Source organism: Pagrus major, chromosome 22 (genome assembly GCF_040436345.1).
Source record: "Pagrus major chromosome 22, Pma_NU_1.0".
In the NCBI taxonomy this organism is placed as follows: Eukaryota; Metazoa; Chordata; class Actinopteri; order Spariformes; family Sparidae; genus Pagrus; species Pagrus major.
Genome location: NC_133236.1, coordinates 23,824,717 through 23,956,447, shown reverse-complemented (window position 1 = coordinate 23,956,447; position 131,731 = coordinate 23,824,717). Strand labels below are relative to the sequence as shown.

The 131,731-nt window shown below is 41.4% G+C and overlaps 2 protein-coding genes across 7 annotated transcripts; both read right to left on the bottom strand.

The window, feature by feature from the left end:
• Positions 1–12,736: 12,736 nt before the first annotated feature.
• On the bottom strand, positions 12,737–63,301 carry LOC141018034 (A-kinase anchor protein 7-like). 3 transcript variants are annotated; one of them, XM_073492892.1, is made up of 12 exons: positions 63,037–63,301; positions 62,730–62,806; positions 62,375–62,630; positions 61,594–61,752; positions 61,219–61,373; positions 60,209–60,345; positions 57,897–58,057; positions 53,944–54,056; positions 53,011–53,057; positions 51,750–51,850; positions 21,056–21,091; positions 12,737–14,959 (listed from the first exon to the last, which is right to left on the bottom strand). In XM_073492892.1, the coding sequence occupies exons 3-12, from the start codon at positions 62,592–62,594 to the stop codon at positions 14,739–14,741; spliced, it is 1,350 nt and encodes a 449-aa protein (XP_073348993.1). In that variant the 5' UTR covers positions 62,595–62,630; positions 62,730–62,806; positions 63,037–63,301; the 3' UTR covers positions 12,737–14,738. The 3 variants fall into 3 exon arrangements, with proteins under 3 accessions (XP_073348993.1, XP_073348991.1, XP_073348992.1); XM_073492890.1 differs by having other exon boundaries at positions 62,730–63,301; XM_073492891.1 differs by lacking the exon at positions 21,056–21,091 and having other exon boundaries at positions 62,730–63,301.
• Positions 63,302–63,903: 602 nt separating this feature from the next.
• LOC141017945 (uncharacterized) lies at positions 63,904–72,261 on the bottom strand. 4 transcript variants are annotated; one of them, XM_073492763.1, is made up of 13 exons: positions 71,774–72,261; positions 71,581–71,649; positions 70,038–70,159; positions 69,885–69,945; positions 69,601–69,753; positions 69,365–69,436; positions 69,148–69,240; positions 68,967–69,023; positions 68,225–68,287; positions 67,375–67,437; positions 66,537–66,599; positions 65,313–65,504; positions 63,904–65,130 (listed from the first exon to the last, which is right to left on the bottom strand). In XM_073492763.1, the coding sequence occupies exons 2-13, from the start codon at positions 71,639–71,641 to the stop codon at positions 64,793–64,795; spliced, it is 1,338 nt and encodes a 445-aa protein (XP_073348864.1). In that variant the 5' UTR covers positions 71,642–71,649; positions 71,774–72,261; the 3' UTR covers positions 63,904–64,792. The 4 variants fall into 4 exon arrangements, with proteins under 4 accessions (XP_073348864.1, XP_073348865.1, XP_073348866.1 ...); XM_073492764.1 differs by having other exon boundaries at positions 64,697–65,130; positions 69,148–69,228; positions 71,774–71,862; XM_073492765.1 differs by lacking the exon at positions 66,537–66,599 and having other exon boundaries at positions 64,697–65,130; positions 71,774–71,862.
• Between the last annotated feature and the right edge of the window lie 59,470 nt (positions 72,262–131,731).

The window sequence follows — 131,731 nt, the reverse complement described above, 5'->3', positions numbered from 1 at the left end:
TTGGCAGAACATCCGGAGGGAAATGACAAAGACGGACGTGCAGATAATAGAAACACCGCAATGTGACAAAAAACCCTATTTCCCCTGTCCTGAGAGTCTGTTCTTCTTTGTTGCCGAGTTAATTTCTGACCAGAGCAGCCTGAGCAGGGTGTGTTTGTCTGCTCACAAGAGGTTTGGGTCTATTTGGAGCCTCGGCGCAGCTGCTGTGTGTCACTGAAGCATCCTGAACTATGGTAAACACTTCTTTGTGGGTGCACTCTGGCCATTTGTGGCTTTGGAAGTTTCTTCTGCAGCATCAACAGTTAGACAGCAGCTGTTATTCGCTGATACTAGATGTGTGTATGTGTGTGTGTGTCTGCCTGCGCTGCGTGGGTGGGAATGTTTGGATACATTTGCAAGTGTGTGTCTCGCTAATAGGGACAAAATCTTTCGAGCAGCTTTTATAAATCTGGATGTTCTGGTCGCAGTGACTTTTTCTCGATTGAGGCAAAGCAGAGCGATTCAGGATTATTATTTCAGATCCAATTTTTCATGCCGGCATCAAGGACATTTAGCACGGCTCAAAGTGCTTCACGAGATGCATTTACACATAAAAAACAAAACAGCAGCCTTGTGCTCATTCACACACGTCACACACACAGGATGTTCACAGAGCAATTAGCTGGCATCAATAAAATTACAATTATTAACGCAGAGTCAACATAAATCTCAGTTCGAGGCTGTCAGACACACAATCATTGACAAGAGATGAAGCATCAATAAATCCTCTGCTTCCTCTTTGTATGTCACCGTGTTCCTGTTTTTAATGACCGGGCTCATAATGCCACAATCATACCCCAGAATCAGAACATACAAGCAGTTTTTCATTCATTATAAATCACTTTACATTACTGCCCGACCAGTTTTCAAAAGCACAGTGCAGTTTTTATGATTGGATTTCTGCCTTCAAGGCAGCAGCATAAACATTACACTGCAACTGGCTCCTCAGTGAGCGTGCATCCTTTTTTTAATTTGTTTTTCAATGTTAAACCATTGTCACAATATGCTGATGTCGCTGCTGAGATTGTTTTGAAATTACATATCTTTGTTTTTCTTTCCTCCAGTGTTTTATGTGTTCTTTGCATGTCAAAGGTCTTGACAATTAAAAAGGTCAAAATTCACACCAGCAGAAGCTCCTTTCTCCCACAGAAAACACTGCTCCTGAAACGCCTCGTCAGCAGTCCCGCCTTTAATCCTGTGACTTTGTGATGTCACACCGCATCACCACCAGACATTTGCATAATTTATGCCTTGTAGTTAGTTTGGCACTTAAGAATTGATTTAGCACAGCTGCTCTGTTGTTGTCAGCAGTGCTAGCTCAGGTGTATGTGAGCTGACCAATCAGAGACAGGAGCTAAAACACTATGAGAAAAATGATGCGTTTTTTTGAGCATTAAACAAGTAAACCTATTCTAGAAGTAACCTAAAATAAAATTATGAACCTGATGATGAGCATAATGTCTACTTTAAGTCATGAATGAATCTTGTTAGCTACCACTTGATTTTAAAATGGTATTAAAGAGTTTCCCATGAGCACCAACAAAGAAGCATTTTCAACACAGCAGGTGTATAAATCTAGACCAAAAATAAATTATCATAAACTTTATTTATATTTTTAAAACAAAGTTACTATTGCTTACATGGTTGGAAGGGGATCAAAACAGTTCTGGACTGAGACAAATAAAATCAGAGACTTAAAATTACAAAAAGGAATAAAATACACAACAATAACAACAACATGTCGAGTGGGGGAGAGAAGTGTTTTGAAAGATGTCACTGATTGTGCGAGCTTCAGATTTTCATGCAGAGCCCAGGGGATCTGACAATAAAAGCGCGGTCAGCTTTTTGTCTTGAGCTGGGACTTAAGAAACAGTGAACAGAGCTCTGCCCGAGGATCTGAGACTGAGCTCTGGCACAAAAAGGAGCAGATATAAGCAGCAATATAACTGGGAGCTAAACCATGAAGTGCTTGACAGATCTTCAGTAGAATATTAAAATCAATACTCAAACTGACAAATAACAACGGAAGAGAGGTTATATCGGAGATGACACCATCTTGTCTGTAAGCGTTTGTTTAAAGCCAAGCAGCTGGGTTTTTGTTCTTGTGAGATATTCTTCGGCTTGACCCTGAATGCAATGACCCAATAACTCTAACCGAGGAGGATATCGGCATGATGAAACACCTTCTTGAGATCAGACAGAGAGACAGAGAGAAGACGGATTTCGGATTGATAAAAACAACTTTTGTAATTTGTTTTTCAAATGAAAGGCCACCAAAACAATTATTCTGAAAGGTCTGACATTTGCAAAAAGAGAGCCAAGATTTTTCTTCAGGATATTGTATAATGTGTTTCAGCTGCATAACAATGCTGAATACTGAATTTTGTATTAGTGCCTGATGTGTCCCAGTGGCACTCTGTGCACAAGGATTAACTAAGGGCCAAGGAAGGAGCCTCGGGGTCAGCCACAGATCAGAGGGGCTACAGAGGAGGAGGAATCGCAGTGAGTAAGATTTGAAACAGTCTGAGGAAACATCCCTAAAGCCAACCCACTTTTCAAGGCAATCCAGTGCAGTTTGGGCTCTTGCATGTCAGACGTGATGGATTGTTTCTGCATCTCACAGAAGCGTCCGCTAGTTGATGTTAATATTGATCCGGCGTGGAATGAAACCAAAGCCTCCCCTGAAGGTAGACGATCAATTGAGTGACGCTAAGTATACTCGATTTGTAGTTAATGAGCCAAAACAAAACCTTCATTAACGTCCATTAGTCTGTTCTTTTGGCTCAAGGAGAAGCCACATGGAGTCTGGTTTTACACGCACACTGATTATCTAAACAAAATTATACCCAGACTGAGAAATAACATAATTTAGTTGGGGGGGGGGGAAAGGCTGTAATTGGTGTAGTTTGTATCACTTCAGTTTATTCTCTCATCCTCAAAGCCTAATTTGATTTATCTTTAAAGGTCATATTAAAACATTTTTATGGAGACGAATCATTTAAAAAAAAATAATACATCTACAGAGCTGTTAGAAAGGTGCAGAATAAAAATGAAAATAATAATAATAATATATATATATATATTTGTCTTTGGCATATGTTAAATTCATGTTTGCATCATTACTTGTGAATCCCTTTTACATTAGTATGCAGTTTGAATCTTGTGGGAGTGGCAACAAAGCAAACTCCTACGTACAGAGGCAATTACAAAATGCAAATACCTTGAATGGCTGTTTTGGAAATGCAGACCATGAATAGCATCAAATAAAGTGGCTTGATGCAGTGATAGATGGAGGGAGCTTGGGAGCTTATCAGTACAAACAGATCTGCCTAATATCCTGCCGAGTAAGGAAATAAAAACAGAGACAGAAGCTCCACTGTATGCAGCTGCTTTTAAGTGTCACGCACATCCACACAGAACCCAAACACACAAATCAATATTAATTAAAACACAGAAAACAAATAAGCATCACACATTTCTCGGCCGTGCACAAAAACATTTCTCTCAGACGGACTGTTAACACCCGTCACGTCTTGTCAAAGGCTTTCTTCAGATGAATTTAAAAAACCAAACAGCGTCTGACCTCTCTCACTCTGCGCCCTCCTTTTATTCACTCAGCCTGCTTCAAAATCTGCCACATGGAAATTCAATTCATTAAAATGAGTGCTGGTTGTCAGTACCCGCATCTATGCACTTTGACCCACCGCTGTGCTTTTGTTATGCTTGATTTATTGTTTATGTGTATAATGGACCGCTGATGTGTATGACGTGTTGCTGTTGGTGCACTGAGAGAAAACAGCACCAGCTCTGTTTGTCATCTCTACACCTAAACTCATATTGTGATGCAGATCAGGTGTTTTTTTATGTTTACATGCATCCTGTATACATATATAGTATAACAACGTATACTCCAGAGGCTGATGGACCAATCTGCCTCTGCTGTGAGAGATTGAATCAAGCCAGTCTGTGGTTGGAGGTGACAGGTACAGTTTAATGTTTTCTTTCTAACTCACGACAACTCCTTTTTTGGTGTCCCCAGCCATCAGAGCTCTTGCTACTTACCCTAAACATCACTTAAAGCAAGACTTACAAACCATCGATCAGCGCTTGTGTTTTGGACCCACCTGTCAGCAAATTAACAGAAAGTGGCTTTTGGGGCTATTTAGGAAAGTGCTATTTACAGTTTGTCAGTCCGTTGTTTACACTGTTGTGATGTGACAGAGTCATTTATCACAGCTGTAAGCGGTGAGGCTAATTGTTCCACTAAACACTCTGTCTGTAGTCACATTTATCAGAAGCAAATAGGACAACACAATATAAAAACACTCTGTTACAATTAAATGTCCTGGATTTAAAATGCTGGTGTAAGTAAAAGTGCAGAAGTAGGCAGGATTGATGTGGGGCTTATTTTTACTCCCTTATATAGGCTTCTGCTGGGTGTTTTACCATATGCAACACATCATACTGTATTTTTTTTTAACTGAGTAGTTAGAGATAGATGAAAGAATGGATACCACTCTTATGTTAGGTAAAGCCAGCAGTGGGTTAGCTTTAGCATAAACACTGGAAACGTGGAAACAGCTAGCATTACTATCTGAAGGTGAATGAAATCTGCCTACCAGCCCCTGCAGCACCAGGTTTTACCTCCACCAATGAGGTTATGTTTTCACCAATATCTGTTTGTTTGTTGGCTGGTTGGTTGATTGGCTAGTTAAAGTCAGTGAGCGTTGCATTAACTGGAAGTACTCAAGTAAAGTATAGCTATGTTGTAGAAAGGTAGGCTATTTAAACCCTTTCACGGTTGGTTATGCAGCCTACAGCACAGAGGAAAGTCAGGTCGTGTAGATTATGGGTTATACCTGTCAGGTTGGCTTTATTCAATAAAGCTGTCAACCAAAGTCCATAAAAAAAGCAGAACAGGACATGTTGTCCTTGTATGAAAGTCCTTGTCTTCCCCCTACTGAGAGGGGAAGACAAGGACTTAAATACACAAGGCAAAACACGACACATGAGGACAGAACTTCAAAATAAAACAGGAAATAACAAACCAAGAACTCAAACTATGACATTATCTAAGGATACTGAACAGTTAAAAAATAATAGTCAGTGTCAAATATCAGTTTTGTTCGTCATTAATTGATTTACAATATTAGTGTTTACTTCAGTACACAAATAGGCTGATAAAAACTGTAGCCTTCGCAGTGCTACCGTGGGTAATCTCAGCAGGAATGACGCACACAGTACTTAACATAAATCATATAACCAAAAGGGTCCGATCACGTCTCTAATCGCCCGCCCGCAGCTTCTCCCCGCTGCTCTCCTGCCCATCTCCCATCTGAGGTGCCAGCTTTGCCACTCACTCACCTGGCACTGCTCTCCTGAGCCCTCTCCACCTCTCTCTCTCCTGCAGCCGCACCTCGACCACGCCCACCTCCACAAAAACATTTATCACTCAGATAAATGACTTTAAATATTGTACATAACTCCCCAAAATTCCAGCATCTCAGTTTTTCTTATGATTGCATTTTATCACCCGAGATGCTCAACACACATTTCTTCAGTTAAAACTAATGTGGATCCACACTGGCATTTAAAGAGGGAGCTGTAATTGTACCGGTGACAGGGAGCATCATTCCTCCTAATAGATTCTGTGTATCTGTATGTGGGTGAGCGGAGGGGGGGGGGTTAGCTTGTTCATATTCCAGTCGTGTTTGAGTCACCTTGCAGCCGCAGCGCTTCATCACAAAGAGGAGTTGTCCCTCCCCCTCCCTCTGCCTGCCCTTTAATTTCTTCAAATTATTATCGTGATAATTGCTGGCCTTCAGCCCACAGCCTTGGAGAGATGGTTTCTATTTTCATTTCATTATTATTACAGTATACAGCATGTTTGCTGTGTAGATTTGGCACCTGCAGGAGAAAAAAAAAAGGTGGGATCCATGAGGTGATAAGCTGACCAGACACACAGGAAATAGAGCTTGCTTACCCACTCGCTCTCTCTCTCTTCATCTCGACCACACACACACACACACATTCTCATATATTCTCACAAATACATGTATCCAGTGAGGCAGATGGTTTCTGTGAGCTGAGACTAAAATAGAAAAGAGAAAAGAGGGTGAAATGCAAAAAGAAAAAAAAAAGCGTAGGGTATTTTGTCTTTTGGAGCAAAAGCAGAGAACAACCCTGTGGGCTTCAGACACACACACGCACACGCCGACATTCATACACACTGCATAACACATCAGAGGCACGTGGTTGTATGTGGACGGTGGACAATTTTTGTTATTTTCTCGTGTTTTGTTTTTCGTTGTTTTATAACAAAAATGCCAAAAAAAGAGTTTAAAATAATCTCATTAGTTGGCCTGAATTTTGACAACCAGCCACTTTGTATTTATCTGTCTGTGCGTCTGCTTCACTGTGATTTTGTCTACTTGCATAAAAATTATAACTGGTATAAAGTAAGCTATAAAATAGATATAAGTTCCTGTGCATCCACAAAACCCTGGTTCCTACACGTCCACCAGTGCCACTCTTCCTGCTTGGTTATCTGATGACACCATCAAGGTAATATTTCCAGCTCTTTAAAAGCTCCCTGCAGAGCTACAATGATGTTAAACAGCTTTTTTTATAGTAATAAAGTGACCTTTTTGTGTAAAATCCTTGGAGCGCACCTTAAAATTGTGCTCTGCCAGTGAGTTTGACATCTGAGGTGCTCTGCCAGAGAACCACAGGAGACTCTTTGGGTAAATTATTCAAGGTTAAATGGACAGTAAACACTTTAATAAGTACCTTCGTATTCTAATTCAGCTTTCTCTCCGAAGAAGAAACATTAATATTCAGCACGAGTCACATTAACGACTTCAATTTATGATGAGACACAGCAGGTATGAAGGGCGAACAAGTCACATTAAGATGCTCTCACTAAATGTTTTATGCAGCCATGAATTTAGCAAAGGAGTGGCAGCGTCAATCATCAAACCGACAACCAAGAAAGTAATTTCAAAAGCCAGAAAATAACATTATGTGATGAAATTGTAAACCACCAAACTGATTTATCAACCCTGACAACATATTGATAGAGTTGTAATAATGTCTCCCATCCACACCTCATCCATGTTGATTAGATGAAATCCATCTGCTGGTGTAAATCGGCAGATTAGGATCATCAATATCTAATCAAGGAGCGCCTAAAGTTGTTCCCTCGGAGGGCCAAAACTGACTCTTACAGCGGGCCACAAGCCAAAAGCAAACACCTATCATATTGTTAAAGGTCCCATATGGTCGTGAGATTTCCATGTCTTATTTCTAGGTATATATATACTGTGAAAGTATCACCCTAACCTTCAATCCGAAGAGAAATGCACACAAGCTGTATTCAGAAACTGCGTCTTTAAAGGAGCTGTTACGTAAGGTTGTGATGTCACCGCCCTCAGCCACGCCTGCAACACAGCCACTGTCAGGGTTGGGAGGGTTACTTTAAAAATGTATTCCGATACACTTAACTAATTACCCGTTAAATTTTTTTACGCACTCCAAGTATCACAAAAAACATAAAATAATGAAACTTGATCACTTTGTTACTTTTGGATTACCTCAATACCAAATATATGCAAATAAAGACTTCTGTAAAAATAGTGTAATCCTGTTAGTAATCTCCTTTGTCACTGAATGTATCAGTAATCTTTTTTTTCTGTAACTTTACATGACTATAGTTAACTTTTTTAAGTGTCCTGATTATGTAATCCTATGATAATTCTGTCCCTCCCCAAGCCCTGCCATGGTTGCAGAAAACACTTGAAGAGATGAGGCAGATGGTGGGTGGTGCTTGCTCAGGCCTGTGACAGCTGACCAATCAGAGCAGAATGAGCTTTTCAAGAGAAAGACACAGGAACTAAAAAACGGAGCGTTCAGACAGTATGAGAATAATAATGTGTTTTCTGAAGATTTAAGCATGTAAGCATTTTCTGGTAGACAGGCAAAATGTAAGTATGAGCCTGAAAATTTGAAAAATATGGAACCTTAAAGATTTAAACGGTGCTAGAAGTTTCCCATTGACTGACATGCTCACAATAAGACGCTTTCAGCAAAAAACACAGGATGGTAGTCCAACTTTGGCAAGTGTTGGCCTTCTGTTAATCAGCCCCTTTAAAATTCACTCCCATTTAAAGATATTCAAAAGACAACTGAATGAAACAAAACCTTCAAAGCAAATGTGATAAATCTACCTTCTGCACTCTGTTAGAGAGCTGATGCCCAAATTTGTAAGTTGGAGAAACCCAGAGCTCCCAAGCTGAGTGTATTTATTTCTTTTTTAATTAAATCTCTATTTAGAAGAGTCCCATTGAGATTATGAATCTGTATTTCGAGGGAGATCAGGCCAAGACATTCAGCAGCGTGAAAAGAACATAATTACACACTGAAGTTGAACAACTTGAACACAAAAGGAGACAAAATACAACAAACAAGCACAGAGAAAAATCAAGGAATCAGTGTAGTCTTTGACATGTAATCTAACGTAACTCTTACGGCTGACCTCGAATACGAGGTGTGACTCAGAGAGGAGGGCTGTAAATGGGCGACGCCTGGAGAGCAAACTCCAAGAACATCAATCTATCAGTTAATTTCGATCATGATGGACTGGTGATTAAACATTTGCCCTCTGTCCGCCCCTCCGCCTATAGTCAGTAGTTAAATCATAATGCCCTCGACAGTCAGCGTTGGCAGGCTGTTAATTATCTACGAGTTCTGGTGAATCGCACTGAATCAGCACCCATCACTACATCACCTACAGCTCAGACTAAATGACTGAATCACTGTGTCAGCTGTGCGGAAATACTTAAAGTGATTCAACAGATTCGCACATTACGAGGGAAGCTGTGAAATAAAAGAGCTAGCAGGGAATCACGTTGGTAACACCCTCACGACCCGGTTTCACACTGACTTTATTTAGTTTTTTTAAAGGTGATCTTCACAATGAAAAAGGAAAAGCTCAAGGAAAGATACAAAACAGAGTAGCACTTTAAATTAGGGTACAATAATTAACCATTAACCGCATAGTAGTAGCATTTTGGCTCTTTTTTAGTCATAATAAAGCACTTATTAATGCCTCAATCTCCTCGATTGATGTCACTCCGTGGCTACCTTGCATTATGGGTAATGTAGGTGCTGGGTTTTGAAAAAGGAAGACTCATGCGTGGGATAAACAAGGCAGTATCTCTGGTTCTGATGATTTTGATCATTTGTTTTAAAACTGTCTAACAATCCATTAGTGTTATAGGAGTGCAATCCTAGACCAGTGGACTGCTTTTCAACACCTGGCGCCTACATTACCCACAATCCAACATAGCCACTGAGTGTCATGACTGGAGGCACTTCGTAGAACATGGTCATGCAGTATAAAGCATTAATACGCGCTCTTTAATGACTAATAAAGAGCAAATATAGTTAATGGTTAATCTGTCGACCTGATATAACGTGCTCCCACAACACTGTGCCCTTTACTGACATTACTTATCATAATTTGCTAGCGCAACAGGTGTGATGAGGCTGCCTGCGTCACTTACAGCACTTTAGGCCTCCTAAATGTCAGCAGAAGGAAGAGGAAGGTCATTATTATTTGTCAAATATGTCATTATGCTGAATGTCGATGAAATTGGCTCCTGTTATGCCGCTGGCCTGAAAGTCTGCATCATTTTTTCTATCCACTTTTTCATGGTCTGTCCTTTTCATTTTTAGATGTGAACCAGCTCACTGGATTCAAAAGAAAATTCCAGTCACCCTCTAATTTATCACTCTCTGTCCTCCCATCTGCCTCCTGCTGGCTTTGAGGAGTCACGACATTGCCTCCAGATGACACCTCGCACCGAGATCATTAACTCACCTCCTCTCAGCGACGATGCCGTCTGTGTGGTGAGCTTCAAATGACCTTGATTCAGAATTCATGTGAAGTCGATTACCCACGGGGAAAATACAGTTGGCACCTCCTTCACATCTGTTTTTTTTTCTGTTTTTGTCACGAGATGAGGTCACAGGACTCCATGTGTGTGAGTAAGAATTATAAAGGCGTAGTTTGTTCCATGCTCACATGTGCAGGCAAAGTGTGTAAAAATACCTGAGGGAGGTGAAGTTACATCTGATCAACTACAACACAAGAAACACTTGTTTAATTCACCAATTAACACTCATTCATACTTTGCAATGCACCATTTTGCAATAACACAATGATGCTGCAAATCCTACTTTTTAAAAAGGTGCAAGTTGAAGCTTATTAGCTCAGTTATCCGTGCAGCCAGTGGCCTTAAAGTGCATTCAACTGGAAAAACATTTTTCTGACTGGGAAAGTTCACATGAATGCTCCCTCAAGCCGGAGCAACAACTCTGAAAGTCGGAGAAAATTTTGGTACACGAGTTGCCGAGTTGATGTCAGCGGGAGTGGTGTGCAGCTGAAGAGTGTAGAGAGAGAGAGAGAGAGAGAGAGAGAGAGAGAGAGAGAGAGAGTCGGGCATCTGCAGCAGGAGAAAAACAATTTGTAGAGCTGGAATATTTTCACATCGCACTTCAATCAAACCAGAGGTGATTGTGGCCATCAGGCTCGCCTCAGTTCGGTAAAAGAGGGAAGCTTGAATTGTAGAGTTTATGGTCGATTTTTCCCTTTAGACAGGAAAAGTGGTGTAAAGATATATCATTTCTTGACACTTTGTGAGTTTCCAGCTGAAACTAGGGAGGCTATTGGACTTCCACCTCTTGAGATACAGAGTAGTATAATGAAACCCGACAGGCTGGGGCTAGCTGGTTAGCATGCTATCTTCAGTCGAGTCTCTGCAACTCAGTACATCTTCTTCTCTTTCACATAATGTCAAAACTGATAATGTTAGTTCATTTTTTTTGAATGTTCTGACCCTTTTAAAGAGGAGATGTGGGTTTCAATAGAGCGGATGCTCTTTATTTGAGGAGTTTTGTTACAGAACAGGATGATCAGTCTCTCTGACTTTGGCATTAAAGTACTGTGTATTGTAGTTGCTTATAAAACAGTTCATCTTTGACGGCAATAACATGTATTTTTGCAGTTTGGCAGCATTGAATTACTTCTGTCTCGATGTAAACACACTATATATACTACACACACACACACACACACACACACACACACACACACACACACACACACACACACACACACACACACACACACACACACACACACACACACACACACACACACACACACACACCCGCTGAAATCAGGAGAAGATAAGTACATTGGTTTTGAATCTCATATCCTGTTTTATTGTTCAAATATGGCAGGACAATATATACAACACAATACAAACAACACATCCGCGCATTCAGACATACACAAGGACAAACAGAGAAGACAAATTTGTAGAGATGTTCACACACCCACACACACACACACAGCTCCGAGTTGCCATGATTGATAGAGACAAGTAATTTCTCTGGGGAACCACTGATCAAACATCCTACAGTCACACACACACACAGACACACACACACACACTCAGAGACAGATGAACAGAGTAACCACACAGGCCACCAGGACAACTTGTGTATTAAAGGGGGTTTTAAGGAGATTAAGGATCCGGTGACAATAAAAGATCAAAACGAAAACGTTCAAAGTCCACCTTAAGACAGAATTCACCTTTGTTATTGACGTTTCAAAGAGCCCACAGTGACAGGACTTAAGTGGATTTCACAGGGATGAGAGCACATGTTACAGCTCGCACCTGTTCACACTGGAGGGAATTGAAAATCATCTGAGTCTCAGTTTCTGTGTTCACATACACAGATTCACCTTAAAACAGAAATAAGACGAACTTTGTTTAACGCTGGACTCTTTAGCCTGAAGGTTGACTTTTAAGACTTTGGCAGTTGAGCCTTCATCACCCACATTGGCTAAGAAATGTTACTTATTGTCACCTTAAGCACACAAAAACATAAAAATCACATCAATTTGTTTTTAGTGACTTAAGGCCACTTTGAACAGAGGTGGTTTGATTTAACAGCATGTATATATTTACCTGCTTTTTAAAAAGAGAAACCAAAAACTTAAAAAGAAAAAACAAAAACAAATTCAGATTTGTGCTTTTGTCGCCTTTGAATGCAAACTGAAAGCTCCTTTTCTTGCTTCAAAATCAAATATCTTCATTTTTTTCACATGAAACTCATTTCTTTAACAGAGAAGCCGTTCTGCTGCAACAGAAAAGCATCATAAATAATAGTTAAAAGGATAAAATAACACAGTTTGCCTTCATCATAGCTGTATCATCACCAACATCATCATCATCTTGCTGTCAGTGGAAAACCTCATCTCCAGGTAGTCAAGTTTTTCAAATTCAGACAACCTCCCCCAATTTCACATGAGCGCTGGAGTCAAATGCAGAGCATGGAAAAGGCCAAATTTATTTTCAAGTTTAACAGAAGGAGAAAAAAACAAGACAAAATGGATGGAAGACACTGAAATTAAGAGCCGGAGGGTTTTCAGCTGACAGCAGCGATTGTCTGAGTTAACCTCCCCCGTGTCAGCATCTGAGGAACTGCTCTCACGTGGATAGTGATACAGAATAAAAGCTGCTCCAATCAGCATAAATACAACCAATAAACACTGAGCTTCAAACAGCCAGGCTACAGCCTGATTTATAGACTTTAACCCAAACAATTCATGAATGGATCATGTGTGTGTGTGTGTGTGCGCGCTCTGCTGCTGCTTCAGTTAAAAAAAAAAGGAGGTGGTATGAGAATAATAAAAAAAAAGACATTTATATATGATCAGGCAGGAAGTGGAGTGAGTAAATGCCTGTGTCTAAAAATAGCCTCTCACATAAATATGTATTTTTATTGAGCCAAGCACTCTAGTCATTAATCAAGATTTTGGCATTAATGGAGTTAAAATGCATTCTTGGCAACTCGTAGTGTATTTTAGGAGTGCGATTTAATTTCGTCACAAGGACAAACAGCTTTATTCTACGTTTATTGTTCGGTGGCGACCTCTTGTGGCCGTAGTAATAATGAGGGGAGTAAAGGAGGAACTCAGGTGATGAAGTGTAAGAGCCACAGCACAGGACCTTCATTCAGGAGACCGCTGTTCGGGTAACCTAAAGTTATCGATGAGTTATTTTTACCTGCATAACGTACTTAAACTACGTCACGTATGTAACATATGTTTTACGTTACTAACATAGCTTACTTGTTTCAGCTTGTTTTGGACCAGTTTTCAGGTCACAGGCTAGTTGGTAAGCAGTTAATATCTCTTAAACACAGTACAAACAGATGTTTCTTCATATTCTGTTGATGATTTTGGTTATTTTTAATGTTTAAAACTCATTTTGAAACATATTGCACTTTTAACCACATGATGACGAAGGTGCGACCCTGTTCGCCTGTTGCTGGTACTCGCAAAAGTCATGTGTCATAGTTTTCGTGTAGTTGTGGGAACGGTCATGTATGTCATTTTGGGAGTCATTGGCAATCGACCTACCACGTTGAGTTTCAGTTAAGTATCTCAAATTCACCTGATATGTTTTGTAAACTTAGTGCACATAAATTATTGTGACAGAGGGACACCAGTTTGTTTGCTCCTATAGTGTTTGTGAACCCAACAGAGGAGTCCAGATTAGGTTTGGAAAAGCTGGTGTCAATTAGTTTATGTTTGAAAATATGAATTCAGAGCTTATAACTGAATTTAGCTTAAACTGATGATTGTCTCAGTGCTGCCTCAACAGGACACACATTGTATACATGGTGGACAAAAATGATACTTGAAGCATAGCTGGGGCCAGATCACTTTCTATCAACAGCTCAGAACAAGGATAAAAATGCAGTTTGGTATCTTGAGTAAAAAGTTAAATTAAATGCTGAAAGTTTCAAGACGATCATTTTCCTGAAATCACATAGAAAGTGCTTTGAGCCTAGGACTCGCTGCAAAATACTTAAACAAAAAACTTCCAAAGTCCAACTTCAACATTTCACACTTAAGTCCGAAGAATCCAGTCACAGCTCAGAGTGCGTCAGTCAAACCAGCTCTTTTCACACATCCCTTTCAGCCACAAAGATGAGTAGATGAGTGATCTTTTGAGAAATGTGTGATAAAATAAAAAATAAAAATTCTTCATCTGAAACACTGAAGTTAAGGAGAAAAGAGGGAAATTTAGGATATCAAGTCCCATTTTATGTGCAGGTGACAGTGAACCAAACTGTCTACAAAACATGATTTATCTTATTCTAAAAAGGGCAGTTTTTGGGAGACAGCTCAAAGTGAACCCTAAATGTGCACGTGTGTCTCTAGAGGAGTGCTTGACATAACTTTTCTGGGTTAATGTGCAGAGACAGACCCACAGCTGAGTGATGATCCTTGCTGTTAGACGTAGGACACCAAAGTTAGTGAGTTAACTGACAGGCTTAGCTAGCTGGCCTGTTGGGACGGTCACTTAGCACTGAACTCAAGCTACATTATCTATTTAACTAGCACTGTGTCAAGCTAGGTCAGTTGGGCAGGGAGCTAGCATCACAGGCTAGCCATCTTGGTTGGCTAGCTGGGTTAGCTCGTCAGCAAATTAGGCTGACTGGTTGGCTGGTTCAGGCTTTGTGCCCAGGGCTTACTGACTCTTCTCCTGGTTAGCCAGGCCTGGCTGATGTTGTCTGGGCGGCTGGTTTTTCAGTCTCTGTGCCTCAGTCCGATGATGTCACTTCCTGTTGTCTGTAGTGGAGTTAGCTGTAGTGTCCGTCTTTGTTGCGCTTTCCTCAGTGTTTCCAGGGGGCTGCACTGCCGTGGCGTTAGGCCCGCCCCCATTTTGAAGTGTTTCCTGTTTGTATTGTTGCAATGCGCGATTGACAGCATCCTCGACCAATCGCCTGCTGACCCTCAGCAGCTCCGCCTCGTCGGGCTCAGACCGACGACGCCCACCTGGGTAGAACAAGCACAACAAAAGCATATTATTGTATACGCAATCATATTCATTCACAAAAACACATTATCACTAACACACATTGATGCCCAACTTTGATCCTCTTCGTTGTTTTTGGTTCCTGACTTTTAGCCGTTCTTTTCCTTAATTCAAATGAATCTTCTTGAATCCCTTGTCAGTTCATCAAAACAAACCCTGGATTACAGTGAGGTTGATTTTCCTCCATTAGACCATGCTTGCTGTCGAAAACAAAAGAAATTCTTTGTTGATTCGTCACTACAAGTGACACCTCTCACATTACAGCTTGTTATTCTTTCCATTGTTAATAAAAAATATTAATTAGTGCAGCTTTAAAATAAATTATGCAATATGCCTGTACTAATATAAATAGTAAGATACTGTAGGATTATTTATATGTAATATTCTTCTTAAATACTGCGGTACACAAGAAGATTTATTTATTCTTGTTCAAGACACACATTGTTATAACTTTATGGAACAATAAATCTCTGTGGTTTTACAGTATTTGTGTATATAAAACTAATTTATTGCACCTTCAACAGCAATCCATTTCGATCAATATAATATACATTTTAAATTTATAACCCATCATCAAGCTGTGGATTTCCCGCTGTGTTTGTGCCTCAAGCTGGTTGTCTACTCTGTTGTTTTATTACATGAGTGACATATTCAAAATCTTAACAATAGTGACATTCAAAGCCAATAAACTCCACAATGAATATGATTGTAACATGAAGCCTCCTGTGGTGTTTGGGTGTCTTATCATATGGTCCCAGGGATGATTTAATACTTAAAATAACTACTAGTCAGACAACAACAAATGAGTCTTCACTCACTCATCACAGACTGAATCAGCAACAATAGATTGGATGCGACGACAATAGATAAGATGTGACAGTTGATAACAGATGAGTCGAACACCATTCTCAGCTCTTCTATACATGCGTTTTGAATTCAGTCAACCCCCTGAAGCGGCTGAAAAGTGAACTAATGTAACAAGCAGAGCTCTGTACCACACTGGTGGTTCTGCTTTTGCAAGAGACAAAATGGCAGACAGGGAGACCATGAGATAGGAGTCAGACGGCCATAAAGCCAGTTAGAAAAAAAATAAGACGTGGAGACAGTCAATAATTCATGTAGAAAGACAGTTAGGCAGGCAGGCTGTAAGATAGACAGCTTGCACTAAGCTGTAATAGAAACTCACTGAACCATCCAGAGGTTCATTCACCCAAAGATTACTGCAGTGGTTCAAAAAACACACTATAACCACCACAGCATTTGATTATCAAGGCCAAGAGTAAAATCCCCAGGCTGATCTTCTATATCACACACTCCCACTGGGCCCATAGGTTTGTTTAGATTTGAAAGCTCAATGGTGCTCTATTATTCATTATAGAAAAAGACATGCAGTAGGAGCAAGACAGTGAATGAGGATGGTAGAGGGTTGTTGATGTCAGAATCATAAAGAATAATGTCTTTTCATACTATACAATCTCTCAATCAAAGCAGTGAAAACAAGACGTAGTTTGATGACGTTGTGACGACGCCCGGGATGATGGAAGCTGCTGTCTTCATTGATAAACAACCATCATGACTCGGGCGGAAATGTGCATGACGGAGTAATGTTTTAAAGTTTTATTCACGTTATTTTAAGTAACGTTCGCCGACTTCCTTCTTCACTCTCTGATGTATCATCTGATGTTTAACCAGGAAGTTATAGCGACAGGATAAAACGCACATTACCTCAAATTAAAATGGGATTATGGAAGTACACTACTTAAAATATATAATAAATGTTAAGTCGTTTTTACACATTTAATGCGGAAATGTTACGTATTATATCTTTAAAGGTGTCCTGTTAAGATTTAACTGAGAAGAAGTACTGATTTTATGAGTGGGTCTGGGTTTTGATTATTCATGGCATGTGTTACACAGTGCAGCCAATAGTTTAATAGTATTCCACTGATCCGCAGGAGGGATTAACACGCCTGTAAACAAAGCAATGCACATAAACATTAATGGGTGTAACGACACACAATGCATTTTGATGAGTAACACTGAATGGAAACGCTGCAGGGCACCTTTAAGACACAAAATGTCTCTATTGTCAAACTGACTCTCGTGTCAGCTTAAAAGAAACTGACATCAAAGCCAAGAAGGGCAGGTGCTGAAACAAAAAGACAGCTCGCAAACTGCAGGGCTTCAATATCCAAATTATTTAATGCGCCAAAGAAGTGACGCTTCGAGCAAATTTGCTCTTGTTCAGCATTGTGTGAGTTGTCTTTTTGTTCAACTTCTTATATCAGCTTACCCATACATATTAAATATGACGAGGTGCAGCTCAGCTTGCGTGTTTATTTATGTATCAAAAGCACATATCACTCCCAAACCAAAAATACCCATTGTCCTCTTACCTGTAGAGTTAATTATCCATTCAGTGTTTTGGTGTGAGTTTTGGAGGGATCAGCCGTAGCGATGTCTGCCTTCTCTTGAATATCATGGAACTAGATTGCGCTTAACAACAATGTCTCTTTACAGAACTCATGACCCAGTTCCTCAAGATAATCAACAGACCTTGCTGAGAGCAGCTTCATATATGAACTACAATTATTTTCTTCTACCAAACAAATCACTGTGCAGTTGGAAGCGTGCATCTACCCACGGACAAGGTCTTTAGATTATCTTGAGTAATTGGGTCGTGATTTCTGAAAAGAGACTATGACGTTGAATTTTTAAAAATGCATTTCATTTTTTGACACTGAGCTCTACAAGCTGAGTGCCCTCCAGTTCCATGATATTTGAGAGAAGGCAGACATCTCTTCAGCACTCGGTAACTTACACCAGAACAATCTAGATGGATAAATGGCGCTACAGGTAAGAGGAAAAATATGCATTTTGGATTTTGGAGAGAACTACTTTAAGCTACTGCTAGGTATGAATATCCTCTGCAGAGATCCCTGGCGACCTGCTACATCAGCATGAAAACACTGATTATTGATTTTTGGTACATCCATGCTGGGGACATTTTATTGTTTATACCCCCTTTATCCTCCAGTTGTTCTGGTAGGTTGAGGTCTACTATACAGGCCAAGGACTACATTGTACAACATGCATGTTGCTACAGCATTTCACCATGCCTCATGTATTCACGGCGTGTTATTTATGCCAAACATTCAGCCTGCGAACAGCCTGAAAAACAGCAACCAGACTTCGCCAGACCAGATGGCATATGTACACTCTTCACTCATCCAATTATGGCTGCACCATGTGTTCACATCAGCTTCACTTTGTTACTTTTGCTGAATTGATTTGAACCGAGCATGATGTTCTGTTTTTCTACATGTAACTCATGTCTTATTGAGTTGTGCCTTTCAGTGAAGCCGTGCTGCTGCTGCACTGAGATGCTATTCGATTACCTGCGGCCTGTCTGTCAGTTTGAGTGACTCACACCTCTGACTGCTCTTTGATGAGGTATTTTTGCCCTCAGGACTGCAGTAGACTGAATATTATTCTACATTTAGCTTCCTCAGTAAATGGTAGGAAGTAGGAGTATTTGGAGCTCTGAGGATGTTGGCCAATTCTAATGGAGCTGAGCCAAGTGAAACCGGCGCTTCCGGCACTATCAGATAATTTCACAGTCGTTTAAATCTCGGCCCCCATTTATACCTGGTATTAACATTTATCTGGATACATTATCTGGATAATGACATCCATTCCGTTGCATTTACATCTGGTATTAATCCGGCATTTACAATATCTCGATTCTGCCCACATTGTAATCAGATCTTTATACGCAGATTAGTTAAGTGGAGCTTGAGGACTCGTCCCAGGTAGAGGGAAGCCTGAGCGTCATTCATTCTTAAATGACCTGATGCCAGCGCACACTTTCTAGCCACTCCTGCTATTTGCGGGTTGCACCTGGCACCTCAAGCTAGCAGCTTATCAAACCATAAGTTCAGCCGAAAACTGAAATTGCATCAGCGTCTACTGAAGGTGAATTCTCGTAGTCCACAAAACATTTCGAGAGCTTCACAGGAAAACAGCATTGCATCATTCTCCTAAACAACTGAAGTAGATGGGGACTTGTCTTAAAATGTAAAAAAAACAACAGAAAAAAAAAGAGTTGTTTTTGAAGAGATGGTTTTTATATCCCTTTAAAAGCTGAAATCTTCACTTTAGCTACTAATCTAAAAGTGTTCGCATGCACCCCGTCTGAAGTGACTCCACGAGCCACAAGTCGAGGGTGTAAATGTCTGCTTTGCAAATTAATTTGGGATCTCTGGGGTACTGGAGACTTGGATTAAGCTGGACAAGTTCTGTGGAGCCAATTTATGTTTTTTTTGTTTTTTTCAGACAAGTCTCCTTCTGCTTCAGTTGTTTAAGAGAATGTCGTTTTCTTGTGAAGCTTCAGAAATGTTTTACAGACTATGAAACATCACCCAACATTTCATCAGCATTGGGGTGAGTAGACAATGACTGTTCCTTTAAGCCTTTGGTCATACTGTCCAGATTGCTTTTACATCTGGCTGAGATAGGATCACAATACAGAGCCTGACCATCTCCAGATGTGGTCTGGTCGATCCCATTACACTCGGATCATAATGTGTTTCCTAGTGCACATACAGTACAGAACTGCAATAACATGTATTTTTTTTATCATGAGAGGGTATCCAGATACAGGCTGCATGTTCATGCCGGGTGTAAATAGGCCCGACAATGTGACTCGGCCATTTTACAGACTCTTCACGGTCTATGCAGCAGTCTTCACACACATGCAGCCACAAATCTCTACAATTGTTAAATACCAGTTGGGGACGTGGACATAGCATGAGCCTCTCACAATTTGCCCAAAAGACGGCAGACAGCATGCGGCTCATTATTTATGATTGGCTCCTGGTCTCTGTAACCAACCTGTGCAATCAGCTGGTGATCGCACAGAACAATTTCCTTTTATCAAGGGAACAAGATTTCTTTATCTGCTCTCTGGTGGGTGGCAATTTGAAGGTCCACTATGCAAAATATTCAAAGCAAACATCAGGATATATTCTGGTTACACTGTGGTGTGGAATCTCTTGGTCCATCTGTGTGAATGCTGTCAGGATAAATGTAGCTTACTTTTCAAAATAAACACACAGTAGTGAACGCAGGTTCTCCACACTGCAGACTAAAGTGTCTGAACCCTGTTCGCATGATTTACACTTTCTTTACACATAACTCATTGTGTGGTGGAGGAAGTTATTACAGCAAAAACGGAGGAATGTCTGTAATAAAATATTTGTATATCATTACCAAAACATGTCAAAGGCACAAATCAGAAGGTAATGCAGTTGCATTCACAACATTTAGGACTGCAGACAAAAGCTCACAGATATAGTATCTGCACACGTTGTTCTCTTTTGCGCATACTTTTATACTGTTCTTTGTAATCGTCTACCTCAGTATGTATAAGTACGTAAGTGAAAGTATTAATTTCCAGTATATATATCTGTAAATAAGTTAAATGTCTGTCATGTCACGTCACGTCTCTCGCTTGCAACATCAGCAAGCTGTAAAAAATGACACAATGGGAATGGAAACTACAGTGGTGAGGTGTGAGGATGTGCGGTGACAGGAGGCCATTAAACACAGGCTGCACGGATAATGGACAGTCTCCTTAATCACTTCCTGTCCTGCTCAGACAAGATTGGATCATTTAGGCTTAACTGAATTTCACCTGATGAGGGATGTCAAATGAGTATTGATGAGAAATATGATCGTCTGAAAGGAAATGCTGTTGAGTAAAACATCAGTGCAATGAAGAGTAAAAACTGATTATTCATAGTTCTGGAAATATAAGTGATTACGTTAAATGCCCCAGGTGATCTCTGATAAAGACAAATTATGTGCTATTTTGTAATCAATATAATCACAGTAACCCAGAGGTGGCTGAAAGTAATTATTACTGATTACGAATGATTGTTCTGAAGGATTACATCACAATTACAGCACAATTTTAGCCTGTAATCAGATGTAGATCAGGTTTTAAATTAACCTTTCCTGACTCTGATTGTAAACATATGAGGAGGAACACATACTTGAGCGTTTGGCATGGAGTGGGTTCTGAACCAAATCTGCAACACAAGCACAAAGAAATATTAAATGAAGACACACATAAAAAAAAGGAAAAGAAAACAAGAGATATTTTGCCGTCTCGTGGACTTCACACACTCCCGAAGCGGTACAGTACATAAAAGCCTCTTTGTCTGTGAACACAAGGGAGACACTTCTGGTGCCAGCCAGCAGTGATTTTAAAGATTAGGTTTGGACCTCTGGGCTGCATGAGGACTAAAATGGATGCACAAATATTCTGAAGAAATGCTGTTATTCGAAACTGACTGCAGAGTCGTGCTGCTTTTGGCAATATGACAAATATTATAAAAACAGGGCCCAGGTGTGCACTTGGCCGAGATCGCCTGACAACACATTTTATTACACAAATCTGTAAAAATAACTTTGCAGAACAAGAACAAATGTCTGAATGTGTTTCAGATCAGTAAAATGAACTGTTGGATGATTTTAAGATGGGAAGATTAACAACATATGAAGACTAAATCCCTCATTGTGTCTCCTCTGCGTTCCTGCTGCCGTTATGAGAGAATCCAGAGAATATTAGCTTGTGTTTTTGACCCGATGTAAAAACATACCATGGCGTTGTCTGTGTCTTTTAAATAGGTGTGTGAGAAAGAGTTTTTATCTGCCTACTCTTTCAAATTAAAGGCTTTTATGACAGCAGTAAAGCTGCCCTCTGGACCTGGTACACACACACAGTACCAGGGACACAGATAAGCCTCTCGCTCTGTGTATAGACCGACAGACACAAGGATATCTCTCTGTAAACTTATCTCAGCCTCACACACACACAAGTACACATGTTCAGCACCATCTCACACACACTCTCACACACACTAGAAATGGCAATCATTACTCAAAGCTTGAATCACTCCCTCAAACCTCTTTCTGTCTTTACTTTTTCAAACCACTCACTCTCTCACTATCTAAACCCTTTCCCCCCCACTCTTTCTCTCTACTTTTTCTTGCTGGCAGTGTTGTCATGGTGACAGGACAAGGACCAGACAGGCACTTCAACTTTTAACAACACAGGAGGTTGTACTGACTTCCATCGTTCTCTCTGTTTTGGCAGGCTTCACTATCTCTCATCTCCAAGTGTCCTCTTCTCTCACATCTGTTTGACTTTCTTCTCTTCTTGCTAAACCGTTTTGTCTTTCTCTCTGTATCTGTCTTCTTTGCCGCACTGACTCTCTCTTTCAGGATCATCTTTCCCTTTTTTTTTTTTTATTGGCTGCAACATCTCAAGACCTGTTTCCAAAACATCCCTTTTGATGTCTCCCTCCGTGCACTGACATCATTTTGCGTCTAAAAAGCTGTAAAATGTAAGTAAAGGAAAAGCAGAAACCGGCGGGACAAATGTCGTGAGCAGGCTGGAATCCCTCAGCATTAACATTTATAAGCAGTTGGGAGATTTCGATGAAAAGTGACAAAAAACAGATTTAAAGTTGCAGAACTGTCACATGGACTCACTTCTTCAGTATGTTTTTACACTAAACTCAGTGTCTGCCTCTTGCACAGTGATGTTAATTCATATACAGTCAGAATAAACCTCTTAGCCCATATGGCGGAAACCAAGCCAATTAGTTGATTGTGGTTAAACCTATTTTTTTTGTCTTTAAAGTCAGTGGGTTAAACCCGTAGTGGAAATGAGATTAGAACAGCATATGCTGTCCACTGTCCAACAGCAATATATGTACAATGCCAGGTTGTGATTTCATTGCCGTCTTTATTTCCTCGATTTATTACTTAGATGTTTAAGTGTTGTCACAATAATGGAATTTCTAACTTCGATACAATACTTTGAAAAATATCAATGCATGTTCGATACCACTGGGAAAAACTTATGCAGCATTAGGGGCATAAAACTTGCGATTATTATACAAGAAAAATATAACATGTGGGGGTAGACAGATTATTGGCGAGTGAGTATGATTTCAGCAGGTGGTCAATTCTTACATATTGTACCTTTAAAAACTTGTCAGTGAACCCAAACATGGTGATCAATCAGTCCTGTGAGAACTGCTCACCTGGCTAAAAATGTTTCTAGCTTGAGGGTCTACTTCCTGGTTATGTGGCCCACTGAATAAGCACAGTAGATTTTCACCCACTGGCCACAGCCACAATTTCCTGCTCAGCCTATAGACTTTCTGTTTTGATGCCGTCACATGGATGCCTTTGGACTGCAGGAGAATTTTCCATGGCAATACAATGAGTGACCACTGGGCAATACTGGCAACAATCATGATGTGAGCATGTTAGCATGCTGACTTTAGCACTTAGCTTAAAGCAATGCAATGTTAAAGAGATGCTAGCATAGCCGCAAATGCATTAACATTAGTTGCAGTCCTAATTCTATCACAATAATTTAACAAATGAAAAGCTCTTTACCAAAGTACACTGTGTTCAAATGTTAGCATTGTCATTGTGAGAGCTTTAACATTTAGCTCAAGGCACCAGAGCTGTTACCTTGGCGGTAAACCTGTTATTTTCTCCTTCCACTTTGTTCCTTGTCTTTGTCTCTAATGTGTCCAGGATTTGAAGTCACTCACACGAGCAGAAAAAGGTTGAAAGGTTGTTGGTGTACAGACGCTGTGTTTGGGATTATGACTGTACTGTCAGCGAGCTGTGAGTCTGCACAATGTCAAGTGACGACTACTGTGCGTCTGCCTTGTTTTTACTTCACTCCCAGCGTCACCGCTCTGCTCTGCTTTACTTGGCTCTGCTCTGCTCGCTCTCCCGGGCACTGCTCTGCTGTGATTTATTCGGTGCCATGTACGAACCTTTTAACAGTTACTTCAAACCCCCTTACACACTTATTTATCTTGTTCTATAGCAACTCCTTCCCTCCAGATAACTAATAGAGCCCACTTCCTGGTTGGATCCGTGCTGACATTTTGCTGAAGTCTGCCAAAATTTTTAGTCGGCCGCTTTCAATACTTTCCATGATGGAGAGAGCACTTTATTATATTCTGTTTCAACTGCTACACATACGCAAGCACTTCACATCTACATGCAGTACCAAGAGGAACCATAATAATCCCATTAAAGACCTGAATCAAATTCAGTTGATACAGCAGCCTAACTGATTATGTTTACATCCAGGCTAATAATCTGCTGCTATAACTAATTTCTTCTTACTTCAAATGAGCTGATTTCCTGAAAGCTCTAGTAGGGGGTTCAGGCAGAAAATTAACTCAGAAAATGATTGCAGCATAGCTGGTAGGAGGAAAAAGGATAAAGGATTAGAGAGAGCAATGGGCTGATGAAGAGGAGGAGGAGGAGGAGGAGGAGGAGGCAAGACTGGGGGAAAAGGGGGAGAAAGAGGAGGAGGAAGACTCCAGTGGGGCATGTGATGCAAGGAAGAAGAGGGCGTATTTTGTGCAACATGAAGACTTCCTAAATGGTGGTTCGAAGAAATGAGAAGGAACATGAACAATAAGGGCGAGGATGCATTTGAGGGCAGAGGAGGAGGAGGAATGAGGAAGAACAGACCCTTAAAGAAGAGGACAGTAGGGGTATCTAGAAGCTGCACAACAGGGAGGTAAAGAGAAGTGATGGTGGGGCAGTTTCCTGAGGAAATACCAGAGACTCTCTCAGACTTGAGATACTGTACTGACTGCAGCTCTGTTCAACACATTGGTATTCAGGCTGTATAGCCTACATTCAGGCAACAGACATCCTAAGGATAAGCTGTTATGAATTAACATTACATAACTAAAGAAAGCGACCTCATGAGATCAGGAATAAAAGATGTACAACCCTGAACTGAAGAATGGCTAATTGACCTACAGGGCCCACTGCCCTCATCAAATGGCCTTTGAGCAGGGCACTAAAGCCACAACTGCACCAAACCCATATGCATCTTGAATATGACAGAAAAAAAGACTCCTACAGGAGGAGCAACAATTCTGAAGCCTCGTAATGAACCTGTCGTCGTAAAACATTTCCTGAATTGTGACCCATTTTCTTGAATTCTACAACACAGGACAATAATTACATTCCTGGCAATCTCTCCCTGTGGCAGAACAATGGGGATTCAGGGTGCTGGTGCTCACGAGTGTGCGATTCTGTTTTCCTCCACCACAGCACTGATGGACAATTTCATGGCTGATGAATTTCTCCATAGCGGGACGATGAACACCATCAAAGCTCTATTCACACACTCATGCCTTCAAAATGATACAATGAGGGTGACGATGACTTAAGGAGGGACTGACTGGCTGGACGTGAAGTAGCTTAAGAGGGTGATGTGCGACCTGATAGTCTGCCTTAATATAATACTGACAGAGAGACAACAGAGTCACTGATTTAGCAATAATGTCAACTGCTGGTTGAATCAGTTAAGTTTTTACCTGAACATAACACGAAACAGTCAAAAATGGAACAAGACAAAGCAAGACAAAAAAATTAAATAGTCTTAAATATATCTGTCACTTTGGTCTTCACGTGTGGCATGTTTTTGTGCTTTTTTTTTTTTAATCTATTATTCAAACACCTCTTCCCTCTGTTCTTGACTCATGAGATGATGTAACAAGTGAATTTACCCAGTGAGGAATCAAGAAAGTCTCATCTAATTTGTGAATGCAGTTTACTTTAAGGTAATTTCAGAGAAGGAATGAATGCTAGTGCAGTCTGATTATCCCAACGTGCAATGTCATATTGTACAATGACATGCAAAGTGCAAGATATTTTAATATTTATAAAGAAAAGGACTAAAAGTCTACAGCTGTGCGAACTGCTCTGTGAGGCTGTTCAAAGCCACAGCAGGGCTCAATGATAACATGCTGATGTTTAGCAGGTATAATGTTTGGTAGAATATTTACCATTTTCACCATTTTGGGGCTGAGGCTGATGACATCACTTCTGCAATAATTTGGTCATAAACCAAAGTTTTGGACAAAACATAAAAAAATGTTGACCTGATGCTAGATTAGAACTGTCAAAGGTCACCAAAGTTATAACAGTGCATCCTGAGGGGAACATGAATGTCCTCACAATATTTAATGGCAATTCATCCAATTATTAAGGATGTATCACAAAAAAACAAAAATGGCACGCTCATGATAGCTACAGGGGAAGTCAGAGGATCATCAACAACACCAGGATTCATCCTCTGGGGACCATGAATGTCTTCACAATATTTCATGGCAGTTCATCCAATAGTTATCAAGATATTTGACTAAAAAAGAAAAAAAAAAGCGCTCATGATAGCTTGACAATTAAAATCAGAAGATCACCAAAGTCATCATGATTCATCCTCTGGGGACCATGAATGAGTTTAAAATATTCATGGCAATTCATCCGATAGTTATCAAGATGTGTCACTGAAAATGTCACCCTCATGGTGGGACTAGAGGAGCTTTCAGGGGATCACAGAAGTCAATCAGATTCATCCTCGGGACCATGAATGTATATACAAAATTTCAACGCTAGCCATTTAAAAGCTGTTGAGATACTTCAGTCTGGATGAAAGTAGTCGACCGACTGACCAACATTTCCAACCAACCAAGCTGTTAGAACGGCTAAAATTAAGCATTTCTTCTGTTAATAATTCAAGACAAAAACTGTGGCACAGGATCTCATATCTTACGAGGTCTGAATGTGGATGCAGACATTAAAGCTGTGCAGCTGGACAGATGTGTCGCCTGTGAACGCTGCTTGACGGCTGATCAAATAAACAGCCCCGCCTTTCTAGTGCGAAAGGACAATGGGCTAAAAAAAATTTAAAAAAATACACTGTGCTTTGATTTGACATCTTGTGGTCCTCTAGCCTGGTTTCACAGCACTTAAGGATCACAACCTACAAAACCTTACAACCTCACAGAGCCATAACAAGGCATGACTCTGCGCTCTCAGCTCAGCACAGCCCCACTGTGACTAAATGTGATATACTGTGGTTTTGTAATCAGAGAATCAAAGCAACACAAGGAGTCACATGCCTCTTCCTCTTAGCATCGCCCCTGTGTCCGCGCCTGATCCTAGATACCAAACTGGCTTATTATCATTACCTAAACACATAAATTCCACCTACTGCAGCTTTATTATGTACTCTGGCTGTGTCTGGCCTCAGTCTGAAACATGTCTAGCTCGAACTGTGTCCGGCCGTGCAGGGACACTGGCTGTGGTCCAGTCAGACCTTGGCACAATCAATCAGTGGGGAGACAAAGCACAGAAGGAGTGCGCTTATTGATTGCACCCTAAAAAAGCAGACAAAGATCATTTCTCATTCGTCTTCACTTAACAAAATCTTAATCCCTCATTCCCCCTGGCCAAAAAAGTTGGTCAGTATTCAGGTTTGGCTTTTTCTGCTTAGTGACCCGAGCTCATCGAGCTGTGGTCGGCTGTCAGACTAACACTTACACAAACGCAGACCTCTGGAATCTGAGAGCGTGAACAAAGAACAAGAATATTTCGGTGTTTGGACATTTCTTAGGAAAAGAGACTGCGTGGTAATGCAATGAGAAAGAATTAACACAGAGAGGAGGCACCAAAGTGAAAGAAGAGAACTTGGCAGAGAGGAATGAATGGGAGAGAAAAAAGGATGAATTAAGCAGTGCTGCATGCATCTCTTCCCCCCTGCTCCCTCCTCATCGCCTCCTCCTCTTCCTCCTCCCTGTTCCGTTCTCATCTTTCTCCCCCTCTTCCTCACATGTGTGTCTCGGCTGTCTTTGCCAGCACTCCCTTTCTTTGTGCACCGATCTCTCTCTCTCTGCCTTCTCTGTGTATTTGTGAGCCTCTCACGAAATACCAACAGAATCCTTTAACAATTTTCCATTTTGTGACACGACAGTTGTGCAAACCTTGACAGCTAAAAGGAAACCATCCTTCTCGTGTGACCAAGGTCACTGCTGTTGTGTTGCTACGTCGTAATGCAGGTGAGAAGCTCACGCGTTGGCTAACCAGAGGGCGAGCTACCTTTCATTCAGGCTTATTCCCCGCAAGCTGTGTCACTCTGTCAGGGGCAAAGCTGCCTTATCTGATTGTTATTAGGAGGGGGAAAATACACCATGATAAGGGTACAGATAAAGGTTAAGCATGAACCAGTGGTGTAAAAGGAGTGGTGCTGTTTGCTTACATTCGTTTAAGGAGAGGGCACGCTATCCATGCACATTAGCACAGACTGATAACTACTTCAAAATAAAAATTTGCTCAGTGGACTGTGAACCTACTCACTGGAAAAATATGAGGAGTGTTCAACAATAAATGAGGTGGCATACACAATCAAGACCTCTCAAAGAGAAGCAGACAGGGAGCGAGAAGACAGCTGCTCATTACAAAACAGTTTAATGACTCGACTCTTTAAGCAGCTTCACGATGGAACAGAATAATTATGATGTATTAACTATGTTTTTCTGATAGTTGGCAAGAAATCTCAGGAAGAGCTCAGATTTCAATTCAATTTGGTGGAAACTGATTCGATTTTAATGGCGATCACACCCTCACGTGGGCATTTATAAAGCGCTTTATGTTCTTCCAAATAACTCAACTGTTAGGAGAAATGAAATATTGAGCCAAATCACAGTAAATCAGATCAATCAGCAGCGATTTTTAAAACAGATGTTACAGCTGGTAATCACACAAAAGTGGCAAATATTCTTTGGTTTCGGCTTCTCGAATGTGTGGATTTGCTGCTCTGATGCGTTTCATGTCATCTTAATTGGGATATCTTTGGATTTCTGGACTGTTAGTTGGACAAGACAACTTATATGAAGATGTCACAACCTGTGATGGACATTTTTACAACCATTGATCTTAAAAAAAATAATCAGCAGATTAATCCATAATGATGATAATGGTTAGCTGCAGCCTACCATCAGAAACAAACAGCAATCCCACAGCCGCCATCTAATTGTTGACTACATTGTCATGTATGTAGAAAAAAATACAGAAAAAAACATGTTTTTGATATTTGATATTGTTTTCATATAGCAGCCAAGTTCCTTTTGCTTTCCTGTCATCAATTATTTTGCTTTGAAGCAACTTTTGTTGCAGTGACATCTTCAGGTAAATAATTAGCTAGTTGCATAAGTTGTCGGTGATAACGGTACACTGTCTTGGTTGACGCTAGCTTAGCATTTTGACAAGGGTTTGCTGAGATTGAGCCAGTGGCTGCGTCCGAAATGTCTGGACTTATTTTTCACAACTGGAAAAAAAAAAGTGTTATTCCACAGCGAGTAAAGTACTGGAAAAAAAGTAATGTTGTGTAATGGTACAGAATTCCAGGTTCAGAACTTTTACAGTAAAAGTAGCTGTTTATGCCTTTATGTACAAACTGATAGATTTACTAAAAATCACAATTTCATATTGTCAATGCATGAAAGAGTGTCTCTCATAGCTTTTCTTGCTGCCATGATTAACCCATATGTCTTAAAATATCAGTTTCATAATAATAAAATCATTCTGTGGATTTTTGTGTTTGTGTGTTTGCATATCGAGCTCCTGTTTGTGTGCGACAGTATGTTTTTCACCGGCTGTGACTGCAAACACCGCGGTGTGACACCTTGTCATATTGGTCATGGTTGAATTCACACACACAGACATGCTGCGCACACACAAATGCACGAGTCCTGCTGCGCTCACGAGGGCGACTGTCATCACATCACAGGGGTAGCATCTGACCTACACACACTACACCCTCTTTGTCCGCCTCCCTTCTCCACTCCTCGGCTCCCCCCTTTGTCTCAATATCACACTTTCTCTTTAAGCCCATTCCCTCCTTTTCTCCTCATTAGTCTTCATTCCCTGCATCACTCTTTCCCCCCTTTCTCCCTCCATCTCTCTCCGCTCAGAAGTAGGGCACAGTGGCTCGACTGTTTATAGCAATGCAGCTGCAAGCGGAGAGAGAGAGAGAGAGGGAGAGAAAGAAAGGGACACATGGGGGGGAAAACACAGGAGGGAGGAAGAAACACAGAGAGGAGCAGGAAGAGAGCATATACAGTCAGTTTGATATTTTCTTTACTGGTACAGTGCTGCACACCACCTTTGTTTCAGAACTGCCATTTCAGCTCGTGTCAAAGTCTGAATTTATGACAGCAACACGAAGATCTGATATACACAAAAACAACCTGTACAGGCAGCAAATCATTGGCTTATTTTATTACCTTGTATCTCCGTTTAATCATTAATCTAACCCACAGGTTAGCAGCGGTGATGACACGATGATATTGTACTTTTCTACCTTTTATTAACAGAAAAAATACAAGTTGTAGTTTGCTAGTTTCCTGGTAGTTGCAGTAGTTGGAATTTTCTTCAATAAAATAATTTTAAATGTCTTGCACTAGAATGGAAACTGTGACAAACAAGTGACTAATCCAATTTACTCCTTCAAACACTACAGGGAAAACTCTGAAGCCTATCTCTATCGACTGAAGCCTTCCTTCTCCCCACAGCTAATCTATATCACACTCCTTAAAAAACAGCAGCAGCAGCCAACTTGTCAGCCTGATACTGCGATAATAGGATCAGTGGCTCGTAATTAACATCCTTAAATTGTGTGAACTTACACTTACGGATGCGAGTACAATTAATCATCCTCTCTAAAGAGATTGTGTATCTTTTTACTATAATATCAGAGTAGTAACCGAGTAATAACAGAGTAGGAAGAATAGTTCTACTCCATCAACGCGCACTACCACCAAACTGAATTGGACATTCACCCAAAACCCAAATTAACCCTCAGTACGGCTTCTACAGAACAATGAGAGAGAAATCTCTGCTTAAAGCTGTAATCAAACCACAAAGCTGCATCAGTAATTATCCTCTAGAGCTCATTTCATCTGGTATGAGCTGAGGCAGAGCAGCCAGTTTTCTTGTGGTAAATGTGTGCTCTCACTTTGATAATTTATGCATCTATCTTAATCACCCTTTAACTGACCGTTTATGTTGTGTAACAAAACGCGTTAGACAGGCATAAAACAACGGTCATTGGGAAAAAAGGTTGCGGTTGTGGAGAAGTCTGGCTGATCTGTGCCACATGGTCGTGTATAAAAAGGAATGCGGTGAGATAATCCGCGAGGAGCTGTTTGTAAATCATTACAAAATCCCTCTACACTTAAAAATGTGTTTTGCTAATTGCCATTTCCCTTGAATGCCTGAGCTTCACTGTGCTGAATGATTTACACGCACCAGCAGACTGTTTTTACTTTCATCTGTTGAAGGTGGAAAGTTTCTTCGAGCTCACTTTAAATCTGAGGTTTGGAGGGCCAATCATTGTTCAGTGTGAAAGAAGTATGCAAACACAGAGAATGTGACGTAGGAGACATCTTATGTCCAGTAGTTAAACTTGAACTACAAATAAAGAAATTACTACTTTATCATACTAGTAACCAGCTAAGACACTAAACTAAAAAAAATGAAAAAAGTTACTTTGCAACATGCTTTGTTTCATTCTCCATTAATCAGTTTTCTTTAAAGAGCACTGATGGAGTTTCTGACCACTAGTGGTGCTATAGAGTAATGATTTTGTGAGTTTATTATCATTTTATTGCGCACACAAGGAGGTGTGTGTGCGCGTCACAACCTGCCACAGGTTTCACGCCACTGTGCTGATCAACGAGTTGGTGCCAGTAATGTGCAAAAGAAGCCTAGCAATGGCAAAAAAGGCAGTGAAGAAGAAACCTGCAACTTAGCGATCATAAACTGTCTGTAAACAATGCGTGGTTTATAATGTTTTTATAAAAGGCTTGGTAGGCTTGGTCAGATCTGTAAGTGAAAAGTGAATAAGTGTATAATCTTATTATTATGTGTTTTTATATTATTCTATTTTGTGTTGCGTTGCTTGTTCCTTTTTTTTCCCATCTATCGTTCAATCAAAGTTTTTCCCTCTGCTAATGATTTTTGACCTTTTGTAACAAGTGTATTTCCCTGGTGAGGCATCAATAAAGTCTTATCATCATCAACCATCCTTATGTCATCCTACCCACCATCAGGCTAGCTAACCTTGAGGTTAGCTGACGTCTAGCTAGCGCTTCATCTGGTTGGCCCAATGGTGTGAATGCACAGCCCATCTATCCAGGGATCTTTCTGATGGGTCAAAGTTTTGTGTGAATTAATCGAATCTCAGTCAGTCTTTTGAAATGCATTTATCACGCATGTTCATATCACGATGACGCTAAAAATAAGATTTATCCGTCGGCGCTAGAGAGCATCTTTAAGTTTTGAATGTCTGGAGGCATCCATCAGTAAAAGGTTGAAGAACACACTTTAAATTTAGAAGTGACAATTTATATTTTGCAGAAGGAGCACCGTAGGGAGACTTTTCCAGTAACTAATAACAAGACAACTACTTCAACATGTGGCAGAAGCTAATAAATCATAAGCCAGCAAGAGCCTCTGAGCAATAAGAGATTAATTATCTGACTGGAATACGACCGTTAGTCTACAAATACACACACACATACTACAGCATCCTGCACACAAAGAGAACTGCATGGTCACACTCTAACACAAATACTCCTTGCCCGTCTGTAGGTCACAGGCGATCATTGATGCAGACAGCTGACACAAAGCGACACACATACACACAAACACACTATACAACATGCATACAGTCCCTCCCAAATAGACAGCACCACTGACTACATCAATCCAACTGGTTTCTCCTACAACACACACCCACGCATGAAGACAGGAGCAGGAGACACTTACTGATTTTCTCCTCCGCTTGGGAGAACGGGAAGCAGCACAGTTGACCCATGGCGCCTCCTTCCCTCTCTCCTCCTGGTCACCTCTCCCTGATGTTGCCCCTCTCCCCCCTCTAAGACAGACGGATAGAGCGAGAGTCCTGCTACTGCCACCGTCTCTCCCACTCTTTATCTCCCTGTCTCTCCCTCTTCTTTGTCACTCTCTTTCTCCCCCCCCTCCTCGAAGGACAAACAGACCCGGTGAGGATGGAGGCAACAAAAAACACATAAACTCTCCCTTTGCCTCCGTGCAGCCCGGAGAAGACCGAGCAAGTCAGCAGACGATGAAAAAAATGAACGAGTGGCTCCTCGCTCTCGCTCTACTTTGCACTGACACAGGGAGGAGGGGTGTGTGTGTGTGTGTCAGAGAGAGAGAGAGAGAGAGAGAGAGAGAGAGAGAGAGAGAGAGAGAGAGAGAAGGATAATGGGAGAGCTGTGTGTGTAGGAGACAGAAAGAGAAAAAGAGTAATTTGTTTAATGTGAGGTGGGGAAAGCGGAGGAGGGATATGAATAAGATAGAAAGTGTCTCTATGTGTTTATATATGTGTGCATGTGTGTGTGTGTGTGAGAGAGTGTGTAGCTGAAAGGAGACAGAGGAGAACGGGTGTGTTGAGTAAGCACTGTGTGTATTCAAGACAGAGAAGGAGTGAGGCTGCTTGCGAGTGTAGCAAGTGTGTGGAAGAGGAAAAGGGAGCGGTATATATGAGGAGACAGCAGACACTGCTGTGTGTGTGTGCGTGTGTGTGTGTGTGTGTGTGTGTGTGTGTGTGGAGGGGGAGGGGGGGGGGGGGGGGGTTTCTAGGCTCCACCTCCCTCCTCTCGTCATCATAGCTTGAATAATGGTCGTTGAACAGCGGGCAGCTGCTGCCTGCTACTGCATGTATCTGTTATTTATGAGATCTGTCATGGTATTCTTATTTATATTTTTGGGGGAGAGACATCCTCAGAGAATAGACAACAAATCTATCAATATTCATAGTTAAAATGAGGTCAATTTCAAGGTTATGTATGAATTATGACGGGCGATAGACGGATAAGAGTGAAGATGGGTATGCCGGGGTGAAGGGCAAGGGAATATAGAGACGTATGAGGAGATTGTGAGCAGTTTCACATTTATATTCAGTACATTTCATATCATCTTGTATGCTGCAGTCATTCAGAAAATGCTGCAAAAGTGATGAATAATAGATACACCAGCATGGTACAAGGCTTTCCACATGGATATGGATATGGAGTAACCAACCAGTAGCCAGCTAGGTCAGCCAGTGGCAGGCACACACTGTCTGTAAATAGCTATTATGATTCGGGGCAGCTGATGTTAGTCTGCATAATCAATCAACTGTAAAAAATTCAAGAGTTCAAGAACATGCTGAAGTGTAAAATTACAGTATGAGGCAAGGAAAAGCATTAATTTTCCTTATACGACATAGGAGTGTAACTTTGCCTGTTTTAGTGTGTTTGCAATGCATCTTAGAGATGGCTCTGGTGGAAAAACCGCAGTGTAGATAAGGATAATTCATTAATTAATTTGTTTGTTCATTAAGCCGATAAACGTCTACGTGGTATGTGGAAAATGCAGCGTTTCAAGTGGACTTGAAGCCAACTATGCAGCTGTTAAGTAGCTCCCACAAGTGTTTTATGATGTTTTACGAAGTAGTCTAGACGTCCCCTCTCCGTGCAATCAATGCAATTCCCTAATGTGTTTTTTCATCAGTTATTTTGCTAACATTTGTTAAACACTGAGGAAGACTCTCCACTCTCTGCTTGGCAGGACATAAGCTCTCAGCGGAGCGTGCACACACACAAACAAACAAACAAACACACCCATATAGAGCAGCAGTTCCCAAATAGTGTGCCGCGAAACTAGTGTTGGAAAGTGTACTCAGTAACAATTAAACTATTGGTATTAAAATAAGTAAAAGTACAAAGTATTCCTCTCAAACATTACTCATAGTATTAGTTACTTTACTCAATAGCAGGCATTCAATCAAGGGGGTTTCTGTTCCTTCAAATGTTCAGTCGAAATCACTCCCAACTCCTGCGCTGTTCTGCTCGGTGGTCACGGTTACCTCTCCAAACCTGCGCCTGCTGCATGGTTTTGGCCTTTTGTCTGTAGGGTTAGGGTTACCCGAGCTGGACTCAAAAATGTTTAAATAGAATCAAAAATCAATAAAATAAAGTAGCCGGCTGAATTTAAAGTCCACCTGCCTCAAATCAACTCTGTTTCTTTGTTCTTTACTACTGTCATAGCCTGGAAATAAAGACAATTTTACTTAAACTGGCAATAGACACATTTTTTGCTGTAACTTATCATTCTGAAGTTATTAGTTAGTGCACAGTGGAATAGCTGATGAAGAAATGACACCATCTGCCTATAGACTGGTTCCCTATAAGGTTCGCTCTGACTATGCTATGTGGCCTGTCACTGACCTGGATTTTTCCCCGAGAAATTAAGGTCAAATTACGGCACAAAAGAAGCTGGTCCACCATTGCGTAACCAAAACAGGAAGAGGTATTGTTTCCCCTGGTCACTATCCTAACGTAACCGTGAAACAACTGGAGTAATTGTGGAAACTCTAGACTGCAAAAGAAAAAGAACCCCGCTGATGGAGGAGGGCAAGAAGGCGAAGAGGCAGAAAGATGGAAATCAAGGTAAAACAAGAGCGAACGGACAGGAAGTCACTCGATGCACAGCGCACAAGTGTCTTGTCAAAGTTGGCTCCCCTGTTGATATGCTTCCCCTCACCACCAGGACTTGAGATCTCTACTGGATCAGTAAGTCAGTAGGGTTGGTTTATGTTTGGATGGTAGCCAGGTTGCTAGCAGTAACCTTATTGCTAACGCTGTCTTTGTGACAACAACTGTGAGTTGAAGCCTTGATTATTTTAAGTGTATATATAAAAAATTATTTCATAGTTTTTTTCTATTATCTGTTCATAGTCCAGCCTTACCTAAAGAAAGAGATTCTCAAACCTCACAGCACGATCACAGTAATTCAGTCTTTTAGTGCAATCATGCACCCACTACGACTACTCCGGATCTGTTTTTTTCGTTCTCATCATCTCATCATATGTACTAAAATACCTCGAGCGATGCGTAATCCTGCTGAACAATGTTGGCAACGTCACTCGGATATTAGCATAAAAATACAAGCCGAGTAATTTTGATGCAATATATGTCCCGGTGCTTCAGCAGACAGACTTTTCTGCTTTCTCTCAGCTCATCTTCAGCACTGCATTTTGATGTAATGGCCTCAAACGAGCGCTCACAGCTGGAGCTCGGAGCTAGTCTGGCAGCATTTGTTGTTAGCGCCGACTGAAAGCTCTATTCTGACAGGGGAAAGTGGAAAAAAGTTTTTGCATCATCCACTAATCCATTGACACTGAGTTGTGATGATGGCTAACTACGAGTCAAAACAGACTTCAAGCTCTTTGAAGTTTGCATTTATTATAAATAAAAGCACCAGGAGAGCAGCTCAATGTACGGGAAGAAAATTGAGAATATTTGTTCTTTGAAGTGTCTTTGAGTGAGAGTGCATTGAAAAAAAACTACATTTATTGATATATATTATTTAATTGAGCTATTCAAACACATGTAACTAAAAAAAAAACGTATAGTACCCAGCTCCGGGCGATACTGAAGGGTAAGTGTACAGAAAACACAATCAGGAGATCCCTGATCGATATGACACTTACTCTGTGGAAATTCACACTTCATTCAAAACTGTGGGCTGCATGCCAAGTGCGCTCTGCAACAAACAGCAACCTAGATATTCAAACATTCATTATTTATAAGATGCCTATTCTGTTGTGATTTGTAGCTCCACATGCATTGATGAGGAAGCAGGTAGAACGGCGACAAAAGGCACTGCTTTTCAACCAGAAGGCCTTCAACTCAAGCCCTCTCCACAGCCTCCGCTGATGAGCCCTTGAGTAAAACAAATGAATCTCCACCAGTTCCTTTTTTTTTGTCGCTGCATGTGCACCACCCTGAAGAGGAGGCCTGTGTAGTTAAAAAGACATCTCTACTCTTCAGGGTAATGGAGGATTACAAACAAGGGGCAAGGGGATGCGAGTGTGAGATGCAGTGGCTAATAAACACATGCACACTCGCACAAGCACACACCATACATTGTAGTGAGCTCAGCTGTGGGAGTAGACAGTGGAGCCCTGTCTCCAGCGGCAGCATTCAACTCACAGCTGCCACTTTACACGCAAACACTCCTTCACACACACGCAGCTGTGATGACTACTATTTGTAGGACTTAAGTGTTGTCATAGATGTGACTAAATTACTATTGAATGTCAGATATTCTGTCGCCATATGTGTACATGAACACATCGCCTCTGCACACACACAAACATAGTCCTAACTGATGTGTTTTTTATTTATTTATTTATTTTTTTAAATTGTAATAGAAGTCATACATGGATTTATTAACTCTCCTGCAAGTGCAACTATAAAACAGCCTGGGGACTAATAGAGTTGAAATGTATGTTATCTGCTGTAATGTGCATGTTTGTGAGTACCTGATTAAAAGCCACATTCAGCTCACTTTCACCAAGGCTTTGCAATGCGGAGGGAGTGTGAAACGACTAATACTGCAACAGTGTTGACTTTGTTCAGCTGAAGGTCGACTCATGGTGCCTCACGACTTAGTCACAAGACAGGTTATGCACACAAAGAGAAAAAGACAACTGCATGCTGCAGATAACAGGGACTTCAGTCTGTTCTGCATGATACAGTGCACTGCTAAGCATATAATGTTAATAATTAACTGTAGGCATGTAAACAGGCACATACATAAAAGAAAAACAAGGACTGCACACAATATGATAAAAAGCTACAAGCCTGAGTGTTTATGTTCTGAATAATGTTGAGCCTGTGTGTGACATGCCTGCCGTTTTAGCATTCCCACTAGAATTTGTTTTAAACAGGGCAACAACAACAATTAAACAAGTGCAGCCACACAGTGTCCAGCATTCACACTCACTTTTACTACATTATTACGATATTCATATAGTACTGGTAGGAATACCTCAGCGTTTTTTTTTAATATTCCAAGTAAGGATTAACAATTACCTCTATCTCTTCAACTAACTTGATTATCTGTATCCGTACTCGAAATGGACAGGGGCGATGACGATGCCATTGTTAAACTATCCCATCTGGATTTGTAAAGATCAACAGATCATTGGTTTAATGGCTGGACAACTGTCATATACATTTTCAAAATTGTCTTTAAAAGATAGGTATTTTACAACAATATCTTGACTTTATCCTGGTGGCCTTTTTGCACGTTAGGGTTCAGCTACTTCAAATAATATTCATTCACTAGAAATAAAGACTGTAGAGTTCAACAAAGAAACATCACCCTTCTGGGATTCAACAATCAACAACAAAAGACAGATATCAGTTTGTTACAAGGTTTGGTTTCTCAAATCTGTCCTGAGTAAGCCCTCTGCCCAAACAAATCAATGAAGGATCTCTGGTAATGTTATTAGTTCAGTTCAGTTGAGTTCAGTTCTTCCCCCAAGTGTAAGTTCTTTCCTCGAAGAAATCAATAAAGGAAAAAGAAAATAAACCAAACATCTCAGACCCTGTCGGAGTGACCTCTGGTACCAGTCAGTTTATCATCTTTGTGCACACAGAATAAGTCTCTGGAAGAGCAGCTGCAGGCGACCGATGAGCTAACCGTGTCATCTTTTAAGTCTTGATAGCTCACTATGATCACTTTTCCAATCTTGAATTAGAATCGTGATATCCATATTACAAAGAGAATTATTTGAAGTAGTCTTTTATAAACTAGAATAAACAAACATTACACGGATAATGACACATTTTACTCAGATGATACTCGTATTTGTAAGAAGTACATTATCTGCTCCAGATACTTGCTCAACACTAAATCCAATTGTACACAAGTCAATGTGATTGCTGCTATGAACAACTACATGTGAGTGAAAGCTATTGGCAGAAAACACCCAGTGTTATTACAAATGGGCGTTGCTCCCCTGCTGCTCCTTTTTTGATCCTGGTTCAAACACTCAGCTTTAAGCAGTTGACAATGTTTTGTCAAAGAGGTGCAAATCTTCCATACTGGTGACAGCTCCTCTCTGGGTGTCGCCAAGAGCAGAAGCCTGCAATGTGGTGGGATTTTTTCCACTATGAAAATCATGAACACTTAATCCAACAGACAAAGACAAGATTATTTATACGCTTTGCCGAATTCAGCCTAGTTTTGACGCTATACCAACTGGGCTTGGGAAACAAACACTGTAGTATGCAGTGTGGTGGTTATGCTGCTGGTATATACTGTAGATTCAGCTGCAGGTTATTTTATCCAATTGAATTATGATATGGCCCCAATACCTACCATTCAATGACTGGACAACTGGAACTCCATTTATTTTTTAATTACAGCTGTTGCTCTGAGTGGAAAAATATTTTAAAGCGTCTCTTAATTAACACATCCGGCTCCATCTCACTCAGTGAAAACTACAGGCCTCGTTAGGTAAGTTGATCAGTGGTTTCATAGCATCTATTTGGTGAAACTAATACAAGATTAGTGTTCTTTTGCACTGCAGCAGACAAACTCACCATTTATTTAGTTGTTGGGTTGAATGCCACTGCTTTGTGTTATTTTCTATTTGCTCATCCAAACTGTTCCAGTTGTTAAAGCTTTTCAGAATCGATGATACAGTTAACAGCTGCAGGATTCTTCTGCTGCCGAGGGTTTGCTATGATATCTTGAGGTTATCTGCATTATTCACAGAGCATTCTTGATTTGATATTGGCTAAAAGAGACATTTGTGTCATTGTAGCAATCAGATTGTAATCAGAAAAGAGTCAACCATGGTCGTAGATTTCTTCTAAATAGAACTGGTTGCCTTTCAAAGTTTTCAATGTGCGGCAGCCAAATACGTTTGTCTCGTCTTAATGAATCTTCAAAATGAGCAACAGTAAAATAAATGTCAAGGGACAGCCAGACAGAGAACCAGATGGAGAAAAATCTTTTGGTTGGTTTCTCATCAAATCCGACACAAAAAACCTGAGGAACAATTTTCTCTTTCTAAACCCTTATCCAATCTTCCTCCCACTGTCACTGCGCTCAACTATTATTCTTCTCCTATTGTTTCCATCTGACTCTGTCTTTGCTTGAACCGCACCGGCCTCTTTGGTCCTTCCTTTAATATCAAACTTGAGTTCGCTCGTCTGTTTAATGTCAACTTCGCTCTCAATTTTCTCCAAGCGTCTGTCTGGCCGTCCTATCTGCTCTCCTCATCCTCGCTATGTGTTTAATTCCACTGCTCGTGCTACCCTATTCTCCTCTCCTCTGTCTCTCCTTTCTCTTGCCATACTCATTTATCTTTCTTGTTCAATCTCACTCAGTCCTCGCTCTATCCTCTTCAATCTCCAATGTCTTTCTATTGTCCTATCTGCTCAATCACTGTTGTTTGAGTTTCTCCTTCTTCTCTACCCGAGCCGTTTTCCCTTCGGTCCTTTTCTACTCTCATCTGGTTAATCTCACTCCAGCCCTGCTTTATCCTCTTAACATCCACTTGCGTGAACAATAAGTTGCCAGGTGCTTATCGTTAACAAGAGACAACATCAGGGCTGTATGAAATAATCGAAGCTGCATTCTTAAAATTGACATTCGAATTTGAAATTAACATTTTAAATCCGCTCAGGTTTGTTTTTTCTTTAATATGTCTAGCCATTCTGTTTAAACTTGGTATTTCTGCACAGTTGCAGATAAAGGCTAGAATTATTTGTAGAATTAGATTCCAGTGGTGGCTTCATAGAATTGATTTCGATTTGGTTTGATCGAAACATTGCAAATATCTCCAAAGTGTTGGCTTTCAGCCTTTCAAGAACAATGTTTTCCACTGCTCTCCTGCTTTATTTATCTCCACTAATTATATCTATTGTGGCCCTACCACTTACTGTAGTAAATCATTATGTACCTGCAATTACTTGGCACTCTATTTAATCTGATGGATCTTTTTATTCGAAATGAGCTTGGTGTGGAATGAGAAATGTTTTTTTAGGGTGATATCATAAAACATAACGACAGACATTCAAAGCTTCATTTCGAAAACCCTCAATAGAAGCTTATAATTAAAAAACTATATCGGGTGCAGCCCTAGATAGCACACTGTGCAAAGGCTTTACTGTACTTGCTTTACTAACATTTAAAAAGCACCATCACGGTCTTATTGCTACCAAGATGTCTTTATGGCTCAGCAGACGCTGTCGGTAGCTGCCTCAGCAACTTGCAACTTGTAATACCGGGATCATACTACATGACATTTGTGTCTTTCAAGATGGTCAGCATGAGATTCAGCAAATGCTGCCATGATTTTGGCTGAACGCAGACCAATCATATCTTGCCATCGTTCATGGTCTGACAGGGCTCAGCTCAACTGGATTTGGCAGAGAGTAAGCAAGACGTGGACACTGAACTGGAATTGATCACGGCCGCCAAGACTGACTGAGATCCGTTTGGAAACAGGGGATACAGTACGGAAGTGTTATACAGCGGCTCGGACCAGGACTATGACTTCGGGGAGGACAAAACATGGCAGGCAGGGACGGGAGAGGCATGCAGTGGAAGAGAAACAACAAAAGGAGCCGGACATCAGAAGCAGGGAAATCGATGTGTAGGGCAAGAATATTTCAAATCTTCCTCTGTGAATTTAGGATCTATTTTGCCCAAACCAGAGATGATTGTGGAAGGACAAACCTGACAAGACTGTTGGTGAGTTTTGTTGTTTGTTTTGTTTATGTGTTTATTTGAATTAATGAATGAAAGGTTTCATTCAGAGTGTGTAGGGTTGTATATTTCTGTTTAGTAAGGAAAATAAAAGTAGTGTGTTTCCTTTTTTGAAATTTTGTAAGTTTGTTTTGTTTATTTATTATCTTTGACTAAGCATTTTTTGAATGTTAAAACTAAAATTCTGTCCATATCTTATATTACATTATTACATATACATTGCTCCTTTAAAATTAGCTGTATCTTGTGTATTAGTTCAGCAGGTGTACATGTTAGTAATGGATTTCTTTGCAGGCATTTTTTCAAAGGTTTGCTGACACTCTGTAATTCAGAGTCACGGATATTTCCCTCTTCATAAAAAGAAAAAATCTGAAGGCCTGTTTTTTCCCCCAACTCTGCATTATCAGTCCCCTTGTGCCATCGGTATCAGTTCTTATTGTTGAAATGCACATTTAATCAAGGCTTTTTAATTTCTTTCCAACAATAACTCTCTGGCTGTGGATAACAATTTCTTCCCCTAAAAAGAGCGCTTTCTTCATTGTGTTATGCCCTGCAGTGTTGCAGAGGTTATGAAATTACTAAAGGCTCAAGCGTGTTAAAATGCCATGCTTCTGCGGTATGAGATGGATACAAGCAATGCTAAAACAAAGGCTGTACTCAGATGGTCTCTCTAATGAATTAGCTATTCAGATGCCCTCTCACTCTAATGCATTAGGGAAAAGAGGGAGAGAGGATGAGGAAAGGGAAGAGGGATGAGGGAGTCCACTCAAAACAATTAATTATGAGAAACCAGTGAAAGCCAGTGGTGATGTGCCAATCTTTCCACGAGGGATGCCTTAAAACCAATTCAGATTTCAGGCTGATTGTTTTCGCTTTTTTAGCAATTTTTGTCACTCTGCACCCAAAAGTGGAGGGGCAGAGGACACTGATCACTACTGTTTAAAAGAGAAGTTCACATAACAATGACAGCTTTGAAAACGCTATCGGAATACAAAGTAAAGGGAAAAAAGGGGGATGCAAATGAGCTGCAGAGTCCCAAGATAAATGAACACTCACACTACAGTGTTTGGGCTGGAAGTGGTGTTCATAAAATCTATTTTCCACACAGGTTTTTCTAAAACTGAGGTTTTTTTAAATTTTAAATCAAAATTTTCCCCCGCTCTTGCGACCATATTTCGTACAACATTTAAAGCAAAGCAAGTGTTTTTGGTATCATTATTATTTTTATTATAAAGTAGATCCATCTTCAGAAGGAGGAAGAAGACAAAATTCCATCGTAGAAAGCCATCCATGCTAGCTCATTGATGAGATTTTCATATCAATAACACTTGATTACAGTTTGAGCCCATTTACCGCGCTCCAGCTTACATTTAAAGCCTTAATAATCCCTGAATACCGTAAAAACAACTATTAATTCCTCAATATTGCTGCATCAATAGCTGCACTTCCCTGATTCAATATATTTTTCCAGAGAGAAATTAACCCACTTACATGCAAATTAGCGAATTGCGTCATCTGGCACTCGTGACTGGAAAATAATTGCTGCCAAAGACCCATTTTATAGGGAAAAGCAAAGCAGTACAGTCTGTACAGAAATTAATGACCTCAACGAAATACCAAAAGGTCACAGAGCCACAAAGCACCCTCATCTGTCCGTGTGTGCAAACTGTTTGAGTGCTGCGTGTTAGCGTGTGTGGGCTTCTGTATGCATATATTTATTATATTCATGCTGGTGTAAATGTGTTTCTGTATGTAAAGCTGTGGGTGAGCGTATTATACTGTAAATACCAATAGGCCATGACAGGAGATATACCTACCAGTCCACTGACTGAGTACTATCTCCACTTTACAGACCGACTGGAAATGTCAGACTGACCATTTGTTCGTGCCACAACATTATGGAGTTTTTCTCTTCACATACTGCGAACTGGATTGTTTTCAGAGTAACTGAAAGAAGTCATTGTTTTTTCAAACGAGTACCTTCTGAAGTGACTTGACGAGTGGGCCTATAATCTATGTCGCAAACACTCCCTTCTTTGATTACCTCCATTCTTTCCATGACATTAACATCACATTCCAACAGAGTGGCGTGGAAAAAGAATGAGAAGAGACTTAAGTGTGTGTTTCTGTTCTGGGAAATAAACTTTGTTCTGAGTTATAAACTTTCCTCCATCTGTCTAAACAGAAGCTGACACAATATTTTATGTCATTTCTTCTTTAGTATGTATAACAGAGGAGAGAGGGGAAAAAAGACATGATGGGTAAAAGGAGGACAATATGTGAATAATGCTCTAATCCTGATTTCTTACCATTGTCATTGCAAATTAAAGTTACAATCATTAAAGCCGCTGTAATTTAGATTTATGTAATAACAATGTATCGAATGACTGTGATCTGTGAATCTGATACTATGAAACCTACATCTGCAGCTCCCCTCATTTTTCCAGAGTGAGTTTCAGCTCACTGTTCAGCCTTCTGGTTCACGGACTGTTTTAGTTAACTCTCATTGCTCTCACTGAATCCTATTCGGATGGAGCAGGCAGCCGTTTTGAGCAAAAAAAAAGATCTAACCCACTGAACTCACTGTGCAACACCTGCTCAGCTGCAAATGGTGGACTAACATGCACCAGAAACAGCTCAAGATCAAAAATAATGTTGCTCTGTAAATGCTGGATGTGTAAATTGGAACAAGTTTGACATTTTAACTAAAAAGTAGTGATATGTCGATGTTTTGTTCACAACTTGTTTCTGGTACCCCAAGTGTAGTTAGTGGAGGGGTCCGCCATTCCCATGTGGGACTCAAATTACCTTCCTACACACGAGAGAAAGTTACTTAGATGATGACTAGACTGCCTAGAATTTAATCAAGGGTTACCGATATCTCATTGATATCAACTAGAGCATGGATACCCGACCCAAACCCAGGCCAGATTCAGACAGAAATTTAGAAATGATGTCCGGGTTTGGGTTGGGTTCGGTCGCATCGTAGATATAAACCATATCTCTCTATTTTTTTAATTTCATAGCAATATGCGCAGAAAAATGGCTTTTTGCGGTAATCTACACTGTAAATGTCTGTAAGCAGGGTAAACAGGCAAGATGTAACCATGGTAACTGGTTCAGAGTCAGGTTCAGAGGTTAAAAAACAGCATGTCAGGCTCGGTTACTTCTCTCTAGGACTCAGTCGGGCTCGAACAGAAGACTTATATCTAATATCAACCTCACTCCTTCCTTTCACTTTGGTGTTTTGTTAAAACAAACAACCTGTAGTATAAAATTGAAATTGCTGTTACCATGGTAACCATGCATGTCGCCAAACCCACCTGTATTGAAATCCTAAGGATTATAATGTAAATGAGGAGTTCACATATATCCAATGAAAACTCCCGTCTCGTCTTGTCACCCTTATTTCTCTCGCTGTCTATGTATTCTGGCCTCCTCCCCCATCTCCCTCCCGAACACAGCCTATAGGGTTGTGTATCACAGGCTTTGGTGTGGATTATCTTGTCCTGTGGATTATGAGATTAACAAATGCAACCAATCAGACACTGACCCCTGTGTACCACCAGAAAAAGCACACTTAACCTCCGTGACACCCTGTGAGGAACAGGGATAAACCCGACGAGAATCATTTTAACCAGGCGATATCGCTTTCTCTGGTGTCAATTACACAGTTTGACAGAGTGATATCATGTGAAGCGGCAGTAAATCTCAGTGGTATAACCAGGACGATACAAGAAACTATTTCTTTCAGTTCTACCAACCACACAGTCTATATTTCATTACACAATATCTAATGTATGATGTCATTTCTACTCAATCATTTAGTTATAAGTAATATCAGCTCTTACTGAAACCAAAAAGTACGCAATATAGCTGCCTCCTCATTTCAACTGTTTATGTTATTAGCGATCTCTTACTTGAATCTGTTGAATTGGTGGATAAAGAGTCAATTCATTATTTCTTGCTGCATCATTGTCTTCACTGAGCAATGAGACTGCTGAGTGCTGGCTGAGTAACAGCTTTCCTATGGAGAGAGCCATGCCAACAACCCAAATGTTGAGTGCAGTGTGGCTTTATAACACTGAAATCTACAGCTCTACCATTCATTAGACATATATTTTTTAAGATTGATTGATGTGTTTTCTAAACTTCCATGCAGGATTGTTTGCGTTCGTGAATCTAACAGCTACTGTATGCTTTAGAGGTTGTCCATGCTAGTTTGTTGACATATGCAGTCATCATCTACAGTAGGAAACTTGTGCAGTACATCCGGCTAAACTGGTCACACTGGTACTACCGTTTTCTCTTGAAGTTATTAATCATTGTTGTAAAAGGCTGGGTAATTAATGATTTCAAAATACATCTATGAGATTGAGATGCAACTGTCTCACCTTGACACTTTGGCCATGTCCCATATAACATCTCTAAGGCTCAATTTATCTTGCATGGATTTAGTAGCATGCTGTGTGTGTATGTAAATTCTGCAGAACAGCAACTACTGTGGCTTCTACAGGATTATCTCACATTTAATTTAATATAAAAGGTCACTTTCTGTAGGAAATTCAGGCATCTGGTAGTGTGATTGTAGATTGAAACCAACTGAACACTCCTCATCTCATGCCTCCCCTATGGTGGATGCTAAAAATGCAAAAACAGACATACTAGTCTACTTGGATGGTGCAACATGGCAGAATCTGTGGAAGAAGACCTGCTCCTTCTGTAGCCAAAAAAGGTAGGGATGTCCCGATCAGGTTTTTTTGCCCCCGAGTCCGAGTCCGAGTCCTTTGATTTTGAGGACTTGCCGATACCGAGTCCCGATCCGATACTTTTATAAAACAATAAAAAATGAAGAAGAGAAAAGAAAATTGTGCAGGATGTCCCTTTTATTATATTTTAACACGTGTACTGTTGTAAACTGAGCACATAGGAGGTAGGCAGCTTGAACATTCTTAAGTCAGTACAAAAAAATATTCTTCACATTAGAAGTAGAACAACTACTAGTGCAACATTAGAACTTAGTGCAATCACAGACTCAATAGTCTAGTATATCACAGACTCCATATAGTCTAGTACAAATATAGCAGCTTAACTTAAAATGCCAGTCAGGCATTAAAATATAAAATAAAACTAATGAACAAATAAAACAAATTTAAATGAAAGTGGCTAAAGTAAGGCCAGTATTGTGCTTTTTGAAAGCTTCATCCACTGTGGGCTGGATAGCCTTCGGCTTGGTTGCCTGTGTAAACTGTGTGTATTGCGCTGGGTGTTTATTTTTCAGGTGTCGTATCAGGTTAGTGGTGTTAAAAGCAGCTTTGTCCTTGCCACCCCTCGAAATCCCCATTTGACAAATCTTACAGTTTGCGATAGCATCGTTCTCCTCGTTCACTCTGAAGTAATTCCACACAACAGACATGATAGCAGAGGGCTGCTTCAGCTTCAAAACAAACAGGCGTGCTCTGCGCGCATGCGGTGTTTCTGCGAGCTGTCTGTCTCTTGCAGAAAGGGCTCTGGCTGTGTGTCATGTGACACACACAGACAAGGTCTGACTCGGTGCGGTGCGGTGGTAGTAAATACTAATTTTATTCGAATTTATGTTTAATCACCAATAGCCAATATATTAAAAACTGATAAAAATAATGACTTTCAATATATATATATGTATATATATATATCCGATCCCTGATCGGCTCATAACGTCCGAGTCCGGATCGAGTCTGCAATCACGTGATCGGCCCCGATTTCCGATCACGTGATCGGATCGGGACAACTCTAAAAAAAGGCTCATTCCAAGGTAGCAAAAACACAATGATTCTTAGTTTCAGGTGATTATATTATGAATATTACATTACAGTTCTGCACGTAAATCCCCCTAAATTCTACACAGTGATGTTTGTAAATTAAAAAGTTGCAGTAAATAAAGTAAAATATCATCTAGGTTTGTGTTAAACCGCTCAGTGCACTATGTCTCGCTCAACATGCGTCACCAACACCAACATGGCTGCCACCTTGGCACAAAAAAGGTACTAAAAAGATTAAAATCACAATAAACCTGGCCATACTGACATCTGCAGTTATGTTAAAAGGAGAGTTTATCAGTATTGTGAGGAAGATAATATAGTAGACCAGCTCTACAGTGTTTAAGTTACAGGTTTTGGTGACCTTTCAACAAGACAACGTCACTAATGCAACTGTCAAGTGTAGTCTTTCTAATAACGAATTTTCAGTCTTATATTTCATTAGTTTTATTATAAACTGTGACCTTCTCAGGCTCAAGAAATGATTCGTCTTTCTCCATTCACTATCATACATTTTTTTCCAAAATACGGTCCCAGGAGGAAAACCTGAAGGGAAGTGTCTTTGGCACTCTATGTGCTTTAAGTACATCATCATTAAGGGACCTGACAGAGAGCGAGTGGAGTGGGACCACATGCAGGAAACATCAAACACATCTGCTGAGGATAAGATTGATTGAGATGTAAGATGTAGAGTGAGTTCAGTTACTTTAACTTTGTGAATCCATCATCAAAAATCTGGAAGGGAAGAGCCAACGTTATCAAACTGACTCAATAATGTCAATAACACCGCAATAGCTACTGTATGTCAGGCTGCAAACATTAGCTGTCATAAGCTACTCGTAACACCAGACCAGGTGATCTGAAACGAACAAGGTGCGTTCTATTTCTTATGAATGAAGAAGACGCCGACTGTATTTAGTCTTCTCTGAAAATTAACATAGTCGTGGTATAAAAGGTTTATGTAACTTATAAGCTTGAGGGTGACAGACACTTAATTCCCACCACTTCACTCACAGACAGCGAGCATTATAGCCCCGCATTTAAAGTTTCCAAACCGTGACACTGTGTCGCGAGTGCTACTCCATGATATCAGAGTACTGGGTGCAGAGCTCGGCTCTACCTCTCTCGCATTTTAAATGTGTGTGTGCATTGTTGTGAAAAAACACTTGACAAAAACAGAAGCTTTTTGATGATGAGAAGTGTGAGGTAAACATCCCCCCTGCTCTGTCTGTCACTCCCACACATACACACCACACACACTCCCACACACACACACACAGTCGCTCTTTGTCTCTCACAGACAGCCCAGCGATCCACAAAACATTATGACAGCCTAGTTCCACTTCTACTGACAGTGTCGCTCTGTCACACACACACACACACACACACCAATTAGTGCAGCTACTTGACAGCGGGACTTAGGAGTAATGTATACATACACGCTTGAATTGCTCATACGTACCTGGAGGTATACACTAATCCTGTTAACTCTGTGACAACATGATAATTCATCCATGTTCTGTACATATGGTTTTAGTTAGTGACCAAAATGCACATAAACCTGTTTTTCACTTAATAAGATTAGGGCAGAACTGAATGATTTATTTTTTTTAAACTGACTATTAATTTGTAGATTATTTTCTTGATTGATCGATAAGTTGTTTGGTCAATAAAATGTCAGAAAAATGTGAATTTTATCCACAACACAAAGATATTCAGTTAACTGTCATAAAGCATTAAAGCAACTAGAAAATATTCACATTAAAGAAGCTGGAATCAGAGAATTTTGACTTTTTTCTTTAAAAAATATTCAGAATTTCTAATTAGGCAATAATAAGAACATATTTTGGTGTGCATGGTTTGTGTTTATCCTCCTTCAGTGGGATCCTTGCGTTGTCTCTGTAGGTACTCAGATAGATGACTTGAATGACCTCTAATCTCCTAAGACATAGCGGCATCAAAAAGCCAATACATGAAAAAATGTACACGTAACAGATAGTTACACAAATCATTTATTAATGATCAACGTTTACAAATATAAACAAATGTATTACTTTTACTGTTGGGTTATGAGAGTGAGAAACCTGCATGACAGACATGAAGCCATGATTTTATTACTTGACAATTAATATCTCATCAAATGTGGAAATTAAAAAAAAAATGCAACAGATAAGCTCTTCCTCTAAATGGATTATAACTAATATTTATACCAGTTGAACAGATTAATTGATTATCATATATTTGGGGATCATATTAGTAGATGACAACTTATCCTTTAGTTGTTACACCTCTAGATATTATTTTAAAATGGCACATTCAGCATTCAGCTTATTTTTGTCCTTACGTAGCCCATATCTAAATAATATAAAAGTACTTTAATAAAAAGTAATGAGCCAATTTTAAGACATATAGCCACAACGTCAAGCTTTCTTTTAGCTGAGGCTGCCATAAAAATGCTGTTTTGATTCTTCTGTCAGCTTCTGGGGCTGTGATCATGGGAAGGTTGCTTTGAATATAACCACAGACCACACTAGCTGGTAGTTCAAAGCAGGTTGGCCTTTTTTTGGGCCGATGCAATGATGGTTTCTGTCTGCTAACATTTTCACAAAAAGCTCCTGCATAACAGACCCTGAAAAAGAACAACATTTTTTTCTGCCTCCGATATAAGTGCATGATGTTGCACTACTGGTAAGCTATTTCAGAAGGAACAGGCCATTTTACTGGGAGCAGTGATTCATTGGGTATTTATCAAGCCTTTTCACTTGCAAGCTTCTTTGAAGCATAAGAAAGCAGTTTAATTAGAGCCTGGCAGATATGGGCCTATATGAAAACTTTTTCTTTAAAACAGAACATTATGCAGAAAAAGATGTTTGGGGAGATATATAATTATTAAATCCCAAGTGAAGTTTACTGTTTCACTGTCACTTTGGAGAATAAAGTTTATTGTTAACCTCTAACTATTCTGCCTCAGTTACCTTATAGTTACATATATTTGCCACATTTGAGGCATCGCTGCAAAAAAATGGGGAAATATCAGCCGATATTGAACTGAATTTTTTTACTCCCTAATATTGGTATTTGCACAGGCCCCAAAAATCCAGTATTGGTTGGATTCTTAAATGATTCAATGATATTACGAACAATGATTTCCACATCTCTTCCAGACAGCTGCCATGAGGAAACAGTAGACAGTGCATTTGCCAATCGATCTTGGCTCACAACAAAGCTCCGCACTTGTTGCATCTCACATCTGCTTTGGCAAAGCCAGATGAGAGGCTGTGGAACATAGAGTGTCTGCTCATAAACTGATTCTGACTAATTGTTTCATCTGTTTACATACAAAACTGATATATTCATAAAATAATCATCAAATATGAGTTTTCTATTGAGAGAGAAAATGCTCTGATCGCTGCAGGCATGCTGTTACAATGGGAGCACATCAACACACCCTGTCTGGCTTTAGTCCAAGTCCCACAGGGGTCAACAGTGCCATCTGGAGTTCATGTGAGGTTACACAGTCACATAAACAGCTCAATAACAAGCCTTGGCAGCACAGATGAGAGATGACTCAGGATATAAAAAATCTGTTCATCAATTTCTGTACACTGATCTGATTTGTGCCATATTTTTAATCCACAACACACTGAGTCTCATTCAACCAAGCATATCTTCTATTCAGTTACCAGCTGAAGACCAAGACAACAAGAACTTGTTTACTTCAGCCAACACAATCTGAAAACAGTCAGAATAAATCTACTCAAACTGTGACAAAAAGGGGACAATTTTCTCCACGCTTCACTGCCACACCTCAGGAAATGCACATCAGAAGCGGTACATGTTCCATCCACATCAAACTTTTTAACCAACTGCAGCAACTCATTCAGGCCCACCAGCACTGCATCCATCGAGTGCTGCCAACTTTTGAAAAGACCTGGCGGGGTGATAAACTGGGCAGCCATGTCAAAAATGGAAATGAGCTTGAGTTTCCCCACGGTGCTTGATTAGGCCAGTTTGCCTCAGCTGCTTGATGCTGTCTCTTTCAATACACATACGCAAATAAACTGACCTCCAGTCTCCATCATCAACCCATCTTTGTTAACTGGTATAAAGTATTGTTGCATATACTGTTTTCAAAGTTTTTTGCAAATCTATACAACATTTACAAATGGTACTGAATGACCAACGTAACAAACACATAGATAAAGATGAAACATGTAAATAAAAAGATAACAATGACAGCATTGTATTACCTCTAAATATGCTGCTGTGAACAAATGTTGCTCAACTACCACTATGAGAAACTCACTGTCCTGTATGTGAGCAGAAAGCGCCCTCTGCAGGCTCAAAACTGCACAAACAAACAAACACAAAGAAGTGTTGTTTGTGGGTGCTCGTGCGTACTAACCAATTTGTAGTGAAGTCTCAGTGTGGTAATATCCGTCTTGTTGCTTCTTTTTCAACATGGAACAAAGATCCAGCCGCTCAACTGTCTGGTCTCCAAAAAACCTGAGTGCAACAGGGAGAACAGACAGTGACAGTGACACAGTGGAAGACAAAGAAGAGGGTGTTGCTGCCTCCAGCAGACAGAAAAAGGCAGATGTCAGTCATTATAGTCGCCTGGTGGCAACGATCACTCAAATTAAACGCTATGACCAAATTAAGCTCTGTGGTTATATATTGGGCCAATGTGTATTTTTTCCCAAAAACTACAAAACTGAAAATATTGCTGTTCAAATACAACTGATGTATATCTAACAGGGTTCCCATACCTTCGTAAATATTTTCTCTATTTCAAGGTCCCAACACAGAATCAAAATAAAATAAAACACGGATCGAGGTTGATTAGTCACAACACTGAGACTTATTACAATGACAACTAGCAGGCATTGCAGAAGCTCACAGACAACAATCAGCACGCAGCTTCAGGAAATATGCATACAGTGAAAAGTAGCCTGCTCACTAATTTTAATGCAACAAAATGTAACTTCCTGGAGCAAGAAAGTTAAGTGTTGAGTCATATACCAAGATCGTCAAATTCTGTTGCTTTCGGTTGGTGTTCGACCTGAGCTGCCAACCCAAAGCGGCAGTATTTGACAATCCTGGGATGAGTCTCAACAATTATAGTAACTATCTTTCTTCTGAGGTAGTTATTTTAAGTGTCGGACAACATTATCAAACAGATTCCTACAGATAGACCTTTTCGTTAAATAATACGACTTGTTTTGTAACCAGAAAGTCTCAGTAATGGACCATGAAGAGGTCTAACTCTAAAATCTTGCACGGTGAGCAGTTACAGTTGTTGTCTCATCTAGATTTTCAAAGTCATTTACTTATCATATTTGGTAAGTATGAATCGCCAAAAACACGTAAATATAGAGACCAGGGTTAAAATCAGAATTCACCTTTAAAGTGCAAATAAAATTAAAGGGTCCTGAAATATTTTAAAAACACCAGTGAGTCACAAAAATGTTAAGAGTCAGAACTGGAGTTATGCTGAAGTTCTTTCCCGTCTCTAGAAATTGGTTAATATGTCTTGCTTACATGTATAGTACGCAGGCAGTATGGACTCTAATCGTTACACAATGTCCAACTGCACTTATTGTGGAGTACGACCCCGGAAATACTTGACTTCCTGAACAATTTGCTTGTGAAATCCAAACACCTACTTGTTAGTATAGTTGGAGTAGAGAGCTGGGTCCACACGCTTTATACCCTGAGAAACACAAAGTGAAAATACTGTTTATAGTCATGTTTATTACACTTTTCAGGAGATTCACAACCATTGTTCACACACACACACACACATACACACACAGACTGGGGGAAGACAAGACTGCCGCCCGGCAGACGCCAAGCAGGATAAGGTGTCATCAGGTTACAAAAGAAAAAGGGATGGATGCCGTCCTTCCTGTCTCTCCCCTCTGGAATCTTGTTTGTCTCTCTGTCCCCTCACGTCCTCACCATCTGATACCTTTTATTTATATCTTTATCCATTTCATAACCATTCCCTAACCCTAACCCTAACCCACTCCCTCGTTCCCTCAACATCCTTTTAAATTGCCACAGCAGACGTGTTATTTCAATAAGTACTTTTGGCTGGAGCCATAATTTGGCATCTAGCTATTGGATGACACATTTTACAGCCAGTGAGATGGATGTGAATAAAAAAGGATGTCTGGCAACAACAGAGGAGCATCACTGCAGCTGTTTGGTAGTTTTGTCAAAGTCAGTTGTTACAAGAAAAAACACTAATTAAGACTGTGTATTAAAGATTAATTGAAGTGAGTAATACAATGAAAATCTATGTTGACATTACTGAAAAAAAATCCATGCTGTGCCTGTGCAAATTTATGTTTTGATTATTTTTTTCTTTATTATGTAACTGCAGCTATCTTCTAACATAATTTTTCATTTGTATGATGACTTTATCACCACTTGTTAGAAAATCCATCTATTGACTGTTGTCTCATATGTGTAAGAAGACAATGAACTTCAGGTTAGTTATGTTTTTTGATATCCCAGTGTGGAGGGACACACTGAATTTCACATTGAAAGACACATTCAAGCTAATATATTGTGTGTATCATATGTGTGTTTACCTGAGATCGCAGTTTTGATGCTCTGGACAGCTTCATAATGGTGAGGTGGGGTTCAAACCCACGATTGTCTCCTTGCAGAAGACCCTGCTCCACAAAACGGCTCCGCAACAACTCTGCAACATACGTATAACATTTTAAAAAACAAAAAAACGTATGTATGCAACCATGTTATTTATAAGGCCTACAGAGGAATCGTGTGACAGAGGTCATGACCAGACAGATACAAGAACAAGGTCATGAACATGCAAGGACAGACCCAGACGGACAAAAACACATAACAACTGAGGAGGAAACTACAGAGGTATTTTTAGAAGAGGAGCTCTCCATGGACAGAAAGGTTAGTACATAATCAATAACAGTGGTGGAGGGAGCAGACGAGAGGACGGGAGAGGCTGACTTCCTGCCTTATCCTTGTTTTGCCTTTCTAACAGCAATAACACAGATTCTCCATTAGTAATGTTCTGTTGTTGAAGTTTCATTTTTCATGTCAGATATATAAATAAAACTCTGAAAAGGATGAAACCATTTGGCACCACTGGTTTTAATGCTGCTGTGTACATGTTTTACTTTAAAGGAGCTTAACACCACATCTACATGCAGATTTTACCGTCTCAACAACAGAATATTGGTTCTGGTGCAAATATTAGGTCATGAATATTAATACTTTAGATGCTATACTCAACAGCTACTGCTGTCCTTTATTTAAAAACATATAGTATAAATATAAGTTAAGAACAAAACATTTAAAACATTGAAGTAAGGCCTTTGTAACATTTCTAAAAATGTGCCATTGCAAGGAGTAAAAACTAGTGTGCAACATATCAAAGCTAACAAAATGAGTTTGATTAAATTTGTCATTATGTAGGAATGTGTAGTGGAATACTGTAGGGCAGTGGCTGCAGGCAGGGGCTGCCCCAACACACCTGATTCAAATAAATTGGTCGGTATCAGATTTCAGCAGAGCTTGATGATGAGCTGAATCAAATGTGTTGGGGCAGGGAAACAAGTGGCCCCCAGAAAAAGGATTGAAAAACACAGCTGCCGAGTAATGTTTCATAAATAAAAAGTTCCTCTATATTACAACAATTTATTTGCTGGTTGGTTCAGTTAGTTTATCAAAAGAAACTTAGTTGGAAACTATGAGGACAAACCCTCTCAAACTCTGTCAACCTCTATCAATAAAACACCCTCCTTTGGTCATTTGATATGAAAAGCATATCACTAAGTCCCCATCTACTGACAAAGAAAGTTTCATGCAATTCCAGTGGAAAACTTGAGATAAAATTAAACCTGACAGCCGAGGTAATTATGTAGAACCTGGGCCCTTTTGGTGCGCTCTCAAAAGATTCATTTATTGCATTTCGCATTTCCCTGAGATAAAACGCCTTTTGGGATTTGTGACAGCTTGGCCTTCACCAATATGCTAAATGTAGTATTTTCTTGGATCTGAGCAGTTAATACGTGTGTATTAACTGCTCAGATCCAAGCAAAGAGGAGCAGCCCGGAAATCCTCACTTAAGCAGAATGCAAACATGCTGCTCCAATACTGTACATTCAGACAGTCTGATGTATTTATTTACAGTATGAACACCAGAGATAGAGACACAAAGAATCAGAAGTTGGTGGACCATATGTGATATGTATGGTAAGCAAAAAGTCCCTCATTTACTGTGTAAATGTGCATAACTGCATGTGTCAACTTTTCAAAATCCTTGCATATTTCCGATGTATTAGAGTCGAAATGGGCCGTATTAAGCATGTGTGAGCTTATTTACTTTGTGCATGTGTGTGTGTTGGTGTCGCAAGAGCAACGGATCAGGAATCCTCTTAGAAATGTTGGCTTAATGTTGTTGCCAAAGGCACAACACAAAAACATACACGCAAATGCTTCTGCAGATGTACACAGATGCAGAAGGACAAATGTCAGAAGACAAATGAAGACATATCAAATGCACAACCCAAGGTACACACAGACTGCAGTGAACACACAAGAAAGACAGAGAAAGGGAAAGAGAAAAAAGTCACGAATACCAAATCTTTTAACCAAATTGGCTGTTTAAAGGAAAACGACGTGGTTGCACGGAATATCAAATCATTGGTTGACTATTACATCCACCGACTGTTATTGATTGTATTTGTGTATGTGTTGCTGAATTTTTATATGATTTGTGAAAAGAAAAAGGTAAACAAAAAAGGGATGGCGATCTACATCTACAGTATCTTGTTTTACTATCAAGAAAGGGGCAGGTAATGTAAGATTTTCTCCCTTCTGCTCCTGTTTTGTTCATGGAATGTGTGCAAGTATTTTATTTTTATAAATGCATTATTTGTTTTGTACAAATGTTTTGGAAATCCTACACTGAAATTAGCAAAAAAATCAACCAAATATGAATTAATAAATTAATTATTATGTTAGTTGTTGAGTTTTACTATTGGAACTGGAATCCTCACCTTACTTTTGGCACATTTTTATGTTTATTGATACTAGTTGTAATTAACTCCTAGATTTCTTCTCTTTAACCTGCTCCATGGTTCACTCCAAGTCAAAAGTCAGGCTTAGGCCACATATGACAGGCCGACTAGACACACTGGATGCATGCAGCCCTGCTGCGTGGCATTATCTCTCGCTTATCATTTCAGCCTCCATGTTAACAGGTTAGACCGGCAACACTAGATGCATAAGTCGCGCTTCTCACGTCAAGTCAAGCGCACCTGCTTTGTCGCTTCATATAGAGATTCAGAGTCTCGCCTAAGTCTACCGCAACACACGCAGTTCTCAGCAAAAATAGCCCTGAAAACGACCTGTAGACAGTCGTATGGACATCATACCAGCAATTCACTACAGTTTTAATGTCTTTACTTATAGAATATGTCACAGACATGAAGAGAATACACACAACTGGTGAGGGGCAGTTTCTTTCCTGTGCACTTTCACTTTCTCTCCCTCTCTTGCTTTCTCGCTCTTTCAAAGGCATCCACTGTGTCCAGCCTGTGAGAGTGTGAGAGTTATGCTGCATTCACATGGATTCAGGCCGATGTTTTAGTTGTATGTTGTAGTTACTGTGGGGGGCGCCAAATCGCACGAAATGCCAATTTCTACCTAACATTGCTTTAAATTGCAGACCAGATCTCATTTAATTGATGATAACAGGGTGGTAAAATTAGGCGAGGTCAGCAGAGAATACAAGCAATGGCAACATTGCTTGTATTCTCCATTGCCCTCTGAAGTTAAAATATTTTTAACTTTTTGCTGTCCTCTGTGATGGAATTAAAATAAAAGTATGATCAAGAAAATGAGAAGCTAATTTTGTTTTTTTAGTTTTTCTTTCACTATACATGTTGGAAATTATTGACCCTACGTTTGAAGGGAGTTCAGCATTAATTTTAAGTTTGCAACATATAATAATAGGCATGAAATAATATGTATTTATTCCAATTTTTTCTAAACAATACAACATCAACATATCCTCACGCGTGTTTTGTTTTTTCGTCCTGCAATTCTGACTGTTTGTTTGTCCCTCTGCCTGAATCCATGTCAGCACAGCATTAGCCTGGTCAGCTTACCAATAACAATCCCCCAGAACATACGCTACAATCTCCCAAAGCTGTCCGATCTGTGACCTCCCACAGCACAGCCCCACCTACGACAGCAAGCATCCACCCCGTTATTGCATCTTCAAGAAGGACAGCTAATTCTCCAACCAGCTGCAGCACTCCTTAGCTGACCCCCCCTGAGTTCAAACATCACTCACAAAAGAGAAAGTAATGTATCACATTAACATCCTCCCGTGAAATGTATCCCCTACAGCACGAGACACACTTAGAAAACTACATGATGGAAAATGGAATTCAATATTTGTGATGACACACAGACAGAAGTGTTGAAGGAGGACAGAGAAGGAAAGAAGGACAAAATAACAAAGAGAGCGAAGAAATGAATGTTTGTCACTGACCTGCCAGACTGTCCAGTGTGTGTCTGTGCTGTCCGGGGGCCAGCCCAACAAACACCACCTCCTTCCTGAAATGACCGATCCCTGAGAACGGCAGCACCAGATCACGCCCACCCAGCAGCTCAGCCAATGATGGCTCGACCTGCGCTAGCACGGTCGCCGCCCTAAAAAGAAATATACACATGAATATGCACAACACATACACATGCACGCACCAATTCACCATAATCTCCTCTCTCCCTCTCCCTCTCATATTGCATAATCTAGTGATTAGTAATGACACAATCTTTTGCTTGATGTAGATTAAGCGTCAATTTCATCACATAACATGGCTGGCACGTTCCACAGCTCCTTAATGATGAAATATTGGAATGATAACCTCAGAATCTGAACTTTTTATGAGCCACACATTCAAAAGGCGGAAACTGTTTTCATCCATCTAAAAATAACACAAATTGGCAGCATTTTTCCTCATTGATAACACTGGATTGGTCCGCAACGTCTGCCATTATGTCCCATTACAATCTGATGATGAACTTAAGTGGGACAATACGACCAATTTCATGACATATTTTTAGATACTGCAAAAGAACGGGATGAAATTTATGTCAGAATGAGCAACTTTATTCTGATTATTAATTGGAATAAACTGCTCAGGCTGCATTCTAGCCTCAATGACTGTCAGCAGTGTTTTCAAGGCTCATTACTGGAATCTAAACATAAAATATTTATAGACCTATCAACCAGTTTTCCTGGAAGTGCTGAGAGGAAGAGATAAGACAGGAGAACGTGACATGCTGTGTAATTAGTCACTGCAGAACGCTGCATCCCTGTCTTCAAGCGGTAACTTTAGTTCCTACGTTCACTGCTGCAACGAACATAGGCAAGAGTTTGTTGTGGCTATCTTACCCATCTGATGCTGTGATAATCAGCATCACAGAGACTGATGGCAGTGGAGGATATGACTGTAGCAAACTAATTTGAGGGGTACTCTGTCTGATTGTAGTATTTTAGCTGCAGTGAGAGAACAATAAGGAAGAAGGAGAAAGCAGGACTAAAGAGAGACTTTATTCTAGACATAAGAAAAGGTCACAGCAGAATAAGATGTACAGGTCTTTGTGTGCATGCATGTACGTCAAAAGCTGATCTGTACTCATCTGAACAAATGACTGTGTGTATATTAAGGAAAGGATAAATCAATATTGCAACATATATGATCTTCTGCAATCATTGTTATTGATGCACAAGCACCAGTATCTGAATACATTTTGTTTGATTATTTGAACTCTAACCTGTTTTGCTTTGTAGCAGCTCAACCTTTACAAGTTAATGGATTGTTTGGCATTCAAATACTGACACATGATCATGTTGCTGTGTGTGTTACGTCTATCGAATTTGGTCTACACAGTTTCACCTCAGCTGCTTTGAAAAATCATTAATATTGAAATCTCTTCATAATGGATGATTCCTGCTTCATGAAAAAACATTTATACAAAACACATTTTCCTCTTCAGTTGCACAGATATTGTGATGTCATTGTTATCATCATGTGTATTTATATTGTGATGGCCTGATAAAATGATCATTATAATAATAAAAGATAATTTTCAGGCTTATCCCTTATCAAAGGCTGGCGTTTTGATTTGTCAAAGAAGGAAATCACAGGTGTAATTGATAACATTGAGGTGAAAAAGTTCTAGCAATTGGCATTAATTTACTGTATCACAGTTTTTAACACTCAAAATTTCACCACTCCGTCCCACAAATGTTTTTACTGACCGCAGTTATTTTTGTGTCCATTGTCCATTTATGTATATCTAAATGTGAATCATATTCATGTCTCATTGTTTATGTCTGTGATGTTTGTAAGAGGGAAACTCTTTATCCAAGCTGTCTTCAATCGTACATAGGAGACGTTTGACTTCAGGGATTTCAGCCACAAAATCATGTGTTTTAAAGAGCAACAAAGTCAAAGTGTGATGGCCAGTTAAAGTCTCCACATTAGCTCCATTTTGGAACTATTATATGTACAGAGAATAAAAGTGTATTATTTGTCTTCTACTATTGTTGTGGAAATCATACACTGAAATGACTGAAATAAACCAAATTTGAACGACTCAATGAATTAATTCATTTTGAACCAAAACTGGACAACTGAACGGTCACTAAATATTTGCTGGGATGTGTTTCATTAGGTTAAGACAGGTAACTCTGACATTTTCAGGGTGTGTGTATGAATATTACTGAGAGAATCAGGCACTGACATGTGTATCAATATATAGAATGTTGGTATATATGTGTTTGCATCCACTCACAGGTCGACTTGCTCCTGATTGGCGAGATGAGTGACTAAAAGCGTGATGTGGAGAGTTGGGACAGGAATCATGGCTTTAGCCAATCGAGGCTCCTGCTGAAGGATCATCTCTTGGACCTCGATCACAGCTGAACTGATCTGTCATTGGACAAATTGACTTTCAATCGTGAGCAGACGTCAATTACGATAAGGCAGATGTAGTAATATACAGTGGCTGCTTGTACTCTCGCATCCTTCACCATCACTCCTCTCTCTGGAGGACTGGCTGTGTAAGTGGAAAGGAGGTGAGGGGAGGAGAAACTTCTGCAGTCCAGCATCACAGATGAGGCATCAATAGATAATGACTATGGGGTGAATCAATGTCCAATCAGAGGAGCTTTTAGGTCAACAAGCATTAAGTTTTCAGCGTCATCGTCTGTCAGGAAATTGAATCTTGAACATTTTTTCCTGTGATAGATTGAGCTACACTGACTATGACATTATGTCACACAAAATCCATCAATAATCTAAAGAGAACAGATTGAAGTCTTCGACACAAAAGGGTTCAAAGGGTTTCTGAAACAGCTTCTCTTATCTCTCTGCTATTGATAGCGTACAAGGGACAAGGGTCGACAGTCATCATTTTCTAAAACAATGATTTACTCTAATTTAAGCATCAGTGTTTAAGGGTTTAGTAAGTATAAGATTGTGGGAAATAGCTTTAAAAGACTTGAAACATGCTTAAGATAGATAATCCATCGCATGAAAAATGTTGCTGGGCTTTTCTGTAAAAAAATATGTTATGGAGGTGTAAACACAAATTGTTTCTGAAAGTCTTCCGAGCAGTTGGTTCACTGAAAACAAACATACATGTTGTGAAATGTATATTGTGAATTTGGTAGCTTCGTATCAGCTGAAAAAATTTTGATAGAGAAGTATCTGCGATTTTGTTAGAAATGATGTACAATGCCTGCAAACTCTGGCTTAAGGTTTAAGGTACGCAAGCAATTGAATAGTACAGCACTTCCTCACCTGTGTGTTAGTGATGGGGATGGAGACAAAGTAGTTGGGTCGCTGACACTCCTTCTTCTTTTTCTTCTTCTCTGAATCCTCTTCACTATCCACTCGCCCTCCGCTGTCTCCCCTCTTCCTCTTTCTCTTCTTCTCGGTTGACTCGGAGCTGGTGACTAGAGAGAAAGAACAAATCTTACATTAGAAAATCCAGCTAGCTAGTGACCTACACTTTGCGTGTAAGTTTATTAAGTAGACCCAGCTATAACTGAGTCAATCTAATACAACAGTAATGCAACAAATTCTACCACCATGAAGGTATAAATTCACTACACACTCCTCAGGCATCTTATGATTCAAAGAATCATTGAAAAGTAATATTAGGAGTGTACACACATCCCAGCTCTTTCCACGTGGAGGGGCTGGTCAGACAAAACGGAAGCTCTGACATCAAATTGTCCAAGGTATCCGCTGACTTGAGCTTTTTCTTTATCAGTTTCCTCTTCTCCCTCCTCCTCTTCCTCTTTATGTTCATCTCAGTTGAATCTGCTGGAGCTGCCAAGAGAAGCAATAAATCACAAACACAACAAAAAACACACATACCATGTATGTATGAACAAAAATGCAAAAAACACAAAAGAGAGCACTCATACACATGGGGTACATGCACAAGTGATGGGTATGGATCAAAAACACAGTAAACATCCTTACAGTCCTGAGGATATTCCTGTAGTACATGTAGTCCTGTAGTAGTGTTACTACAGCATGCATGTACATGCTGTAGTAACATTACTTTGTGAGGATGAGCTGTACTAAGATATACTTGAAACAGGAAAATATCTGGTGGATTCAATTCAACACTTCTGAGAAAGGCCACTACAGGTTACAGGCTTCCTGGAATATATTTGCACACATGAGACTAGAACTATAAAAAAATCACATGTTGTTATTGTGCCTTAGCGCATGGCTGTAGGGGCTGTTAACCAAGTCACCAGATATCACTGTGCTTGCTTTGCTTCAAGACCCCAAGCTTTAAATCTTTTTTTTATTTTTTTATTTCAAAACAAATTAAAAGAAAGCCCCAAGCCTTCAACAGCCCACCCTTAGGTTGGGTTCATCACTGACCGTGGTGCTGAATCATATTCTGTCAGCATCTCAGGCAGTCCGTTTCACTCACCTGACACTGTGGAGGCTCCAGCAGTCTCATCTGGCTGGACCTCCATGCCGACTGCATGCACATGACCTGGGATCACCATTGTCTTCCTCAGCTCCTTGTTTTCTGTCCGACTATCTTGTTGAACCACAACTTCAACACCACCCTCATCGTCATCATCATCACCATCATCTAAGGCAACCGCAGTGGTCTCTTTGCCATACGAGATACTGGCCGCCTGCATGTCACACACTGTTAGCTGGTACAGACAGGAGTGTGCCTAAAACAAAGAGGAATGACACAACTAGCTCACAAACATTATCAGGTTAGGACAGCACGAGGAGTTTGTTCTTCTTCCCAAGACCTGTATTTTAATTACCTTAAGCGGGAACCGGTGTGAAGATGGCTTTAGTGCTCTGACGTTATATCTGGCAGATATGGGATGCAGCCTACGTACTGATAGTTTACAGACGACAAAAACTCTCTGTGAGCCAACTATTTCTGAACAGGTCCTTATGATCGGGCTCACGCGGCCGAAGAGCATGACACTCAACCAAGTGAGACAAACTTCTACAGTTAGCTAGCTAACTTAACTCACGTCAACAGCCGGCTAGTTGAACAGCGATTACAGCTAACACAGCCTCAAAAAGAAACAACATATGCGTACAACTCTTCGGGACTGTTACCTCTAGAGATGAGAGTTGCCTCCCTGTAGCTAACACCTGTTGAAATGAATCAGACAGCCATGCTGCAGACGCATCTGTTGAGCTAGCTAACTGTTAGCTAGCTGTCTCTAACGGAGTTGTGCGGCAAATTAGCATAAATAAGCGTAATGTCATTTTGATAACTTGGCATTATGATGGTAGTGCAGAAAGCTCGTTGGTAGCAGCCATTTTCGGAAAAAAAGTCCGAAAAAAAATCTAATTTAGCTCCACAACACTCGCTAACTGAGAAGCCGACTGAAAGGAGCTTCTGTTTGTAAACAATGTCAAGCTTCCGGCCTGGTTTTTCAGAGTAAAACAGCTTTTCTCTTTCCAGAATAAAAGCACCAGACACCTGATACATTAAAAGTAGTTATTAACATGAATGATGAATCAGTTAAGTTTTGGTAAATGTAATACATTTAATTTCATTTAATTTGACTTACATTTTATGATTACAAATTCAACATTGGACAGTTCAGCTGTAATTACTACATATGAGTTACTGTCAACACATTCCTACATCTGTTGTAGACAACTTGTAGCCATGTTGAGTATCTTATTAATATATAATATATATGTATACTCAATAAGTTGAGTATTGCATTGTTCTTAAAATTGTATAGTCAAAAGTATAGGCATACAAGTGTTTTGACATAAAATACACATTATGTGTGGTGAATTACTGTTTATTATTATCATTAATGACAGATTCAAAGTGCAATTGCATCCACACTATCCTAACACTGTATAAGCTGAAAAAATACATGACCCAGGTTCATGTTTTTGGTCTTTTTATCTGCTGCCATCAACATATATTTAAAAGCTAATAATAAAAAGGACCACAGGCAGTATGATTACACCCATATTTTCAGTTTATTAGATGTATTAATCATCACACCTTATATGCAATCTGCAACAAGATTTTACAATAAAGTACAACAAACATGCAAATTCCTGCTTTACAGCAATAATTATTTTATCTAGATGTATACACAGAGATCATTCCTTACCACTCTTAAATCACTTATGTAAAGTCAGGTCTTACTATACAGAGAAACTTAAATGTTAGATATTAGCCTCACTGGCAATAAAATAAAATTACAAAGATCAAACAGCAGCACAGCAGTCAAGGCTGTGTGTACACAACAATGGCACTGCTTATTAGTATTCTTTTCCTTCTACTCATTACAAAGCACAAATCCATTTCACACTTTTAACAGTATATACTTCATGTGATTGTAGTAGCTAGGGAGCTGACATTTGATTGTGTGATTAGTATTTTATTGTAACAAGGTTAAATTTAAACTCACTTTTAACGCTTCCCATATAATCGGATAGTCAATGACAGCTTAAATGCTAAATTCTGCTTTTTTTTCTCCTATGATCTACGAAGTCTGACTTATATTTCAAAGAGGTTTTGCACCAAAAACAGCCAAAACACAAGTTTCATGATGTAGCTTTTAAAATTCAACAGCTTTAAATGTGCTGAGAATTCTGTGTTGAGCTATTTACAAACATGATTAACATGAATACTGATGTCATTAGACCACACTCAGCAGCTGATTTAGTTTTATCTAGAAGAAGAAATTTATGTTTTCTGCAATCAGTAAATGGTCTAAATCAGCCCACTGCTGTTGCCGTTTTGTTTTTGCTTTTGATGCTGTCCATTACATAAAGTTTTACTTGTGATGTGAACTGAAATACACCACCATTACTAACACCAACACCACCTCCTCTATTAACGAGACCATGGAGATTTAAACCACGAACTACCACCACTACTACTACTGCTGTTACCACCTCTATTAGTAGTCCTCCCACTTTCAACTCCCATACCCAGGGCATTTCCACTGGTATCTTGAAATCTCGGAATGCTGTACTCCAGTAATTTGCTCCGTATCGCGGAGACAGCATCAGTATTTTGTTGGCATGAGAGTAATCCATTCTTTGTCTCATGATAGTAAACGTGTACATGTAACACTACTTTTTTGTAATCAGACCATGTTCTTATATTTGTTGTGCTCTTGGGCTCACGTGTGTGGTGCATCAGCACCAGAATGACTTGTTTGTCATCACCTGTGGACACAAAAAGAAAGGAAAGGAGTGTCAGCAAGTGAGGATGGATACATGTAGTTTACAGCTAAACATTTAATACATAAAGATTTTGTTTTACCAATACATGAATATGTTGGTTATATAAGTTATAGACCATATTGCAAACTAATCACATGCACTTACCATCGCAACCTTTCCCTTACCTTCAACATCGCTCATGGCTGCATCAACATCTGCCCCAATTCGTGAACTGATTGGGCAGAAGAGGACGGTGATCTTGTGATCCTCGCTTCTTGCAACAAACTGAACGGAGTCTTGACATTGATCCTCCACTTTTTTCATCAGCTGTGCATCAGCGCCAAAGGTTTTACCACTGACAACACTCTTGTACATCACTGTGGGTAAAGAAAGAGAAAATTAGTGTGCAACTAACGCAGAATCATACATTAAAAACTATAAGCAAACTGTGACTCGTGTCATACAGACCCACTATATGAAGTACAATATTGCCAATAGGAAAGTTGATAGTCAGTGCTTCTCTTAAGGATACTGTACTGATTAACCTGCAGAACTAACACATTCAAGAGGCTCCCAAAAGGACAACAAACACAATTTTAACTGTACCTAATTAATCAATTCATTAAAGGAGACATATTATGCTCATTTTCAGGTTCATTTTATGTTATAATAAGAATAGCTTTACAGTTCTCTCTCATGCTGTCCACTGTATATGTTTGAAACACTCTGTTTTAGCTCCTGTCTCTTTAAGGTCCCCCCTCCCAAATACCCAGTCTCATCTGATTGGTCAGCTCACACATGTCTGACCCAGCACCACTAATAACAACAGAGCAGCTGTGCCAAATCAATTCTCATGTGCCAAATTAGCCGCAGGGCATACATTATGCTAATGTGACAAGTGTGATGTCACAAAGTTACAAAATTAAAGGCGGGACTACTGACGACGCGCTTCAGGCACTTCAGGAGCAGCGTTTTCTGTAGGAGAGAGGAGCTCCTGTTGGTATAGACTTTGACATTTTAACTTTCAAGACATTTGACATGCACAAGAACCTGTAGAGCACTTAAAGTAAGGGAATAAATGAAAACGCCAACAGGTCTTCTTTAAAGGAGAGAGTATATAGTACAATGGAGTATTTTAAATTAGTTGATGAAAGGCCTGGCAGACCTGGTAACTTAACTTTTGAAGCTCAAAATATTTTTGGGAACTTACTAGAACAAAAAGAGAGCTTTACTTTAAGTTATAATGGAAACGAAAAGTGAATTACTACAAATTACATATGTGACACCAGATTCAGTCAGACAATTGGAGACAGTCAGCCAAAAGAAGCACAATTGCTGGGCAGCTAAACATCAGCAAACATTAATGAGAAAATACTATACGTCATAAAAGGGTGTAGAACAAGAATGACCTTGTGTTGGCTGTGGTGGGACATCAGATTGGCCATAAGAGAAACCACTCCTGTTTCCTGCACCTGGCATAAAACATACAAAACAGAAATACACTTTGTGACTCTCATAGTATACATTTCCAAATCAGTGCTGTCCACTGTATATGTTTGAAACGCTCTGTTTTAGCTCCTGTCTCTTTAAGGCACGCCCTCTTAAATACCCAGTCTCATCTGATTGGTCAGCTCACACATGCCTGACCCAGCACAACTAATAACAACAGAGCAGCTGTGCCAAATCAATTCTTATGTGCCAAATTAGCTGCCAGGCATAAATTATGCTAATGTGACAAGTGTGATGTCACAAAGTCACAAAATTAAAGGCAGGACTACTGACGCCTCGCTTCAGGCACTTCAGGAGCAGCGTTTTCTGTAGGAGAGAGGAGCTCCTGTTGGTATAGACTGACATTTTCACTTTCAAGACATTTGACATGCACAAGAACCTGTAGAGCACTGAAGGAAAGGGAAAAAATTAAAACGCCAACAGGTCTTCTTTAAAGGAGAGAGTATATAGTACAATGGAGTATTTTAAATTAGTTGATGAAAGGCCTGGCAGACCTGGTAACTTAACTTTTGAAGCTCAAAATATTTTTGGGAACTTGCTAGAACACAAAGAGAGCTTTACTTTAAGTTATAATGGAATGGAAAAGTGAATTACTACAAATTACATATGTGACACCAGATTCAGTCAGACAATTGAAGACAGTCAGCCAAAAGAAGCACAATTGTGGGGCAGCAAAACATCAGCAAACATTAATGAGAAAATACTATACGTCATAAAAGTGTGTGGAACAAGAATGACCTTGTGGTCGCTGTTGTTGGACACTAGTTTGGCCATAAGAGGAACCACTCCTGTTTCCTGCACCTGGCATAAAACATACAAAACAGAAATACACTTTGTGACTCTCATAGTATACATTTCCAAATCAGTGCTGTCCACTGTATATGTTTGAAACGCTCTGTTTTAGCTCCTGTCTCTTTAAGGCACGCCCTCTTAAATACCCAGTCTCATCTGATTGGTCAGCTCACACATGCCTGACCCAGCACCACTAATAACAACAGAGCAGCTGTGCCAAATCAATTCTTATGTGCCAAATTAGCTGCCAGGCATAAATTATGCTTATGTCCGGCATGGTGACAAGTGTGATGTCACAAAGTCACAAAATTAAAGGCGGGACTGCTGACGACGTGCTTCAGGCACTTCAGGAGCAGCGTTTTCTGTAGGAGAGAGGAGCTCCTGTTGGTATAGACTTTGACATTTTAATTTTCAAGACATTTGACATGCACAAGAACCTGTAGAGCACTGAAGGAAAGGGAAAAAATGAAAACGCCAACAGGTCTTCTTTAAAGGAGAGAGTATATAGTACAATGGAGTATTTTAAATTAGTTGATGAAAGGCCTGGCAGACCTGGTAACTTAACTTTTGAAGCTCAAAATATTTTTGGGAACTTACTAGAACAAAAATAGAGCTTTACTTTAAGTTATAATGGAATCGAAAAATGAATTACTACAAATTACATATGTGACACCAGATTCAGTCAGACAATTGGAGACAGTCAGCCAAAAGAAGCACAATTGTGGGGCAGCTAAACATCAGCAAACATTAATGAGAAAATACTATACGTCATAAAAGGGTGTAGAACAAGAATGACCTTGTGTTGGCTGTGGTGGGACATCAGATTGGCCATAAGAGAAACCACTCCTGTTTCCTGCACCTGGCATAAAACATACAAAACAGAAATACACTTTGTGACTCTCATAGTATACATTTCCAAATCAGTGCTGTCCACTGTATATGTTTGAAACGCTCTGTTTTAGCTCCTGTCTCTTTAAGGCACGCCCTCTTAAATACCCAGTCTCATCTGATTGGTCAGCTCACACATGTCTGACCCAACGCAACTAATAACAACAGAGCAGCTGTGCCAAATCAATTCTTATGTGCCAAATTAGCTGCCAGGCATAAATTATGCTAATGTCCGGCATGGTGACAAGTGTGATGTCACAAAGTCGCAAAATTAAAGGCGGGACAACTGACGACGCGCTTCAGGCACTTCAGGAGCAGCGTTTTCTGTAAGAGAGAGGAGCTCCTGTTGGTATAGACTTCGACATTTTAATTTTCAAGACATTTGACATGCACAAGAACCTGTAGAGCACTGAAGGAAAGGGAAAAAATGAAAACGCCAACAGGTCTTCTTTAAAGGAGAGAGTATATAGTACAATGGAGTCTATGAATCGAAAAGTGAATTACTACAAATTACATATGTGACACCAGATTCAGTCAGACAATTGAAGACAGTCAGCCAAAAGAAGCACAATTGTGGGGCAGCTAAACATCAGCAAACAGTAATATGAAAACATACTATATGTCATAAAAGTGTGTAGAACAAGAATGACCTTGTGTTGGCTGTGGTGCGACGCCGGATTGGCCATAAGAGGAACCACTTCCTGCACCTGGCATAAAACATATAAAACAGAAATACACTTTATGACTCTCATAGTATACATTTCCAAATCAACTAAATTTTGAGTTATGATGGAATCTCAAAGTGAATATTACCCATTAAATGCCACAAACCTCTTGCTTCTTGTGAATTGTAACCATTTCGAACACTTGGGGAAAACACAACTGGACCACTGGCACCAAAGTTTCCATTCCCTGGCCAAAGGTCTGTCACATAAAACAGTAGAAATGCACTCAATGACTCTTAAAGAATCCTTACAGAAGAGACCTTCGTTCTAGTACATATAACCCATTAAACGTGTCATGAGAGTGTGAAGAGGAGGAGATTTACCTTGTGCTCCTTGTGATTGGCCACCAGTTTGGCTTTCGTCAAGCATCATTGGACTTGTGTCTGACAAAGGGCCTGTTAGGCACAGTGGCACAATGCAATTACTGACTCCAACTATAATAAAACCGATTAACTTCAAACCTTTATATGTAAGACATTCCTGAATACTTTAGGAATAGTATAAACTGATGCCGGGTGAAAGATGTTTATGAAAATAAAACAAAAAACTGCATTATAACCTTTTTCAGGATCCTCTTGTGGCTTAGCATTTTTTAATTCTTCCAGAAGATCAATGTGAGCATGAAGGAAACCCTGGACATTATCCATCTGGCCCTTCATGTCCTTCAGCATGTGGAGGTAATCCACCAAGACCCCGTTGTTATTTAGAGCAGCTGGAGGAAGAGTATCAGTTTGTGTGTGTTACATACAATATATGGCCTCCGCCAACATGGTCCAAAAACAACAAACTAAAATAGCTGCCAAATGTAAAAGTGAAAGTAGCTTCTAGCAAGGCTGTACATACCCCGGAGAGGTTCATGTGGGATGAATTCTTTCAGCTCTCTAAGGAGCACTTCAACTGGCTTCTGAAACAAAAATATTCCATAACAGAATGGGACATTTGACTCTCCAACCATGTTATTTTTCTTTATCTGTACATTTCAACTTGTTAGCTCACCTGTTTGTGGATTAGTTCATAGATGTCCCGTCTCACTTGGAATTTCTCAGGTCCAGGAATCAGGTCACGCAGGTCTTCTCGAGTCAGTGACTTGATAGCCGAGTCAGTGTGTAAACCTGCCCCTGCAGCAGCAACAACAACAACAACAACAACAACAACAGGTGTGGTGTTGGGAAGATCATGGTTGATAATAACACAGCAAGATTTCAATTCAGCAGGGGTAGAAGAAGTATTCAGATCCTTCACGTAGGGTAAAGGTATGCAAGTATTAGCAGCAAAATGTAGTTCAAGGATCAAACGTTAAAGTAGTCATTCTGCAGTAAAATGGTCCCTGTTTCACTATTATATGTGTTGTTTTGAGATTTACATTACTGTCGCATTTAAGGTGCAAAATGTAAAAAAAAAAAAAAAAAAAAAAAACTGATTGAAAATATTCAAAACTTCAATAAAATTATCAACATAATGTGAAGAACAACACTTTCGACATTCTGACATTTATGTGTTCTGTTGCAAAGCATGTTGAGCATGCTAACCATGGCTTCTGTGGTGAACTCTTCCTCAGTGTTTTGAACTCCCAGTCTGGACTGCTAGCCGCATGGCTAAGTGAGCTAACTAGGTAGCTAACGGCAGCTACAGTTTGCAGTGGTTAGCAGCTACTCTGGTTACCATTTACTTTGTACGAATTCAACAGGTGGCCAATTCTTATACAGTATATTGCACCTTTAATGTGTATGTCATATTTTCCTGCTTTAGATGTTTAAGGTTGTGAAAAGTCAACTTTTCACGAACTCAGAAAACGTTTTTAGCTTTGTGATGATGTATTTTCCAGCTAATCCAAGAGGGTTTTTAGATTGTCTTATCTAGCATAAGAAGTAGGAGAGCCATAAAGGATGATGTTATCAGAAAAAGTCGAAATCAAAACCACTACATATTCTGAAAAGTATCTCGAGCTGTCAGACAAATGTAGTGAAGTAAAAAGTCCAATATTTACCTCTGAGATTAAGTTGAATATATGTATAAAGTTTCATAAAATATAAAAACACAAGTTAAAGGTGCACTATGAGGTTTTGGGGAAGACATTTTAATCAGAAGAGAAAAGATCTTCATAGACTTTTTTATGCCAAAGAAAAACTTAATAAATTGTTTTTACGAAGGAATTAACTGAATAAACAAACTGACCTTAAAGGACAACACAATTTCATACTGTTTTACTTTGTTTACATGTGTGGCGGACCCTGCCACCTTTCTATATTCAAACAGTGTTTCTCCTCTGAGAACAGCTTGTTTATTCAATTATGGAAAAGATAAATATTTCTGAGTTTGTATTATTACCTCACTAAAATTGTAAATATTGAAATTCTGCACCTCGAATCTTATCTTAATACTTGAGTAAATGTACTTGGTTACATCAACCACTGAAACTCAGTTAAGCAGAGAGATCTTTGTTTCCAGCACCAATCTGACATCCAAACAGTCACCTGTGTTTATGAATTGTGTAACTATGTCTCATGATTTATTTGCACTCTCTAAAATGGCCACTTACGCTCGATCACACGGGCTGCTTCCTTGTTGTAGTTTCGTATTGACTTCAGTAAAACTGCCATGACTTCACCTGTGGAAAAAGAGAGACACGCACACACACAAAAAAATATGTATAACCCTGTATTTGATTAATATAATGTGTTGTGTATAGGTGCAGAATAGAGAAGAGGGTGGGAGGACGGAGAAAGACCAACCTTTGAACTGACACGACGATGACAGACTTCAGTAAACTTGTGTGAAGTGTCACACTGCTGCAGCTGCTACAGTCGAGCAGCTACTGTTAGTTAAGTCGGCCGTCAGGTATTTAACCAAAATAAAAGTAGGCAAGTCTAGATCGTGTTTTCGCTCCGGTCTCGCAGATATGATTACTCACCACCTCCCGTTTACAGTCAACAGAAAGTGAAAGTTAAACGCGGGGATTTGCTTGTCCGACGTCACGACGTGCAGGATGCTTCACAATAATTGGTCGACGGAGGACACCAGTGTTGCCAACTTGGCGACTTTGTCTTTGAGTTTTCAGACCCCTCTAGCGACTCTTTTTTAAAAAAAAAAGCGACTAGCGACAAATCTAGCGACTTTTTCTGGTGTATTTGTAGACTTGTGGAGACTCTGACGTGAAAGCACGTATCGTTCCCAAAGCACTCACAGGTGGCACAGTCCTCGTCAGTCCTCGCGCAACAGTCCCTCCCAGCTGCAGTCAGAGCAGGAGAAGTTCACCCCTCGCGTCCAGACTGCGAGTCGCGCATGCGCGAAGCTGCCGCTGGCTGATCCCACCCTGGGTTACAGTCAGGGCTGGATGTAAATGTAAAATGTACTTAGTCCAAAATAAATCACTGCACTAAGATAAGTTCATTTGAACCGAATGAACAAGAAGACCTTAATAGTTAAGAATATGTTGTATAGCGCGTTTTACAAGGTTTATACAGTTTCTCCTACCGCAACAAATCACAAAATTGAGTGTTTTTTAAGGGAGTCTGGTGACTATTTCCACTTTGTTCTCCAAAGGAGTAACCTTTGCTACCGTTTACTGGATTTGTAGAAAATCACATGTTTACCATCAAAAAGTTATACACTGGAATACATTTGGTGCAAATGGCGAAATCAGTTGAAACGGTGTGCTCAAACAGCGGCTCGAACACACTGTAAACTTTTTAACTTTGCTGTAGTCCTTTTGCAAAGGTTGGTAATTTCCCCCTCATGCAACAACTCTTAAAATCACACTATTTGTAAGGGAGACTGGGATACTTCCGTTACAAGTGATTTCACACACAGCCAGGGAAACAAAATAATTTATGTTGAACCACTGGTGCAAGTAGTAGTGTGCAGGCTGCAGCAGTCGTTTATCCTTCTCTGTCTACTTCAGCTGCATGTTTTTGCTTGTACAGTAATAATCAGGCTGATCTACTCTCTAACTGTACAGATGCACTGAGGACATTTGTTGCAGAAGCCTCCAACAGCTGCTGGAGAAGGGCCTTCTAATCTGCCATCTACACCACTCTCTGAAGCATATAAATTAAAAAAAATAATTTGTGTTCTCTGATACACTGTTATTGATTGAACTGGAAGCTATTGGGAAAAAAACAGCCGATGTATTCATGAAAAATGGTGACTTTTCATTCAAATATTCATGAAAAAAAGAAATTCCACTGAAGTCCAATAGAAAGTGGTGTGTGTCATTCAACCAGTATACAAAGACATTTCGGCATTGAATTTGAGTCAATCAGTCAAACAACCTGGGAGCTATTGAAAAAATCACTGATGTTTTCATGAAACCAAAATTATATCTTTTTTCTATAAATTTTATCTGATTTCTACAAATTTTATTATATTTTATTTTTATTTTATTTTATTTAAATTTACCTTACTTCCACAAACTTTATTTGAGTTTATGAACTTAATCTGAATTTTACTAATTTTATTTATTTTATCTATCTTACTTTATTTATTTTATCTGACTTTTACAATTTTGTCATATTTTATCCCCCATATATGCAGCCTACATATCTCCCTGGCACAAACTTGTGGCTCTTCAAGGGGGAGAGTGACTCCTGCTGGTTATAACGGTTACATGCTTTTAGGTTGATGTATTTTAAAGCACTGCCTTTATATCTACGACCCATAATGCATTTGGGGTCGATATATAAAACTATATACTAATGTGTTTGTTTTATTTTGATATTTAATGCAACTCAGCACTTTATCCAGCACTTTTCTTTGCACTGTACTACTAAATTTAATCCCAGCTACGTTCGTGTGTATATGTGTCTAGCTGGGATTGTTCCTAATAAAAATTCTTCTATTATAATATTTATATATATCTAGATTTACTCCAATATTTATTCATCTGCATAATACTTTAATTGTTTTTACCTTTTGGGTATCGACCATACCAGCCGGGGTGGCTCTCTTCCCTTATTTGGAGAGCCACCTAATACGGGGACGGTATAGCCTTCGGAGTATTTCTTGGTTGCGTCACCAGATGTTATTGCATTAAAGTCTGTTTTGGTTCAAATCTATCAAACGTGTACATTTATGTGTGTGTGTACAATGTGTCAAATCTAAATTGAATTATCAACATTACAAAATGAACATTAACCCATTGGTGAATAACAACTATATTTACCATAGCATTACCAGCCTCACGTATTTTAACTGAAAGTTAAAATTTTGAGGTTTTATAGTCCCTTGAAGTTTAACATATCTGGCGTTGGATGTTCAAATGAGTAAAAACCGAGTATAAACCCAATACTTACATTTGAATGTCATGTCTGCACCACTTGATGTCGCCATTTTCTCTTTCTTTTCCTCTTCTGTTTCGGGACTGAGCAGCGCGCAAAGGATCTTGGGATATGGGAGGCCGCGAAGGATAGTAGCGGTGCATCCTCCAAAAAGAGGGAAACGAAGACTGCATTTGTGGGCTGCATTTGAAGAAGCCTTTGAATTGGCAGCCTTCGCGCAGCGTTGTGATGAAATTGGCCTTCAAATGCGCCCCTCGAAGGATGCAGACCCTGAATTGGACCACAGCTACTGTGTCGTCTCCCATGTCTCTGCCCATTGGTCCTTGGCCCTGGGTGGCCATATTGGCACCCCACCCAGCGATGTCATACAGATGTGGTGCCATGGGCAGCTGTCCTAGTTGGTTCCATGGATTAATCTCTACAGCTACTTCATGCCCACACATTTCTTTAATAAAAGCAATTTTTGGTGCCCTCCTCGTTGGGGGAGCTGGGTCTTGAGCACCGCTGTCCCACATGACGGATGGGCGCCATGCCACTGCACCATCCTACTTGACAGCTAATCTCCACACACTCTGCCCTAATCACTCCTTCCTTCAGACCTCACAAAATAAAATTCCACAGGGTGCCCGAGTGTGGGGGACCTGGGTCTTGAACCTGGATCCCCCACATGCATGAGAGACGGGCGCCCTGTCACTGAGCCATTCTTCCCTTACTGTACACCACACACATAGATCAGGACTTCATCCAAAGCAGTAGGCCTGCGCACCCAATCCACGATCAAGGCTTTTTCAAAACCCAACCCTAACCCACCCCTAACCCTAACCTTAACCGAATCACCCAGTCTCATGAAACATTGTCCCTTTTCACTAAAATATTCCACAGAAATTAAAAAAAACTGCTGTGTCCCGTTCAGCCAGTATAGGACCAGATTTCTCATCGATTTCGAGTCAATCAGTCAAACGAGCTAGAAGCTATTGAAAAAATCGGTCTCAGTCTCATGAAACATTGTCCCTTTTCACTAAAATATTCACCAAAAATACAAATTTCACCGGAATCCAATGGGAGCTGCTGTCTCTCGTTCAGCCAGTAGAGGACCACATTTGTGACGAATTTCGTGTCAATCGGTCAAAAGACGACCGTAACCCTAACCCTAGCTCCATAACCCTAACCCTAACCCTAACCCTAACTCCAGCCTTAAGCCAGTCTCATGAAACATTGTCCCTTTTCACTAAAATATTCACCAAAAATACAAATTCTACCGGAATCCGATGGGGACTGCTGTGTCTCGTTCAGCCAGTATAGGAGCACATTTGGGAGCGATTTCGAGTCAATCGGTCCAAAGACCTGGAAGCTATTGAAAAAATGGGCCACTTTTTTCTTTAAAATATTCACCAAAAATACAAATTTCACCGGAATCCGATGGGGACTGCTGTGTCTCATTCAGCGAGTAGAGGACCACATTCGTGACGAATTTCGAGTCAATCGGTCAAAAGACGACCGTAACCCTAACCCTAGCTCCATAACCCTAACCCTAACCCTAACCCTAATGCCAGCTTTAAGGCAGTCTCATGAAACATTGTCTCTTTTCACTAAAATATTCACCAAAAATACAAATTTCACCAGACTCCGATGGGGACTGCTGTGTCTCGTTCAGCCAGTATAGGAGCACATTTGGGAGCGATTTCGAGTCAATCGGTCCAAAGACCTGGAAGCTATTGAAAAAATGGGCCACTTTTTTCTTTAAAATATTCACCAAAAATACAAATTTCACCGGAATCCGATGGGGACTGCTGTGTCTCGTTCAGCCAGTATAGGAGCACATTTGGGAGCGATTTCGAGTCAATCGGTCCAAAGACCTGGAAGCTATTGAAAAAATGGGCCACTTTTTTCTTTAAAATATTCACCAAAAATACAAATTTCACCGGAATCCGATGGGGACTGCTGTGTCTCGTTCAGGCAGTATAGGAGCACATTTGGGAGCGATTTCGAGTCAATCGGTCCAAAGACCTGGAAGCTATTGAAAAAATGGGCCACTTTTTTCTTTAAAATATTCACCAAAAATACAAATTTCACCGGAATCCGATGGGGACTGCTGTGTCTCATTCAGCGAGTAGAGGACCACATTCGTGACGAATTTCGAGTCAATCGGTCAAAAGACGACCGTAACCCTAACCCTAGCTCCATAACCCTAACCCTAACCCTAACCCTAATGCCAGCCTTAAGGCAGTCTCATGAAACATTGTCTCTTTTCACTAAAATATTCACCAAAAATACAATTTTCACCGGAATCCGATGGGGACTGCTGTGTCTCGTTCAGCCAGTATAGGAGCACATTTGGGAGCGATTTCGAGTCAATCGGTCCAAAGACCTGGAAGCTATTGAAAAAATGGGCCACTTTTTTCTTTAAAATATTCACCAAAAATACAAATTTCACCGGAATCCGATGGGGACTGCTGTGTCTCGTTCAGCCAGTATAGGAGCACATTTGGGAGCGATTTCGAGTCAATCGGTCCAAAGACCTGGAAGCTATTGAAAAAATGGGCCACTTTTTTCTTTAAAATATTCACCAAAAATACAAATTTCACCGGAATCCGATGGGGACTGCTGTGTCTCGTTCAGCCAGTATAGGAGCACATTTGGGAGCGATTTCGAGTCAATCGGTCCAAAGACCTGGAAGCTATTGAAAAAATGGGCCACTTTTTTCTTTAAAATATTCACCAAAAATACAAATTTCACCGGAATCCGATGGGGACTGCTGTGTCTCGTTCAGCCAGTATAGGAGCACATTTGGGAGCGATTTCGAGTCAATCGGTCCAAAGACCTGGAAGCTATTGAAAAAATGGGCCACTTTTTTCTTTAAAATATTCACCAAAAATACAAATTTCACCGGAATCCGATGGGGACTGCTGTGTCTCATTCAGCGAGTAGAGGACCACATTCGTGACGAATTTCGAGTCAATCGGTCAAAAGACGACCGTAACCCTAACCCTAGCTCCATAACCCTAACCCTAACCCTAACCCTAATGCCAGCCTTAAGGCAGTCTCATGAAACATTGTCTCTTTTCACTAAAATATTCACCAAAAATACAATTTTCACCGGAATCCGATGGGGACTGCTGTGTCTCGTTCAGCCAGTATAGGAGCACATTTGGGAGCGATTTCGAGTCAATCGGTCCAAAGACCTGGAAGCTATTGAAAAAATGGGCCACTTTTTTCTTTAAAATATTCACCAAAAATACAAATTTCACCGGAATCCGATGGGGACTGCTGTGTCTCGTTCAGCCAGTATAGGAGCACATTTGGGAGCGATTTCGAGTCAATCGGTCCAAAGACCTGGAAGCTATTGAAAAAATGGGCCACTTTTTTCTTTAAAATATTCACCAAAAATACAAATTTCACCGGAATCCGATGGGGACTGCTGTGTCTCATTCAGCGGGTAGAGGACCACATTCGTGACGAATTTCGAGTCAATCGGTCAAAAGACGACCGTAACCCTAACCCTAGCTCCATAACCCTAACCCTAACCCTAACCCTAATGCCAGCCTTAAGGCAGTCTCATGAAACATTGTCTCTTTTCACTAAAATATTCACCAAAAATACAAATTTCACCGGAATCCGATGGGGACTGCTGTGTCTCGTTCAGCCAGTATAGGAGCACATTTGGGAGCGATTTCGAGTCAATCGGTCCAAAGACCTGGAAGCTATTGAAAAAATGGGCCACTTTTTTCTTTAAAATATTCACCAAAAATACAAATTTCACCGGAATCCGATGGGGACTGCTGTGTCTCATTCAGCGAGTAGAGGACCACATTCGTGACGAATTTCGAGTCAATCGGTCAAAAGACGACCGTAACCCTAACCCTAGCTCCATAACCCTAACCCTAACCCTAACCCTAATGCCAGCCTTAAGGCAGTCTCATGAAACATTGTCTCTTTTCACTAAAATATTCACCAAAAATACAATTTTCACCGGAATCCGATGGGGACTGCTGTGTCTCGTTCAGCCAGTATAGGAGCACATTTGGGAGCGATTTCGAGTCAATCGGTCCAAAGACCTGGAAGCTATTGAAAAAATGGGCCACTTTTTTCTTTAAAATATTCACCAAAAATACAAATTTCACCGGAATCCGATGGGGACTGCTGTGTCTCGTTCAGCCAGTATAGGAGCACATTTGGGAGCGATTTCGAGTCAATCGGTCCAAAGACCTGGAAGCTATTGAAAAAATGGGCCACTTTTTTCTTTAAAATATTCACCAAAAATACAAATTTCACCGGAATCCGATGGGGACTGCTGTGTCTCATTCAGCGAGTAGAGGACCACATTCGTGACGAATTTCGAGTCAATCGGTCAAAAGACGACCGTAACCCTAACCCTAGCTCCATAACCCTAACCCTAACCCTAACCCTAATGCCAGCCTTAAGGCAGTCTCATGAAACATTGTCTCTTTTCACTAAAATATTCACCAAAAATACAATTTTCACCGGAATCCGATGGGGACTGCTGTGTCTCGTTCAGCCAGTATAGGAGCACATTTGGGAGCGATTTCGAGTCAATCGGTCCAAAGACCTGGAAGCTATTGAAAAAATGGGCCACTTTTTTCTTTAAAATATTCACCAAAAATACAAATTTCACCGGAATCCGATGGGGACTGCTGTGTCTCGTTCAGCCAGTATAGGAGCACATTTGGGAGCGATTTCGAGTCAATCGGTCCAAAGACCTGGAAGCTATTGAAAAAATGGGCCACTTTTTTCTTTAAAATATTCACCAAAAATACAAATTTCACCGGAATCCGATGGGGACTGCTGTGTCTCATTCAGCGGGTAGAGGACCACATTCGTGACGAATTTCGAGTCAATCGGTCAAAAGACGACGGTAACCCTAACCCTAGCTCCATAACCCTAACCCTAACCCTAACCCTAATGCCAGCCTTAAGGCAGTCTCATGAAACATTGTCTCTTTTCACTAAAATATTCACCAAAAATACAAATTTCACCGGAATCCGATGGGGACTGCTGTGTCTCGTTCAGCCAGTATAGGAGCACATTTGGGAGCGATTTCGAGTCAATCGGTCCAAAGACCTGGAAGCTATTGAAAAAATGGGCCACTTTTTTCTTTAAAATATTCACCAAAAATACAAATTTCACCGGAATCCGATGGGGACTGCTGTGTCTCATTCAGCGAGTAGAGGACCACATTCGTGACGAATTTCGAGTCAATCGGTCAAAAGACGACCGTAACCCTAACCCTAGCTCCATAACCCTAACCCTAACCCTAACCCTAATGCCAGCCTTAAGGCAGTCTCATGAAACATTGTCTCTTTTCACTAAAATATTCACCAAAAATACAAATTTCACCGGAATCCGATGGGGACTGCTGTGTCTCGTTCAGCCAGTATAGGAGCACATTTGGGAGCGATTTCGAGTCAATCGGTCCAAAGACCTGGAAGCTATTGAAAAAATGGGCCACTTTTTTCTTTAAAATATTCACCAAAAATACAAATTTCACCGGAATCCGATGGGGACTGCTGTGTCTCTTTCAGCCAGTATAGGAGCACATTTGGGAGCGATTTCGAGTCAATCGGTCCAAAGACCTGGAAGCTATTGAAAAAATGGGCCACTTTTTTCTTTAAAATATTCACCAAAAATACAAATTTCACCGGAATCCGATGGGGACTGCTGTGTCTCATTCAGCGGGTAGAGGACCACATTCGTGACGAATTTCGAGTCAATCGGTCAAAAGACGACCGTAACCCTAACCCTAGCTCCATAACCCTAACCCTAACCCTAACCCTAATGCCAGCCTTAAGGCAGTCTCATGAAACATTGTCTCTTTTCACTAAAATATTCACCAAAAATACAAATTTCACCGGAATCCGATGGGGACTGCTGTGTCTCGTTCAGCCAGTATAGGAGCACATTTGGGAGCGATTTCGAGTCAATCGGTCCAAAGACCTGGAAGCTATTGAAAAAATGGGCCACTTTTTTCTTTAAAATATTCACCAAAAATACAAATTTCACCGGAATCCGATGGGGACTGCTGTGTCTCGTTCAGCCAGTATAGGAGCACATTTGGGAGCGATTTCGAGTCAATCGGTCCAAAGACCTGGAAGCTATTGAAAAAATGGGCCACTTTTTTCTTTAAAATATTCACCAAAAATACAAATTTCACCGGAATCCGATGGGGACTGCTGTGTCTCATTCAGCGAGTAGAGGACCACATTCGTGACGAATTTCGAGTCAATCGGTCAAAAGACGACCGTAACCCTAACCCTAGCTCCATAACCCTAACCCTAACCCTAACCCTAATGCCAGCCTTAAGGCAGTCTCATGAAACATTGTCTCTTTTCACTAAAATATTCACCAAAAATACAAATTTCACCGGAATCCGATGGGGACTGCTGTGTCTCGTTCAGCCAGTATAGGAGCACATTTGGGAGCGATTTCGAGTCAATCGGTCCAAAGACCTGGAAGCTATTGAAAAAATGGGCCACTTTTTTCTTTAAAATATTCACCAAAAATACAAATTTCACCGGAATCCGATGGGGACTGCTGTGTCTCGTTCAGCCAGTATAGGAGCACATTTGGGAGCGATTTCGAGTCAATCGGTCCAAAGACCTGGAAGCTATTGAAAAAATGGGCCACTTTTTTCTTTAAAATATTCACCAAAAATACAAATTTCACCGGAATCCGATGGGGACTGCTGTGTCTCATTCAGCGGGTAGAGGACCACATTCGTGACGAATTTCGAGTCAATCGGTCAAAAGACGACCGTAACCCTAACCCTAGCTCCATAACCCTAACCCTAACCCTAACCCTAATGCCAGCCTTAAGGCAGTCTCATGAAACATTGTCTCTTTTCACTAAAATATTCACCAAAAATACAAATTTCACCGGAATCCGATGGGGACTGCTGTGTCTCGTTCAGCCAGTATAGGAGCACATTTGGGAGCGATTTCGAGTCAATCGGTCCAAAGACCTGGAAGCTATTGAAAAAATGGGCCACTTTTTTCTTTAAAATATTCACCAAAAATACAAATTTCACCGGAATCCGATGGGGACTGCTGTGTCTCGTTCAGCCAGTATAGGAGCACATTTGGGAGCGATTTCGAGTCAATCGGTCCAAAGACCTGGAAGCTATTGAAAAAATGGGCCACTTTTTTCTTTAAAATATTCACCAAAAATACAAATTTCACCGGAATCCGATGGGGACTGCTGTGTCTCGTTCAGGCAGTATAGGAGCACATTTGGGAGCGATTTCGAGTCAATCGGTCCAAAGACCTGGAAGCTATTGAAAAAATGGGCCACTTTTTTCTTTAAAATATTCACCAAAAATACAAATTTCACCGGAATCCGATGGGGACTGCTGTGTCTCATTCAGCGAGTAGAGGACCACATTCGTGACGAATTTCGAGTCAATCGGTCAAAAGACGACCGTAACCCTAACCCTAGCTCCATAACCCTAACCCTAACCCTAACCCTAATGCCAGCCTTAAGGCAGTCTCATGAAACATTGTCTCTTTTCACTAAAATATTCACCAAAAATACAATTTTCACCGGAATCCGATGGGGACTGCTGTGTCTCGTTCAGCCAGTATAGGAGCACATTTGGGAGCGATTTCGAGTCAATCGGTCCAAAGACCTGGAAGCTATTGAAAAAATGGGCCACTTTTTTCTTTAAAATATTCACCAAAAATACAAATTTCACCGGAATCCGATGGGGACTGCTGTGTCTCGTTCAGCCAGTATAGGAGCACATTTGGGAGCGATTTCGAGTCAATCGGTCCAAAGACCTGGAAGCTATTGAAAAAATGGGCCACTTTTTTCTTTAAAATATTCACCAAAAATACAAATTTCACCGGAATCCGATGGGGACTGCTGTGTCTCGTTCAGCCAGTATAGGAGCACATTTGGGAGCGATTTCGAGTCAATCGGTCCAAAGACCTGGAAGCTATTGAAAAAATGGGCCACTTTTTTCTTTAAAATATTCACCAAAAATACAAATTTCACCGGAATCCGATGGGGACTGCTGTGTCTCATTCAGCGAGTAGAGGACCACATTCGTGACGAATTTCGAGTCAATCGGTCAAAAGACGACCGTAACCCTAACCCTAGCTCCATAACCCTAACCCTAACCCTAACCCTAATGCCAGCCTTAAGGCAGTCTCATGAAACATTGTCTCTTTTCACTAAAATATTCACCAAAAATACAAATTTCACCGGAATCCGATGGGGACTGCTGTGTCTCGTTCAGCCAGTATAGGAGCACATTTGGGAGCGATTTCGAGTCAATCGGTCCAAAGACCTGGAAGCTATTGAAAAAATGGGCCACTTTTTTCTTTAAAATATTCACCAAAAATACAAATTTCACCGGAATCCGATGGGGACTGCTGTGTCTCGTTCAGCCAGTATAGGAGCACATTTGGGAGCGATTTCGAGTCAATCGGTCCAAAGACCTGGAAGCTATTGAAAAAATGGGCCACTTTTTTCTTTAAAATATTCACCAAAAATACAAATTTCACCGGAATCCGATGGGGACTGCTGTGTCTCATTCAGCGGGTAGAGGACCACATTCGTGACGAATTTCGAGTCAATCGGTCAAAAGACGACCGTAACCCTAACCCTAGCTCCATAACCCTAACCCTAACCCTAACCCTAATGCCAGCCTTAAGGCAGTCTCATGAAACATTGTCTCTTTTCACTAAAATATTCACCAAAAATACAAATTTCACCGGAATCCGATGGGGACTGCTGTGTCTCGTTCAGCCAGTATAGGAGCACATTTGGGAGCGATTTCGAGTCAATCGGTCCAAAGACCTGGAAGCTATTGAAAAAATGGGCCACTTTTTTCTTTAAAATATTCACCAAAAATACAAATTTCACCGGAATCCGATGGGGACTGCTGTGTCTCGTTCAGCCAGTATAGGAGCACATTTGGGAGCGATTTCGAGTCAATCGGTCCAAAGACCTGGAAGCTATTGAAAAAATGGGCCACTTTTTTCTTTAAAATATTCACCAAAAATACAAATTTCACCGGAATCCGATGGGGACTGCTGTGTCTCGTTCAGGCAGTATAGGAGCACATTTGGGAGCGATTTCGAGTCAATCGGTCCAAAGACCTGGAAGCTATTGAAAAAATGGGCCACTTTTTTCTTTAAAATATTCACCAAAAATACAAATTTCACCGGAATCCGATGGGGACTGCTGTGTCTCATTCAGCGAGTAGAGGACCACATTCGTGACGAATTTCGAGTCAATCGGTCAAAAGACGACCGTAACCCTAACCCTAGCTCCATAACCCTAACCCTAACCCTAACCCTAATGCCAGCCTTAAGGCAGTCTCATGAAACATTGTCTCTTTTCACTAAAATATTCACCAAAAATACAATTTTCACCGGAATCCGATGGGGACTGCTGTGTCTCGTTCAGCCAGTATAGGAGCACATTTGGGAGCGATTTCGAGTCAATCGGTCCAAAGACCTGGAAGCTATTGAAAAAATGGGCCACTTTTTTCTTTAAAATATTCACCAAAAATACAAATTTCACCGGAATCCGATGGGGACTGCTGTGTCTCGTTCAGCCAGTATAGGAGCACATTTGGGAGCGATTTCGAGTCAATCGGTCCAAAGACCTGGAAGCTATTGAAAAAATGGGCCACTTTTTTCTTTAAAATATTCACCAAAAATACAAATTTCACCGGAATCCGATGGGGACTGCTGTGTCTCGTTCAGCCAGTATAGGAGCACATTTGGGAGCGATTTCGAGTCAATCGGTCCAAAGACCTGGAAGCTATTGAAAAAATGGGCCACTTTTTTCTTTAAAATATTCACCAAAAATACAAATTTCACCGGAATCCGATGGGGACTGCTGTGTCTCGTTCAGCCAGTATAGGAGCACATTTGGGAGCGATTTCGAGTCAATCGGTCCAAAGACCTGGAAGCTATTGAAAAAATGGGCCACTTTTTTCTTTAAAATATTCACCAAAAATACAAATTTCACCGGAATCCGATGGGGACTGCTGTGTCTCATTCAGCGAGTAGAGGACCACATTCGTGACGAATTTCGAGTCAATCGGTCAAAAGACGACCGTAACCCTAACCCTAGCTCCATAACCCTAACCCTAACCCTAACCCTAATGCCAGCCTTAAGGCAGTCTCATGAAACATTGTCTCTTTTCACTAAAATATTCACCAAAAATACAATTTTCACCGGAATCCGATGGGGACTGCTGTGTCTCGTTCAGCCAGTATAGGAGCACATTTGGGAGCGATTTCGAGTCAATCGGTCCAAAGACCTGGAAGCTATTGAAAAAATGGGCCACTTTTTTCTTTAAAATATTCACCAAAAATACAAATTTCACCGGAATCCGATGGGGACTGCTGTGTCTCGTTCAGCCAGTATAGGAGCACATTTGGGAGCGATTTCGAGTCAATCGGTCCAAAGACCTGGAAGCTATTGAAAAAATGGGCCACTTTTTTCTTTAAAATATTCACCAAAAATACAAATTTCACCGGAATCCGATGGGGACTGCTGTGTCTCATTCAGCGGGTAGAGGACCACATTCGTGACGAATTTCGAGTCAATCGGTCAAAAGACGACCGTAACCCTAACCCTAGCTCCATAACCCTAACCCTAACCCTAACCCTAATGCCAGCCTTAAGGCAGTCTCATGAAACATTGTCTCTTTTCACTAAAATATTCACCAAAAATACAAATTTCACCGGAATCCGATGGGGACTGCTGTGTCTCGTTCAGCCAGTATAGGAGCACATTTGGGAGCGATTTCGAGTCAATCGGTCCAAAGACCTGGAAGCTATTGAAAAAATGGGCCACTTTTTTCTTTAAAATATTCACCAAAAATACAAATTTCACCGGAATCCGATGGGGACTGCTGTGTCTCGTTCAGCCAGTATAGGAGCACATTTGGGAGCGATTTCGAGTCAATCGGTCCAAAGACCTGGAAGCTATTGAAAAAATGGGCCACTTTTTTCTTTAAAATATTCACCAAAAATACAAATTTCACCGGAATCCGATGGGGACTGCTGTGTCTCATTCAGCGAGTAGAGGACCACATTCGTGACGAATTTCGAGTCAATCGGTCAAAAGACGACCGTAACCCTAACCCTAGCTCCATAACCCTAACCCTAACCCTAACCCTAATGCCAGCCTTAAGGCAGTCTCATGAAACATTGTCTCTTTTCACTAAAATATTCACCAAAAATACAATTTTCACCGGAATCCGATGGGGACTGCTGTGTCTCGTTCAGCCAGTATAGGAGCACATTTGGGAGCGATTTCGAGTCAATCGGTCCAAAGACCTGGAAGCTATTGAAAAAATGGGCCACTTTTTTCTTTAAAATATTCACCAAAAATACAAATTTCACCGGAATCCGATGGGGACTGCTGTGTCTCGTTCAGCCAGTATAGGAGCACATTTGGGAGCGATTTCGAGTCAATCGGTCCAAAGACCTGGAAGCTATTGAAAAAATGGGCCACTTTTTTCTTTAAAATATTCACCAAAAATACAAATTTCACCGGAATCCGATGGGGACTGCTGTGTCTCATTCAGCGAGTAGAGGACCACATTCGTGACGAATTTCGAGTCAATCGGTCAAAAGACGACCGTAACCCTAACCCTAGCTCCATAACCCTAACCCTAACCCTAACCCTAATGCCAGCCTTAAGGCAGTCTCATGAAACATTGTCTCTTTTCACTAAAATATTCACCAAAAATACAATTTTCACCGGAATCCGATGGGGACTGCTGTGTCTCGTTCAGCCAGTATAGGAGCACATTTGGGAGCGATTTCGAGTCAATCGGTCCAAAGACCTGGAAGCTATTGAAAAAATGGGCCACTTTTTTCTTTAAAATATTCACCAAAAATACAAATTTCACCGGAATCCGATGGGGACTGCTGTGTCTCGTTCAGCCAGTATAGGAGCACATTTGGGAGCGATTTCGAGTCAATCGGTCCAAAGACCTGGAAGCTATTGAAAAAATGGGCCACTTTTTTCTTTAAAATATTCACCAAAAATACAAATTTCACCGGAATCCGATGGGGACTGCTGTGTCTCATTCAGCGGGTAGAGGACCACATTCGTGACGAATTTCGAGTCAATCGGTCAAAAGACGACCGTAACCCTAACCCTAGCTCCATAACCCTAACCCTAACCCTAACCCTAATGCCAGCCTTAAGGCAGTCTCATGAAACATTGTCTCTTTTCACTAAAATATTCACCAAAAATACAAATTTCACCGGAATCCGATGGGGACTGCTGTGTCTCGTTCAGCCAGTATAGGAGCACATTTGGGAGCGATTTCGAGTCAATCGGTCCAAAGACCTGGAAGCTATTGAAAAAATGGGCCACTTTTTTCTTTAAAATATTCACCAAAAATACAAATTTCACCGGAATCCGATGGGGACTGCTGTGTCTCATTCAGCGAGTAGAGGACCACATTCGTGACGAATTTCGAGTCAATCGGTCAAAAGACGACCGTAACCCTAACCCTAGCTCCATAACCCTAACCCTAACCCTAACCCTAATGCCAGCCTTAAGGCAGTCTCATGAAACATTGTCTCTTTTCACTAAAATATTCACCAAAAATACAAATTTCACCGGAATCCGATGGGGACTGCTGTGTCTCGTTCAGCCAGTATAGGAGCACATTTGGGAGCGATTTCGAGTCAATCGGTCCAAAGACCTGGAAGCTATTGAAAAAATGGGCCACTTTTTTCTTTAAAATATTCACCAAAAATACAAATTTCACCGGAATCCGATGGGGACTGCTGTGTCTCTTTCAGCCAGTATAGGAGCACATTTGGGAGCGATTTCGAGTCAATCGGTCCAAAGACCTGGAAGCTATTGAAAAAATGGGCCACTTTTTTCTTTAAAATATTCACCAAAAATACAAATTTCACCGGAATCCGATGGGGACTGCTGTGTCTCATTCAGCGGGTAGAGGACCACATTCGTGACGAATTTCGAGTCAATCGGTCAAAAGACGACCGTAACCCTAACCCTAGCTCCATAACCCTAACCCTAACCCTAACCCTAATGCCAGCCTTAAGGCAGTCTCATGAAACATTGTCTCTTTTCACTAAAATATTCACCAAAAATACAAATTTCACCGGAATCCGATGGGGACTGCTGTGTCTCGTTCAGCCAGTATAGGAGCACATTTGGGAGCGATTTCGAGTCAATCGGTCCAAAGACCTGGAAGCTATTGAAAAAATGGGCCACTTTTTTCTTTAAAATATTCACCAAAAATACAAATTTCACCGGAATCCGATGGGGACTGCTGTGTCTCGTTCAGCCAGTATAGGAGCACATTTGGGAGCGATTTCGAGTCAATCGGTCCAAAGACCTGGAAGCTATTGAAAAAATGGGCCACTTTTTTCTTTAAAATATTCACCAAAAATACAAATTTCACCGGAATCCGATGGGGACTGCTGTGTCTCATTCAGCGAGTAGAGGACCACATTCGTGACGAATTTCGAGTCAATCGGTCAAAAGACGACCGTAACCCTAACCCTAGCTCCATAACCCTAACCCTAACCCTAACCCTAATGCCAGCCTTAAGGCAGTCTCATGAAACATTGTCTCTTTTCACTAAAATATTCACCAAAAATACAAATTTCACCGGAATCCGATGGGGACTGCTGTGTCTCGTTCAGCCAGTATAGGAGCACATTTGGGAGCGATTTCGAGTCAATCGGTCCAAAGACCTGGAAGCTATTGAAAAAATGGGCCACTTTTTTCTTTAAAATATTCACCAAAAATACAAATTTCACCGGAATCCGATGGGGACTGCTGTGTCTCGTTCAGCCAGTATAGGAGCACATTTGGGAGCGATTTCGAGTCAATCGGTCCAAAGACCTGGAAGCTATTGAAAAAATGGGCCACTTTTTTCTTTAAAATATTCACCAAAAATACAAATTTCACCGGAATCCGATGGGGACTGCTGTGTCTCATTCAGCGGGTAGAGGACCACATTCGTGACGAATTTCGAGTCAATCGGTCAAAAGACGACCGTAACCCTAACCCTAGCTCCATAACCCTAACCCTAACCCTAACCCTAATGCCAGCCTTAAGGCAGTCTCATGAAACATTGTCTCTTTTCACTAAAATATTCACCAAAAATACAAATTTCACCGGAATCCGATGGGGACTGCTGTGTCTCGTTCAGCCAGTATAGGAGCACATTTGGGAGCGATTTCGAGTCAATCGGTCCAAAGACCTGGAAGCTATTGAAAAAATGGGCCACTTTTTTCTTTAAAATATTCACCAAAAATACAAATTTCACCGGAATCCGATGGGGACTGCTGTGTCTCGTTCAGCCAGTATAGGAGCACATTTGGGAGCGATTTCGAGTCAATCGGTCCAAAGACCTGGAAGCTATTGAAAAAATGGGCCACTTTTTTCTTTAAAATATTCACCAAAAATACAAATTTCACCGGAATCCGATGGGGACTGCTGTGTCTCATTCAGCGAGTAGAGGACCACATTCGTGACGAATTTCGAGTCAATCGGTCAAAAGACGACCGTAACCCTAACCCTAGCTCCATAACCCTAACCCTAACCCTAACCCTAATGCCAGCCTTAAGGCAGTCTCATGAAACATTGTCTCTTTTCACTAAAATATTCACCAAAAATACAAATTTCACCGGAATCCGATGGGGACTGCTGTGTCTCGTTCAGCCAGTATAGGAGCACATTTGGGAGCGATTTCGAGTCAATCGGTCCAAAGACCTGGAAGCTATTGAAAAAATGGGCCACTTTTTTCTTTAAAATATTCACCAAAAATACAAATTTCACCGGAATCCGATGGGGACTGCTGTGTCTCGTTCAGCCAGTATAGGAGCACATTTGGGAGCGATTTCGAGTCAATCGGTCCAAAGACCTGGAAGCTATTGAAAAAATGGGCCACTTTTTTCTTTAAAATATTCACCAAAAATACAAATTTCACCGGAATCCGATGGGGACTGCTGTGTCTCGTTCAGCCAGTATAGGAGCACATTTGGGAGCGATTTCGAGTCAATCGGTCCAAAGACCTGGAAGCTATTGAAAAAATGGGCCACTTTTTTCTTTAAAATATTCACCAAAAATACAAATTTCACCGGAATCCGATGGGGACTGCTGTGTCTCGTTCAGCCAGTATAGGAGCACATTTGGGAGCGATTTCGAGTCAATCGGTCCAAAGACCTGGAAGCTATTGAAAAAATGGGCCACTTTTTTCTTTAAAATATTCACCAAAAATACAAATTTCACCGGAATCCGATGGGGACTGCTGTGTCTCATTCAGCGGGTAGAGGACCACATTCGTGACGAATTTCGAGTCAATCGGTCAAAAGACGACCGTAACCCTAACCCTAGCTCCATAACCCTAACCCTAACCCTAACCCTAATGCCAGCCTTAAGGCAGTCTCATGAAACATTGTCTCTTTTCACTAAAATATTCACCAAAAATACAAATTTCACCGGAATCCGATGGGGACTGCTGTGTCTCGTTCAGCCAGTATAGGAGCACATTTGGGAGCGATTTCGAGTCAATCGGTCCAAAGACCTGGAAGCTATTGAAAAAATGGGCCACTTTTTTCTTTAAAATATTCACCAAAAATACAAATTTCACCGGAATCCGATGGGGACTGCTGTGTCTCGTTCAGCCAGTATAGGAGCACATTTGGGAGCGATTTCGAGTCAATCGGTCCAAAGACCTGGAAGCTATTGAAAAAATGGGCCACTTTTTTCTTTAAAATATTCACCAAAAATACAAATTTCACCGGAATCCGATGGGGACTGCTGTGTCTCATTCAGGCAGTATAGGAGCACATTTGGGAGCGATTTCGAGTCAATCGGTCCAAAGACCTGGAAGCTATTGAAAAAATGGGCCACTTTTTTCTTTAAAATATTCACCAAAAATACAAATTTCACCGGAATCCGATGGGGACTGCTGTGTCTCATTCAGCGAGTAGAGGACCACATTCGTGACGAATTTCGAGTCAATCGGTCAAAAGACGACCGTAACCCTAACCCTAGCTCCATAACCCTAACCCTAACCCTAACCCTAATGCCAGCCTTAAGGCAGTCTCATGAAACATTGTCTCTTTTCACTAAAATATTCACCAAAAATACAATTTTCACCGGAATCCGATGGGGACTGCTGTGTCTCGTTCAGCCAGTATAGGAGCACATTTGGGAGCGATTTCGAGTCAATCGGTCCAAAGACCTGGAAGCTATTGAAAAAATGGGCCACTTTTTTCTTTAAAATATTCACCAAAAATACAAATTTCACCGGAATCCGATGGGGACTGCTGTGTCTCGTTCAGCCAGTATAGGAGCACATTTGGGAGCGATTTCGAGTCAATCGGTCCAAAGACCTGGAAGCTATTGAAAAAATGGGCCACTTTTTTCTTTAAAATATTCACCAAAAATACAAATTTCACCGGAATCCGATGGGGACTGCTGTGTCTCGTTCAGCCAGTATAGGAGCACATTTGGGAGCGATTTCGAGTCAATCGGTCCAAAGACCTGGAAGCTATTGAAAAAATGGGCCACTTTTTTCTTTAAAATATTCACCAAAAATACAAATTTCACCGGAATCCGATGGGGACTGCTGTGTCTCGTTCAGCCAGTATAGGAGCACATTTGGGAGCGATTTCGAGTCAATCGGTCCAAAGACCTGGAAGCTATTGAAAAAATGGGCCACTTTTTTCTTTAAAATATTCACCAAAAATACAAATTTCACCGGAATCCGATGGGGACTGCTGTGTCTCATTCAGCGAGTAGAGGACCACATTCGTGACGAATTTCGAGTCAATCGGTCAAAAGACGACCGTAACCCTAACCCTAGCTCCATAACCCTAACCCTAACCCTAACCCTAATGCCAGCCTTAAGGCAGTCTCATGAAACATTGTCTCTTTTCACTAAAATATTCACCAAAAATACAATTTTCACCGGAATCCGATGGGGACTGCTGTGTCTCGTTCAGCCAGTATAGGAGCACATTTGGGAGCGATTTCGAGTCAATCGGTCCAAAGACCTGGAAGCTATTGAAAAAATGGGCCACTTTTTTCTTTAAAATATTCACCAAAAATACAAATTTCACCGGAATCCGATGGGGACTGCTGTGTCTCGTTCAGCCAGTATAGGAGCACATTTGGGAGCGATTTCGAGTCAATCGGTCCAAAGACCTGGAAGCTATTGAAAAAATGGGCCACTTTTTTCTTTAAAATATTCACCAAAAATACAAATTTCACCGGAATCCGATGGGGACTGCTGTGTCTCATTCAGCGGGTAGAGGACCACATTCGTGACGAATTTCGAGTCAATCGGTCAAAAGACGACCGTAACCCTAACCCTAGCTCCATAACCCTAACCCTAACCCTAACCCTAATGCCAGCCTTAAGGCAGTCTCATGAAACATTGTCTCTTTTCACTAAAATATTCACCAAAAATACAAATTTCACCGGAATCCGATGGGGACTGCTGTGTCTCGTTCAGCCAGTATAGGAGCACATTTGGGAGCGATTTCGAGTCAATCGGTCCAAAGACCTGGAAGCTATTGAAAAAATGGGCCACTTTTTTCTTTAAAATATTCACCAAAAATACAAATTTCACCGGAATCCGATGGGGACTGCTGTGTCTCATTCAGCGAGTAGAGGACCACATTCGTGACGAATTTCGAGTCAATCGGTCAAAAGACGACCGTAACCCTAACCCTAGCTCCATAACCCTAACCCTAACCCTAACCCTAATGCCAGCCTTAAGGCAGTCTCATGAAACATTGTCTCTTTTCACTAAAATATTCACCAAAAATACAATTTTCACCGGAATCCGATGGGGACTGCTGTGTCTCGTTCAGCCAGTATAGGAGCACATTTGGGAGCGATTTCGAGTCAATCGGTCCAAAGACCTGGAAGCTATTGAAAAAATGGGCCACTTTTTTCTTTAAAATATTCACCAAAAATACAAATTTCACCGGAATCCGATGGGGACTGCTGTGTCTCGTTCAGCCAGTATAGGAGCACATTTGGGAGCGATTTCGAGTCAATCGGTCCAAAGACCTGGAAGCTATTGAAAAAATGGGCCACTTTTTTCTTTAAAATATTCACCAAAAATACAAATTTCACCGGAATCCGATGGGGACTGCTGTGTCTCATTCAGCGAGTAGAGGACCACATTCGTGACGAATTTCGAGTCAATCGGTCAAAAGACGACCGTAACCCTAACCCTAGCTCCATAACCCTAACCCTAACCCTAACCCTAATGCCAGCCTTAAGGCAGTCTCATGAAACATTGTCTCTTTTCACTAAAATATTCACCAAAAATACAATTTTCACCGGAATCCGATGGGGACTGCTGTGTCTCGTTCAGCCAGTATAGGAGCACATTTGGGAGCGATTTCGAGTCAATCGGTCCAAAGACCTGGAAGCTATTGAAAAAATGGGCCACTTTTTTCTTTAAAATATTCACCAAAAATACAAATTTCACCGGAATCCGATGGGGACTGCTGTGTCTCGTTCAGCCAGTATAGGAGCACATTTGGGAGCGATTTCGAGTCAATCGGTCCAAAGACCTGGAAGCTATTGAAAAAATGGGCCACTTTTTTCTTTAAAATATTCACCAAAAATACAAATTTCACCGGAATCCGATGGGGACTGCTGTGTCTCATTCAGCGGGTAGAGGACCACATTCGTGACGAATTTCGAGTCAATCGGTCAAAAGACGACCGTAACCCTAACCCTAGCTCCATAACCCTAACCCTAACCCTAACCCTAATGCCAGCCTTAAGGCAGTCTCATGAAACATTGTCTCTTTTCACTAAAATATTCACCAAAAATACAAATTTCACCGGAATCCGATGGGGACTGCTGTGTCTCGTTCAGCCAGTATAGGAGCACATTTGGGAGCGATTTCGAGTCAATCGGTCCAAAGACCTGGAAGCTATTGAAAAAATGGGCCACTTTTTTCTTTAAAATATTCACCAAAAATACAAATTTCACCGGAATCCGATGGGGACTGCTGTGTCTCATTCAGCGAGTAGAGGACCACATTCGTGACGAATTTCGAGTCAATCGGTCAAAAGACGACCGTAACCCTAACCCTAGCTCCATAACCCTAACCCTAACCCTAACCCTAATGCCAGCCTTAAGGCAGTCTCATGAAACATTGTCTCTTTTCACTAAAATATTCACCAAAAATACAAATTTCACCGGAATCCGATGGGGACTGCTGTGTCTCGTTCAGCCAGTATAGGAGCACATTTGGGAGCGATTTCGAGTCAATCGGTCCAAAGACCTGGAAGCTATTGAAAAAATGGGCCACTTTTTTCTTTAAAATATTCACCAAAAATACAAATTTCACCGGAATCCGATGGGGACTGCTGTGTCTCGTTCAGCCAGTATAGGAGCACATTTGGGAGCGATTTCGAGTCAATCGGTCCAAAGACCTGGAAGCTATTGAAAAAATGGGCCACTTTTTTCTTTAAAATATTCACCAAAAATACAAATTTCACCGGAATCCGATGGGGACTGCTGTGTCTCATTCAGCGAGTAGAGGACCACATTCGTGACGAATTTCGAGTCAATCGGTCAAAAGACGACCGTAACCCTAACCCTAGCTCCATAACCCTAACCCTAACCCTAACCCTAATGCCAGCCTTAAGGCAGTCTCATGAAACATTGTCTCTTTTCACTAAAATATTCACCAAAAATACAAATTTCACCGGAATCCGATGGGGACTGCTGTGTCTCGTTCAGCCAGTATAGGAGCACATTTGGGAGCGATTTCGAGTCAATCGGTCCAAAGACCTGGAAGCTATTGAAAAAATGGGCCACTTTTTTCTTTAAAATATTCACCAAAAATACAAATTTCACCGGAATCCGATGGGGACTGCTGTGTCTCGTTCAGCCAGTATAGGAGCACATTTGGGAGCGATTTCGAGTCAATCGGTCCAAAGACCTGGAAGCTATTGAAAAAATGGGCCACTTTTTTCTTTAAAATATTCACCAAAAATACAAATTTCACCGGAATCCGATGGGGACTGCTGTGTCTCATTCAGCGAGTAGAGGACCACATTCGTGACGAATTTCGAGTCAATCGGTCAAAAGACGACCGTAACCCTAACCCTAGCTCCATAACCCTAACCCTAACCCTAATGCCAGCCTTAAGGCAGTCTCATGAAACATTGTCTCTTTTCACTAAAATATTCACCAAAAATACAAATTTCACCGGAATCCGATGGGGACTGCTGTGTCTCGTTCAGCCAGTATAGGAGCACATTTGGGAGCGATTTCGAGTCAATCGGTGCAAAGACCTGGAAGCTATTGAAAAAATGGGCCACTTTTTTCTTTAAAATATTCACCAAAAATACAAATTTCACCGGAATCCGATGGGGACTGCTGTGTCTCATTCAGCGAGTAGAGGACCACATTCGTGACGAATTTCGAGTCAATCGGTCAAAAGACGACCGTAACCCTAACCCTAGCTCCATAACCCTAACCCTAACCCTAACCCTAATGCCAGCCTTAAGGCAGTCTCATGAAACATTGTCTCTTTTCACTAAAATATTCACCAAAAATACAAATTTCACCGGAATCCGATGGGGACTGCTGTGTCTCGTTCAGCCAGTATAGGAGCACATTTGGGAGCGATTTCGAGTCAATCGGTCCAAAGACCTGGAAGCTATTGAAAAAATGGGCCACTTTTTTCTTTAAAATATTCACCAAAAATACAAATTTCACCGGAATCCGATGGGGACTGCTGTGTCTCGTTCAGCCAGTATAGGAGCACATTTGGGAGCGATTTCGAGTCAATCGGTCCAAAGACCTGGAAGCTATTGAAAAAATGGGCCACTTTTTTCTTTAAAATATTCACCAAAAATACAATTTTCACCGGAATCCGATGGGGACTGCTGTGTCTCATTCAGCGAGTAGAGGACCACATTCGTGACGAATTTCGAGTCAATCGGTCAAAAGACGACCGTAACCCTAACCCTAGCTCCATAACCCTAACCCTAACCCTAACCCTAATGCCAGCCTTAAGGCAGTCTCATGAAACATTGTCTCTTTTCACTAAAATATTCACCAAAAATACAAATTTCACCGGAATCCGATGGGGACTGCTGTGTCTCGTTCAGCCAGTATAGGAGCACATTTGGGAGCGATTTCGAGTCAATCGGTCCAAAGACCTGGAAGCTATTGAAAAAATGGGCCACTTTTTTCTTTAAAATATTCACCAAAAATACAAATTTCACCAGAATCCAATGGGGACTGCTGTGTCTCGTTCAGCCAGTATAGGAGCACATTTGGGAGCGATTTCGAGTCAATCGGTCCAAAGACCTGGAAGCTATTGAAAAAATGGGCCACTTTTTTCTTTAAAATATTCACCAAAAATACAATTTTCACCGGAATCCGATGGGGACTGCTGTGTCTCATTCAGCGAGTAGAGGACCACATTCGTGACGAATTTCGAGTCAATCGGTCAAAAGACGACCGTAACCCTAACCCTAGCTCCATAACCCTAACCCTAACCCTAACCCTAATGCCAGCCTTAAGGCAGTCTCATGAAACATTGTCTCTTTTCACTAAAATATTCACCAAAAATACAAATTTCACCGGAATCCGATGGGGACTGCTGTGTCTCGTTCAGCCAGTATAGGAGCACATTTGGGAGCGATTTCGAGTCAATCGGTCCAAAGACCTGGAAGCTATTGAAAAAATGGGCCACTTTTTTCTTTAAAATATTCACCAAAAATACAAATTTCACCAGAATCCGATGGGGACTGCTGTGTCTCGTTCAGCCAGTATAGGAGCACATTTGGGAGCGATTTCGAGTCAATCGGTCCAAAGACCTGGAAGCTATTGAAAAAATGGGCCACTTTTTTCTTTAAAATATTCACCAAAAATACAAATTTCACCGGAATCCGATGGGGACTGCTGTGTCTCATTCAGCGAGTAGAGGACCACATTCGTGACGAATTTCGAGTCAATCGGTCAAAAGACGACCGTAACCCTAACCCTAGCTCCATAACCCTAACCCTAACCCTAACCCTAATGCCAGCCTTAAGGCAGTCTCATGAAACATTGTCTCTTTTCACTAAAATATTCACCAAAAATACAAATTTCACCGGAATCCGATGGGGACTGCTGTGTCTCGTTCAGCCAGTATAGGAGCACATTTGGGAGCGATTTCGAGTCAATCGGTGCAAAGACCTGGAAGCTATTGAAAAAATGGGCCACTTTTTTCTTTAAAATATTCACCAAAAATACAAATTTCACCGGAATCCGATGGGGACTTCTGTGTCTCGTTCAGCCAGTATAGGAGCACATTTGGGAGCGATTTCGAGTCAATCGGTCTAAAGACCTGGAAGCTATTGAAAAAATGGGCCACTTTTTTCTTTAAAATATTCACCAAAAATACAAATTTCACCGGAATCCGATGGGGACTGCTGTGTCTCATTCAGCGGGTAGAGGACCACATTCGTGACGAATTTCGAGTCAATCGGTCAAAAGACGACCGTAACCCTAACCCTAGCTCCATAACCCTAACCCTAACCCTAACCCTAATGCCAGCCTTAAGGCAGTCTCATGAAACATTGTCTCTTTTCACTAAAATATTCACCAAAAATACAAATTTCACCGGAATCCGATGGGGACTGCTGTGTCTCGTTCAGCCAGTATAGGAGCACATTTGGGAGCGATTTCGAGTCAATCGGTCCAAAGACCTGGAAGCTATTGAAAAAATGGGCCACTTTTTTCTTTAAAATATTCACCAAAAATACAAATTTCACCGGAATCCGATGGGGACTGCTGTGTCTCATTCAGCGAGTAGAGGACCACATTCGTGACGAATTTCGAGTCAATCGGTCAAAAGACGACCGTAACCCTAACCCTAGCTCCATAACCCTAACCCTAACCCTAACCCTAATGCCAGCCTTAAGGCAGTCTCATGAAACATTGTCTCTTTTCACTAAAATATTCACCAAAAATACAAATTTCACCGGAATCCGATGGGGACTGCTGTGTCTCGTTCAGCCAGTATAGGAGCACATTTGGGAGCGATTTCGAGTCAATCGGTCCAAAGACCTGGAAGCTATTGAAAAAATGGGCCACTTTTTTCTTTAAAATATTCACCAAAAATACAAATTTCACCGGAATCCGATGGGGACTGCTGTGTCTCGTTCAGCCAGTATAGGAGCACATTTGGGAGCGATTTCGAGTCAATCGGTCCAAAGACCTGGAAGCTATTGAAAAAATGGGCCACTTTGTTCTTTAAAATATTCACCAAAAATACAAATTTCACCGGAATCCGATGGGGACTGCTGTGTCTCATTCAGCGAGTAGAGGACCACATTCGTGACGAATTTCGAGTCAATCGGTCAAAAGACGACCGTAACCCTAACCCTAGCTCCATAACCCTAACCCTAACCCTAACCCTAATGCCAGCCTTAAGGCAGTCTCATGAAACATTGTCTCTTTTCACTAAAATATTCACCAAAAATACAAATTTCACCGGAATCCGATGGGGACTGCTGTGTCTCGTTCAGCCAGTATAGGAGCACATTTGGGAGCGATTTCGAGTCAATCGGTCCAAAGACCTGGAAGCTATTGAAAAAATGGGCCACTTTTTTCTTTAAAATATTCACCAAAAATACAAATTTCACCGGAATCCGATGGGGACTGCTGTGTCTCATTCAGCGAGTAGAGGACCACATTCGTGACGAATTTCGAGTCAATCGGTCAAAAGACGACCGTAACCCTAACCCTAGCTCCATAACCCTAACCCTAACCCTAATGCCAGCCTTAAGGCAGTCTCATGAAACATTGTCTCTTTTCACTAAAATATTCACCAAAAATACAAATTTCACCGGAATCCGATGGGGACTGCTGTGTCTCGTTCAGCCAGTATAGGAGCACATTTGGGAGCGATTTCGAGTCAATCGGTCCAAAGACCTGGAAGCTATTGAAAAAATGGGCCACTTTTTTCTTTAAAATATTCACCAAAAATACAAATTTCACCGGAATCCGATGGGGACTGCTGTGTCTCATTCAGCGAGTAGAGGACCACATTCGTGACGAATTTCGAGTCAATCGGTCAAAAGACGACCGTAACCCTAACCCTAGCTCCATAACCCTAACCCTAACCCTAATGACAGCCTAAAGGCAGTCTCATGAAACATTGTCTCTTTTCACTAAAATATTCACCAAAAATACAAATTTCATCGGAATCCGATGGGGACTGCTGTGTCTCGTTCAGCCAGTATAGGAGCACATTTGGGAGCGATTTCGAGTCAATCGGTGCAAAGACCTGGAAGCTATTGAAAAAATGGGCCACTTTTTTCTTTAAAATATTCACCAAAAATACAAATTTCACCGGAATCCGATGGGGACTGCTGTGTCTCATTCAGCGAGTAGAGGACCACATTCGTGACGAATTTCGAGTCAATCGGTCAAAAGACGACCGTAACCCTAACCCTAGCTCCATAACCCTAACCCTAACCCTAACCCTAATGCCAGCCTTAAGGCAGTCTCATGAAACATTGTCTCTTTTCACTAAAATATTCACCAAAAATACAAATTTCACCGGAATCCGATGGGGACTGCTGTGTCTCGTTCAGCCAGTATAGGAGCACATTTGGGAGCGATTTCGAGTCAATCGGTCCAAAGACCTGGAAGCTATTGAAAAAATGGGCCACTTTTTTCTTTAAAATATTCACCAAAAATACAAATTTCACCGGAATCCGATGGGGACTGCTGTGTCTCGTTCAGCCAGTATAGGAGCACATTTGGGAGCGATTTCGAGTCAATCGGTCCAAAGACCTGGAAGCTATTGAAAAAATGGGCCACTTTTTTCTTTAAAATATTCACCAAAAATACAAATTTCACCGGAATCCGATGGGGACTGCTGTGTCTCATTCAGCGAGTAGAGGACCACATTCGTGACGAATTTCGAGTCAATCGGTCAAAAGACGACCGTAACCCTAACCCTAGCTCCATAACCCTAACCCTAACCCTAACCCTAATGCCAGCCTTAAGGCAGTCTCATGAAACATTGTCTCTTTTCACTAAAATATTCACCAAAAATACAAATTTCACCGGAATCCGATGGAGACTGCTGTGTCTCGTTCAGCCAGTATAGGAGCACATTTGGGAGCGATTTCGAGTCAATCGGTCCAAAGACCTGGAAGCTATTGAAAAAATGGGCCACTTTTTTCTTTAAAATATTCACCAAAAATACAAATTTCACCGGAATCCGATGGGGACTGCTGTGTCTCATTCAGCGAGTAGAGGACCACATTCGTGACGAATTTCGAGTCAATCGGTCAAAAGACGACCGTAACCCTAACCCTAGCTCCATAACCCTAACCCTAACCCTAACCCTAATGCCAGCCTTAAGGCAGTCTCATGAAACATTGTCTCTTTTCACTAAAATATTCACCAAAAATACAAATTTCACCGGAATCCGATGGGGACTGCTGTGTCTCGTTCAGCCAGTATAGGAGCACATTTGGGAGCGATTTCGAGTCAATCGGTCCAAAGACCTGGAAGCTATTGAAAAAATGGGCCACTTTTTTCTTTAAAATATTCACCAAAAATACAAATTTCACCAGAATCCGATGGGGACTGCTGTGTCTCGTTCAGCCAGTATAGGAGCACATTTGGGAGCGATTTCGAGTCAATCGGTCCAAAGACCTGGAAGCTATTGAAAAAATGGGCCACTTTTTTCTTTAAAATATTCACCAAAAATACAAATTTCACCGGAATCCGATGGGGACTGCTGTGTCTCATTCAGCGAGTAGAGGACCACATTCGTGACGAATTTCGAGTCAATCGGTCAAAAGACGACCGTAACCCTAACCCTAGCTCCATAACCCTAACCCTAACCCTAATGCCAGCCTTAAGGCAGTCTCATGAAACATTGTCTCTTTTCACTAAAATATTCACCAAAAATACAAATTTCATCGGAATCCGATGGGGACTGCTGTGTCTCGTTCAGCCAGTATAGGAGCACATTTGGGAGCGATTTCGAGTCAATCGGTCCAAAGACCTGGAAGCTATTGAAAAAATGGGCCACTTTTTTCTTTAAAATATTCACCAAAAATACAAATTTCACCGGAATCCGATGGGGACTGCTGTGTCTCGTTCAGCCAGTATAGGAGCACATTTGGGAGCGATTTCGAGTCAATCGGTCCAAAGACCTGGAAGCTATTGAAAAAATGGGCCACTTTTTTCTTTAAAATATTCACCAAAAATACAAATTTCACCGGAATCCGATGGGGACTGCTGTGTCTCATTCAGCGAGTAGAGGACCACATTCGTGACGAATTTCGAGTCAATCGGTCAAAAGACGACCGTAACCCTAACCCTAGCTCCATAACCCTAACCCTAACCCTAACCCTAATGCCAGCCTTAAGGCAGTCTCATGAAACATTGTCTCTTTTCACTAAAATATTCACCAAAAATACAAATTTCACCGGAATCCGATGGGGACTGCTGTGTCTCGTTCAGCCAGTATAGGAGCACATTTGGGAGCGATTTCGAGTCAATCGGTGCAAAGACCTGGAAGCTATTGAAAAAATGGGCCACTTTTTTCTTTAAAATATTCACCAAAAATACAAATTTCACCGGAATCCGATGGGGACTTCTGTGTCTCGTTCAGCCAGTATAGGAGCACATTTGGGAGCGATTTCGAGTCAATCGGTCTAAAGACCTGGAAGCTATTGAAAAAATGGGCCACTTTTTTCTTTAAAATATTCACCAAAAATACAAATTTCACCGGAATCCGATGGGGACTGCTGTGTCTCGTTCAGCCAGTATAGGAGCACATTTGGGAGCGATTTCGAGTCAATCGGTCCAAAGACCTGGAAGCTATTGAAAAAATGGGCCACTTTTTTCTTTAAAATATTCACCAAAAATACAAATTTCACCGGAATCCGATGGGGACTGCTGTGTCTCGTTCAGCCAGTATAGGAGCACATTTGGGAGCGATTTCGAGTCAATCGGTCCAAAGACCTGGAAGCTATTGAAAAAATGGGCCACTTTTTTCTTTAAAATATTCACCAAAAATACAAATTTCACCGGAATCCGATGGGGACTGCTGTGTCTCATTCAGCGAGTAGAGGACCACATTCGTGACGAATTTCGAGTCAATCGGTCAAAAGACGACCGTAACCCTAACCCTAGCTCCATAACCCTAACCCTAACCCTAACCCTAATGCCAGCCTTAAGGCAGTCTCATGAAACATTGTCTCTTTTCACTAAAATATTCACCAAAAATACAAATTTCACCGGAATCCGATGGGGACTGCTGTGTCTCGTTCAGCCAGTATAGGAGCACATTTGGGAGCGATTTCGAGTCAATCGGTCCAAAGACCTGGAAGCTATTGAAAAAATGGGCCACTTTTTTCTTTAAAATATTCACCAAAAATACAAATTTCACCGGAATCCGATGGGGACTGCTGTGTCTCGTTCAGCCAGTATAGGAGCACATTTGGGAGCGATTTCGAGTCAATCGGTCCAAAGACCTGGAAGCTATTGAAAAAATGGGCCACTTTTTTCTTTAAAATATTCACCAAAAATACAAATTTCACCGGAATCCGATGGGGACTGCTGTGTCTCATTCAGCGAGTAGAGGACCACATTCGTGACGAATTTCGAGTCAATCGGTCAAAAGACGACCGTAACCCTAACCCTAGCTCCATAACCCTAACCCTAACCCTAACCCTAATGCCAGCCTTAAGGCAGTCTCATGAAACATTGTCTCTTTTCACTAAAATATTCACCAAAAATACAAATTTCACCGGAATCCGATGGGGACTGCTGTGTCTCGTTCAGCCAGTATAGGAGCACATTTGGGAGCGATTTCGAGTCAATCGGTCCAAAGACCTGGAAGCTATTGAAAAAATGGGCCACTTTTTTCTTTAAAATATTCACCAAAAATACAAATTTCACCGGAATCCGATGGGGACTGCTGTGTCTCGTTCAGCCAGTATAGGAGCACATTTGGGAGCGATTTCGAGTCAATCGGTCCAAAGACCTGGAAGCTATTGAAAAAATGGGCCACTTTTTTCTTTAAAATATTCACCAAAAATACAAATTTCACCGGAATCCGATGGGGACTGCTGTGTCTCATTCAGCGAGTAGAGGACCACATTCGTGACGAATTTCGAGTCAATCGGTCAAAAGACGACCGTAACCCTAACCCTAGCTCCATAACCCTAACCCTAACCCTAATGCCAGCCTTAAGGCAGTCTCATGAAACATTGTCTCTTTTCACTAAAATATTCACCAAAAATACAAATTTCACCGGAATCCGATGGGGACTGCTGTGTCTCGTTCAGCCAGTATAGGAGCACATTTGGGAGCGATTTCGAGTCAATCGGTCCAAAGACCTGGAAGCTATTGAAAAAATGGGCCACTTTTTTCTTTAAAATATTCACCAAAAATACAAATTTCACCGGAATCCGATGGGGACTGCTGTGTCTCATTCAGCGAGTAGAGGACCACATTCGTGACGAATTTCGAGTCAATCGGTCAAAAGACGACCGTAACCCTAACCCTAGCTCCATAACCCTAACCCTAACCCTAACCCTAATGCCAGCCTTAAGGCAGTCTCATGAAACATTGTCTCTTTTCACTAAAATATTCACCAAAAATACAAATTTCACCGGAATCCGATGGGGACTGCTGTGTCTCGTTCAGCCAGTATAGGAGCACATTTGGGAGCGATTTCGAGTCAATCGGTCCAAAGACCTGGAAGCTATTGAAAAAATGGGCCACTTTTTTCTTTAAAATATTCACCAAAAATACAAATTTCACCGGAATCCGATGGGGACTGCTGTGTCTCGTTCAGCCAGTATAGGAGCACATTTGGGAGCGATTTCGAGTCAATCGGTCCAAAGACCTGGAAGCTATTGAAAAAATGGGCCACTTTTTTCTTTAAAATATTCACCAAAAATACAAATTTCACCGGAATCCGATGGGGACTGCTGTGTCTCATTCAGCGAGTAGAGGACCACATTCGTGACGAATTTCGAGTCAATCGGTCAAAAGACGACCGTAACCCTAACCCTAGCTCCATAACCCTAACCCTAACCCTAACCCTAATGCCAGCCTTAAGGCAGTCTCATGAAACATTGTCTCTTTTCACTAAAATATTCACCAAAAATACAAATTTCACCGGAATCCGATGGGGACTGCTGTGTCTCGTTCAGCCAGTATAGGAGCACATTTGGGAGCGATTTCGAGTCAATCGGTCCAAAGACCTGGAAGCTATTGAAAAAATGGGCCACTTTTTTCTTTAAAATATTCACCAAAAATACAAATTTCACCGGAATCCGATGGGGACTGCTGTGTCTCGTTCAGCCAGTATAGGAGCACATTTGGGAGCGATTTCGAGTCAATCGGTCCAAAGACCTGGAAGCTATTGAAAAAATGGGCCACTTTTTTCTTTAAAATATTCACCAAAAATACAAATTTCACCGGAATCCGATGGGGACTGCTGTGTCTCATTCAGCGAGTAGAGGACCACATTCGTGACGAATTTCGAGTCAATCGGTCAAAAGACGACCGTAACCCTAACCCTAGCTCCATAACCCTAACCCTAACCCTAATGCCAGCCTTAAGGCAGTCTCATGAAACATTGTCTCTTTTCACTAAAATATTCACCAAAAATACAAATTTCACCGGAATCCGATGGGGACTGCTGTGTCTCGTTCAGCCAGTATAGGAGCACATTTGGGAGCGATTTCGAGTCAATCGGTCCAAAGACCTGGAAGCTATTGAAAAAATGGGCCACTTTTTTCTTTAAAATATTCACCAAAAATACAAATTTCACCGGAATCCGATGGGGACTGCTGTGTCTCATTCAGCGAGTAGAGGACCACATTCGTGACGAATTTCGAGTCAATCGGTCAAAAGACGACCGTAACCCTAACCCTAGCTCCATAACCCTAACCCTAACCCTAACCCTAATGCCAGCCTTAAGGCAGTCTCATGAAACATTGTCTCTTTTCACTAAAATATTCACCAAAAATACAAATTTCACCGGAATCCGATGGGGACTGCTGTGTCTCGTTCAGCCAGTATAGGAGCACATTTGGGAGCGATTTCGAGTCAATCGGTCCAAAGACCTGGAAGCTATTGAAAAAATGGGCCACTTTTTTCTTTAAAATATTCACCAAAAATACAAATTTCACCGGAATCCGATGGGGACTGCTGTGTCTCGTTCAGCCAGTATAGGAGCACATTTGGGAGCGATTTCGAGTCAATCGGTCCAAAGACCTGGAAGCTATTGAAAAAATGGGCCACTTTTTTCTTTAAAATATTCACCAAAAATACAAATTTCACCGGAATCCGATGGGGACTGCTGTGTCTCATTCAGCGAGTAGAGGACCACATTCGTGACGAATTTCGAGTCAATCGGTCAAAAGACGACCGTAACCCTAACCCTAGCTCCATAACCCTAACCCTAACCCTAACCCTAATGCCAGCCTTAAGGCAGTCTCATGAAACATTGTCTCTTTTCACTAAAATATTCACCAAAAATACAAATTTCACCGGAATCCGATGGGGACTGCTGTGTCTCGTTCAGCCAGTATAGGAGCACATTTGGGAGCGATTTCGAGTCAATCGGTCCAAAGACCTGGAAGCTATTGAAAAAATGGGCCACTTTTTTCTTTAAAATATTCACCAAAAATACAAATTTCACCGGAATCCGATGGGGACTGCTGTGTCTCGTTCAGCCAGTATAGGAGCACATTTGGGAGCGATTTCGAGTCAATCGGTCCAAAGACCTGGAAGCTATTGAAAAAATGGGCCACTTTTTTCTTTAAAATATTCACCAAAAATACAAATTTCACCGGAATCCGATGGGGACTGCTGTGTCTCATTCAGCGAGTAGAGGACCACATTCGTGACGAATTTCGAGTCAATCGGTCAAAAGACGACCGTAACCCTAACCCTAGCTCCATAACCCTAACCCTAACCCTAATGCCAGCCTTAAGGCAGTCTCATGAAACATTGTCTCTTTTCACTAAAATATTCACCAAAAATACAAATTTCACCGGAATCCGATGGGGACTGCTGTGTCTCGTTCAGCCAGTATAGGAGCACATTTGGGAGCGATTTCGAGTCAATCGGTCCAAAGACCTGGAAGCTATTGAAAAAATGGGCCACTTTTTTCTTTAAAATATTCACCAAAAATACAAATTTCACCGGAATCCGATGGGGACTGCTGTGTCTCATTCAGCGAGTAGAGGACCACATTCGTGACGAATTTCGAGTCAATCGGTCAAAAGACGACCGTAACCCTAACCCTAGCTCCATAACCCTAACCCTAACCCTAACCCTAATGCCAGCCTTAAGGCAGTCTCATGAAACATTGTCTCTTTTCACTAAAATATTCACCAAAAATACAAATTTCACCGGAATCCGATGGGGACTGCTGTGTCTCGTTCAGCCAGTATAGGAGCACATTTGGGAGCGATTTCGAGTCAATCGGTCCAAAGACCTGGAAGCTATTGAAAAAATGGGCCACTTTTTTCTTTAAAATATTCACCAAAAATACAAATTTCACCGGAATCCGATGGGGACTGCTGTGTCTCGTTCAGCCAGTATAGGAGCACATTTGGGAGCGATTTCGAGTCAATCGGTCCAAAGACCTGGAAGCTATTGAAAAAATGGGCCACTTTTTTCTTTAAAATATTCACCAAAAATACAAATTTCACCGGAATCCGATGGGGACTGCTGTGTCTCATTCAGCGAGTAGAGGACCACATTCGTGACGAATTTCGAGTCAATCGGTCAAAAGACGACCGTAACCCTAACCCTAGCTCCATAACCCTAACCCTAACCCTAACCCTAATGCCAGCCTTAAGGCAGTCTCATGAAACATTGTCTCTTTTCACTAAAATATTCACCAAAAATACAAATTTCACCGGAATCCGATGGGGACTGCTGTGTCTCGTTCAGCCAGTATAGGAGCACATTTGGGAGCGATTTCGAGTCAATCGGTCCAAAGACCTGGAAGCTATTGAAAAAATGGGCCACTTTTTTCTTTAAAATATTCACCAAAAATACAAATTTCACCGGAATCCGATGGGGACTGCTGTGTCTCGTTCAGCCAGTATAGGAGCACATTTGGGAGCGATTTCGAGTCAATCGGTCCAAAGACCTGGAAGCTATTGAAAAAATGGGCCACTTTTTTCTTTAAAATATTCACCAAAAATACAAATTTCACCGGAATCCGATGGGGACTGCTGTGTCTCATTCAGCGAGTAGAGGACCACATTCGTGACGAATTTCGAGTCAATCGGTCAAAAGACGACCGTAACCCTAACCCTAGCTCCATAACCCTAACCCTAACCCTAACCCTAATGCCAGCCTTAAGGCAGTCTCATGAAACATTGTCTCTTTTCACTAAAATATTCACCAAAAATACAAATTTCATCGGAATCCGATGGGGACTGCTGTGTCTCGTTCAGCCAGTATAGGAGCACATTTGGGAGCAATTTCGAGTCAATCGGTGCAAAGACCTGGAAGCTATTGAAAAAATGGGCCACTTTTTTCTTTAAAATATTCACCAAAAATACAAATTTCACCGGAATCCGATGGGGACTTCTGTGTCTCGTTCAGCCAGTATAGGAGCACATTTGGGAGCGATTTCGAGTCAATCGGTCTAAAGACCTGGAAGCTATTGAAAAAATGGGCCACTTTTTTCTTTAAAATATTCACCAAAAATACAAATTTCACCGGAATCCGATGGGGACTGCTGTGTCTCGTTCAGCCAGTATAGGAGCACATTTGGGAGCGATTTCGAGTCAATCGGTCCAAAGACCTGGAAGCTATTGAAAAAATGGGCCACTTTTTTCTTTAAAATATTCACCAAAAATACAAATTTCACCGGAATCCGATGGGGACTGCTGTGTCTCGTTCAGCCAGTATAGGAGCACATTTGGGAGCGATTTCGAGTCAATCGGTCCAAAGACCTGGAAGCTATTGAAAAAATGGGCCACTTTTTTCTTTAAAATATTCACCAAAAATACAAATTTCACCGGAATCCGATGGGGACTGCTGTGTCTCATTCAGCGAGTAGAGGACCACATTCGTGACGAATTTCGAGTCAATCGGTCAAAAGACGACCGTAACCCTAACCCTAGCTCCATAACCCTAACCCTAACCCTAACCCTAATGCCAGCCTTAAGGCAGTCTCATGAAACATTGTCTCTTTTCACTAAAATATTCACCAAAAATACAAATTTCACCGGAATCCGATGGGGACTGCTGTGTCTCGTTCAGCCAGTATAGGAGCACATTTGGGAGCGATTTCGAGTCAATCGGTCCAAAGACCTGGAAGCTATTGAAAAAATGGGCCACTTTTTTCTTTAAAATATTCACCAAAAATACAAATTTCACCGGAATCCGATGGGGACTGCTGTGTCTCGTTCAGCCAGTATAGGAGCACATTTGGGAGCGATTTCGAGTCAATCGGTCCAAAGACCTGGAAGCTATTGAAAAAATGGGCCACTTTTTTCTTTAAAATATTCACCAAAAATACAAATTTCACCGGAATCCGATGGGGACTGCTGTGTCTCATTCAGCGAGTAGAGGACCACATTCGTGACGAATTTCGAGTCAATCGGTCAAAAGACGACCGTAACCCTAACCCTAGCTCCATAACCCTAACCCTAACCCTAACCCTAATGCCAGCCTTAAGGCAGTCTCATGAAACATTGTCTCTTTTCACTAAAATATTCACCAAAAATACAAATTTCACCGGAATCCGATGGGGACTGCTGTGTCTCGTTCAGCCAGTATAGGAGCACATTTGGGAGCGATTTCGAGTCAATCGGTCCAAAGACCTGGAAGCTATTGAAAAAATGGGCCACTTTTTTCTTTAAAATATTCACCAAAAATACAAATTTCACCGGAATCCGATGGGGACTGCTGTGTCTCGTTCAGCCAGTATAGGAGCACATTTGGGAGCGATTTCGAGTCAATCGGTCCAAAGACCTGGAAGCTATTGAAAAAATGGGCCACTTTTTTCTTTAAAATATTCACCAAAAATACAAATTTCACCGGAATCCGATGGGGACTGCTGTGTCTCATTCAGCGAGTAGAGGACCACATTCGTGACGAATTTCGAGTCAATCGGTCAAAAGACGACCGTAACCCTAACCCTAGCTCCATAACCCTAACCCTAACCCTAATGCCAGCCTTAAGGCAGTCTCATGAAACATTGTCTCTTTTCACTAAAATATTCACCAAAAATACAAATTTCACCGGAATCCGATGGGGACTGCTGTGTCTCGTTCAGCCAGTATAGGAGCACATTTGGGAGCGATTTCGAGTCAATCGGTCCAAAGACCTGGAAGCTATTGAAAAAATGGGCCACTTTTTTCTTTAAAATATTCACCAAAAATACAAATTTCACCGGAATCCGATGGGGACTGCTGTGTCTCATTCAGCGAGTAGAGGACCACATTCGTGACGAATTTCGAGTCAATCGGTCAAAAGACGACCGTAACCCTAACCCTAGCTCCATAACCCTAACCCTAACCCTAACCCTAATGCCAGCCTTAAGGCAGTCTCATGAAACATTGTCTCTTTTCACTAAAATATTCACCAAAAATACAAATTTCACCGGAATCCGATGGGGACTGCTGTGTCTCGTTCAGCCAGTATAGGAGCACATTTGGGAGCGATTTCGAGTCAATCGGTCCAAAGACCTGGAAGCTATTGAAAAAATGGGCCACTTTTTTCTTTAAAATATTCACCAAAAATACAAATTTCACCGGAATCCGATGGGGACTGCTGTGTCTCGTTCAGCCAGTATAGGAGCACATTTGGGAGCGATTTCGAGTCAATCGGTCCAAAGACCTGGAAGCTATTGAAAAAATGGGCCACTTTTTTCTTTAAAATATTCACCAAAAATACAAATTTCACCGGAATCCGATGGGGACTGCTGTGTCTCATTCAGCGAGTAGAGGACCACATTCGTGACGAATTTCGAGTCAATCGGTCAAAAGACGACCGTAACCCTAACCCTAGCTCCATAACCCTAACCCTAACCCTAACCCTAATGCCAGCCTTAAGGCAGTCTCATGAAACATTGTCTCTTTTCACTAAAATATTCACCAAAAATACAAATTTCACCGGAATCCGATGGGGACTGCTGTGTCTCGTTCAGCCAGTATAGGAGCACATTTGGGAGCGATTTCGAGTCAATCGGTCCAAAGACCTGGAAGCTATTGAAAAAATGGGCCACTTTTTTCTTTAAAATATTCACCAAAAATACAAATTTCACCGGAATCCGATGGGGACTGCTGTGTCTCGTTCAGCCAGTATAGGAGCACATTTGGGAGCGATTTCGAGTCAATCGGTCCAAAGACCTGGAAGCTATTGAAAAAATGGGCCACTTTTTTCTTTAAAATATTCACCAAAAATACAAATTTCACCGGAATCCGATGGGGACTGCTGTGTCTCATTCAGCGAGTAGAGGACCACATTCGTGACGAATTTCGAGTCAATCGGTCAAAAGACGACCGTAACCCTAACCCTAGCTCCATAACCCTAACCCTAACCCTAATGCCAGCCTTAAGGCAGTCTCATGAAACATTGTCTCTTTTCACTAAAATATTCACCAAAAATACAAATTTCACCGGAATCCGATGGGGACTGCTGTGTCTCGTTCAGCCAGTATAGGAGCACATTTGGGAGCGATTTCGAGTCAATCGGTCCAAAGACCTGGAAGCTATTGAAAAAATGGGCCACTTTTTTCTTTAAAATATTCACCAAAAATACAAATTTCACCGGAATCCGATGGGGACTGCTGTGTCTCATTCAGCGAGTAGAGGACCACATTCGTGACGAATTTCGAGTCAATCGGTCAAAAGACGACCGTAACCCTAACCCTAGCTCCATAACCCTAACCCTAACCCTAACCCTAATGCCAGCCTTAAGGCAGTCTCATGAAACATTGTCTCTTTTCACTAAAATATTCACCAAAAATACAAATTTCACCGGAATCCGATGGGGACTGCTGTGTCTCGTTCAGCCAGTATAGGAGCACATTTGGGAGCGATTTCGAGTCAATCGGTCCAAAGACCTGGAAGCTATTGAAAAAATGGGCCACTTTTTTCTTTAAAATATTCACCAAAAATACAAATTTCACCAGAATCCGATGGGGACTGCTGTGTCTCATTCAGCGAGTAGAGGACCACATTCGTGACGAATTTCGAGTCAATCGGTCAAAAGACGACCGTAACCCTAACCCTAGCTCCATAACCCTAACCCTAACCCTAACCCTAATGCCAGCCTTAAGGCAGTCTCATGAAACATTGTCTCTTTTCACTAAAATATTCACCAAAAATACAAATTTCACCGGAATCCGATGGGGACTGCTGTGTCTCGTTCAGCCAGTATAGGAGCACATTTGGGAGCGATTTCGAGTCAATCGGTCCAAAGACCTGGAAGCTATTGAAAAAATGGGCCACTTTTTTCTTTAAAATATTCACCAAAAATACAAATTTCACCGGAATCCGATGGGGACTGCTGTGTCTCGTTCAGCCAGTATAGGAGCACATTTGGGAGCGATTTCGAGTCAATCGGTCCAAAGACCTGGAAGCTATTGAAAAAATGGGCCACTTTTTTCTTTAAAATATTCACCAAAAATACAAATTTCACCGGAATCCGATGGGGACTGCTGTGTCTCATTCAGCGAGTAGAGGACCACATTCGTGACGAATTTCGAGTCAATCGGTCAAAAGACGACCGTAACCCTAACCCTAGCTCCATAACCCTAACCCTAACCCTAATGCCAGCCTTAAGGCAGTCTCATGAAACATTGTCTCTTTTCACTAAAATATTCACCAAAAATACAAATTTCACCGGAATCCGATGGGGACTGCTGTGTCTCGTTCAGCCAGTATAGGAGCACATTTGGGAGCGATTTCGAGTCAATCGGTCCAAAGACCTGGAAGCTATTGAAAAAATGGGCCACTTTTTTCTTTAAAATATTCACCAAAAATACAAATTTCACCGGAATCCGATGGGGACTGCTGTGTCTCATTCAGCGAGTAGAGGACCACATTCGTGACGAATTTCGAGTCAATCGGTCAAAAGACGACCGTAACCCTAACCCTAGCTCCATAACCCTAACCCTAACCCTAATGCCAGCCTAAAGGCAGTCTCATGAAACATTGTCTCTTTTCACTAAAATATTCACCAAAAATACAAATTTCATCGGAATCCGATGGGGACTGCTGTGTCTCGTTCAGCCAGTATAGGAGCACATTTGGGAGCGATTTCGAGTCAATCGGTGCAAAGACCTGGAAGCTATTGAAAAAATGGGCCACTTTTTTCTTTAAAATATTCACCAAAAATACAAATTTCACCGGAATCCGATGGGGACTGCTGTGTCTCATTCAGCGAGTAGAGGACCACATTCGTGACGAATTTCGAGTCAATCGGTCAAAAGACGACCGTAACCCTAACCCTAGCTCCATAACCCTAACCCTAACCCTAACCCTAATGCCAGCCTTAAGGCAGTCTCATGAAACATTGTCTCTTTTCACTAAAATATTCACCAAAAATACAAATTTCACCGGAATCCGATGGGGACTGCTGTGTCTCGTTCAGCCAGTATAGGAGCACATTTGGGAGCGATTTCGAGTCAATCGGTCCAAAGACCTGGAAGCTATTGAAAAAATGGGCCACTTTTTTCTTTAAAATATTCACCAAAAATACAAATTTCACCGGAATCCGATGGGGACTGCTGTGTCTCGTTCAGCCAGTATAGGAGCACATTTGGGAGCGATTTCGAGTCAATCGGTCCAAAGACCTGGAAGCTATTGAAAAAATGGGCCACTTTTTTCTTTAAAATATTCACCAAAAATACAAATTTCACCGGAATACGATGGGGACTGCTGTGTCTCATTCAGCGAGTAGAGGACCACATTCGTGACGAATTTCGAGTCAATCGGTCAAAAGACGACCGTAACCCTAACCCTAGCTCCATAACGCTAACCCTAACCCTAACCCTAATGCCAGCCTTAAGGCAGTCTCATGAAACATTGTCTCTTTTCACTAAAATATTCACCAAAAATACAAATTTCACCGGAATCCGATGGGGACTGCTGTGTCTCGTTCAGCCAGTATAGGAGCACATTTGGGAGCGATTTCGAGTCAATCGGTCCAAAGACCTGGAAGCTATTGAAAAAATGGGCCACTTTTTTCTTTAAAATATTCACCAAAAATACAAATTTCACCGGAATCCGATGGGGACTGCTGTGTCTCGTTCAGCCAGTATAGGAGCACATTTGGGAGCGATTTCGAGTCAATCGGTCCAAAGACCTGGAAGCTATTGAAAAAATGGGCCACTTTTTTCTTTAAAATATTCAGCAAAAATACAAATTTCACCGGAATCCGATGGGGACTGCTGTGTCTCATTCAGCGAGTAGAGGACCACATTCGTGACGAATTTCGAGTCAATCGGTCAAAAGACGACCGTAACCCTAACCCTAGCTCCATAACCCTAACCCTAACCCTAACCCTAATGCCAGCCTTAAGGCAGTCTCATGAAACATTGTCTCTTTTCACTAAAATATTCACCAAAAATACAAATTTCACCGGAATCCGATGGGGACTGCTGTGTCTCGTTCAGCCAGTATAGGAGCACATTTGGGAGCGATTTCGAGTCAATCGGTGCAAAGACCTGGAAGCTATTGAAAAAATGGGCCACTTTTTTCTTTAAAATATTCACCAAAAATACAAATTTCACCGGAATCCGATGGGGACTTCTGTGTCTCGTTCAGCCAGTATAGGAGCACATTTGGGAGCGATTTCGAGTCAATCGGTCTAAAGACCTGGAAGCTATTGAAAAAATGGGCCACTTTTTTTTTTAAAATATTCACCAAAAATACAAATTTCACCGGAATCCGATGGGGACTGCTGTGTCTCGTTCAGCCAGTATAGGAGCACATTTGGGAGCGATTTCGAGTCAATCGGTCCAAAGACCTGGAAGCTATTGAAAAAATGGGCCACTTTTTTCTTTAAAATATTCACCAAAAATACAAATTTCACCGGAATCCGATGGGGACTGCTGTGTCTCGTTCAGCCAGTATAGGAGCACATTTGGGAGCGATTTCGAGTCAATCGGTCCAAAGACCTGGAAGCTATTGAAAAAATGGGCCACTTTTTTCTTTAAAATATTCACCAAAAATACAAATTTCACCGGAATCCGATGGGGACTGCTGTGTCTCATTCAGCGAGTAGAGGACCAAATTCGTGACGAATTTCGAGTCAATCGGTAAAAAGACGACCGTAACCCTAACCCTAGCTCCATAACCCTAACCCTAACCCTAACCCTAATGCCAGCCTTAAGGCAGTCTCATGAAACATTGTCTCTTTTCACTAAAATATTCACCAAAAATACAAATTTCACCGGAATCCGATGGAGACTGCTGTGTCTCGTTCAGCCAGTATAGGAGCACATTTGGGAGCGATTTCGAGTCAATCTGTGCAAAGACCTGGAAGCTATTGAAAAAATGGGCCACTTTTTTCTTTAAAATATTCACCAAAAATACAAATTTCACCGGAATCCGATGGGGACTTCTGTGTCTCGTTCAGCCAGTATAGGAGCACATTTGGGAGCGATTTCGAGTCAATCGGTCTAAAGACCTGGAAGCTATTGAAAAAATGGGCCACTTTTTTCTTTAAAATATTCACCAAAAATACAAATTTCACCGGAATCCGATGGGGACTGCTGTGTCTCATTCAGCGAGTAGAGGACCACATTCGTGACGAATTTCGAGTCAATCGGTCAAAAGACGACCGTAACCCTAACCCTAGCTCCATAACCCTAACCCTAACCCTAACCCTAATGCCAGCCTTAAGGCAGTCTCATGAAACATTGTCTCTTTTCACTAAAATATTCACCAAAAATACAAATTTCACCGGAATCCGATGGGGACTGCTGTGTCTCGTTCAGCCAGTATAGGAGCACATTTGGGAGCGATTTCGAGTCAATCGGTCCAAAGACCTGGAAGCTATTGAAAAAATGGGCCACTTTTTTCTTTAAAATATTCACCAAAAATACAAATTTCACCGGAATCCGATGGGGACTGCTGTGTCTCATTCAGCGAGTAGAGGACCACATTCGTGACGAATTTCGAGTCAATCGGTCAAAAGACGACCGTAACCCTAACCCTAGCTCCATAACCCTAACCCTAACCCTAATGCCAGCCTAAAGGCAGTCTCATGAAACATTGTCTCTTTTCACTAAAATATTCACCAAAAATACAAATTTCATCGGAATCCGATGGGGACTGCTGTGTCTCGTTCAGCCAGTATAGGAGCACATTTGGGAGCGATTTCGAGTCAATCGGTGCAAAGACCTGGAAGCTATTGAAAAAATGGGCCACTTTTTTCTTTAAAATATTCACCAAAAATACAAATTTCACCGGAATCCGATGGGGACTGCTGTGTCTCATTCAGCGAGTAGAGGACCACATTCGTGACGAATTTCGAGTCAATCGGTCAAAAGACGACCGTAACCCTAACCCTAGCTCCATAACCCTAACCCTAACCCTAACCCTAATGCCAGCCTTAAGGCAGTCTCATGAAACATTGTCTCTTTTCACTAAAATATTCACCAAAAATACAAATTTCACCGGAATCCGATGGGGACTGCTGTGTCTCGTTCAGCCAGTATAGGAGCACATTTGGGAGCGATTTCGAGTCAATCGGTCCAAAGACCTGGAAGCTATTGAAAAAATGGGCCACTTTTTTCTTTAAAATATTCACCAAAAATACAAATTTCACCGGAATCCGATGGGGACTGCTGTGTCTCGTTCAGCCAGTATAGGAGCACATTTGGGAGCGATTTCGAGTCAATCGGTCCAAAGACCTGGAAGCTATTGAAAAAATGGGCCACTTTTTTCTTTAAAATATTCACCAAAAATACAAATTTCACCGGAATCCGATGGGGACTGCTGTGTCTCGTTCAGCCAGTATAGGAGCACATTTGGGAGCGATTTCGAGTCAATCGGTCCAAAGACCTGGAAGCTATTGAAAAAATGGGCCACTTTTTTCTTTAAAATATTCACCAAAAATACAAATTTCACCGGAATCCGATGGGGACTGCTGTGTCTCATTCAGCGAGTAGAGGACCACATTCGTGACGAATTTCGAGTCAATCGGTCAAAAGACGACCGTAACCCTAACCCTAGCTCCATAACCCTAACCCTAACCCTAATGCCAGCCTTAAGGCAGTCTCATGAAACATTGTCTCTTTTCACTAAAATATTCACCAAAAATACAAATTTCACCGGAATCCGATGGGGACTGCTGTGTCTCGTTCAGCCAGTATAGGAGCACATTTGGGAGCGATTTCGAGTCAATCGGTCCAAAGACCTGGAAGCTATTGAAAAAATGGGCCACTTTTTTCTTTAAAATATTCACCAAAAATACAAATTTCACCGGAATCCGATGGGGACTGCTGTGTCTCATTCAGCGAGTAGAGGACCACATTCGTGACGAATTTCGAGTCAATCGGTCAAAAGACGACCGTAACCCTAACCCTAGCTCCATAACCCTAACCCTAACCCTAATGCCAGCCTAAAGGCAGTCTCATGAAACATTGTCTCTTTTCACTAAAATATTCACCAAAAATACAAATTTCATCGGAATCCGATGGGGACTGCTGTGTCTCGTTCAGCCAGTATAGGAGCACATTTGGGAGCGATTTCGAGTCAATCGGTGCAAAGACCTGGAAGCTATTGAAAAAATGGGCCACTTTTTTCTTTAAAATATTCACCAAAAATACAAATTTCACCGGAATCCGATGGGGACTGCTGTGTCTCATTCAGCGAGTAGAGGACCACATTCGTGACGAATTTCGAGTCAATCGGTCAAAAGACGACCGTAACCCTAACCCTAGCTCCATAACCCTAACCCTAACCCTAACCCTAATGCCAGCCTTAAGGCAGTCTCATGAAACATTGTCTCTTTTCACTAAAATATTCACCAAAAATACAAATTTCACCGGAATCCGATGGGGACTGCTGTGTCTCGTTCAGCCAGTATAGGAGCACATTTGGGAGCGATTTCGAGTCAATCGGTCCAAAGACCTGGAAGCTATTGAAAAAATGGGCCACTTTTTTCTTTAAAATATTCACCAAAAATACAAATTTCACCGGAATCCGATGGGGACTGCTGTGTCTCGTTCAGCCAGTATAGGAGCACATTTGGGAGCGATTTCGAGTCAATCGGTCCAAAGACCTGGAAGCTATTGAAAAAATGGGCCACTTTTTTCTTTAAAATATTCACCAAAAATACAAATTTCACCGGAATACGATGGGGACTGCTGTGTCTCATTCAGCGAGTAGAGGACCACATTCGTGACGAATTTCGAGTCAATCGGTCAAAAGACGACCGTAACCCTAACCCTAGCTCCATAACCCTAACCCTAACCCTAACCCTAATGCCAGCCTTAAGGCAGTCTCATGAAACATTGTCTCTTTTCACTAAAATATTCACCAAAAATACAAATTTCACCGGAATCCGATGGGGACTGCTGTGTCTCGTTCAGCCAGTATAGGAGCACATTTGGGAGCGATTTCGAGTCAATCGGTGCAAAGACCTGGAAGCTATTGAAAAAATGGGCCACTTTTTTCTTTAAAATATTCACCAAAAATACAAATTTCACCGGAATCCGATGGGGACTGCTGTGTCTCGTTCAGCCAGTATAGGAGCACATTTGGGAGCGATTTCGAGTCAATCGGTCCAAAGACCTGGAAGCTATTGAAAAAATGGGCCACTTTTTTCTTTAAAATATTCACCAAAAATACAAATTTCACCGGAATCCGATGGGGACTGCTGTGTCTCGTTCAGCCAGTATAGGAGCACATTTGGGAGCGATTTCGAGTCAATCGGTCCAAAGACCTGGAAGCTATTGAAAAAATGGGCCACTTTTTTCTTTAAAATATTCACCAAAAATACAAATTTCACCGGAATCCGATGGGGACTGCTGTGTCTCATTCAGCGAGTAGAGGACCAAATTCGTGACGAATTTCGAGTCAATCGGTAAAAAGACGACCGTAACCCTAACCCTAGCTCCATAACCCTAACCCTAACCCTAACCCTAATGCCAGCCTTAAGGCAGTCTCATGAAACATTGTCTCTTTTCACTAAAATATTCACCAAAAATACAAATTTCACCGGAATCCGATGGAGACTGCTGTGTCTCGTTCAGCCAGTATAGGAGCACATTTGGGAGCGATTTCGAGTCAATCTGTGCAAAGACCTGGAAGCTATTGAAAAAATGGGCCACTTTTTTCTTTAAAATATTCACCAAAAATACAAATTTCACCGGAATCCGATGGGGACTTCTGTGTCTCGTTCAGCCAGTATAGGAGCACATTTGGGAGCGATTTCGAGTCAATCGGTCTAAAGACCTGGAAGCTATTGAAAAAATGGGCCACTTTTTTCTTTAAAATATTCACCAAAAATACAAATTTCACCGGAATCCGATGGGGACTGCTGTGTCTCATTCAGCGAGTAGAGGACCACATTCGTGACGAATTTCGAGTCAATCGGTCAAAAGACGACCGTAACCCTAACCCTAGCTCCATAACCCTAACCCTAACCCTAACCCTAATGCCAGCCTTAAGGCAGTCTCATGAAACATTGTCTCTTTTCACTAAAATATTCACCAAAAATACAAATTTCACCGGAATCCGATGGGGACTGCTGTGTCTCGTTCAGCCAGTATAGGAGCACATTTGGGAGCGATTTCGAGTCAATCGGTCCAAAGACCTGGAAGCTATTGAAAAAATGGGCCACTTTTTTCTTTAAAATATTCACCAAAAATACAAATTTCACCGGAATCCGATGGGGACTGCTGTGTCTCATTCAGCGAGTAGAGGACCACATTCGTGACGAATTTCGAGTCAATCGGTCAAAAGACGACCGTAACCCTAACCCTAGCTCCATAACCCTAACCCTAACCCTAATGCCAGCCTAAAGGCAGTCTCATGAAACATTGTCTCTTTTCACTAAAATATTCACCAAAAATACAAATTTCATCGGAATCCGATGGGGACTGCTGTGTCTCGTTCAGCCAGTATAGGAGCACATTTGGGAGCGATTTCGAGTCAATCGGTGCAAAGACCTGGAAGCTATTGAAAAAATGGGCCACTTTTTTCTTTAAAATATTCACCAAAAATACAAATTTCACCGGAATCCGATGGGGACTGCTGTGTCTCATTCAGCGAGTAGAGGACCACATTCGTGACGAATTTCGAGTCAATCGGTCAAAAGACGACCGTAACCCTAACCCTAGCTCCATAACCCTAACCCTAACCCTAACCCTAATGCCAGCCTTAAGGCAGTCTCATGAAACATTGTCTCTTTTCACTAAAATATTCACCAAAAATACAAATTTCACCGGAATCCGATGGGGACTGCTGTGTCTCGTTCAGCCAGTATAGGAGCACATTTGGGAGCGATTTCGAGTCAATCGGTCCAAAGACCTGGAAGCTATTGAAAAAATGGGCCACTTTTTTCTTTAAAATATTCACCAAAAATACAAATTTCACCGGAATCCGATGGGGACTGCTGTGTCTCGTTCAGCCAGTATAGGAGCACATTTGGGAGCGATTTCGAGTCAATCGGTCCAAAGACCTGGAAGCTATTGAAAAAATGGGCCACTTTTTTCTTTAAAATATTCACCAAAAATACAAATTTCACCGGAATCCGATGGGGACTGCTGTGTCTCATTCAGCGAGTAGAGGACCAAATTCGTGACGAATTTCGAGTCAATCGGTAAAAAGACGACCGTAACCCTAACCCTAGCTCCATAACCCTAACCCTAACCCTAACCCTAATGCCAGCCTTAAGGCAGTCTCATGAAACATTGTCTCTTTTCACTAAAATATTCACCAAAAATACAAATTTCACCGGAATCCGATGGGGACTGCTGTGTCTCGTTCAGCCAGTATAGGAGCACATTTGGGAGCGATTTCGAGTCAATCTGTGCAAAGACCTGGAAGCTATTGAAAAAATGGGCCACTTTTTTCTTTAAAATATTCACCAAAAATACAAATTTCACCGGAATCCGATGGGGACTTCTGTGTCTCGTTCAGCCAGTATAGGAGCACATTTGGGAGCGATTTCGAGTCAATCGGTCTAAAGACCTGGAAGCTATTGAAAAAATGGGCCACTTTTTTCTTTAAAATATTCACCAAAAATACAAATTTCACCGGAATCCGATGGGGACTGCTGTGTCTCATTCAGCGAGTAGAGGACCACATTCGTGACGAATTTCGAGTCAATCGGTCAAAAGACGACCGTAACCCTAACCCTAGCTCCATAACCCTAACCCTAACCCTAACCCTAATGCCAGCCTTAAGGCAGTCTCATGAAACATTGTCTCTTTTCACTAAAATATTCACCAAAAATACAAATTTCACCGGAATCCGATGGGGACTGCTGTGTCTCGTTCAGCCAGTATAGGAGCACATTTGGGAGCGATTTCGAGTCAATCGGTCCAAAGACCTGGAAGCTATTGAAAAAATGGGCCACTTTTTTCTTTAAAATATTCACCAAAAATACAAATTTCACCGGAATCCGATGGGGACTGCTGTGTCTCATTCAGCGAGTAGAGGACCACATTCGTGACGAATTTCGAGTCAATCGGTCAAAAGACGACCGTAACCCTAACCCTAGCTCCATAACCCTAACCCTAACCCTAACCCTAATGCCAGCCTTAAGGCAGTCTCATGAAACATTGTCTCTTTTCACTAAAATATTCACCAAAAATACAAATTTCACCGGAATCCGATGGGGACTGCTGTGTCTCGTTCAGCCAGTATAGGAGCACATTTGGGAGCGATTTCGAGTCAATCGGTCCAAAGACCTGGAAGCTATTGAAAAAATGGGCCACTTTTTTCTTTAAAATATTCACCAAAAATACAAATTTCACCGGAATCCGATGGGGACTGCTGTGTCTCATTCAGCGAGTAGAGGACCACATTCGTGACGAATTTCGAGTCAATCGGTCAAAAGACGACCGTAACCCTAACCCTAGCTCCATAACCCTAAGCCTAACCCTAACCCTAATGCCAGCCTTAAGGCAGTCTCATGAAACATTGTCTCTTTTCACTAAAATATTCACCAAAAATACAAATTTCACCGGAATCCGATGGGGACTGCTGTGTCTCGTTCAGCCAGTATAGGAGCACATTTGGGAGCGATTTCGAGTCAATCGGTCCAAAGACCTGGAAGCTATTGAAAAAATGGGCCACTTTTTTCTTTAAAATATTCACCAAAAATACAATTTTCACCGGAATCCGATGGGGACTGCTGTGTCTCATTCAGCGAGTAGAGGACCACATTCGTGACGAATTTCGAGTCAATCGGTCAAAAGACGACCGTAACCCTAACCCTAGCTCCATAACCCTAACCCTAACCCTAACCCTAATGCCAGCCTTAAGGCAGTCTCATGAAACATTGTCTCTTTTCACTAAAATATTCACCAAAAATACAAATTTCACCGGAATCCGATGGGGACTGCTGTGTCTCGTTCAGCCAGTATAGGAGCACATTTGGGAGCGATTTCGAGTCAATCGGTCCAAAGACCTGGAAGCTATTGAAAAAATGGGCCACTTTTTTCTTTAAAATATTCACCAAAAATACAAATTTCACCAGAATCCGATGGGGACTGCTGTGTCTCGTTCAGCCAGTATAGGAGCACATTTGGGAGCGATTTCGAGTCAATCGGTCCAAAGACCTGGAAGCTATTGAAAAAATGGGCCACTTTTTTCTTTAAAATATTCACCAAAAATACAATTTTCACCGGAATCCGATGGGGACTGCTGTGTCTCATTCAGCGAGTAGAGGACCACATTCGTGACGAATTTCGAGTCAATCGGTCAAAAGACGACCGTAACCCTAACCCTAGCTCCATAACCCTAACCCTAACCCTAACCCTAATGCCAGCCTTGAGGCAGTCTCATGAAACATTGTCTCTTTTCACTAAAATATTCACCAAAAATACAAATTTCACCGGAATCCGATGGGGACTGCTGTGTCTCGTTCAGCCAGTATAGGAGCACATTTGGGAGCGATTTCGAGTCAATCGGTCCAAAGACCTGGAAGCTATTGAAAAAATGGGCCACTTTTTTCTTTAAAATATTCACCAAAAATACAAATTTCACCAGAATCCGATGGGGACTGCTGTGTCTCGTTCAGCCAGTATAGGAGCACATTTGGGAGCGATTTCGAGTCAATCGGTCTAAAGACCTGGAAGCTATTGAAAAAATGGGCCACTTTTTTCTTTAAAATATTCACCAAAAATACAAATTTCACCGGAATCCGATGGGGACTGCTGTGTCTCATTCAGCGAGTAGAGGACCACATTCGTGACGAATTTCGAGTCAATCGGTCAAAAGACGACCGTAACCCTAACCCTAGCTCCATAACCCTAACCCTAACCCTAACCCTAATGCCAGCCTTAAGGCAGTCTCATGAAACATTGTCTCTTTTCACTAAAATATTCACCAAAAATACAAATTTCACCGGAATCCGATGGGGACTGCTGTGTCTCGTTCAGCCAGTATAGGAGCACATTTGGGAGCGATTTCGAGTCAATCGGTGCAAAGACCTGGAAGCTATTGAAAAAATGGGCCACTTTTTTCTTTAAAATATTCACCAAAAATACAAATTTCACCGGAATCCGATGGGGACTTCTGTGTCTCGTTCAGCCAGTATAGGAGCACATTTGGGAGCGATTTCGAGTCAATCGGTCTAAAGACCTGGAAGCTATTGAAAAAATGGGCCACTTTTTTCTTTAAAATATTCACCAAAAATACAAATTTCACCGGAATCCGATGGGGACTGCTGTGTCTCGTTCAGCCAGTATAGGAGCACATTTGGGAGCGATTTCGAGTCAATCGGTCCAAAGACCTGGAAGCTATTGAAAAAATGGGCCACTTTTTTCTTTAAAATATTCACCAAAAATACAAATTTCACCGGAATCCGATGGGGACTGCTGTGTCTCATTCAGCGAGTAGAGGACCACATTCGTGACGAATTTCGAGTCAATCGGTCAAAAGACGACCGTAACCCTAACCCTAGCTCCATAACCCTAACCCTAACCCTAACCCTAATGCCAGCCTTAAGGCAGTCTCATGAAACATTGTCTCTTTTCACTAAAATATTCACCAAAAATACAAATTTCACCGGAATCCGATGGGGACTGCTGTGTCTCGTTCAGCCAGTATAGGAGCACATTTGGGAGCGATTTCGAGTCAATCGGTGCAAAGACCTGGAAGCTATTGAAAAAATGGGCCACTTTTTTCTTTAAAATATTCACCAAAAATACAAATTTCACCGGAATCCGATGGGGACTTCTGTGTCTCGTTCAGCCAGTATAGGAGCACATTTGGGAGCGATTTCGAGTCAATCGGTCTAAAGACCTGGAAGCTATTGAAAAAATGGGCCACTTTTTTCTTTAAAATATTCACCAAAAATACAAATTTCACCGGAATCCGATGGGGACTGCTGTGTCTCATTCAGCGAGTAGAGGACCACATTCGTGACGAATTTCGAGTCAATCGGTCAAAAGACGACCGTAACCCTAACCCTAGCTCCATAACCCTAACCCTAACCCTAACCCTAATGCCAGCCTTAAGGCAGTCTCATGAAACATTGTCTCTTTTCACTAAAATATTCACCAAAAATACAAATTTCACCGGAATCCGATGGGGACTGCTGTGTCTCGTTCAGCCAGTATAGGAGCACATTTGGGAGCGATTTCGAGTCAATCGTTCCAAAGACCTGGAAGCTATTGAAAAAATGGGCCACTTTTTTCTTTAAAATATTCACCAAAAATACAAATTTCACCGGAATCCGATGGGGACTTCTGTTTCTCGTTCAGCCAGTATAGGAGCACATTTGGGAGCGATTTCGAGTCAATCGGTCCCAAGACCTGGAAGCTATTGAAAAAATGGGCCACTTTTTTCTTTAAAATATTCACCAAAAATACAAATTTCACCGGAATCCGATGGGGACTGCTGTGTCTCATTCAGCGAGTAGAGGACCACATTCGTGACGAATTTCGAGTCAATCGGTCAAAAGACGACCGTAACCCTAACCCTAGCTCCATAACCCTAACCCTAACCCTAACCCTAATGCCAGCCTTAAGGCAGTCTCATGAAACATTGTCTCTTTTCACTAAAATATTCACCAAAAATACAAATTTCATCAGAATCCGATGGGGAATGCTGTGTCTCATTCAGCGAGTAGAGGACCACATTCGTGACGAATTTCGAGTCAATCGGTCAAAAGACCTGGAAGCTATTGAAAAAATGGGCCACTTTTTTCTTTAAAATATTCACCAAAAATACAAATTTCACCGGAATCCGATGGGGACTGCTGTGTCTCATTCAGCGAGTAGAGGACCACATTCGTGACGAATTTCGAGTCAATCGGTCAAAAGACGACCGTAACCCTAACCCTAGCTCCATAACCCTAACCCTAACCCTAACCCTAACCCTAATGCCAGCCTTAAGGCAGTCTCATGAAACATTGTCTCTTTTCACTAAAATATTCACCAAAAATACAAATTTCACCGGAATCCGATGGGGACTTCTGTGTCTCGTTCAGCCAGTATAGGAGCACATTTGGGAGCGATTTCGAGTCAATCGGTCTAAAGACCTGGAAGCTATTGAAAAAATGGGCCACTTTTTTCTTTAAAATATTCACCAAAAATACAAATTTCACCGGAATCCGATGGGGACTGCTGTGTCTCGTTCAGCCAGTATAGGAGCACATTTGGGAGCGATTTCGAGTCAATCGGTCCAAAGACCTGGAAGCTATTGAAAAAATGGGCCACTTTTTTCTTTAAAATATTCACCAAAAATACAAATTTCACCGGAATCCGATGGGGACTGCTGTGTCTCGTTCAGCCAGTATAGGAGCACATTTGGGAGCGATTTCGAGTCAATCGGTCCAAAGACCTGGAAGCTATTGAAAAAATGGGCCACATTTTTCTTTAAAATATTCACCAAAAATACAAATTTCACCGGAATCCGATGGGGACTGCTGTGTCTCATTCAGCGAGTAGAGGACCAAATTCGTGACGAATTTCGAGTCAATCGGTCAAAAGACGACCGTAACCCTAACCCTAGCTCCATAACCCTAACCCTAACCCTAACCCTAATGCCAGCCTTAAGGCAGTCTCATGAAACATTGTCTCTTTTCACTAAAATATTCACCAAAAATACAAATTTCACCGGAATCCGATGGGGACTGCTGTGTCTCGTTCAGCCAGTATAGGAGCACATTTGGGAGCGATTTCGAGTCAATCGGTGCAAAGACCTGGAAGCTATTGAAAAAATGGGCCACTTTTTTCTTTAAAATATTCACCAAAAATACAAATTTCACCGGAATCCGATGGGGACTGCTGTGTCTCATTCAGCGAGTAGAGGACCACATTCGTGACGAATTTCGAGTCAATCGGTCAAAAGACGACCGTAACCCTAACCCTAGCTCCATAACCCTAACCCTAACCCTAACCCTAATGCCAGCCTTAAGGCAGTCTCATGAAACATTGTCTCTTTTCACTAAAATATTCACCAAAAATACAAATTTCACCGGAATCCGATGGGGACTGCTGTGTCTCGTTCAGCCAGTATAGGAGCACATTTGGGAGCGATTTCGAGTCAATCGGTCCAAAGACCTGGAAGCTATTGAAAAAATGGGCCACTTTTTTCTTTAAAATATTCACCAAAAATACAAATTTCACCGGAATCCGATGGGGACTGCTGTGTCTCGTTCAGCCAGTATAGGAGCACATTTGGGAGCGATTTCGAGTCAATCGGTCCAAAGACCTGGAAGCTATTGAAAAAATGGGCCACTTTTTTCTTTAAAATATTCACCAAAAATACAAATTTCACCGGAATCCGATGGGGACTGCTGTGTCTCATTCAGCGAGTAGAGGACCACATTCGTGACGAATTTCGAGTCAATCGGTCAAAAGACGACCGTAACCCTAACCCTAGCTCCATAACCCTAACCCTAACCCTAACCCTAATGCCAGCCTTAAGGCAGTCTCATGAAACATTGTCTCTTTTCACTAAAATATTCACCAAAAATACAAATTTCACCGGAATCCGATGGGGACTGCTGTGTCTCGTTCAGCCAGTATAGGAGCACATTTGGGAGCGATTTCGAGTCAATCGGTCCAAAGACCTGGAAGCTATTGAAAAAATGGGCCACTTTTTTCTTTAAAATATTCACCAAAAATACAAATTTCACCGGAATCCGATGGGGACTGCTGTGTCTCGTTCAGCCAGTATAGGAGCACATTTGGGAGCGATTTCGAGTCAATCGGTCCAAAGACCTGGAAGCTATTGAAAAAATGGGCCACTTTTTTCTTTAAAATATTCACCAAAAATACAAATTTCACCGGAATCCGATGGGGACTGCTGTGTCTCATTCAGCGAGTAGAGGACCACATTCGTGACGAATTTCGAGTCAATCGGTCAAAAGACGACCGTAACCCTAACCCTAGCTCCATAACCCTAACCCTAACCCTAACCCTAATGCCAGCCTTAAGGCAGTCTCATGAAACATTGTCTCTTTTCACTAAAATATTCACCAAAAATACAAATTTCACCGGAATCCGATGGGGACTGCTGTGTCTCGTTCAGCCAGTATAGGAGCACATTTGGGAGCGATTTCGAGTCAATCGGTCCAAAGACCTGGAAGCTATTGAAAAAATGGGCCACTTTTTTCTTTAAAATATTCACCAAAAATACAAATTTCACCGGAATCCAATGGGGACTTCTGTGTCTCATTCAGCGAGTAGAGGACCACATTCGTGACGAATTTCGAGTCAATCGGTCAAAAGACGACCTTAACCCTAACCCTAGCTCCATAACCCTAACCCTAACCCTAACCCTAATGCCAGCCTTAAGGCAGTCTCATGAAACATTGTCTCTTTTCACTAAAATATTCACCAAAAATACAAATTTCACCGGAATCCGATGGGGACTGCTGTGTCTCGTTCAGCCAGTATAGGAGCACATTTGGGAGCGATTTCGAGTCAATCGGTCCAAAGACCTGGAAGCTATTGAAAAAATGGGCCACTTTTTTCTTTAAAATATTCACCAAAAATACAATTTTCACCGGAATCCGATGGGGACTGCTGTGTCTCATTCAGCGAGTAGAGGACCACATTCGTGACGAATTTCGAGTCAATCGGTCAAAAGACGACCGTAACCCTAACCCTAGCTCCATAACCCTAACCCTAACCCTAACCCTAATGCCAGCCTTAAGGCAGTCTCATGAAACATTGTCTCTTTTCACTAAAATATTCACCAAAAATACAAATTTCACCGGAATCCGATGGGGACTGCTGTGTCTCGTTCAGCCAGTATAGGAGCACATTTGGGAGCGATTTCGAGTCAATCGGTCCAAAGACCTGGAAGCTATTGAAAAAATGGGCCACTTTTTTCTTTAAAATATTCACCAAAAATACAAATTTCACCAGAATCCGATGGGGACTGCTGTGTCTCATTCAGCGAGTAGAGGAGCACATTTGGGAGCGATTTCGAGTCAATCGGTCAAAAGACCTGGAAGCTATTGAAAAAATGGGCCACTTTTTTCTTTAAAATATTCACCAAAAATACAAATTTCACCGGAATCCGATGGGGACTGCTGTGTCTCATTCAGCGAGTAGAGGACCACATTCGTGACGAATTTCGAGTCAATCGGTCAAAAGACGACCGTAACCCTAACCCTAGCTCCATAACCCTAACCCTAACCCTAACCCTAATGCCAGCCTTAAGGCAGTCTCATGAAACATTGTCTCTTTTCACTAAAATATTCACCAAAAATACAAATTTCACCGGAATCCGATGGGGACTGCTGTGTCTCGTTCAGCCAGTATAGGAGCACATTTGGGAGCGATTTCGAGTCAATCGGTCCAAAGACCTGGAAGCTATTGAAAAAATGGGCCACTTTTTTCTTTAAAATATTCACCAAAAATACAAATTTCACCGGAATCCGATGGGGACTGCTGTGTCTCGTTCAGCCAGTATAGGAGCACATTTGGGAGCGATTTCGAGTCAATCGGTCCAAAGACCTGGAAGCTATTGAAAAAATGGGCCACTTTTTTCTTTAAAATATTCACCAAAAATACAAATTTCACCGGAATCCGATGGGGACTGCTGTGTCTCATTCAGCGAGTAGAGGACCAAATTCGTGACGAATTTCGAGTCAATCGGTCAAAAGACGACCGTAACCCTAACCCTAGCTCCATAACCCTAACCCTAACCCTAACCCTAATGCCAGCCTTAAGGCAGTCTCATGAAACATTGTCTCTTTTCACTAAAATATTCACCAAAAATACAAATTTCACCGGAATCCGATGGGGACTGCTGTGTCTCGTTCAGCCAGTATAGGAGCACATTTGGGAGCGATTTCGAGTCAATCGGTGCAAAGACCTGGAAGCTATTGAAAAAATGGGCCACTTTTTTCTTTAAAATATTCACCAAAAATACAAATTTCACCGGAATCCGATGGGGACTTCTGTGTCTCGTTCAGCCAGTATAGGAGCACATTTGGGAGCGATTTCGAGTCAATCGGTCTAAAGACCTGGAAGCTATTGAAAAAATGGGCCACTTTTTTCTTTAAAATATTCACCAAAAATACAAATTTCACCGGAATCCGATGGGGACTGCTGTGTCTCATTCAGCGAGTAGAGGACCACATTTGTGACGAATTTCGAGTCAATCGGTCAAAAGACGACCGTAACCCTAACCCTAGCTCCATAACCCTAACCCTAACCCTAACCCTAATGCCAGCCTTAAGGCAGTCTCATGAAACATTGTCTCTTTTCACTAAAATATTCACCAAAAATACAAATTTCACCGGAATCCGATGGGGACTGCTGTGTCTCGTTCAGCCAGTATAGGAGCACATTTGGGAGCGATTTCGAGTCAATCGGTCCAAAGACCTGGAAGCTATTGAAAAAATGGGCCACTTTTTTCTTTAAAATATTCACCAAAAATACAAATTTCACCGGAATCCGATGGGGACTGCTGTGTCTCGTTCAGCCAGTATAGGAGCACATTTGGGAGCGATTTCGAGTCAATCGGTCCAAAGACCTGGAAGCTATTGAAAAAATGGGCCACTTTTTTCTTTAAAATATTCACCAAAAATACAAATTTCACCGGAATCCGATGGGGACTGCTGTGTCTCATTCAGCGAGTAGAGGACCACATTCGTGACGAATTTCGAGTCAATCGGTCAAAAGACGACCGTAACCCTAACCCTAGCTCCATAACCCTAACCCTAACCCTAATGCCAGCCTTAAGGCAGTCTCATGAAACATTGTCTCTTTTCACTAAAATATTCACCAAAAATACAAATTTCACCGGAATCCGATGGGGACTGCTGTGTCTCGTTCAGCCAGTATAGGAGCACATTTGGGAGCGATTTCGAGTCAATCGGTCCAAAGACCTGGAAGCTATTGAAAAAATGGGCCACTTTTTTCTTTAAAATATTCACCAAAAATACAAATTTCACCGGAATCCGATGGGGACTGCTGTGTCTCATTCAGCGAGTAGAGGACCACATTCGTGACGAATTTCGAGTCAATCGGTCAAAAGACGACCGTAACCCTAACCCTAGCTCCATAACCCTAACCCTAACCCTAATGCCAGCCTAAAGGCAGTCTCATGAAACATTGTCTCTTTTCACTAAAATATTCACCAAAAATACAAATTTCATCGGAATCCGATGGGGACTGCTGTGTCTCGTTCAGCCAGTATAGGAGCACATTTGGGAGCGATTTCGAGTCAATCGGTGCAAAGACCTGGAAGCTATTGAAAAAATGGGCCACTTTTTTCTTTAAAATATTCACCAAAAATACAAATTTCACCGGAATCCGATGGGGACTGCTGTGTCTCATTCAGCGAGTAGAGGACCACATTCGTGACGAATTTCGAGTCAATCGGTCAAAAGACGACCGTAACCCTAACCCTAGCTCCATAACCCTAACCCTAACCCTAACCCTAATGCCAGCCTTAAGGCAGTCTCATGAAACATTGTCTCTTTTCACTAAAATATTCACCAAAAATACAAATTTCACCGGAATCCGATGGGGACTGCTGTGTCTCGTTCAGCCAGTATAGGAGCACATTTGGGAGCGATTTCGAGTCAATCGGTCCAAAGACCTGGAAGCTATTGAAAAAATGGGCCACTTTTTTCTTTAAAATATTCACCAAAAATACAAATTTCACCGGAATCCGATGGGGACTGCTGTGTCTCGTTCAGCCAGTATAGGAGCACATTTGGGAGCGATTTCGAGTCAATCGGTCCAAAGACCTGGAAGCTATTGAAAAAATGGGCCACTTTTTTCTTTAAAATATTCACCAAAAATACAAATTTCACCGGAATCCGATGGGGACTGCTGTGTCTCATTCAGCGAGTAGAGGACCACATTCGTGACGAATTTCGAGTCAATCGGTCAAAAGACGACCGTAACCCTAACCCTAGCTCCATAACCCTAACCCTAACCCTAACCCTAATGCCAGCCTTAAGGCAGTCTCATGAAACATTGTCTCTTTTCACTAAAATATTCACCAAAAATACAAATTTCACCGGAATCCGATGGGGACTGCTGTGTCTCGTTCAGCCAGTATAGGAGCACATTTGGGAGCAATTTCGAGTCAATCGGTCCAAAGACCTGGAAGCTATTGAAAAAATGGGCCACTTTTTTCTTTAAAATATTCACCAAAAATACAAATTTCACCGGAATCCAATGGGGACTTCTGTGTCTCATTCAGCGAGTAGAGGACCACATTCGTGACGAATTTCGAGTCAATCGGTCAAAAGACGACCTTAACCCTAACCCTAGCTCCATAACCCTAACCCTAACCCTAACCCTAATGCCAGCCTTAAGGCAGTCTCATGAAACATTGTCTCTTTTCACTAAAATATTCACCAAAAATACAAATTTCACCGGAATCCGATGGGGACTGCTGTGTCTCGTTCAGCCAGTATAGGAGCACATTTGGGAGCGATTTCGAGTCAATCGGTCCAAAGACCTGGAAGCTATTGAAAAAATGGGCCACTTTTTTCTTTAAAATATTCACCAAAAATACAATTTTCACCGGAATCCGATGGGGACTGCTGTGTCTCATTCAGCGAGTAGAGGACCACATTCGTGACGAATTTCGAGTCAATCGGTCAAAAGACGACCGTAACCCTAACCCTAGCTCCATAACCCTAACCCTAACCCTAACCCTAATGCCAGCCTTAAGGCAGTCTCATGAAACATTGTCTCTTTTCACTAAAATATTCACCAAAAATACAAATTTCACCGGAATCCGATGGGGACTGCTGTGTCTCGTTCAGCCAGTATAGGAGCACATTTGGGAGCGATTTCGAGTCAATCGGTCCAAAGACCTGGAAGCTATTGAAAAAATGGGCCACTTTTTTCTTTAAAATATTCACCAAAAATACAAATTTCACCGGAATCCGATGGGGACTGCTGTGTCTCGTTCAGCCAGTATAGGAGCACATTTGGGAGCGATTTCGAGTCAATCGGTCCAAAGACCTGGAAGCTATTGAAAAAATGGGCCACTTTTTTCTTTAAAATATTCACCAAAAATACAAATTTCACCGGAATCCGATGGGGACTGCTGTGTCTCATTCAGCGAGTAGAGGACCACATTCGTGACGAATTTCGAGTCAATCGGTCAAAAGACGACCGTAACCCTAACCCTAGCTCCATAACCCTAACCCTAACCCTAACCCTAATGCCAGCCTTAAGGCAGTCTCATGAAACATTGTCTCTTTTCACTAAAATATTCACCAAAAATACAAATTTCACCGGAATCCGATGGGGACTGCTGTGTCTCGTTCAGCCAGTATAGGAGCACATTTGGGAGCGATTTCGAGTCAATCGGTCCAAAGACCTGGAAGCTATTGAAAAAATGGGCCACTTTTTTCTTTAAAATATTCACCAAAAATACAAATTTCACCGGAATCCAATGGGGACTTCTGTGTCTCATTCAGCGAGTAGAGGACCACATTCGTGACGAATTTCGAGTCAATCGGTCAAAAGACGACCTTAACCCTAACCCTAGCTCCATAACCCTAACCCTAACCCTAACCCTAATGCCAGCCTTAAGGCAGTCTCATGAAACATTGTCTCTTTTCACTAAAATATTCACCAAAAATACAAATTTCACCGGAATCCGATGGGGACTGCTGTGTCTCGTTCAGCCAGTATAGGAGCACATTTGGGAGCGATTTCGAGTCAATCGGTCCAAAGACCTGGAAGCTATTGAAAAAATGGGCCACTTTTTTCTTTAAAATATTCACCAAAAATACAATTTT

Coding starts and splice junctions, on each gene's coding strand:
- LOC141017945 (XM_073492763.1), bottom strand. CDS start 71,641: ATGGCAGTTTTACTGAAGTCAATACGAAACTACAACAAGGAAGCAGCC. Junction 68,288..68,966: donor CGCACCACAGCCAACACAAG/GTCATTCTTGTT, acceptor GTTTTATGCCAG/GTGCAGGAAACAGGAGTGGT. Junction 67,438..68,224: donor CCCACCACAGCCAACACAAG/GTCATTCTTGTT, acceptor GTTTTATGCCAG/GTGCAGGAAACAGGAGTGGT.
- LOC141018034 (XM_073492890.1), bottom strand. CDS start 62,894: ATGCTCTTCGGCCGCGTGAGCCCGATCATAAGGACCTGTTCAGAAATA. Junction 62,631..62,729: donor CACACCGGTTCCCGCTTAAG/GTAATTAAAATA, acceptor TCTTTGTTTTAG/GCACACTCCTGTCTGTACCA. Junction 61,374..61,593: donor CACGTGGAAAGAGCTGGGAT/GTGTGTACACTC, acceptor CTTTCTCTCTAG/TCACCAGCTCCGAGTCAACC.